Source organism: Erpetoichthys calabaricus, chromosome 9 (assembly GCF_900747795.2).
Source record: "Erpetoichthys calabaricus chromosome 9, fErpCal1.3, whole genome shotgun sequence".
Taxonomy (NCBI): domain Eukaryota; kingdom Metazoa; phylum Chordata; class Cladistia; order Polypteriformes; family Polypteridae; genus Erpetoichthys; species Erpetoichthys calabaricus.
This window is the reverse complement of record NC_041402.2, coordinates 151023827-151168005: the sequence shown is the minus strand read 5'-3', so window position 1 is coordinate 151168005 and position 144179 is coordinate 151023827.

The window sequence follows — 144179 nt, the reverse complement described above, 5'->3', positions numbered from 1 at the left end:
TAAATGGAAAACAGAGGGAAAGGTCAGTGAAAAATAAAAGTTTTATTCAACCATGCATTTATCAGTGCTATTTTGGTGTATAATATTTGGCCAGCTGCAAAACAGACTGAAAAGGAGTTTAATTCAGCAACTTCCAGTCCCAATAATTAACCCTATGTGGCATCTTTGAAAGGGAATGATTTGCAAGTACTGTATTTTGTTAAATCTACCTCTAATAAAAAGTGGAATGCTAAAATGTTTTTGTGGCAAATAACTGGTGAGCCGTGTGGAAGAAGTTGTAGTTAAAGGAAAACACATGTGTTTAGTTGTAACTAGTCATTTACATAGTTTAATTTGATGGAGTGAAATATGTTCACAGACAACATTCACATACACCTGGGCGTAAGCCATCATTTTAAAAAAATATGTAACATTCCCAGGACTGATTAAAATTGTACACATAATCTCATTTGGAATTAAAACATTACATTCATTATTTGGCTCAGGAGTTATCTTCCCAGTAAGTCCCCGTTCCACATCAGGGTCTGTTCCCTAGGTGCCCATAGATGGCCAAAGCCCTCAAATAGCTGCTCTTTCTCCAAAGGATCAGATACTTTTTTCCAGGTTTTCAAACCCCTAATCTTTTCAAATAGAGTAAGCCAAGAAATTCTACATGACAAGCAAAGTTTGGCCACTGCTCCCCTCATGCTTTAAAATTTGGTCACTATTCATGTGTTCCCATTCTCACTAGTAAAACTGAGCACTTTGTCCATGATCTTAGCTTCCACTAATTACAATTAATTCTATACTTTTGTGTTATCTTACAATGGTCACTGCCCTTACTTATGAATCAGAATGCAAGGTACTAAATCTCTTCACATTATGGGAACTGCCTCTATACTACCCAATTTCCTCAGAGAGCACCATCATCTCCGATTTATATGTGCTGATTGTCACACAAACTGTTTCACACTCAGTTCCAAGGGATGGCGAAGGGGTGGGGGATCAATGAAGGGGCATGAGTTCCTTTGAAAGGTGTATTCTTTGACAGAAACATTAGCGACCCCTTATTGCCGAAAAATGAACCAGCACACACTGGTACTTGAGCATGCTGACATTATTTTTTGCAGTTTCTCACCATACACGAAAATGTTTCTAACATAGTTATCAGAAAGCTTATGGTTAATACTTCGATATTTGAAATTAAGTTAGCAAAAAGTAGGTTCCACTTAGGTTCCAAATTCCCCACCATGTACCATGGTCCTGTTCAGTTTGACAAGATAAGAAAAAGATTATTATTTGAAAAGCTTAATGTATCTTCTGTAGAGATTCTGTAGAGGCATAGATGATGGAAAAAAACAGTTCAGTTTTTATGGTTATCTGCTGATAGAGAACCACCTTCCATCTCCCTGAATAAACAGAAACAATGACAATGATATGGTTAAGGGCAGCTAAATAAGTAAAAGCTAGGAGAGACAAGAAATGCCAATAAAATATTCGGAGAATGAGCTAGTCAATAGCTGGGCTGGATGCTCTGCATACAAAAAACTATTTTTAAATTTCTCATTTCACATGGTTATATGGCTCAGAAAACCAAGGAATCTACCATGCATGAAGCTCTATCTTTCTGTTTTACAAATAATAAAACAAATACAATAGTAAAAAGGAAAGCAAAAACTCCAGTAGGACGTAAAACCTTTGGAAGGGTTTGGGTCTGAACCTGCAGAAATCCCTTCTGTTTAAAAAGAATGACCTTCAGATCCAGGTAACCTGCTCACCTTAATACCTCTAAGGACACTCATGTGGAGATGGTCCAGATGTGAAAAATATGAAAATGAGAGTCATAGAAAAGAATGCAAATGCAATTAAAGACAATAGAAAATAAAATAATAAAGGAATACAGGGAACCAATAAAATAGGGTATTATTAGATTAGATTATTATATCTTACAGGAAAGCCTATGTGTGACAATTAAACATAAAATAAAATTTAGAACTTACTGTTATATTCTCACTCTACTTTAGAATCCATCCATCCATCCATCCATTATCCAACCCGCTATATCCTAACTACAGGGTCACGGGGGTCTGCTGGAGCCAATCGCAGCCAACACAGGGCACAAGGCAGGAAATAAACCCCGGGCAGGGCGCCAGCCCACTGTAGCTGCTTTAGAATATTAAATCATTAAAGTCTACACTTAGCTAATAAGTAAAACTATTTATTATTTATCTATTTATCCTTACATGCATACCTTTACTTTTACTCTGTGTATATTTGGAACTGTTAATAGTAACTGTGGTTATCATAGTTTAATGTGTACTTAGTTGATTGTCTGCTCTTATGTACTTTTATCTAAGGCATCTATAAGCTTGCTCCAAATGGTATTTAATTGTATTGTGCAGTGACAATAAAAGTATCTTGCATCTTGATAAAGGAGATGTTCAGAAAATAACAATGAGATAACAAACAGTACTGAATGAAGAACAATAAAATGCAATGATGTTTCAAATGCACATAAAACACTTCATTAAAATAGAATAAAAATGAAAAACAATTGGAATGTTTAGAATTTACTATCATTTTCTTCTCAAATGAACTCTTGCCATTTTACATATTGTAACATTTTATGTTTTTATAGTGGCTAATTTGTGCAGGTTATAATGAAATTAGGTACTGACTGACTATTAACTAAATAAATTTTAAAAGCTGATGCATTCCACCAATCTGAACTAAACAGGGATTTTAATTTTTGATGTTTATATTCAGTTTCTTCAGAAACTTCTTACTTCATTTTACAATTGTAGTTATGCACTGACAACATAAGAAGTTTTGACAAATAAGAGGAGACCAATCACTCTTTATTGTATAATAATTTATACTGACCTTATATGAAAAATATAATTATATAAACACTACAAATCGACATAAATCATCCAATGCCAAAAAATTAATCTTAACAGTATGATTAATTTTACAACCCAGGCCATTCATAAGAAGTAACTTACTCAGATTTGAGCTCTTGTGACCTGTTTGCATATTACTAAAGCTTTGTCAGGCCTAAAACTTTCTTATTGAGGAGTCTGTGGTATTTTGTGACAGTTTTTAGGTCAGTGCAGTTAGTACCATTGTCTCTCTGTTCCAAAGCCCCCAAGTCAACGTCAGGCCCAGTCTGTATGTTTGCACCCTCTATCAAAAGAAATGTACCTACTTCTCCTCAAAATTCCCAAAAATATTAAATTGCTTAGTGACTCTAACTTGGCCCTGTATAACTGAGTGAATGCGTATGTGTGTTGTGTATGACCCAAATCCCACCAATGGTTCGTGCTTAACATGTATCCAAACATGTCTAGTTTGATTCTGACATGACATGACCTTGTAATAGAACACGCTGATTCAGAAAATGGTGAATGGATGGATACAAATTTATTTAAAAGCATTTTTTTCATCATCAAACAGCAACACATACATTATGAACATACAGATGTGTTTCCTCAATAATGTTGATTGTGGTGAATTAGCCGAGTTCACTGGTGACATTATTTGCTGAACAGTTTCTTGAAAGTATTTTGTGTGGTCAGCTTTGACAAACTTTTTTTCCCCCTCATACTTTGCGAGGCTAGCATGACATCACAGAGCTGAATCAGCCAATGCTGGATGGGTATAGAACACATAATAGATGGTATGCTGGATCAACCGGTATAGCAGATGAATTTCTTCTTCTGTTATGGATTCAATAATTATTGTTTAACCATGATGTTAAAATTACAGGAGAACTTGTAAACACAGTCATCCCTCTGTTTTCTTGAGGGATTGGTTCCAGTACCATCCGCGGATGCTCAAGTCCCTTATAAAAAATGGCACATAATCTATGCAAATTCTATCTAACACTTTAAATCATTTCTAGATTACTTATAATATCTAATACAATGTAAATGCTATTTAAATAGTTGTTATACTGCATTGTTTTGGGCAGTGTTTTTTTTTTTTGCAACCCAATCCTGTCCTTTTAAGTGTTTTCAAGACCCAGTCCATGAAGATAGTCAATGGTTAATGACAATTGCTTAAACAAACCACTGCACCCCATCGCAAGCTAATTCTCAAACCATCCACGACCCATTCCCATTTAATACAATGGTCAGTCACGACCCTACACAACCCAAAAGGTGGCATAGTTAAGAAACTATGGTTTAGTGAATAACGGCAAGAAAGAAAAGTCTGTACATGTTCATTACAGATGCAGTCATCATAACCTAACTACACAGTACACGTCCATATCAATGTAACATTTTCTTCCTTTCAGTAAATGGTGGTCAGACTCATCCTGGGCAAGGAGGGTGAGCTGGCATACAGGAATGAGGTGGAGTGGCTGTCAGAGTAATGCAGAGTCAATAACCTGCTCCTCAACACCACAAAAACGAAGGAGCTTGTTATTGACTTTAGAAAAAACAAAACTGACATCCAGCCACTCATCATTGGCGGGGCCTCTGTGGAGAGGGTCCCAGTGTTCAGGTTTCTGAGAATTGAGCTGGAGGATGACCTGACCTGGAGCGCCAACACCAAGGAACTGCTGAAGAAGGCGCAGCAGAGACTGTATTTTCTGAGAATCCTCAGAAAGAACCATCTCCCCAAAAATCTTCTCCTTGCCTTTTATCACTGTTCCATCGAGAACGTGCTTACATACGGACTGTGTGTGTGCTACAGCAGCTGCACTTCCTCAGAAAGGAAAGTGCTCCACAGGGTCGTCAGAACAGCAGAGAAAACAATTGGTTGTACCCTCCCCACTCTGGAACAAATCTATATCTCCCGATGCTGCAAAAAAGCAATAGACATTTTACAGGATTCATCACATCCTGGTCATTTGTACATTTAACCAATGCAATTGGTATATATAACAAGTGCAATTTGTATATTTTGTAAAGTACTTTTATTACTATTCGGTTTCTTATTATTTTCTCTCTTCTCGTCTTTTTAACTCTTATGCCTCACACTGAGTCAACTGCACCTTGAATTTCAGTGTTCCTTTGTAAAAGTGACAATGACAATAAAGATCTATCTATCTATCTATCTATCTATCTATCTATCTATCTATCTATCTATCTATCTATCTATCTATCTATCTATCTATCTAAATACAGGTTTCTTTTGTGTAATGGCCTGAATGACAAATACATAGAATAAAACAGAATATTTAAAATACAAGTACATATAAAAATATAATTATAAATTCAGAAAATATAAATTAATTCTCTCACACTCTTTCACTCTCTCTCTCTCTTTCACACACACACACACATGCACACACACACACACACACACACACAGAAACACACTGCACACAACTCAAGTGGTGAACGAACGAGATGTAAAGTGAACAATACACAAACAAAAAAAGTCCTGGAGTGAAACTGTGGATCTGTGAAATGTCAGGAGACTACAGCAGGATACACCTAAACATCACTTCACTTGCTTGGATTCAGTGTAGTGTTTAGAGTGTGGCAAATTCAAGTTCTGCTTTTTGGAACTTTTTATGATTTATCTTTTTATACTATCAGTCTGTAGTTGGTTGAATTCTCAGATGCGGAACCTGTAGATACGTAGGACCAACTGTACATTTAAACACAAAATGCACACAACAAAAGGAAACTGGAAATGTGTTGGTGTATCCTTTTCTTAAAAATAATGTCTTTTACTATGGACTTGTACATGACCTGTGTGTAATATGTGAGCCAACCCTTTTAATAATATTACCCAAAGTGCTGTGCAGTTGTTGCAAATCGCTTAGTGAAGATTCCACATCCTTTACTGTTGTTCGTATTTGGTAGCACTGGCAGTAAGCAAGCAAAAGTGTTAGGGAGAAAACACTTTACATTTTTGTTCAAGACAGGCAAATACCTTCTATTGAATCAGTGTAGGGTAAGCCTTAGTGAATCTGTCTGCAAGAAATTTTACTGTTCTAATTTTTAATTCTATAAATTTTATGTCAAGGAGGCACAGTGATGCAGTGGTTAGTACTAGTGCCACACAACTCAAGTCACGTTTATGGCTACAATAATTAGCCTGGCATAGTTGGCACACACTTTCCTAGTCATCAGGGACACCTAAAAGATCAATACCCCATTATTATCCATGCAAAATGAGTTCAGTTTCTTTCCCAATTGCTTTCAATGTGTTTCACCGAGTTTGTCACAGTAAATTGTGTTAATTTATGGTGAAGCACACACAAACGAATATTGAGTAATAGTGTTGTGTAAACCGCATTGAATTCTCTTCAACTCATATTCTGCAAAATCATGGCAAACATTTCTGTGATTTTGCAGAATGTGAGTTGAAGAGAATTCAATGCGGTTTATTCAACACTATTACTCAATATTCGTTTGTGTGTGCTTCACCATAAACTAACACCATTTACTGCTTAATCTTATAGAATTTTTGTTATCTATATGGACTGAAAGGCATTCAATACTTCACCTATACTAGGTTTTGGAAATTCTCTTAATGTACACGCATCCATCCATCCATTGTCTCCCGCTTATCTGAGGTCGGGTCGCGGGGGAAGCAGCTTGAGCAGAGATGCCCAGACTTCCCTCTCCCCAGCCACTTCTTCTAGCTCTTCTGGGAGAATCCCAAGGCGTTCCCAGGCCAGTCGAGAGACATAGTCCCTCCAGTGTGTCCTGGGTCTTCCCCGGGGCCTCCTCCCGGTTAGTCATGCCCGGAACACCTCACCAGGGAGGCGTCCAGGAGGCATCCTGATCAGATGCCCGAGCCACCTCATCTGACTCCTCTCGATGCGGAGGAGCAGCGGCTCTACTCTGAGCCCCTCCCGGATGACTGAGCTTCTCACCCTATCTTTAAGGGAAAGCCCAGACACCCTGCGGAGGAAACTCATTTCAGCCGCTTCTATTCGCGATCTCGTTCTTTCGGTCACTACCCATAGCTCATGACCATAGGTGAGGGTAGGAACATAGATCGACTGGTAAATTGAGAGCTTCGCCTTGCGGCTCAGCTCCTTTTTCACCACGACAGACCGATGCAGTGCCCGCATTACTGCGGATGCAGCACCGATCCACCTGTCGATCTCACGCTCCATTCTTCCCTCACTCGTGAACAAGACCCCGAGATACTTGAACTCCTCCACTTGGGGCAGGATCTCGCTACCAACCCTGAGAGGGCACTCCACCCTTTTCCGGCCGAGGACCATGGTCTCGGATTTGGAGATGCTGATTCTCATCCCAGCCGCTTCACACTCGGCTACGAACCGATCCAGAGAGAGCTGAAGATCACGGCCTGATGAAGCAAACAGGACAACATCATCTGCAAAAAGCAGTGACCCAATCCTGAGCCCACCAAACCGGACCCCCTCAACGCCCTGGCTGCGCCTAGAAATTCTGTCCATAAAAGTTATGAACAGAATCGGTGACAAAGGGCAGCCCTGGTGGAGTCCAACTCTCACTGGAAACGGGTTCAACTTACTGCCGGCAATGCGGACCAAGCTCTGGCACCGATCGTACAGGGACCGAACAGCCCTTATCAGGGGGGCTGGTACCCCATACTCTCGGAGTACCCCCCACAGGATTCCCCGAGGGACACGGTCGAATGCCTTTTCCAAGTCCACAAAACACATGTAGACTGGTTGGGCAAACTCCCATGCACCCTCCAGGACCCTGCTAAGGGTATAGAGCTGGTCCACTGTTCCGCGACCAGGACGAAAACCACACTGTTCCCCCTGAATCCGTGGCTCGACTATCCGACGGACCCTCCTCTCCAGGACCCCTGAATAGACTTTTCCAGGGAGGCTGAGGAGTGTGATCCCTCTGTAGTTGGAACACACCCTCCGATCCCCCTTCTTAAAGAGGGGGACCACCACCCCGGTCTGCCAATCCAGAGGCACTGTCCCTGATGTCCATGCGATGTTGCAGAGGCGTGTCAACCAAGACAGTCCTACAACATCTAGAGCCTTGAGGAACTGCGGGCGTATCTCATCCACCCCCGGGGCCCTGCCACCAAGGAGTTTTTTGACCACCTCGGTGACCTCAGTCCCAGAGATGGGGGAGCCCACCTCTGAGTCCCCAGGCTCTGCTTCCTCATTGGAAGGCATGTTAATGGGATTGAGGAGGTCTTCGAAGTACTCCCCCCACCGACCCACAACGTCCCGAGTCGAGGTCAGCAGCGCACCATCCCCACCATATACAGTGTTGACACTGCACTGCTTCCCCTTCCTGAGACGCTGAATGGTGGACCAGAATCTCCTCGAAGCCGTCCGAAAATCGTTCTCCATGGTCTCCCCAAACTCCTCCCACGCCCGAGTTTTTGCCTCAGCAACCACCAAAGCCGCATTCCGCTTGGCCTGCCGGTACCTATCAGCTGTCTCCAGGGTCCCACAGGACAAAAGGGTCCTGTAGGACTCCTTCTTCAGCTTGACGGCATCCTTCACTGCCGGTGTCCACCAACGGGTTCGGGGATTGCCGCCACGACAGGCACCGACCACCTTACGGCCACAGCTCCGGTCAGCTGCCTCAACAATAGAGGCACGGAACATGGCCCATTCGGACTCAATGTCCCCCACCTTCCTCGGGATGTGGTCGAAGTTCTGCTGGAGGTGGGAGTTGAAGCTACTTCTGACAGGGGGCTCTGCCAGACGTTCCCAGCAGACCCTCACAACACGTTTGGGCCTACCACGCCTGACCGGCATCCTCCCCCACCATCGAAGCCAACTCACCACCAGGTGGTGATCAGTTGACAGCTCCGCCCCTCTCTTCACCCGAGTGTCCAAGACATGTGGCCGCAAGTCCGACGACACGACCACAAAGTCGATCATCGAACTGAGGCCTAGGGTGTCCTGGTGCCAAGTGCACATATGAACACCCCTATGCTTGAACATGGTGTTCGTTATGGACAATCCGTGACGAGCACAGAAGTCCAATAGCAAAACACTGCTCGGGTTCAGATCGGGGGGGCCATTCCTCCCAATCACGCCCTTCCAGGTCTCACTGTCATTGCCCACGTGAGCATTGAAGTCTCCCAGCAGAACGAGGGAGTCCGCAGAAGGTATGCCCTCTAGCACCCCCTCCAGGGACTCCAAGTCGGGGGGCAATAAGTATACCCACACCCCGCTCGGCGCCTCTCACCGGGGGCAACTCCAGAGTGGTACAGAGTCCAGCCCCTCTCAAGGAGATTGGTTCCAGAGTCCAAGCTGTGCGTCGAGGTGAGTCCGACTATATCTAGCCGGAACCTCTCAACTTCGCGCACTGGCTCAGGCTCCTTCCCCTTCAGAGAGGTGACATTCCACATCCCAAGAGCCAGCTTCTGTAGCCGAGGATCGGACCGCCAAGGTCCCCGCCTTCGGCCACCACCCAACTCACACTGCACCCGACCTCCTTGGCCCCTCCCATAGGTGGTGAGCCCATGGGAAGGGGGACCCACGTTGCCTCTTCGGGCTGTGCCCGGCCGAGTCCCATGGGTGCAAGCCCGGCCACCAGGCGCTCGCCATCGAGCCTGTGGAATGGAAATTTTCAGTTTACAGATAACCGTCCTTTTTATATTTAAGAAAATGTGTACTTGACAGTTTGCATAAACTGTATATGTGACCTTTAACATATATTACTAATGTTGACCTGTGTGAGCAGTTTAAAAGAATCTGACCTCACCAGAAAGCTGCCTTTATCAGAAATGTATTTTTATAACAGAAAGCTGCCTTTACCAGCACTGTATTTTTATAAACTGTTCTTCCTGTTTTACGAATAAGCTAAGCTATGAACTCATCTGTAACCGCCGTCTATTTTAAGCCCTAAAAGGCTCATGCATTAATCTGCCTTTATACGAACTTGTGAAGTTTGCACACAATCAGCTGATATAAAAGAGCTGAACTCTTTCCTGTCAGCATGCATGCTACTGAGACTCCAGTCTAGGTATGCAACAATAAAAGAAAGCTTATGAACATTTCTTCTGGTGTGAGACTCTGACTCCTTCCATTTTACGGGTCAACAATTCTTTCTTCCACAAGCCCCACCTCCAGGCCTGGCTCCAGAGTGGGGCCCCGGTGACCCGCGTCCGGGCAAGGGAAAACGCCGTCCAAAATTGTTTTTTATCATAGGAGGTTTGTTTAACCGCTCTTTGTCTCATCCCTCACCTAGGACCAGTTTGCCTTGGGTGGCCCTACCAGGGGCATAAAGCCCCGGACAACAGAGCTCCTAGGATCATTGGGACATGCAAGCCCCTCCACCACGATAAGGTGGCGGTTAAAGGAGGGGTAATGTACACGCAGCAGTCTTTAAATAAAATTTATAAAAAAATTGACACTTTTAACCTGTTTTAGACTATATTATAAAAACAAATAAACAACCTCACCACACAAGGGGAAAAAATACAGGGAGTTTTGGAAATTTTCTCCTTAATTATAAACTATTAATGACTGTGTGTTTTATATAGAAATGTTCACAAAGAACATCATCTCAATATGCATTCCAAAAAAACACACACACACAATAAGACTCAATCCATCTCTTTATCTGTTTCATCACACTTTTCCCAAAGGCAGCCATGGTAGTAATTACTAAACTACTTCCACAGCCTTGAAGCAATGCTCGGAAATCTGCAGCTGTAAGCAAATCAATGAAATTTAAAAGTGTTTCAAGATGCGGTTTCAAAGAAGATAGTCTAACCATATGTTCCATATGTTAAAAATGTTGATGATGATAACACTGCTTCTATTGTTATTAATGGAAGTAACAGCACTAAAAGAATTATTTATCTCTGGCAGTTTGGGTTACTCAACAGAAATGGGTACAGCAGTATGAACAGTAGTTGTGGAGAGGCTTCTCCATGTAATCAGAGTTGTAATTAATCATGTACCTATATATGTGCTATCCCATTTGAGAGTCATTCCTGTTTTATAACCATTTTCTCAAGCTACAGCTTTGTGTAAATCTCGATTGGATTACAAAGTCAGAAAATTTAAAATATACATCAAGCAGTCTACCAGTTTGCTAATAGATAGATGGATAAATAGATAATGAAGATAAATAGAAATATATTGGTGTCTTTCTGGTTGCACAGTCCACTTCAGTGTGCCCCACATAGCCGGACAGCGGTTTGAGAGGGCAAGTAGGATGGGATATAGTTCTCTGATTTACGTTTGGCTGACCTCCAGACAGTTTTCCAGGAAAGTCCCAAGTCCAGTCCAGTTATGTTTGTGTCTCACCTCGTATATATATATATATATATATATATATATATATATATATATATATATATATATATATATATATATATATATATATACAGTCATCCCTCACCTATCGCAGGGGTTACGTTCCAGAGCCCCACCGTGACAGGTGAAAATCTGCGAAGTAGCAACCTATATTTATTTTATTATTTATACATATTTTAAGGCTTTATAAACCCTTCCCACACTCTTATAAACCTTTCTCACTCTCTTGTTAACCTTTCCCACACTCATATAAACACTTCCTATGCTCTTAAACACTTTCTACATTCTTAAACACAGCAGACCAACACTGCACACTGCATGCAGCGATCAGATTTCGATGTGTCTGCACTCGCTTTGTGAAGTGGGGCAGCTGAACTCACGCTGAGCAGAAATGGACTTTGTGCTGCTTCTGCCAAAATGCCTGCTTATCGCTCTGCGCGTTCGGAAGGAGGAGGAGGAATGGGGGTGTGTGAGGGCTGAACGCACGTTCGCTCAAACCCTCCCCCAACCCCCCCCCCCCCCCGGGAGGCGCAGTACGCTGCCGCCACTTCGCATTATCAAGGGGGTGGGGAGCTGAATGAACGCTAAGGAGAAGTGGACTTTGTGCTGCTTGTCGCTCTGCGTGTCAATAATTTAAAAGCCTGTACAGCACCTATTTTCCTGTCTCACTGTCTTGTCTTGCGTGAAGTTAAAATGTTTTCTAATAGTGAGATGTTACTCATATCCTTAGCCCGACATCCACATATCATATGTGTAAACAAAGTGTGTTTTATAAGTTTACATGTGTTTAAAGCATGTGGGATGGGTATTTTAAGGCTTAAACTATAAAAATGTTTATTTATATGGTCTTTCTATATCGCAGATTTTCTCCTGTTGCTGATGGGTCTGGAACATAACTTCCGCGATAGGCGGGCAATCACTTGTATTTAAAAACCCGCGAAGTCGTGAATCCGCGAAAAGTGAACCGTGAAGTAGCGAGGGATTACTGTATATATATATATATATATATATATATATATATATATATATACTGTATATACATATATATGTGCTGATTGATTAACTACTCTTCAAGCAAGCATCAAGAGTTCGAACTTAATTCATGCTGCTACCAGGAGCCATTGTGAAAAATGGAGTAACATATGCCCGGCTTGGCTGGTTGAACATTAGATGTGCTGCTGCATTTTGAATCATCTGGAAAGACCAAAAAAAAAAAATAATGATAATAATAAAGGCAACAGAATAACAAAGACTATGCCCCTTCTGGGCTTGCTGAAAACCAGTTAGATTAACTAACAAACTACAGCACATAATGTGATCATTATTATTTTTCAGCCTTCTCATTTCTCAATATAATGGCTTCCTCTTCCTTTTCACCAGACAAACTCCTACCTCTGCTCTTCTCCCAACATTGAAACCCTTCCAACTTAAGAGACAAATGCCCTTATATAGCTAACCACTGAATCACTTCTGGTACCCTTTAAGCCTTCTGGTAAGGATTTTTGGATCAACCCCTTTCCTACACAGACTGCACTTCCCAAAAGCCTCTGCAGGAATGTTGAGAATATGTGGTAAGGTATATGTAGTATGTTAAGTCAAGTTGGGGAGCATGCACTGGTACAGTGCGTTGCCGCACCCACTACACAACGAAACAACTCGGGATCCCAGTTTGCAACCCCCCAGGCAGACACGCAGTCCAGTCCCACCCTCCGGAAATGACCCACTATCTGCCGCAGCCAGGTGTTACGTGGGCGACTCCTTGGTCTAGTCCAGCTACTTGGGTCCCCAACAACAAGGATCTTATGAGCCGGATCACCCTCGGGGAAACGCGCCATATGACCATAGTGCCGTAACTGACTCTCCCTCACAATGTAGGTAATGTCCCTCATTCGGGACTTCATGAGCTAACCGCTCATTCAACACAAAGTCAAACCAAGGATTTTCCGGAGAGACACAGTACCAAAGGAGTCCAGTCTTCGTCTCAGGTCACTGGATAGCGTCCACGTCTCACAACCATATAGCAAGACAGGAAGCACCAGGACTCCAAAGTCTTGGACCTTCATCCTTTTGCATAGATATCAGGAGCGCCACACACCCCTTTCCAGCGACCTCATGACCCCCTCATGCTCTCCCAATCCGTCTACTGACTTCATAGGAAGAGTTACCAGAGACATGAACGTCACTGCCCAGGTAAGTAAACCTCTCAACAAGGTCGACACTCTGTCCGCAAACAGACACACTGCTGATGGCTGTGCCCAAGAGGTCATTAAAGGCCTGGATCTTGAATTTTATCCAGGACACTCGCAAGCCCAAACATTCAGACTCCTCGCTCAGTCTCTCGAGCGCCCCAATCAGAGCCTCCATTGACTTTGCGAACATCACAGCATCATCAGCAAAGTCAAGATCCGTGAGCCTTTCTTCACCAACAGATGCCCCACAGCCTCTGGACCCCACGACCTTGCCCAACACCCAGTCCATACAAACATTGAACAGAGTAGGAGCAAGAACACACCCCTGATGAACCCCAGAATCAACTGGGAAATAAATGTAGTATGTAGTATGTCTTATAAGGAATATGTAGTAGTAATAGTAGTTGTGAATTTCATCTTGGGATTAATAAAGTATCTATCTATCTATCTATCTATCTATCTATCTATCTATCTATCTATCTATCTATCTATCTATCTATCTATCTATCTATCTATCTATCTATCTATCTATCTATCTATCTATCTATCTATCTATCTATCTATCTATCTATCTAATATTATTATAAAAGGAATATGCTGTTGTCTTCCTATTAACAGCTTAAGGATTCCCATTCTTTTATAATGAATCAGAAGCCAAGTACAAGCTGATGAGCCATCCAGGCAATAGTTTCCCATTTGGGATATATTGTTTCATGCAGATTAGACTTTTATGCCACTCACCACCTCAACAGACAGACAAACAGATATGTATGGCACTGTGTTTGATACAGCGATTGATATATAAGGGACTATAATAGATAGATAGATAGATAGATAGATAGATAGATAGATAGATAGATAGATAGATAGATAGATAGATAGATAGATAGATACAACAACAACAACAACATTTATTTATATAGCACATTTTCATACAAAAAGTAGCTCAAAGTGCTTTACATAATGAAGAAAAGAAAAATAAAAGACAAAATAAGAAATTAAAATCAGGCAAAATTAGTTAACATAGAAAAGGAGTAAGGTCCGATGGCCAGGGTGGACAGAAAAAACAAAAAAAAAAAACTCCAGAAAGCTGGAGAAATAAATAATCTGTAGGGGTTCCAGGCCACGAGACCGCCGAGTCCCCTCTGGGCATTCTACCTAACATAAATGAAATAGTCCTCTTTGTAGTTAGGGTTCTCACGGAGTCACTTGATGCTGATGGTCATACAGACTTCTGGCTTTTAATCCATCCATCATTTTTGGAACATCATGGTACTTAGAGTAGATGATGGTGGCGCAAGCCACCACCAAAAGGACACCAGAAAAGGAAACAGAAGAGAGAGTAGGGGTTAGTACAGATTTTGAATGAATAGTTATTATAATGAATTGGATATACAGAGTATCAGGATTAAATTACAGTGAAGTTATGAGAAGGCCATGTTAAAGTAATGTGTTTTCAGCAGTTTTTTAAGTGCTCCACTGTATTGGCCTGGCGAATTCCTACTGGCAGGCTATTCCAGATTTTAGGTGCATAACAGTAGAAGGCCGCCTCACCACTTCTTTTAAGTTTTGCTCTTGGAATTCTAAGTAGACACTCAGTTGAGGATCTGAGGTTGTGATTTGGAATATAAGATGTCAGACATTCTGATATATAAGATGGGGCGAGATTATTTAAGGCTTTATAAACCATAAGCAAAATTTTAAAGTCAATCCTGAATGACACAGGTAACCAGTGTAGTGACATCAAAACTGGAGAGATGTGCTCGGATTTTCTTTTCCTAGTTAGGATTCTAGCAGCTGCGTTCTGCACTAGTTGCAAATGATTTATGTCTTTTTTGGGTAGTCCTGAGAGGAGTGCGTTACAGTAATCTAGCCGACTGAAAACAAACGCATGAACTACTGTAATTTCTCCGCATCTTTCAATGATATAAGAGGTCTAACTTTTGCTATGTTTCTTAAGTGAAAAAACGCTGTCCTAGTGATCTGATTAATATGCGATTTAAAATTTAGATTACAGTCAACAGTTACCCCTAAGATTTTTACCTCCGTTTTGACTTTTAATCCTAATGCTTCCAGTTTATTTCTAATAGCCTCATTGTATCCATTATTGCCAATCACTAAGATTTCAGTTTTCTCTTTATTTAACTTGAGAAAGTTACTATTCATCCATTCTGAAATACAAGTCAGACATTGTGTTAGTGAATCAAGAGATTTGGTGTCATCAGTTGCAATTGATATATACAGTTGTGTGTCATCAGCATAGCTGTGGTAGCTCACGTTATGCCCTGAGATAATCTGACCTAATGGATAGATAGATACTATATCAGACAGAGTAGATTAACTAAAGACTCAGAAGGAGACATGAAAGTGAAAATAATATTTATATAGCTGTCTCATGCATTATTAATTATAATTCTATTCAGAAATAAAGAACACAATAACTCATGGAGACATCTCACATTTATCAAGTATTAAAAAGTGAAAAACAACAGGAACAAAATCAAGTGTTCTGCTCTGAATTGATGTGACATTTATTCATGAAGGTTTTTTTCACAATCTCTTTTATAGGCTACAAAAAATTATTTATTATGACTTAGTATAAATATATATTATATTGTACAGTCATTTAGATACACTAGTTGACCTAATCTGCATGTCTTTATTAGAATGTGGTGGATATCAGAGTCCAAGGGGAAAATGCAAGCTGACATGAGAAAGATGTGAATGCCCTGCACAAACATCAAAAAGGCTGAGAATCAAAACCACATATCAATGGAAGGATATCAGTTATGTTTTCTCGCTTTCCTTTATATATTGAATCCAATCAATCCTCATTAAAAATTAGTGTAGCATTATAATAATAACATTTCTACTTAACAGACAGGGCCAGTGCATGGGGTGAGGCGTAGAGGCAGTGGCCTCAGGTGGCATTTGGGTAAGGGTGGCATTTTTCTGTAACAGTGTATTTTTTAGCATTATGACATAACAATACAAAAAATTACAGTAAAGTATAACCCTTAATAATTACACAAATGTCCGGTGCCTTATTTGTATCACCATCTTTAAAAACTAAGAAATATTTTAATTTTAAAAGTTTCAAAGTTCCCATAGCACAATTCGCAATGCCTTACTGCACCATGAAAACAACAACAACAACAACATTTATTTATATAGCACATTTTCATACAAAGAATGTAGCTCAAAGTGCTTTACATAATGGAAGAAAAGAAAAATAAAAGACAAAGTAAGAAATTAAAATAAGACAACATTAATTAACATAGAATAAGAGTAAGGTCCGATGGCCAGGGAGGACAGAAAAAACAAAAAAAAAAAACTCCAGATGGCTGGAGAAAAAAATAAAATCTGCAGGGGTTCCAGGCCATGAGACCACCCAGTCCCCTTTGGGCATTCTACCTAACATAAATGAAATAGTCCTCTGTATTTAGGGTTCTCACGGAAGGACTTGATGATGATGGTCATGCAGACTTCTGGCTTTTAATCCATCAATGTTGGAACATCACGGTGCTTTGAGTAGGTGGTGGTGGCGTAGGCCGCCGCCACCACAAAGAAACCGGAAAAAGAAACACAAAAGAGAGTAGGAGTTAGTACGGATTTTAGAGCCACCATGAATAGTTATTATAATGAATTGAATATACAGAGTATCATGATTAAATTAAAGTTATGAGAAGGCCATGTTAAAATAATGTGTTTTCAGCAGTTTTTTAAAGTGCTCCACTGTATTAGCCTGGCGAATTCCTACTGGCAGGCTATTCCAGATTTTAGGTGCATAACAGCAGAAGGCCGCCTCACCACTTCTTTTAAGTTTTGCTCTTGGAATTCTAAGGAGACACTCAGTTGAGGATCTGAGGTTACGATTTGGAATATAAGGTGTCAGACATTCCGATATATAAGATGGGGCAAGATTATTTAAGGCTTTATAAACCATAAGCAGAATTTTAGAGTCAATTCTGAGTGACACAGGTAACCAGTGTAGTGACATCAAAACTGGAGAAATGTGCTCGGATTTTCTTTTCCTAGTTAGGAGTCTAGCAGCTGCATTCTGCACTAGTTGCAAACGATTGATGTCTTTTTTGGGTGGTCCTGAGAGGAGTGCGTTACAGTAATCTAGCCAACTGAAAACAAACGCGTGAACTAATTTCTCAGCATCTTTCAATGATATAAGAGGTCTAACTTTTGCTATGTTTCTTAAGAGAAAATTTAAGCTCTGGCACATTTTGAAAGTACATGTCAGTGCATGGCCTTAGCTTTCGTTTTCCAGTGTATTGTGTATACAGTATATTGCTTATATCATTTTACGCAATTTTAATCTCTGGAATGTTATTAAAGTGTCAGTCACATGTACAATGCCTGTTAAATGTCACTTAAATTTTCACTGCATGTGTTTAGGTAAAAAAGGTGTTCACCTTTTAGCTTAGACCAGCGGTTTTAAACTTTTTTTTACTTGTGGACCAGCAGACGACTGTGAATATCTTCTCAAACTGAAAAGATAAAAAATATAATAAACTTATTTACTCTGCATTTCTCCAACCAGTGCCTAAACTGGAAATAAATGAGTTCTCTCTTTTTAAGTCGGATTTCTTAATAAAGTGAAGATTCAACTGTTCATATTTACTAAGAAAATATGCAGAAAAATGTCTGACCAGTGCAGTAGTGGAAGGTGCTCAAATGAGTCTGTTTGACTTGCAACACCGGAATGGGTATGACATGTTCTGGGATCATAACATTGGACTTGCAGGGTACCCCCTTTAGCCAGTAAAAAACTTAGGGTGTATAAATTGTTTCTATTTAAGAAGTTTTTTCTCTTGTTCATTTTGATGAAAAATTACAGCTAAAGCACTCTTTTTCAAACCTTCATCCTCTTAGGTGACTTTTCTCTCTAACAATTTAAGTGCATTGCTACAAAATGGTTTTATTGGGTTGTAATATCTAGCTTTTGTGAGTTATCTTTTTCATTTCATAAAATAATATTATTTATTTTTATTTATTGCCTGTTCTGGGGATGTATTGCAAGATCTATGTGGATAAATACACTGTCTCTCACCTAGTAACAATATACAGAAATGGCTGTTGCCTCAGCCAGCCCTATTAAAAGTTATGCTCAGATACTTCTATCCCTACTCTTCAGTACGGAGCACAAATGAAATGGAACTAGCACAAGGTAACTCTTCACAAATAATGACAAAGCCAGAGAGTTATTCATGAAGCAAACACTTATAAAGGCTTTCCTGATTTCAAAATATTTTTGTATTACAACTAGATAGTAAAATATTCCATCTAAACATATTCCCTCTTATTTGAAAGTCAGAGCTTTACAAAAAGAAACCAGGTTACCTTTCCTAATATTTTCCCACTGTGTACAGTGGAATTGTAACTCACTAGTCCAAAATATATCACTGCTTGCAAACCACCAAGGTCCATAGACACTCTAAGGTAGTCTTGGGAACTTAACATTTAATTTAGATTTGCAGATAATGAGTAAGAGTGGAGTTTAAATAAAAACTCTCTTCCCCAGTATGCACCACATGGTCTATTTCAGCTAATAATGGAACATCAGCCTTTCTCTTGAGTTAGTTTGTCAGGACAAAATCCTCTTTAGAGAGATGCTGTCAGGCCTTTGCTTCCATGACCTTTACTTAAACCGCACAGAAATAAAATCTTCAGTAAGATCAAAACCTGTTTCTAATATAAGCTAATTAGAGAAACATTGCTGACTTCCCTAATATTTCCTCTTTATCTACTACCAAAATATCTAATATTTATTTAGTAAAAAAAAGTGTCTTTATGAACCGACAAAAAAATCAGGATTTCCTTTATCTCTGCTGTCAGTAAAGCTGTATGTACAGCAGTTGTAGCGCCAGAATAGGGCCCATATAGGTTTATATCCTGTTTTGTAGCTTAGGTTTTATTAATTATTTCTTTTTCTACAAATGAAAATCTACTTATGCTGCATACATGAATTTAATATATACAAGAGATGTTCAATAAATTATCTACCTAAGTATTAAAGAAAGTAGCAAGCATGTTGAAACAAATCTGGGCGTTCTGTGATGTGTCTCAAGGTTACTCATGCACAGTTGTGGCTCAGTGCGAGTCTAACATTCCAAGAGACAGGATGTCAGAAGAGTCCTTGTGAGAATCAAGTAAGCTTCTTCATAACAATGCGCCGGTTCACGTCACACCAATCACAGGCTGATATCCAAGAATGTGGCTTCCAGCAGTTGAACCATCCACCATACAGTCCTGACCTGACTCCCTCGGATTATTTCCTGTTCCGGTTTTGATGAAGACATCAATGCAGCTGTGACATCCTGGTTTGAAGGTCAAACAGAAGTTTTTTTTTTCAAAGGGGTTAAAGTCATTGCAGGAAAAGTGTTTGAATTGTATGGAGCTATCAGGGGACTATATTGAAAAATGAAAAAAAAAAATTTGAAAACGTATTTCTTTCCTACTGAGGCAGATAAATTATGTAACGTCCCTCGTATCTTTCTTAATCTATTCTATATACAGTATATAAAATCCTAAGCCTAAAAGTGCAACGATTTTGTGCAATGATTTTATGTCATATTTTTATGTCACATTTTTGTCACACTTTAAATTGGGCTTATTTTAAAACCTACATATATATGTTTGGTATCACTCTTTTCAGAATTTATCGAACTTTAATGTGATGTTGTTAGATTTTCAGATTCTTATTCTGTTTTTAGATTATAAATGAAAAAATATCAAGAACTCTTGTCCCACAAGATGAGCCTTTGTGCCAAGAGATTTAAGTCCGGGGCTGGAAATAAAAGACAAAGAGTAGGACAGTTACTGTACAGGCTTTTAAATGTTTGAAGTGCCACATGAGATGCAGATCATGCAGCATGGCAGCAGTAGCAAGCCAGCAGCTGATGGAGCAAAGAGGAGGTAAAAAAAAAACTGGATTTGTTTCCCATTGTATCACTGTTTAATTGGGGGTTTCGGAGGAGTGACCGCGTCTCCTTGGGGTGCGTTCAGCCCCACTCTTCACAACGCAAGCGGCAGAGACGCAAAGTGGTTTGCACATAGCGCAGGCCACGGGGGATGTCAAGCGAAGTGAGCAGTGGGCGAACCCCCTAGTTAAAATATCAATTAATTATAAACCTACACATCAAAATTGCCAGTATTACTTTAAAAAGTATTTGGAAAATATACTCTAGCTAACAAGTTTTGGAAAATAAGATTGGCTTTAAATTTTACATTTTTTTGCAACCACTTGAAACTTCAGATGTTAACAGGATGCAATCAATTAGTAACTTACTGATAATACTGAATTTAATAGATATGTAGGTAAGTTGGAGGGAAATGTGAACAAGGCAAGATAAGCATGAATTATGTCTCGACTAACATCTCTTTTAGGTTTTATTAGCTGTAAGAAAGGCACCCAACCCGACACAGATTTGACACGAGAGGCACATATAAAATAAAGAAACTTTTATTTTTCTTCAGCTGGAGGGCACGTCTTCACCATAATCCCCCTAGCCACAACACAGTCCCAAGCACCAAAACCACACTGCAACACTCCTATCTCTCTTCCTCCACCACTCCTCACCAAGCTTTGTCCTCCTCCTCCCAACTCTGGCTGTTGAGTGGTGGTTGCTGGCTCCTTTGATGGCCCACCTGGAAGTGCTCCAGGTGCTTGACCACCTGTTTCCGGTTGCACTCCCGGGTGGTGCCGAAGATTAGTCCAGCTGGCCTCAGGGACCCATGCCATGCCCCCTGGTGGCCACCCCAGATCCCAACAGGGCTGTGGAGAACTCCATATCCATGAAGCCCTGCGAGAGACTGAGGCACCGCTCCAACCTAGGGGGGCGGCCATCCAGCGTCCAGGGGGAGGTACTGCACTGTCCAGAGCTGCTGAATACTTGAATACCCCTCGAAGGGGTGTCCCGGCCAGGCATGGGACCCGGCCGTCCACCACATAGCGAAAACAAATTAATAACACTACGAAACATTTAAGTTTATGTTGGAACTGAAAATTCTGGTGAATCTCTGCTAACTTTTGCAATGGGTCTGCCACTGAGTGAGCTGTAAAACCTACAACCACTACACCGCCAGTTGTTGAAGGATCAGTAAGGTTTGTCTGATATTCATGAACCACCAAATCCAATAGTATTAAAGTTTCCAATTTCAGTTACAGCCAACAGGATATGCAGGTTTGATGCTCATAGGTGCAATAGATGCAGTATGTGTCTGGAATATGGGGTATCGAAAGATATGATTTAGTCGTTTTTGTGAGAACCTCATTGAGGGCAAATTCACTTGTATTTTCAGAGACTGGAAACACATGCATCAAAACTCATGGGGCAGTGCTTTGTAAATTCACAAATTACAAGGAATGCCAAAAATGATTAGAACATTAGAACACTCTAGACGAGAACAGGCCATTCAGCCCAACAAAGCTTGCCAGTCCTATCTACTTATTCCTTCCAAAAAAACATTAAGTCGAGTTTTTAAAGTCCCAAACGTCTTACTGTCTACTACACTACTTGGTAGCTTATTCCAAATGTCTATCGTTCTTCGTGTAAAGAAAAACTTCCTAATGTTTGTACGAAATTTACCCTTAACAAGTTTCCAACTGTGTCCCCATGTTCTTGATGAACTCATTTTAAAATAACAGTCTCGATCCACTGTACTAATTCCCTTAATAATAATTTTAAACACGTCAATCATGTCACCTCTTAATCTTCTTTTGCTTAAACTGTATAGGCTCAGCCCTTTTAATCTTTCCTCATAATTCAACCCCTATAGCCCTGGAATCAGCCCAGTCGCTCTTCTCTGGACATTTTCTAGTACTGCTATGTCCTTTTTATAGCCTGGAGACCAAAAATGCACACAGTACTCAAGATGAGGCCTCACCAGTGCATTATAAAGGTTGAGCATAACCTCCTTGGACTTGTACTCCACACACCGTGCTATATAACCTAACATTCTGTTAGCCTTCTTAATGGCTTCTGAACACTGTCAATAGCTAGGAAGTCAATAGCTTAGAGTCCACTATGACTCCTAAATCCTTCTCATAAGGTGTACTCTCAATTTTCCGACCACCTATTGTATATTCAAACCTCACATTTTTATTTCCTATGTGTAATACTTCACATTTACTGACAATAAATTTCATCTGCCACAAATGTGCCCAAGCCTGTATGCTATCCAAGTCCTTCTGTAATGATATAACGGATTCCAAATTATCTGCCAATCCTCCTATCTTGGTATCATCTGCAGACTTGACCAGATTGTTACTTATATTCCTGTCTAAATCATTTATATATATTAAAAATAGCAGCGGCCCTGACACTGACCCCTGTGGAACACCACTCTTAACATTGGCCAGTTTTGATGAGGTTCCTCGTACCATCACCCTCTGCTTCCTGTGTCTGAGCCAATTCTGCACCCATCTAAAAACATCACCCTGAACTCTCACTTCTTTTAGTTTGATGCCCAACCTCTCATGTGGCACCTGATCAAATGCTTTCTGAATGTCCAGATAAATAATATCATATGCTCCACTTTGATCGTATCCTTTTGTTGCCTCCTCATAGAATTCCAGCATGTCAGTAAAACACGACCTACCTCTTCTGAACCCATGCTGACTGTTTAGAATAACTCCTGTCCTTGCTAGGTGTTGCTCAATCTTATCCTTAATAATTCCTTCCATTAATTTTCCTGTGATGCATGTTAAGCTTACTGGCCTATAGTTGCTTGGATCTGCCCTGTCACCCTTTTGATATAATTGGATGATATTTGCCATTTTCCAGTCCTTCGGAATCTCTCCAGTGTGCAGTGACTTCCTAAAAATATGTGTTAAGGGTTTATATATGTACTCGCTAGCCTCCTTAACAACTTGAGGGTAAATATTATCTGGTCCTGGTGATTTGTTTGATTTCAGCTTATTTAATCTGAGCAGCACTTCTCCCTCTACAATTTCTAAATCCCTCAGTACCTCCTTAGTAGTCCCTGTTACCTCTGGGAGGTTATCCACTTGCTCACTTGTAAACACCTCAGAAAAGTATAAGTTAAAGGCATCCGCTATTTCACAGTCTGTATCTTTTAATTCCCCTTTACTATTTCTGATGCACTTGACCTCCTCCTTGACTGTTCTTTTACTACTAAAATACTGAAAGAATCTCTTAGGGTCGTCTTTCGCCTTATCTGCTATATTCCTCTCCAACTGTCTTTTAGACTCCCTGATATCCTTTTTAATGGTTGCCCTCATGTTCTCATACGCTCTCCGATTCACTTTGCAGTTATTAGTCTTATATGCCTTATAAAGCAGTTTTTTCCTTTGCAACTTCCTTTTTAAATCTTTATTAATCCACCATGGAGTTTTTTTTAGTTTCCTATAAATTCCAAATTTAGGTATGGATCTGTCCTTCATTACATGTAAAACATTTTTAAACCTGTTCCACTGCTCCTTAACTGTCTCCACACTTAAAAGCTTATCCCAGTGTATCCTACTTAGACTTTGTCGCATCTGCTCAAAATTAGCCCTACCAAAGTTCAACTTAACAATTTTAGTCTTTACATCTGTACTCTTATAAAATACTGAGAATTGTATTACAGTATGGTCACTTGACCCTAGTGGTTCAATCACCTCTACATCCTCAATTCTATCCTGGTTATTACAAAATACTAAATCCAGACAGACTTCACCCCTTGTTGGTGCTTTAACATGCTGTGTTACAAAACAGTCACTGATTACTTCTAAAAAACTTCTGCTCTTGTGTTCCTCCATCTGCAAGGTTATCCCAGTTAATATTTGGATAATTAAAGTCCCCATGACTATAATATCTCCCTGTAAACTTGCCTTTTTGAAATTACTAAAAGATTGTGTGTTGAAATTACTTTCTGAATTGGGTGGTCTATAACACACTCCTAAAATACGACCTCTTTCCCTAATATTCTTCCAGGCGAAGCCACATGTCCTCACTAAGATGGGGCTCATCATCCAACTGAAGAGGACTAACATTTAAATCCTGTTTGGCATAAACAGCAACCCCACCTCCTTTTCTGTTCTGTCTATCCTTCCTAAAAAATGTGTATCCCTCTATGTTACACTCATACCCATCTTTGTTATTTAGCCAGGTTTCCATTATTGCTATAATATTACAATTATGCTCTGCTACATACAACTCCAACTCACTTACCTTATTTTTGATACATCTAGCATTAAGTTAAGCTATTTTTAATGTGTTACTCCTTCTACATTTAAATGTTTGCTTAGAATTTACATTACTATGCATTATTATTTCTACACTATTGTTTGTTCTTCCATGTATAGATCTAAACCTGGCCTGTCCTTCACTCCCTGCCCCCCCATTCCCTAGTTTAAATGATCTTCAACTAGCCTACACATACGCCTCCCCAATACATTGGTGCCCCTCCAGTTCAGATGTAACCCGTCACGGCGGAACAGGTCCCATCTGTTCCAAAAGGAGTCCCAATGCCCCATAAACCTATACCCTTCTACCCTGCACCAAGATTTGAGCCACACGCTAAGCCTTCTAATCTCCTCAATCTTACCTGGACTGGCGCATGGCACAGGCAGAACTTTGGAGAAGACTACATTGTCAGTTCTGCTCCTCAGCTTGGCACCAAACTCCTTGAATTTGGATTGCAGAACTGACAGACTACCCTTATGTATGTCATTTGTTCCAACATGGACAATGACAACTAGATTCACCCCCGCTCTGGCCAAGAGCCTATCCACCCTTCCAGGGAGGTCTCCCACCTGTGCTCCCGGAAGGCAACACACAGTGTGAGACTCTCTCTCTCTGGAGCACACCTGCGCTTCAATCCCCCTAGTGATTGAGTCCCCAACTATCACTACCTCTCTCATTTTGGGAACTGGTTTTGAGGTGGCCAGTTGGGACCAACTCCTCCTCCAGTTCAGCAACCCTGAGCTCAAGGTGCTGGATCAGCTGGCATCTCTTGCAGATGTAGCCCTCATAGACAACTGGCTCTTCCAAACCATCATCTAAAAAGTTCAACATTCAACAGGACTTACATTGCACTGGCTTCATTATTAAAATTTGATTTGAGATTTGTAAACTGCCTTAATTTTTTTTTTTTTTCTTAAAATTAAATTTCTTCTTCTTTCGGCTTTCTTTGTCTTTACTGTTACAAGGTTATTGGTCATAATTATAAAGGATATTACTCAGGCATTTGTGTCTTGTGATGGGTTGGCATCTCATACATATCTTTAATATGCAGGCAATCAGTTTATTTTTCTACCTACTTATTTTCTTCTGCTGCTTCTTGAATTAGACGAAAGTGCGTTTTCAATAGCTCACTCTAGTTACTCACGCTATGCAATGGGATTTTTTGTTGTACTATTCGATGCATCTTTGATAGCACAATAGATGGATCAGCACTACGCCGGCGACAAGTCAGACTGGATAAAGTAGTTTTCACATTAACTGAGTATTTTTTAGTACCTGAATCATAATACAATCAAAGAAGAAAGTTTTTTTGATCAGCAATTGCAGATGAGTTATAAAATTTATATAACTAACATTTGTAATAAATATATCTCTTGCTGAAATGCCAGGTAATGACAGCCTTAAAATATTTGATTTTCTTATTGCAGCCCCTTGCTTGAAATACTTGAACACACCTACGAGAAATTGTAAGATTACATCTTCTGTGGGTGTATGCTTTTCTTAGCAACATTATCTCTGTAGTCGTCATCAACTGTTCAGCTCACTCCAGCAACAATGATTCGCCCCATCAAAGACACCTTTTCTTAAAATAAAACTTACTTTGTCATACAAGACACCTTTCAAAGGATTATTCTTTTCTTGTGACAGAAATGTACAAGGGTGAGTGTTTTGCTTCCTTCGCAGCCTCACAAGTCATATTTGACAGTCGCTGGTGTTTCATGTTTATTTCCAGGTGTTAAAAAATGATGACACAGTTCAAGCACTATAAAGCCTTTCTTCCTCTTTTTACACTGAAGAAGAAAGATGAAAGTTTGATCTGTATTTTTGTGATTACTGTTAAATGAGTTATACAGCTAAAGGATCAGATCTCCGCATGTCTCATGAGTCTAGCTCATGCAATGAAAAATGAGAGATTAGTTTAAGAATACAGAAACTGGAGAAATGGTCACTCTTATAAAATATGTATTTAGGCAACATATTAAGCAATGCATTCCAAATTCGAAAATAAATAAAATCATTTTTTATTCATCCATCCATTATGGAAAAGCTTTAATTTATCAACTTCAAGGCTGCTGGATCCAAATCTTGACTGACATTAACGAAAGCTGAATGGCATTACAGTCAACTACAGGACACACATGCCTTTTTGATGTGAGAGCTAAGCCCATGTAGATACGTGGAGAAATTATTTTTCCTTTAATGTTGTATTATTTGATTTCCTTTTATAGTATACTGAAAAGACTTGTGAACTAGACACCTAAAGTCTCATGGAGAATTGCCAAGTGTAATGACTGCACTGGGCAGCTGCAGTTTTAAGTAGGATGGAATTAAGAAACAAAAGTAATAGTAATAACAAGCCAAAGGTGAAATCAGGAGGACATCACACAAATAAACAATAGCCAGGACATGAGGCAAAATCATAAATCCAAAGACGTAGCAAGAAAATCACAAAGCAGAATATTTCTTGTACCCTAAGCCAAAACACAAGACGAAAATCAAAGTCAAAAACAGAAAGTAACTTGTAGCTGGAGAGATTGTTAACGATGACGTTAGAGATTTAAGTTTTGAATACGTCACAAACTCTTACAGTAAAGGACTGTATGATTCTAACATTTATACTGTTGTGGTAATAATGTCATGCAATGAACACTCTAGGAGTCCTGTCTAACAACTGCCTCACAATCTTCAACTGCAAACAGCAAACATTTGCGCCATCATTCGTTAATACAAAATGGCGCTTCAGGAAGCATATACCATCCATCCATTTTCCAACCCGCTGAATCCGAACACAGGGTCACGGGGGTCTGCTGGAGCCAATCCCAGGGCACAAGGCAGGAACCAATCCCGGGCAGGGTGCCAACCCACCACAGGACACACACAAACACACACTAGGGCCAATTTAGAATCGCCAATCCACCTAACCTGCATGTCTTTGAAAGGAAACCGGAGCACCCGGAGGAAAACCAACCGCAGACACGGGAGAACATGCAAACTCCACACAGGGAGGACCCGGGAAGCGAACCCAGGTCCCCAGGTCTCCCAACTGCGAGGCAGCAGCGCTACCCACTGCACCACTCAGGAAGAATATACAGGATTTCAAAATCAACAAGTATTCAAAAAGTCCTAAATCAAAAAAACAGACCAGACCAATAAATTCCTTGACTTTTAAAACCCCCTAAAGTGCTACCCTCGTTTATATGTAAATATCAAGGGTAAAGGATGTAATGAATAAGTCCAGATCATGACACCGAGTAGCCAAGGACAGAAAGAAGCCAGAGAATGACACTATCATTGCAAGGTATGGTGTCCCTATATCATTGTATCTTGGGGATATGAACATGAAAATAAAATGAGCCACAAAATTAGGCCAGGAACTTCACTGGCCAGCTCAGAAGAGGCTCACCTCAAAGCTACAAGTCCTCAAGCTGATTAGTTGGGAACTTGTTTGAAATACAAACTGTTATAAATATCTCAAATACCCAACAAGTGAGAGGCACAATAAAAACTCTGGATAGTAACTAAAAGTGCAATGATGAATTTTTACAAAATACATTTATTTAACAAAAAAAACAAAAACATGCTCAAAAGAGCAAAACTAAGATTTGTTTAAAAATGCAATGAACAGTTTTCGAAAATCAATACCAGAGCAAAAAAATACTCAAGAAATAAATCAAGAAACAGTGATATTTACACTATAAACTCAATGACCACTAATGGATTCTTTCCTCTGGCCAACTTATACTGCCAGAGGGAGGTTCCAATAGCAATGATGTCAGTGTGGGCCCGCCTCCTGGGGTTCAACCCACAAAGTAAACAGAAGGTCAACAAATTTAAAGAGACAGCACATATTTAATGAATAATAAGAAACAAAAAGAGATGAGTCAATAACTCAAATAATAATTTAAACTCAACAAAAACAGCAATTAAACAGTTAATAAATGCAAGGTAGGTAAAAAAAAACGTACTGTAACATAACAGATATGCCAATTAGTTTGGTTAGAAAACCAATGATGAAAACATTGCAGAAAAGCAGGAGTATGAAGATCTGCAGCAGGTTTCCAAAATAATGACCCTGAAAAATAATTAATGTTGTTCTGTACTTTATTTTACAGACATTTTAAAGCATCCTGTAAACTAAATAGTGAAATAAGGAGATAAAAAATAGTAAACCATTGGCTTGAGCAAGAAAACATAAAAATAAAGTAAACAGAATGTCCAATCACACATTGCAATAGCCCATTCAAACAGTTTTCCAGTTAACAAGGGCATAAAGAAAGTTATTTGTAAATGGTAAATAAGGAGTAAACATTTATGAATTTCAAAGATAAACTACAGCTATTTCAAAAGCCCATTAAGAAAATTCTGAACTTATGTCAAAGAACTCTGGATTTAGAGTTCCTTGGCTACAATTTCCATATTTGGAATTTCAACTTAAACGTCTTTTTGACATTACTGCAAATTCCCCAGTGAAGCTTCAGACTAAAAAATGTAACTTAGTTCAGACAACTGAAACTACAAGCTGTTAATTTTGGAAGTCAATGTAGCAAAGTAGAAAATAAATGTTCTCCTTGGTAGGAGAAGAGGTTTGAGAAGATGAGATGAGATGTTCAGTCTTTGAGTCTCTAACTTTCAGATCTGAACATTTTTCACGCGCAAGCCAAAATGGTGAAAGATAATTATCATTATGTTTTCTTATACAAGTGACAGAGACTGATGTTAAACATTATAAACAAATCCCTAGTCATCTCTAAGTACTGACTTTTATTACCAAAAGATCTCTCGTAGAAATACTCCAAAAGAGGACAAGAAGATCTAAAGTTAAAGTAAAACAATAAGTAATTATTCATTATGCTTTATCCAGTTTTGAAATCTAAAGATTGCATGTGTGTTCATTGTACATGATGTTGTCTTCATGATTTCTTTAATAAAGCATTGCTATTAAACAATTTATTTCTTCTTTTATAACATTTTCCTGACTTTTTAAGGAGTTTTTGAGTGACATCGAAATTCTAAATTTATCGATATCTTTATAAGTAGCTTTTATTTAGTATAATATTTTGTATTTTTTGTAATTCTAGTTATTTCTTGTAGAGCATCACCATTTTGTGGTGCTATTATTCATTGTTTAGGGCAAATCTTACGTTTTTTTTTTGTTTTTTTTTGTGTGGGGTAATGTCACACATGCGCAGTTTTGAAAGCAGGTATTGGCATCCAAGATTGTGGGATGTTCCTTAAAAATCTTTCCCTAAAGTTTCAGCTAACCCAATTGGAAGTTTCCAGTTATTCTGGGGATCTGTTCACGAGTGTTAGTAGATGGTATAGTGAGATTGACAAATCAGTTTTGTGTCTTAGTAGTCTTGCTAACATTTATTTAGATCGTTATGGCAAAGCAAGAGCTAGAATCTCAGAATAATCTTTCAGTTTAAGGGTCAGTTCAGGTCCACATCCTCACTTATGGTCAAAAGCTATGAGTTGTGATGTAAAGAAAGAGATTTCAACTACCCTATGCAGATGCTCCCTTGTTGCCTCAAACATGGGGCGTACCAGTATAGACCACTGCGAGGAGACACAGTAACTGTCTAGGGACATGATGGAGGAATTGTATCCATTAATGGCAGAATGGAGGAATCTGTAGGAATTGGAAAATATTTCTGAGTATAAGGTGACCAAACAAGGAAAAGCAGATAGAAGAAGAAGTGAGGGGTGTCTAACACTAAGATATATAGTTTCTACCTCCAGTAACAACTTAATAAAATGTCTAAAGAGTTACCTTCCATAAATAGAAGCAGTGTTCATGTATGCTATTGAATGGCTAAAGATAAAATATTTAAGGTCTTTTGGAAAACAAGTAACACCGATAAGACTTAAAAAAAGATTTTTACAATGGAGAAGTAAAGTTTAGTTTTTGAGGGATTCAGAAAGAATGGTCCTCCAAACAGGTTTTGAAAATAGGCATTAACTCTTTGGAGACTTCATTTTTTTGTTTTGTTAAACTCCTTATTATACACAGATTGTCACTTTCCCTCCAAACAGCCCAAAATCCTCATCTGACAGTACAGAATCGGAGTCATCGACAATACACAACACATCTCAGGAAGAGGATTTCTTTGACGAGAGCGGCTGCCAGCATTTGACGCCATGCTATAAATAAAATAACTGCCGATTCATCTTTATCTCATGGTCTTTGCTGCCATCAATTGGATAAAACTATATAATACATTCTTGGTGATTTTTCTTGGCGGTTAGCCTTCAATTCTTTATGTGTTGACTGTTGTCAACACCAACCTTGAAAGTGTTAATGGGGAACTAATTACCAAAACCAGAACGTTAACAAGTTTTCAAAGTCAAAATACAATACAGAGATTGTTGCCAAACTAAGCTCTATTTTTTTTATGTAATACTATTCCTTAGAAATCTCAGTCTTTCTTTTGTTTAAACCCAGAATTTGGACACCAGTCTGCATGCATTGCCGTTTTTTTACTAACGTTGGCATGATGATGACCTGCACATGTCTAGTTGTTGCAATCACTAAGATGGAGGTGCCCATGAGAAGCTGTACACATAATGGCTGCGATTTAAAAAAAAAAAGCTTTTAACAAAATGCTAAAATGATAACAGAAAATCTTTAATAAAAAAATTAACAACTAATGCCGGGTCAACGATATAATTCAAAAAGTACAGGCCACTGTATTTCTGATTTGTTATGCTTGGTTTGTATTTACATTTACATTTACATGTATTTGCTTGCAGATGCTTTTATCCAAAGGTAAACATATTTGAGTAACATTATATTAGCTTGGGGCACTGTTTGTTCAGCAAGTTTAGTAGGACAGCTAGTACAAGTTAATTCCACAAGTGAAAAGATGTCATAACTAATAAATTTACAATCACAGATTAACAAACAATAAAGCAATTAAACTAAATGTAACAACAAATAAACCAACAATATGAAAGATCACAGTGCAGAGGTTTTTTTTGGTTGGCTGGCTATTACAAAATTCAAAGTGATAGACTATTTAACTTGGACAAGGTTTAAAATTTAAGGAATCAAATTAATTTGTTGTAGTAAATATGGCCACTGAATTTACTGCCTTAGTCTGTTTGGACTTTTATGGAAGATGCAGATGGGCATGAACAGTCCTCGTCAGGAGGAGACAGCTTTGCTAAAAATATGTACACATTCATTTGTACAGAATAGGAATGGCCTGGATGTGATAATAGAGTGTCAGAATTGAATTTTTAAATTAATCTTACCAAAAAATTTGTTAAGCCAACGAAATTCCAGACCTGTTTCCCTGACATGGATTTTGCCTGTTAATTTGCTTTCTCAGCCTTTTTCACATGTACATGTCAACTTTTCTTATAATATTTTACTTTTTCTCTGCAAGATTAAAAATGGATGGACTGTTATGTTTTGTGATTTTACTACTTTGATATATTCTACTTCATCACATAAACCATTTTTGTAATTTAAAATAATTTGTTTTATTGTCATGTTTGATGAGTCATTGTGCTGCAGCTTTGTTTGGAGAGTTTTAGCAGGCTTCACTGTTTGGTTACCGTGCTTCACTGCCACAACCATATCGTTTACAATGACAGTGTTCCAATTATTATCATGCTTTGGATCTCTTACTGTTACATTTCAGCTAGATCCATACCCAAGCTGGGCGTTAAAAATCTATATATATATATACTGTGTGTATATTTATATATATACAGTATATCTTTTTCTATATGCCTTGTGTTTTGTGGGTGTTTTCCAAGAGCTGGAGCCCCCTTACCATCATCATCAAGGGAATGCCCTCAGTCTTAAAAGACCCACCAGTCCTTTGCGGTTCATTGAATATTGCTGGTTCTGAATTACTGGGGGTTTTGACCTGTGTGATATGTTTTTCAAGTATTCTTTGGATTCGTTTATTATGACCATGTTTTGCCTTGGATTGTCTTTATTGTTTGAGACAACCTCCTTTGGATAAGTGTGCAGCTTGGAGTATATTTTTGTTACTGACCCATTTCTATTCATAATTGATCTTTTATTTATAAAGATTCAGCATTTGCCTGTTTTTGTGACTGAGGTTTGACTCTCTCCAGTAGGTAGCTTTTTGAGATAATTTGAGACTTTTGTGATTAGGAACCCCTCATTCACAACACTTATCTTATCTTGCATTCTTTCTGTAGAATACTGGAAGATAAAATGTGCCCTACAGATGAGAATTTAGCATTACAAATTTTGCTTAGTATTTTGTCTTCAGTTTTTGTATTTTCTTTTTGAGTTTTGTTTAATTTCAATTTCTCTTTCTGTGTCATGCTGCTATAACTCTTGCCAGCCCTTCTGGACTATACTGCTTCTGTTTAGCTTGGGTTTTCTTATCTCTTGGTCATATTCTATATATTTGCAGGGCATTTTCTTTCAAATACTGCCATTAGCAATGTCAAACTTCTATATTTTACTAAATAAACAGTAAATAACAAATATTTAGTAATAATCAACAACCAGACCAAAATGATAAATAACTAAATGGTCAGATAATGTGCATGGAGCAAAATTACACAAACTCCCTTCTGATTATTCTCAGGGATTTTAACAGGGGAAACTCTCAGCCACAAACCACCTAAATTTATCCAGCACATTGATTGTCCTACCAGAGACAAAAAAACCACCATTATACAATATAAAAGAATGCCTATACAGCGGTCCTCCACTCACCCTTTGGGACTCTCTGATCACTGTGTTTGATTAAGGCCTCTATTAAATCAAAAGCTTTTTGAGAGATCCAGTGATCGACAGGCAGTATTTTGAATAGAAGTCTGGTAGTCTTTAAATGTAAACTGTGCAAGCAGACCTTGTGCCTCAAGAGACCTATCCCCATGGTTTTATTGGTATATTTCTTGCAAGAACTCATTTAATGACAGGCACATCTATTCAAAATATTATGCAGAGCCATATACTGACATGCCCAGTGAGGTGTTGTTAGTCTCTGAGGTCTTTCTTGCACCTTCATACACCTTCTGTACTCTAAGTCATTTCTGATGCCCGTAGGACCCTTATGTTAATACATACAGACTTTCTACCAAGGGAAAGAACTGTTGTGCCTCAGGGACAGTTCTGACTGTATCTCATGAAACTATATTCAGACAATGTGCACTGCAATGGATGTAGAATGCATGTTATGCTTTTTCTTTAATGTGAGCTTGGACTACTGTATACTTGCCACTCATGACAGAGGCACCGTCATATGTTTGGGTGACTAAGTTGTCTCTGTATTCAAGACAATAACGTTTCTAGTATGTATACGATTTTGACAGTAAGTCCTGCTGCATCTAGTTGCTCATCTGATTCAAAGTGGATGGGAACTCTCATGGACTGCACCATTAAATAGTTTCCTGAGTACCAGAGATATCTGTTCTTTATTGTAACGTCTTTTGTTTCATCAACATGATGCTAAAGACCTCATTCTCTTCCACTTTTTGTATTATTTGTGTTCTGACCCATGTCTACAAACAGCTCAGCACCTTATTCTCCATTACTTTGCTGATGAATTTTGCATTAAGAATAGAAGTGAACCTCTTTTTCACAGACTTGCCATGCTTAGCCATTGTTTCCAAAATGGCCATTAAGTTTCCATTATTATGTGATTCTGTTGACTCGTCGTGTCCTCATTTGTGCAATGTTTTGTGTGGCTTATAAGTAATAGTACTTTGCTTGTTCTTTTAATATAGTTCATATTTTTCAACCTGTTTGTAATGTTCTTTGTTTAAGGCATTTACAAATGGTACATTCAATTTCACAGCTACTGATCCTTTCATGCAGTCACATTCCCTGTTAATAATGTTCAGATTTTGCAATGCACTGTAGACGCCCTTCTATGAAAGTCACTTTTTTCCAGTTGTTAAATTCTTGATGTTGAGTCAAATACAGTCTCAGAGCTTTTGGGAGAACTAAAGTGCAGAGTCCAAATTTTTTGAGTATTCAAGCCAGGGGGGAATACCGTACCAGACTGCCTTGGAACTTCTTCTCCTGTCTCCTATCAGAGTCTTCTGGTATAGTTGGTGGATCATCTTTACATTTGCTGATATCTGCAGAACACTAAGAAACACAGTATGACAGAGTATCAGAGAACATCTCATCACACACCTGATTCAGGAGTGCTGGTGGATCCTCTGTCTGCATCTCATACTCCACTTCTATGTTACCATCAGCTTCACTCTCAAGACATTCACTGCTCTCTCTGTCTCTGCCACTACACTGCAAACCAATCGTCTCTCCAGCTGACCAGTCCTTCCTACTCTCTATCTCCTGGATCTTTGACTGTCTTTGCACTTGAATCATCTGGCATTGAGTGACCTTTTCTCATCCTCGTCATTCTTTTTTCCAAGAAGTACATTATGCTCTTTTTTCTATCATTTTGGAAAACTAACATTAGAAAGAAAAAACAACTGATAAGCCAAATGTCACAAGACGTTCTCAGTTAACATTACTGTAGCATTACAATTCAAAGCTGATGAAATACATTTTCAATGTATATCTGCTCTGCTTATAATTACACAAATTATTTACAGATAATTGGCTTTGTGTAACATTATGTGTTAATTAAATGGTCAAAGACATTTTACTCATCTGTAATGGTTCATTGTAACTTAGGTGATAGAAATCAACATCTCAGTTAAAGAAAGAAACGTATCCTCTAACAAGACAAGTCTGATAAAAAAACACAGAAAACGTTCAAGTCAGGCTAGGAGAAAAGTTGTTCATTGCACTATTTATTCTCTTGCAGCACCATGCTGAAGAGGGAGCATTCTTCACAACCATCTTTTACAGAATGATCACAAAATAAAAGCAAAAACTCATATTATTGAACGCTGAATTTACATAACAGTGTTGATTAATATTTACATAGCATACTCTGATTGGTTAAAAGACATGAGGAGTTTAGCACAGAGCACAACCAGCCAAAATAAAAGTCTTTCTTCATTGTATCCTTGTTCTTCAATATCTCTTAGTTTAGATATTACCCTTGAAATCTCCATGTAGTGCAAACTGTCCAGTCTTTATTGTTTACAGGATATCTGCTGAGCTGTTAATCATACATTTGGCTGTATTAGGTCAACCTGCTGCTGGTTTCATTCTTGTCTTTGTTGTTAACTTGACATTTATCTGGTTTCCTGATATGCTGAACAGGTTTCGGACACTTTATTAACCCTTTATATACTTCTAAGATGAATGCTATATTTTTAATATGGAAAGTTTTATCAAAACACTTTATCCTAAATGACTATGTGACCCCCTAAATCTAATTTTCTTCCACACCAATGCTTCTATCACAATGCTAGCCGCCAGCTCATGTAACAACCTGCTAAATAATGGGACTTGTTAGAATTATAAAAACACAATAGTTTTTAAATATTCAACTCACTCTTATTTGGTGAGTTGCTTGATGTTTTCATATTGCTTTTCACCAATTTGACTTGACTTATTTGCCCGCCTTTAAGATTCAAACAAGAAGAGGTGTTTTATTTGTGTTTTCTGACTAATCCCAGTGCATAAGAAATTTTGTGTTTTCTTCAGACCCTTGTAGCCTCCTCATTTTGGGGGTACAGGTGGGACCATGCATTGACTCCCCCGGGTCCGCCCCCCAAAAACCGCTACTGGACCTTAAAGCAATAACTTTAAAGTCATCTAGGCCCTGTGATTAACTCTGTGAGGAGGTGGACTACAGAGGCAAAGGTTGAAGCTGCAGGCCGATGCATTGATTGTACTGGATTGGGGTGGTTTCTGACTAAATGCAACTCTGACTTGGACAAGTTGACCAGGCACTGTCAAATCCTGTATCAGCTTATTGTAAGGAGATGTGCAGCTCCACCAATAATTGGTTACAATTTGAAAACAACAGAACACGGTTCTCAGCAAAACTGGAACAGCTATGTCAGTTTAAGGAGGTTGCCTATAGAAGCAGGGAGAGAAATGTTTATTAAGCCTAGGAACAGACTGACCAAAGAAATAAGACTAGCTAAGGGGAACTACTCTGAAAGGCATCCTGCATTGGTGTGGAAAGGTCTTATAGATATCACAAACTACAGAAACAACAAAACTCTGTGAAGAACAATCACCTGGCTGACAACCTAAACTTATTTTATTGCAAGTCTGATAAGCCCAAGATCACACTCCTCACCAGCTTCAGCCCTCCCATTACACAAACAGAATCGACCTTCTACTTCACATCTTTTGCCATTCCAGTTGCCCTAACTGCACTAATCATCAACAGTATGAAGAGAATGTATGCCTGCTCTTTAAGAGATAACACACACTAACAAAACAACAGGCCCAGACAGTGTTTCACCCTCCTCCTTGTAAATTAATTGGCTCCTGCTTTTACACGTGTTTTCAATTAATCATGGTGTGAAGTCCCATTATGCTTCAAACAAGCCACAATCATACCAATACCAAAAAAATCCAAATAATGGGACTGAATGACTACAGGCCTTTCTCTTTGATATCTGTGGAATGGCAGCCTTCCAAAGTCAGTGGATGATGCAGTCAGTATGGGTCTGCGCACATCATGCAACACCTTGACAACCCAAGGACCTACGCAAGGATTCTGTTTGTGGACTTCTATGAAGTATTTTATACAATCACCCAGGAGCTCCTCCACTTTAAACTCACCCAACTTTCCGTCACCCTGACTCCACGTGTCAGTGGAATACTAATTTCCTGAAAATCAGCAGGAGAAAATGAGGGAACTCAACTCTAGCTCATGCGCAATGAACACCGAGGCCCATCAGGGATATGTGCTCTACCCGCTGCTCTTCTTCCTCCTCACTAACGACTGCACCTCTGAAAACTGTCAAAATCCTCACATAGGCTGACAACACAACCATCATTGAGCTCATCAGGAATGGGGATGAGCATCACCAGAGTTTAAGGAGGTCTAGGGGAGCCTGCCCCCCAACGGATTAAGATTACTAAAAATAATCTCTTCCAATAATGGGTTATTTTTTTTTTCTCAAAAGTTTTTATGTTAAAATATTAAATTATCATTGAATACAATCATTTAATTTTTCCTACCTAAGCAACTCTTTCTTGCCACTTGACATACCCTTGAAATAGATAAACATTCTGTATTAAATAAATTGCGGATTAGCTTACTGTTTCAAATATTATGATGAGGGAGGTGACTTTCAACTGGTAGATTTTGTATACAGTATTTTCCTCTTTTACAAGTCACATAGCCACTCTTGGTGGCACAAACAGATCCTCAAGTAGCTATTTAAATGACCACAGAGTCATTCAAATGTTTCTGTGTGCCCACGTTTTATGCTTTAATGTAAATGTAGCAGTGTGGCAGTCTGAGCAAACCTCAACCATGCGTCACAACACACCACTGTGACAAACAAAAATGTCTTGTTGACTGAAGTAAATAAAATATAAAAATGCTCCACCTTTCCATTAATCATCTGTTTTCTAAACCCACTTAGGAAGGCTGGGAAGATGAAGCCTAACTCAAAAAGCATCAGGGCAAGGCAGGATCATCGCAGGGTGAACACACACGCACAACATACACACACACCAGGGGCCAATTTATCATTGGTAAACACATTGTAATAGACCACTGGGGCTTCTTACCTGGCCAGGACCTTGTAGTGATGGAAGGACAGGGGAGAGAGTTTGTTGCGGAGCATTATCTCCCCTGAAAATGGCAGATGGAAGCCCCGCTGGTTTGGTACAATGCATTGTTCTTTGAGCTTGGAAACTCAGCCTTTTCGAATCCGGCGCATGGAGAACTGCTGAACCTGTTTGTTGCAGCACTTCCGCCACACCTGAAGTGCTGACAGAAGGAAATTACAGGACACATGGAGCACTTTCAGGTGCTTTATAAAAGGAGCCACCTCAATCCATTCAGAAGCCAGAGTTGGGAGGGAGGGATAACGCTTGCTGGGAGGAGTGGAGGCAGAAGAGACAGAAAAGAGGAAGAGAAAGAAAGAAGATAAAGCTGTGTTCCCTGGCACTTCGTTGTAATGGAATTTGACCTGTAAATAATCGAGGACAAGTTCAAGACAGGTATATTATTAAATAAATCTAATACATACATACATACATAATAAATTGAAAGAGATAGTAGTAAACAAATAATTTCAACAACTAATTAATAAAAACAACCAAAGTAACAAATGTAAAAAATGTACAGCATATAAAAAGCTAATAGGAAGTGATTTCATAAAACTAATGCATATTTAAATTATTTAACAATCACTTTTTTCCATGATGTTATGGACTGTTGGTCTTGAGAAAATAAACAGTATAAAAATGTGTCTCATTCAAAGTTGCCTGTTCCCAATTTGCATCGACTTTTTCTGACTTAATTAAAATGGAGCAGGTCTAGCAGACAACACTGATCCTGAGAATATTAACTGATGCACCTTACAGTTTTGATTTTAATCTTTAGGATTAATGCACTACCAAACGTCATCTTATCCACCCACACAGGTCTACTTATAAAACAGAGATTTTATAACCAGAAAGATCAAGAAGTCTAGCATCAATAACTGAAGTAAAGAATATAAGCACTACTCATAAAGCCAAACTTTAAACACACACACTTATTCTTTGTTTTGAATCCACAAACTCAGATATTGCAGAAGGTCCAATGGGCTGAAACTTTTTTAGCCCCTTTACCTTTAACAAAATACCTGTAGCAATTCCTTATTCTTAAACATATACACAAAACAGTGACACACAAGAATTGGCATTGCAGAAATATATATCCAAATTTTAAAGTGAAAGAATTCAGAAGTAGTAATAAAAGAAATTTAATCTTGAAACCCAAAAACACCCAATAGAATTAAGATTAAATTTGAAATACTAACACAACAAAGAAAATAAATGCAAATCATAACAGCAGGCTCACAGGTTCACCATCTTGAATTTGAACCCTGTACCCAGTCACAGTCTTTGTGTAATGTACCATGTTCTCTCTTTATTTGTGTGTGTGTATTTTTTTTTGCTTCTGGCCAGTTCGGTTTTCTGCCCATTTCCCAAAGTCTCACTTGCTTTCATTTCATTGGCTATTTTAAATCCTTTGAGTGAATTTCTGTATGGCAGACCTCACATTGGGCTGGTATCCCCATCCATGGCTTTTTTGTTTTAACTTTACATTTAATGTTAGGAAAAAAGCATCTAACCCACCCAACTGAATCTGAATTAGGTGTGTTTGGAAATGCTTTGTTTTATTTAAATTTGTACATATATTAAATCACAGTGATGGAAAGCTACCCTGTCTTTCTTTGGACCCAGTACTGTGCCTGTTCGTCATCGCATTAGATGACAATATGAATTGGTTGATTAGATGGATGGATGGATAGGTGGGATACTAAAAATGCCTGACATTCTATTTTTCTAGGCACATATTTTTTTAAATACATGGCAAACCCCATATATATGGCACAATATCATTTAAGATAATTGTACAAGAACAGATATATAATGTATTTCTTATTTATCGCTCCCAATTTAAGAAGATTCAAGTGGTTTTATTTCTCTCAGGGCCATACAAAAACTCATTAACTGGAACTGAGTTGGCAACCTTTGTGCTTATACCCCATAACAACTCAGCCACATCACTTCTTACATGGGGCACAAAACGCTTCATGTCCTATAAGATCATTTCCTAAAATCAGGTCAGAATCAATGCTTATTAATGCAATTACTCTTCCAAAGATCTGCTCTATATTTAAGGGGGGGGGGGGGGGGGGGGGGTTGTAGGTACAGTAGGCATTTTTAGTGTAGGTTGTGAACACAAAAACAGAACTACAAACAGGAGGATGAAGACTAGGCAGTAATTGGCACCACCTCTAAGAAGCTATTGTTAGAACCAGCTCATCTCAAGAGGTGGCAAACCCTTTAATGAAAGTTTTCATTCTCTATCATAAACATGAAAGAAATCTGACTACACATGAGACAAAACAAGAAAGTTGTCAGTGTGCAAACAGTATTATTAAAGAAGATCAAAGACTCACACTCAGAACTGCAAGTCTATGACCATAGCGGCTGTCTGGCAATTTTCTAACTAGATAAGTATGCTTGTTTGTTAGATGGAGAGACTTTTTTTTTTCTTTCCTTTTGTTTTGTTCTTTTGCTCTTATCTGAATTCGCAGTCTGATATTGTGCTCATCCACAGAATCCGGCTCTCCATATATTTAGACCAAATATCCCATGAGAATTAAATTTCCGTATGTGTCTTTCTTGAAGGCTAGCTGCTTCATTCACTCAGTAACATTCAAGTAGCTATATCTTAGGTGTGTGTCCAAATTTTAAAAGAAAAACACAGGTATGTCTTACTGTGCATATAAATAAACATCATATCACCAAGCAAGTACAATACATGTCGTCTGTAATATTGTAGAAGAAAAGAAATATTATTAAAAATGGTTCTCAGGCATTTGAAGTACAGTAAAAAATAACTATTCTATATTCTATACAGCAAAATACACACTGAATAGTAGAGAGCTGTTAAGGAGATTGTCGGCAGTCCCTTTGCATTTGTGGGGCAGACTGGCATTACCCATTTCGCTGTGCTTTGCCTAAAAAGCAGCTGCCAAACACTGTTAATTTCAGGTCATGTGTCAGGTTTCTCTCTACTGGCCATTTTAGAAATAAAACTTCTGTGCTTTATCTGATCAGACTTCTCCCTCACAGGCAAAACAACAGCCAGAAACGAATCCTCAATACACCATCTAAACACTTATCAGTGAACAAAGAGACATAATTTAATGATGGTCGGTCATAAATCGGCACTTGACTGTATCTTATTTGTCACAAGGGTGAAATTTTTCTTTTTTCAGAAGCTAAAGAAATATTAAAACAAAAAATGATAACAACAACCACTGAAATACACACAAAAATTACCAAAAAGAATGTAATATCTGACCTGCCCAAAGATAAGAGATCAGTCATAGTGAGGTATTATAAAGGTGTGCTGCTGGACATATGAAGGAGCCCAAGCAGCATTTCTTGGCACATTTCTATTGAATAACCCATTGGTTAACACTACTTAATGCTAGTGTATTAAAGAAAGGATGTGCAGCATTGGCACTCAGTTTTGTCTTCATTCTCTCCTTCATTACTTCTATCTCCAACGGATCAAGAGTGTGTCCCATTACCAAGCCTCCCTCCATAATCAGCTGTGACGATGTGGGTTCTGCTCCATGCTCCCATTGGCTGTTAGGGAGCCCTTGAACCCAACACCGTCGGTAATGTTACCGATGAGCTAGACAGTGAGGGCAATAACAATTGAGCAAGGGGATGATGTATTATGAAGTGCTTTTATTAAAATAGAACAAAACAGTGTTCATAATAAAGTGCTGTGCAGTTCAAATGTCTTCATTAAATAAATAAATAATCCTCAAAAAGCAAGTGAAAAACCAAATGTACAAACGTGGAGGTTAAAATCCATTAGGAAAAACTCTTCTAAAAACAACGAGGTAAAATGTCACAAGAAGCAACAATGTTAAAACCAAAAAGCCTGGTGTCTTCTGTTTAGCCTGGCGGCTCCCCTGCTACACCCATCTGGCTGTTCTACCGGAGAGTCGCCCTACATGCAGCTGACCTTCTCTCTGCCTGCTTCAGCTGTTTGGATCGCCTCACCGACCCCTGGCTCCAGTAGGCTCTTCCAGACAGCGACTTGGGTTCCTCAGTGACTGGGGCGCCCACGCTGGGGAATACACACCCCAAGTCACCAACTCCCGCTGCCTTCCGCGGCCTTATGTGGAGAGTCATCCACCTGCCAGTCACTCCCGCCCTTCGGAATCAACTCTGCGGGAGCGACCACTACTGCTACCCTGGGTGTCAGCCCAACACCCAGGCTCACTGTTCAGCTGCACGCGAGCCTGCACTCACTCGATATCCCTCACCGGCTTTCTCTCTCTCTACTACTTCCTGCCTCCTTCTGCAACCTCTGTTTCTTTCTGTCTTTCCTTTTACTTCTCCCCTTTAACCTGCTCGCGCTTCTCTATATATGCGGAGAGGACATGGCAGCTGCAGCCCATTAGCCACAGGAACAACACGGATGCGAGCAGTCTCTCACCTGTGCACTTAGGGTGAGAAACGCCCACACCGCAGATCGCCCTGCAGCTCGCTACAGTCACCACGCCCCCTCGCTAAGCTGTGAGCGCAGTGATTATTTATTTACAAACAAACTGGCTTTTGCTGGAAGAGCTGTGGACCCATAACACCACATCAGCTTGTTGATATGGTGGGCCTCTCTTGAAGTGAGGTAGAACATGTAAGGAAATTCAGAAAAAAAGGTGCAATTCCTTAATTAGTCAGTTTACTCTAACAATAAATTGTTCTGGAATCTTGTTAATCCTGTAAAGTACCTTGTGATGGTGCATTCTGTTAAGTGTGCTATATGAAGCATATGAGTTGCCCTACTGTTGTTTACGGTTTTAGGGTAAAAGTCTTAATTATACAGTAACTGCAATTTCCTAGTGATCATTGTCACAAAATGCTTCATGTTGCAACCAAGAACAGCCTGAGTAGATGGGAAATGCATTAAAAGAGTTTTCTTTTCCAGTACCATAAAGACATTTTTAATTTGAAAATTTCAAACTGTACACTGCATTCCCAAGCTGTAGGTTTTCTTAAATTCTAATAGTACATGAAATGTTCAGTTTTATAGCCTGGCCTCTGGAATGATCTAATTCTCAGTAACAGGGTTTCACTATTTATATCAAAGCTGAAGACGCTCTTATCAGAGCTGCTGGTGAGGCAGATCATTTTTCATTTTTAATAGGTGTGTTAATTGTTGTGATTCACTGTCTCTGTCTTTCCCAGTCTGTGCTGTGCTGGTGCTTACTGCCATTGACACTTCAAACTTGTTATCTCCCATTGCCTTTTGAATGGACTCCAGAATAGATGAGGAACTTTAACATCTTGTATTTCAAACCCAATTCCACATCTTCATTGTATTCCTCCAACATCATATATACTACCTAGCTATGAATCCTTGGATCTTTAAGAGCTCACTTATAGAATGAAAATTTACAAATTGCTTAATTAGAAACCAATCCTTGTCAATAACAGATCTTATTTAATTTTATGGCTTGTTTGTGTTTTTATTCTACCATTTTTTTTTCCTCTCTAAGGATATCATCCAAATGATTTGTAGCCTGAAGGTAGATGAGTAATTGTTTGTAACTTGACTTTTTCCTTCCAAATTTTTTATTAAACCAGATAGTCCATGATGAATACACATCAGTGTAAATGGAAACACGTTTTTATGGAGAACTATTGTTCATTTTCCATTTGTAACTTATTGCTAACCAGTAACGGCGCACTGAACGATAACGTGCAGTGAATCCACTTGACTTGAGCATTCATAGTTTTCATTCTCTTTCTCTGTATGTTTAGCATTTGTTTGCACAGAGGTTGAATGGCTTTCTACTTCCTGAGAAGCTCTTCTTTTCTCCACCCTAGCAGCCCGCTTCTTCTCTTCTTTCGTCGGCATCTTTTTGCGTTAAAACTGATTAAGTCAGTGTTTGTGTTGCAATTACGTTTCCCTTAATTTTTCACTTAAGCTGGCAATTAAGTCTTCAATCTGCCTCAAGAATGATTTAAGATATGAAGAGGTAGGGAAAGTGATGGCGAAGGTGGTAGGAATGAGAACGGTGCCCGTACACATGCGCCACACGGCAGCCCTGCTAGCCAGTGCTGAGAGTTGATTCTATAATAAAATAAAATAAAAATAAAAAGAGGAATAACCTTGGAGGTCAATCATCACCCTGAAAGCAGACAGTAGACGTCACATAGTATATGGGTACCAAATTTCAGGTCAATAGTTCAAATGGTTTGCGAGCTACAGGTGATTTAAAATCTTGGACAGACAAACGGACAGCCATGGTAGCGTATTATATAAGAAGATAAGGAGCATTTAAAATCAGTGAATACAATTATTTAAGAGTAAAATAAGCAATTAAAGTTGGGAAACCTTAACAAGTGAGACAACTAAATAAAATATAAAAATGTTCCTGGAGCATTAAGTGCTTAAACAGCAATAATGGACTTTTCATTAACAAATTAACAAATGGAACAAATACCTGCCGCCACCACAGCCCTCCAGTATGGACTTTGCACTAGATGATGCCAGAGTAGACTCCATTCCTCTGTGATCCTTAATTGGAATTGTAAACTAGGAGGGATGCCTGGTGCTACCCAGGATAGAATAAACAGCAAATGCGGTCACTTACTGAATTCCCAAGAAGTAACATTTTAGCCACAAGCCAAATTTCCCTGATTAAACCTACCATGGGGGGCAACTTTACATACCTGTATGGAAAATGCCACTTACACTCTTAAAAATAAAGCTGCCAATGTGGTTCATCAGGACAAAGCCATGAGGAACATTTTTCATTCTGAAGGTTCCAGAAAGAACCTTTATTTAGATCCATAATAGATTCCACCATTAATATGTTAAAAAGGTTTGTGAAATGACAATGGGTTCCTAAGATTAAAAAGGACTCTTGCTTCATACAATAACACATACTAAATTCAGGTTTTCTTGATCTGTTATTGCCCTGCTAGGTCACCTACTATAAATTAAAGATGTTTGTTTTGTCTATTATTAGAAACCTTGACTACATCTTGCCTGAAGAAGGGGCTTGAGTTGCCTCGAAAGCTTGCATATTGTAATCTTTTTAGTTAGCCAATAAAAGGTGTCATTTTGCTTGACTTTTCTCTAGTCTAAATAGCCAATTTCATATACAAAGAACCTTTCAAAAATTAAAAAATTAAATGGTTCTTTGTTAAGCAATGGTTCTACAAGGAACAACACAACCAGTAAAGTGCCATTTTTCATTTCAATTCAATGTAGCTTTATTGTCCCAAGCAGAAAGTTTAGTTTGTCAGCATGTTAACAGGAGATTATGAGATAACATTAAAGATACATCACAAAGAACACAGTATTAAAAATAAATGTAGTAAAAATAAATATAATATGGCAGTGAGCATAATGCTTGTGGTTAAATATTAGATCAAACATACTAGACATAATAATTAAACCAACATTTAGACCTTACTAATGATTGCTGCAAAGGCTACCTGTTCATTCTATGATTTAAGTCTGTAGTCATTTATTAAAATTGAACTAATTTAGAAGATTAATAGCAGTTGGAATGAAATAGCATTTGAACCAATTGCTTTTTAACCTTGGAACCTCAAAACTCTGACTTGATGGAAACAACAGAAATTGAGAATATAGTGAATGAGTCCTATCTGACAGAATACACTTGGTTTGCTTATTTTACTGCTCCATTTTACAATTTGATTTATTCTGTTTTTGTTGGTGACCTTAATATTTCGAAAGAAGGCAAGCATAAAACAAGTGTAGACAGACTCGGTACAAGATTTGTAAAAGATTGACATAATGGTAGAACTCAGCTTCTTTAAACAGTAGAGGTACTTCTGCCTGTTTTTGCAAATGGATTCTGCATTTCACTTTTGAAAGTATGGTTGACTCCAGGTATTTATAATTGTCAACCATCTTCACTGCCTTGTCTTTGATGAGTGTTTCTTGTTGGTGAATAGTGTTTCTTCTGAAATCAATTGAAAGTTCCATGGTTTTTGTAATATTTAGGTGTAGAAAACTCTCAACACAGCAGTTAACAAAGCCGTCTACCACTGGACCATGACTGGTTTTATTCACATTTAGTAGGCCAACAATCACTGAGTCATCAACAAATTTTAACATGAACCTATTTTTAAATTTACTGTGACAACCATTAGTGTGGAGGATTTATAAAAGAGATGAAAGAACAAAGCCCTGATGGGAACCTGTGGATGAGGGCAGCATGTCAGACAGACTTTCACCCTTTGAGTCTCATCTGTTAAAACATCACTCAGCCTCCCCACCAAATTGAAGTTCAAATTAAAATCTTTTATAAGTCTCTGTGCAAGAAGTGATGGCTGGATGGTATTAGAAGCTGAAGTGAAGTCTACAAACATGAGCTTCACATGAGTCTTGGTGCTCTCCAAGTGGTTATACAGTAAATGAAGTAAAATGACAATGACGTCGTCTGTACCTCTGTTAGATTGGTGAGGCAAACTGAAATGGATATAATAAAACCTGAGTTTTCTCTGTCAGCTTCCACTTTATAAGTTTTTTTTATATTATTTCACAGTCAGTGATGTCATATCCACTGGTCTAAAGTCTGTTAAGTTTTTAGGGTTTTGTTTTTAGCTACTGGAGCTACTAAATTAAATTTTATTTGTCAAATACAAATTATACATACCGTATAATACACAGTGAATTCTTAGTTTCTCAACTCCAATGTATATGCCGTTAGAGGAATATAAATACAACAATAACAATAACAAATCATTAATAGAATTATAAATATGTAATACTGATTGTAATACTGATGTAATAATGATTACATCTTGCCTGAAAAAGGGGCCTGAGTTGCCTCGAAAGCTTGCATATTGGAATCTTTTTAGTTAGCCAATAAAAGGTGTCATTTTGCTTGGCTTTTCCCTACATTCATAATGGCTAACATGGTACAACACCCTAGTACTACAAATATGTAATACATAATAGTAACAAATAATAATAATAAATACTACTAATAACTAAACAGACACCTTAAAAACGGAATGTGAGAGTTAACAATAGGGGATTATGCATTTCTGGACAGTTTTCTTATTTAACTTGTGGATGGACTGAGGGAAAAAGCTCCTCCTTGTTCCCCCTGATTTGGCAGAGGTAGCATTTACCTGACCACAGCACAGAAAAGAGGCCACAGATAATTTTCCTTGCCCTGGTTTGACATTGCTTGATGTCCTGCAGATTAGTGAGTGAACACCTTGTGATGTGGTCAGCTGATCGCAACCCTCTCTTCAGAGACTTGAAGTACCACTGTATGCTGTTCTCAAACTAGTCGATGATGCTTTCTGTCAAAATGCTTTTGACTGTAAATGTATAGAAGTTCTTTAGTATCTAGGAGTGTAGCCCGAAATTTCTGAGATGTAACAGACATTGCCGTACCTTCTTTACCAAGGTGTCAATGTGCCTGGACCAGGTCAGGTTGCATCCCTCTCTTCAGAGACTTGTGGTCCCGCTATGTGCTGTTCTCAAAATAGTCTGTGATACTTCCTGTCAGAATACTTTTGATGGTAAATGTATAATGGTTCTTTAGTATCTAGGAGTACACCCAGAAATTCCAGACATTGCTATGCCTTCTTCACCAAGGTGTTGATGTGCCTGGACCAGGTCAGATCTTCCATGATATGGACACCGAGGTATCTGAAACTGTCCACCCGCTCTACCTCATGCTGTTAATACTATAATCTATTTATACTATAGCCTATTTCCGTAGCTTTGGGACCTTCTACTGTTCTAAAGACAACCTAAAAGTGAAGTAAAAATGGAGATGAGCTGCTCTACACAAGATTGCAAGAGCCTACCACTAAGATTGTCAGGACCAAGACTTTTATTTGTTTTTGATTTTCTTCAAATGTTCTCTACATTTTAGAACCAGTATTTTTAAGTGTGTGGTTACCTTTAACTAATAGTTCCCTGAGGGGAAATGTTCAGAAAGTAACATAGCCTATGGTCTCCCTATATGTAAATGGGGAATCTGTGCAAATGTTGGATGAGATATATTAGATTTTTTTTTAATATAAATATGTAGTTCTTCTTCCTCAGAATTCCAGAGTTTGCAGTTTCATTCCATGTCTCTGTGGGTGTTCCAGTGGTGCTCCAGTTTCCTCCCACATCCCAGAAATATAAAGACTAGGTGTAAATCATTGTAAGGTCCCCTGTGATAGACAAATATAAGCAAGATAAGCTCTCCCTCCTCCATGAGCATATTATGGATGGCATTTGTAATTCTGAGCTTGTATAGGGGAAGGGCACTATGAAAAAATAAATTACCTTGGACTGGATGCAATTATGTTCATGAACTTGCCTTACACTTTAACCCCCATAACCCTATATTAGAATAAACAAATTTGGAAAATTAATGGTAGCTATGGATGTAATTTATTATAACAAGCTCAGTAAGTTTCATTAGTAATTTTGTTAAAAAAAGTCATAAATAATAATTAAAAAAATAAATGGAAAGCATATATTTGGCTGCAGGGAGCTTTGACACAACTTTCTCTTTGTGCCTCCTTGGTGTCAGGTAACGAGAGAATTAGGAGCCCTGGGAGATGTTGTAGAAGGGATACAATAATTTCACATAAATGTGGAGATGCTTTTTATTTACAGCATGTTTAAATGGAAACATATTGCCTCAATTAAGCTGTACCCTTTCATTTAGAGGCAGCAATTTTGTCAGCCATTGAAATGAAAGGCCACATAATTTCTAGCTTTGGCAGGCTGTGTGCAAGATCATTTTTATTTATTTATTTTTGTCTTGCTTTTTTGTTCCTCTCCTCTTGTGCAGCCTCGTAAACAAAGCTGTGTCTTAAACTGGAAATTCCTCCTATGTTGATCTGTTTACTCAATTGGGACACAGGGCTGTGGTATTTTCAAGGCTGAGCGCATGCTTCTCAAGGACCAGCCCTGTTTTGTTGAGAGGCAACAGAGGAATGCTGGAATCACAGACTACTGACAAGACTCTTGCATTGTTCTGACCGCATTTATATCACTTGAACAAAGTGGATGCTTACAGTTGCGAGATTCGAGCGTGCTTGAGTGGATGTTTTTTCTATGCCGTGCTCTGTGGCATATACATGTCAGTGATTACTCAACCAGCTGCCTTCTGGATTTTCAGTCAGTGCTCAATGCCATTGTAGCTGTTGGCAGATCTCAGCACTGCCAGGGGTCAAGTATTAATATTTAGTGGGCAGAGTTTATCTGAATGTACTGTAAAGCACAGGACTACAGCTAAGGTACAGTCAATACAGATTGACTGTATTGTACTGTTCCTTTTTCATTTTTTGAGAGGTGAAGGCTGAAAAGTATTAGTGAATCAAATGTAAAAAAAAAGGTATCAAGTACATTTGTTTAGCAAGGTTTTTCTAATTCACAAAATACTATGTTAAGCAATGTACAACCACATTTCAAAACATAAGAATAAAGCAATTATTAATAAGTACTGCTGAGCATTTACTGTTAAGAGTGATTTCTTAAAGGCATATGTAGAAGTGGGGTCAGTTTTTAGCTCTTCTTTATCCCACTTGTAAGTGTACGTGTAATGGCAGTGGATACTCATAATTGACATGACCAAAGGGCTTTTTCATTTGTTTTACTAGAGCAGTGGTCCTTAAACTTTTTTTTCTTGTGACCCAAGTGTCTTCACGACCCATAATTACTGTAGAACAGTGGACAATCATAATGCCATTCCCCTGAATATCATCCCTCTTGGAGAATCACCAGCAAATGTCATCGGTGGGGTTCCCCCCTAAGAGAACCACCAATATCCAACGTCCAGTGAGGGTGGGGGTCCCCTTGAAGATTCACCGACAAATGGCATTTGGGGGGTTTGTTTCTGCCATGCTAGTGGCAATCCATCACAAGGCTTTCCACACATTGTTTGCGACCTTCTCTCATTCACTTCAGTTGTAATTCAAGACTAAGTGTGACCCAATTAGAGATGTCTTACTACCTAAAATGGACACAGGGTAAAACAAGAACAAGTTTATAAGCACTCTACATTGTTGTTATTTACTGAGGGTCTCATGAGTTTGTGTTGTGGCTTCCCTAGATTCTTTTCATTATATTTGTATGTTTGTTTGTATTGTGATACATATTTATTTTAATATTATGACAATGATGTGTTCTGACATGGGCTCACACACACCTACCATGAGCTTTCTCATGTGGTATATCGGGGGTACCGGCTCAGTATAAAAGGCCAGTTTTAAATAAATGATCGCCGCACTTGTGGCTTAAAGAGGGGGCGTGGTAGTGTAGCCAAAGCGGTTCTTGGACGCAATGTGGTGCGGGCGTTTCCTTGCTTAAGAGCACAGGTGAGGCTAATCGCCACACCTGTGCCACATCCCCATTATAAATAGGAGAAGCATGAGTGCGGAAAGGGAGAGAAAAAGATCGACAAAATGAATGGAGGTTAGTGGAAGAAGAAGAGAAAGCTGGAAGCTGAAAGCTGGTGTGTGAGAGAGAGAGAGCATGTGAGGGCAGGTTTGCTGATAAGAGCAGGCAGCTGCAAGGAGAGCCCCTCAGGAGTGCTAGGCTGACACTCAGGGGCAGCAAGTAGTGGTTGCTTCTGATGAGCTCTTTTGAGGAGCAGGAGTGGCCGGAAGGTGGTTGGCTTGCCACATAAGGCTGCGGAAGGCAGTGGGAGTTGGAGGCTTGGGAGGTGGAAGCCTCAGCGTGAACGCCCTGGTTGCTGGGGAGCCCAATTTTCAATTTTTGATGAGAGCTGAATGAAGCCAGGGATTGGGAAGCAACCAGACCAGCAGAGGAAAAAGGTCAGCTGCAGGTAGGGCGACTCCCCTGGTGCATAGCCCGGATGGGAGAAGCAGGGGAGCTGCCAGTTGAAGAAGGCACCGGGATTTGTTTTTAAAGGACTGCTTCAGGCTATTGTTTTAACCTAACTTTTAATGGAACTATTTATTTAATGATGTTTTGGAGCGCTGCTAATTTATTTGAACACTATATTTTGGTTTTGTTGTTTTCAAATAAAAGCACTTCTCCACTTTGCACCTTTCCCCTTGCTTCATTGGTGTCCTCATTGTACTGGTTCTGGTTACGTTACCGATGGTGTCAGGTTCAAGAGGCTCCCTAAAGGGAAGTGGGAGCCATGGATTAGAACCCACATCATCACATCTCAGTTTGCAGATTTTCACTGTGGTAACTGCCAGCAGCGAGCTGCGAACTCACAACATCTGGATTCCTTTGAATCAGCCTCCTTTTCAGCATTAGCTAAAGAAGTAATTCCATTATATCCAAACACAAGGACAGGTTTTAAACAGAGAGGGGCACTTCCTGGTAATGTCAGCTGGGCTCTCTCTTCCTCTCTCCCTCTCGCTCACTTAGCCACCACTCCACTGTGCAGCTCCGCGCTGGGGCAACAGACACAACCTCAAAACTATTTTGTGATAATTTTACATGGCTATGGACACAGTGTTTGCAGTCACAATGCTCTTTGCTAGTCATGTGACACAGAGGTCATGTCATCTCACCCCGCCTATAAAAGATCCCATCAAAAATTAATCTTAACCTGTCATTGTGTTTTGAAACATTTATTTGACTTTGACTTTTTTATACTGACTGCAAAGGGCAGTGGCGGTTTAAAGTAAGATGTATTATACTTTTTGATATTCTTGTTTTATGTATTTTTTGGCTCACATTTGGTTCAATGTTTTATGCCAATGTTACTTTCATGTATTATATGCCTTGTGTACTATGCCTTTATAACAGGTGTTTAAAATACTAAGTTTAGTTGTTTGGACCTTCACCAAATCCTGAAAACATTCAGTATGTTGTATGTTTTCCTGCTATATTTCCCAATTCTGTTTCTTGTTTTAATGTTACATCATCAGTGTGAGGCTCTCCCAGTGTTCATTGTGTTACTGTGAGAGGAGGCAGAATTGTATCAGTAGATTCCCTGGATCTCATCAGGCTCCCACTTATACACCTGTGAATGCAGCAACCTAATTACCATCTGCGGAGTGCCGATGCAGCACAGCTGATTTAATTTAAACTATTGGCTCGTCTCCGCACCAAACACCCTGTGGCCATACTCACAGATCCCAAGATGCACTGTTTTTTTTGGTTTTTTTTTGCACTGCCACAGACCTCTTTCACCACATTCCACTGAAAATATTTTTGATTAACAGGCTTCTGATTAATGCCCACTAATCTTTCGACACATCCCTATAAATTACTGTAGATCACTTTCGATTTGCCTGTCAATCCATCCATAAATTTGCTTTAGCGAATCTAACGGGTAGTTTGTTTTAAAATGACCTTGACATCCTCATCTTCCCAGCTTTAAGGTCAATTTATTCAGACAAAGGGTGACAATGTTAAACCTCTCCTTGGGTTCATTTTGGAGTTTTTCTCCGGAATCAATTCCGTGATCTGGCTCGACTCTCCAAAGTGAAGAAGATACCAGGACTTTAACACTGCTGTGTCTTGAAATTCCCTTGAAGGGCCAAGCAAACAGGACAGATCTAGGACTGCCTGCTCTTGTACATAGCCCATTGGCTTGACTTTCTTGATTTTGGATAATGGTTCTCAAAGTGTGATCCAATGTTGTGTGTCAAGTAGTCTGCAAAGTCATTGCATCTGAACAAAGTGATATTTAAATCCATCATATAAATTAGTCCATAATGTACAGACATGATTTTAAAAGTTAAACCTTTTGGTAACATAACAGCCTCACTTCCCAACTTGTGTTATAGTATGAGAGATTTTTCATGGATGGTGTTCATGTTGTACTTGATGTCACAGTAAAACATGGTAACAAGCACTGAGATGTGTCAGCACACTGAATTGAAATGTCAGCCTTTCCTTTATGTGCACATATTTCTTACTTTACCAAAATCATTCAGTTCCCCATACATCCATGCATCCATCCATTATCCAACCTGCTATATCCTAACTACAGGGTCACGGGGGTCTGCTGGAGCCAATCCCAGCCAACACAGGGCGCAAGGTAGGGAACAAACCCAGGCAGAGCGCCAGCCCACCGCAGGGCACACCCACACCCACACACCAAGCACACACACTAAGGACAATTTAGAACTGCCAATACACCTTACTTGCATGTCTTTGGACTGTGGGAGGAAACCCATGCAGACACGGGGAGAACATGCAAACTCAACGCAGGGAGGACCCGGGAAGCGAACCCTAACTGCGAGGCAGCAGCGCTACCACTGTGCCACCGTGCCCCCTTCCCCATACACCAAACTCCTGTTTCTACTTTTCCACTAATACAACAAAGGAGAGAAACAAATATGTGAGCTCCTTACTGTTTTGTAACTGATACTGACTGTTTCTTCTCCTGCTCTGCTCCTATTAACTCAAAGACACTGAGTTCATAATGTCTCTTAAGTCTGACAACAGATCTCAGTTTTTTTTGAGGCACCTCCTTTTCAAGCCCTTTCAAAACATTGCAGAGGCCAAATAAAGTCTTTCTGGAAAAGACGACAACAGAAGATCACTACAGCTGCAAACTCATGGTTAAGTCCAGTTTAAATTTTATGAATATACATAAGAATATACATGTTACTACATTTGTTTTTACCTTAATAGTTTGCATCAATCTGCTTCAGTCAAAACTAAACATAATTTTGCAGTTTCTACACTGCCTTAGTGACATCACGTCTAGCAATCTGTTGATCTGCTGTGATTTATTTCATTTTGAAAGTTGTACATTAAAATGCTATTACAATGTCCAAATTTTGGGGAGTGGTGGCATATTGTATGTGGTCAAATCTGCAAGTAAGAATATCATTGTATTCTACACACTGTGAAGATCTCGGACCTGGACACAGACAGGCAGACAGCAAATGTCTCAAATCACACACGTTTATTTTCAACCCCTTTTCCCGACACCATAAACAGTGCAGTAATCACCACTAAAAGTCCTTTAGACCTCCTTCTCTCTCTTCAGCCGCCTCCAAATCCTCACTCACAAGCTCCGTCCTCTTCCATCCGACCTGGAAGGGCCTCTTTTATACATCCCCCGGATGTGCTCCAGGTGCTTCCTGATCTTCTCCCAGCAGCACTTCCTGGTGTGGCGGAAGTACTGCTCTTGCACCCGGAAGCACTCTGGGCGTACCTGGATTCTTCTTCCGGCAGCACTTCCTGGTGTGGAGGAAGTGCTGCCTTCCAGGGCTCCATAATTATCTGGGTGCCCTGGAGGTGACCACGGGCTCCAACCGGGATGAGCTTCCAATCTCTGCTCCCTTGGCCCCCACGCAAACCAAGGCAGCTGCCCTCTCATGGCCTGAGGAAGGTATTGCTCCTCTCCCGGTTCCTCCAGGCGTCCCGGCTGGGCAGGACCCCCAGCCGTCCGCCACAACACATAAGAATTAGGATTGTTTTTGCAACTGTATATTATAATAAACACAAATAAAATACATTGTGAGGTCACCAAAAACTTTCTTTTTAACATTCTGACATTTGACATTTTTCATAACATTCAGTTGCTGCTCTCTTCAACACACCTACATGAATATCCCGTCAGTTACAGCCATGGAGAATGGCTTCACAACAACCAACATGGAGTGCTCCATCTGAATGTCTTGCAGATAATAACAATGGCTAAATTTATTCAGTAACTGCTCCACTACCTGTAGTGATCTCTCCCCTTCTATTTCGACACCTCTTCAAAATCACAGTCTCTCTTCACAGACAAAACAATCTCCATCACTGTGTAAGACATTGACATCGGCCTGGAAAGCCCACACATGGCAAAGAAAATCTCTTAATTCTATGGCACTACAGCTGCCAAAGTGCTTTCTGCCAGCTCCTATATCATCTTCAAGACAAATAAAATCAAGGACTTTAAAATGCAAATCTGACAACATTGTATTTCGTTTTTTTTTCATTTTTGACATAAATAAAAATTGTAAAATAAATGCTGGACTTGTAATATGGAATTTAAGCTAAGAATTTACTGTTGACCTTAGCTGCTCTACCATATGTTTGATTTTACCAAAGTGGTTCTTGCTCCCAAGCTATTAAACTGCAACTGCTCTAAGACACAGAATATAATGTATGGGATTACAACAATCTGGTGGGGTTCCATCTACTGTTATGATTAGTGATTTCCAAAAAAATTGTATTCACTCTCCAGCATGAAATCTGACATTTTATATGTCATGTCTACAGTTTTGGACTTCAGTGATTTTGAATATGAGGTCAGATTTTCTGTTTATAGCTGTTCAGAGGATATCATGATTTATTTACATTTTGCCGTGATGCCATTTTGTTTTTTTATTCGAGCATCATCCCCATGGCAATTTTCCCAGAATTCCATGAAGTGCTTGATGCATCAACGCAATGGTATTTAGGTTGACCCGAGCATTTCTTGGGTATCCAAGCTTGTAAATAAAAATCCATATTTATCAACTTCTACAAAACTTCTTGTTTGATTTCCCAATTCTTGAATCCAATCTCATATTCCTGAACTTTAATTTTTATGTACAGTTTGGATTCAAAGTGAGATTGTTTTGACTCTCAGTTTTGACTTTCGCCTGGTTTGACTACATGTATCACCCTGTCATATCATTCCTACTACTGTCACTTGCAAGTCAATGCAACACACTAACAATTGTTTATTTAGTAAAACACTGTGATTCAGGAACGTTAACAAATTTCTCATTTATATGGTGTGGCGGATGGCCGGGACCCTTGCCTGGCCGGGACACCTCCATGCTGGAAGGACCGGGGGAGCCGTCCTATTCAGAGTTTTACCTTCCCTGGACCTCTAGATGGCAGCCCCCCTGGGTTGCAGCAGTGCCTCAGAATCCCACAGGGCTTCATTGGAGCTGGAGTCGGGTGGAAGAGGACAGAGCTTGTGAGTGGAGGAGTAGAGGCGGCAGAAGACTTGTGAGAAGAGAGGAGAAGAAGGGACTGTGAGCGATATAGCTGATTTAAACATTGTGAGGTGCTGTATATTACAGTTAACATAATTAAATGGTTTTGGACAATTGGTGTATGTCTGTCTGTGTACGGGGGCTGAAACTCCACAATGGACATCATTTTTTCTATCGGTACTAGATAGAATAGATTAAACAATACGTTTTTTACTTTTCAACTTGAAATCATTTCTTCATAATCATTTTGTATTGTGCATTGCCACATGAGATCAGAAGGCAAGTTTTCTTAAATCGAAACTTTTGCTGCTGAAAATGGACAAATTCCGTATGTATTAAGACTTTTGTTTTCATGTTTGCACTTCAGCTCCATCACCTCCATTCTAAAATGCAAGAACAGGCGTAGAATGTTTTAAAATGTTGATCAAATTTTTATGTGGGGTATTAACATAAATCAATGATTGGGAATAAATAACTTTAACTAACAGGCTCTAAATGGAAAAATACCAAACTTATTGTTTAACACTCCCCTGTTATTCAGCACAATGCCATAAAGCACAGACTATAAATTGCAAATGCACTTCCCATTGAATGGGAGTTATGTCTGGTAAAATACTAGAAATTTAATTTCACTCAGTAAGAAGCGTGACAATACAGCATGCCCCATTCCCATTACTTCATAACTCTGGCAAATGAATGTACAGTAGATTTCAGTCTTTCCACAGCACATTCACAACTGGCCAGTCCTTAATTCAGCTTCCTGATCATGAATAGTGTGTAACTTTTGTTCTGTAATGCCAGCCTTTTCACTCCAGGGTTTTGGGGATCTGTCTTCCCTGACATGATGCTTGACACCACCAAGCTGACCTGTTATAGTTCTGTAAAACTCAGGCCACTTAATGCAGACCTCATTCTCCTGAGCAGCCCTCTCCGTCTTTTTACCTTAACTTTCCTGGTCCTCTGGAGCTGGTCTTGTTATACTAGATATTGTATGTCTGCCTCTTCTAGCCTGACACACATCAATACAAAGTGCACCACCATGCAGCACTCCAAGGTTCTGGCCAGTAAAAGGGGACCATTCTTTCAATGCCTTAACTCTGTCTGTGGTGTTTAACTTCTTGTCTGTAAACCCACCCCATGGAATTGCCATTCAACACATGCGTTTATTCATATTAAAATATTGATTGTGGAATTTAACTAAACAATCAGCCAGACCAAAATGCTGAGCAAGTAAGACTAACTGAACAGACAGAACTACTATTAATTATATCATGATTCTGCCATGATTTGAAAATTCCAAATTTAGCAGATTTTCAAGTAAAGATGATAGAAACAATAATTCCCAAAACAATAGAAACACTCTTGCCATTCTATGAATAAGCGATTGTTTTAACATGAAAGAGGATTTGTTTCATACATTTTGTTAAAAGATCCGATTGCTGAAGAGTAAAATGTAGGCTCCAGTTAAATTTGGCCCAAAGGCACTCTTAGCATAGCCTCTTTTTTCATTTTTTGAATGAATAATGCTTTTAGGATTTTTATAGCAGCATTCATTATGAACACTGTTGAAAAGATCTTTGCAAAGCATGTCATAGCAAAATTATATGATTTACTAAAACAGCAGTAAAACAGAGAGTGATTAACTGGGAGCCGTGCAGTTTAAGAAAACATCGACCAATCATTAAAGTATGTAAAATAAATCTAAAGTTTGAAAATATTAAAAGAAAACGATATATATTATGTTATCTATACATCATATAATTATCTTTAAAATAACTGTATTTAAAGAATTCTGTAAGCAATTTTCAAATAATTAGTTTTATTTAGGCGAGAAATTAGAAATAAAGAACAAGCTGAGAATTCATACAACAAGAATCATTAACATCTATAATATTCATATTCACTCTTATCTTGTTCCAGATGTTTTAGCTGTCAAGTAAAAACATGTTGAAGGATGAATGGAAAATGTTGGCTAAATAATTATTTTTCTTCACCACTTCAAAGTGACACTAACTATATTTCATGTTGTAATGTTCCTTTTTGATATACTAAACAGCCATAGCCATTTGAAAATAATATATAGGCAATCTGTGTGAGGTTTACTGCCGGCCTGACTGAATGGTGCTTTTGATTTTTGGCTTATTTGGCTATTAGTAATAAATTGAGCAAGAAGTGTATGCCAGTTTGATTGGCGACTCTAAATTGGCCCCTTCTGAGTGAGTGTTGCCATGTTTATGAGTGCCTTGTGAATGATTTCCAAGATTGTCTCCTGCTTGAATGACCCTGAATTAGAACAAGTGGCTGTAGAGAGTGAATAAATGGATGGATAATTAATGCCTTTATGATCTGCAAGTCTTTATATCCTTAAATCAGTTTTTGGCTTATTGATGTTGAAGTTATTTAGACATGTTTTGCTCTCAATATTTTGATTCACATGATTGGCTCTACACATTAATGTCACTATAGGTGGTGGTCTATGCACATATTAATATTGCAGACACCTTTTTTTTCACAATTTTATCATATTGCGTCCATAAGAATTGCTAACAAATGCTTTGACATAACTTCAGTTTTTTTTGTCCATCGACTTCACCTGCACAAGAAAATCCCCACATACAGTATGATATACAGTAGCATTCAAATTGTCTTGATGTCTAATTATGCAAGATGTCTAGCTTTTTGGGATTCCTATTGTTGGCCCGCTCAGCCCAAACAAACACTAATTTTTAGGCCATTTTAAGACTGTATTTTGTGCAGAAAGTTAATGAGAATAAGAAAAAGAATAACCAATAGGTGTCTTCAGCAAAAATGATCAAAAAGACTTGAAGTAGTGCATCCATCCTCATAAACCAACCGAGAGGGTTCAGTCCCTAATGGGACATGAGAGTTCAAAGTTACTCCTTTTCATAAATGGGAGTCAGTAATATAGCCATGTGTAGTGTCATTCTATGCTATTTAGAGGTTGCTGATCACGGATATGATAAGAGTTTTGATATCTTATTGTGTACTGCTGGCCAAGCCCTGTAAGATCCATTCCCAAAGGGTTAAAATTTCAAGAATAAGCATGTGGAATATCGTTTTAGACCATTTCAAAGCCAGTGATTACAATTATGATGTTATTATTGGCTTTAATCCTCTACTTGGGATCTAGCCCACTATGGACTTCTATCAAGGGATGATAAATGACAAATTTAAATTGCAATTGAAAATATTAAGACTTTAAACATTTGAATTGAACCACATATTTTAATATTTGAAATATTTGATACAACTATTCTTGTTTATTATACGTAGACTACCTCATAAAGTAAATTATTACATTTCTAATTTAATGAACACCTGCCTCGCAGTAAGGAGACCTGGGTTCGCTTCCTGGGTCCTCCCTGCGTGGAGTTTGCATGTTCTCCCCGTGTCTGCGTGGGTTTTCTCCGGGTACTCCGGTTTCCTCCCACAGTCCAAAGACATGCAGGTTAGGTGGATTGGCGATTCTAAATTGGCCCTAGTGTGTGCTTGGTGTGTGTGTGTGTATGTCCTGCGGTGGGTTGGCACCCTGCCCAGGATTGGTTCCTGCCTTGTGCCCTTTGTTGGCTGGGATTGGCTCCAGCAGACCCCCGTGACCCTGTGTTTGGATTCAGCGGGTTGGAAAATGGATGGATGGATGAACACCAAATTAGGGCAGCCTAGGCTAATTCAGACTTTTTTCAGTTCATTTTCAGTGGACATGACAACAGTTTTGGTGATTCAAATCTCTGAAGCTATCTATGTGGAGACTGCATGTACTTTCTGGATCCATGTGGGTGTCCTAAGTATGCATTGGTTTCCGCTTACATCATGAAGGTATGCAGGTTAAGATGGCAATTACATGATTTCCAAAATATCTTGTACTTGTCCCTTTTTATGACAGCCAATAACATACTGCCTGACAGGTCCAGTGCTGTATCATTGCTTCTCAGGTATGGAAGGTTCAGCAGTAATCTCAGCTCATTTTCTCCTTTTCTATTCTGCCATAGTACATTAAATGTGAGACATCAGACAGATGAACCTCTGTTCTGTTTGTGAGGTCCAAAACACTCGTATTCCTTATTCCTAGTAGCTTTTAGGATGAGTGACCACCCAAAATTCAAATATTCAAATAAGAATTTCACTATTCTCATCACACATGGCAATGCTGAAGTGGCTTTGGGGCACTAGAAGTTACAATGATTTTACAAGGAGTTATTTATTTTTTATTAAGGAGCTGGAACCTTACTTAGCCTGGCTTAGCTTGCACACATTCCCACAGTAGTTCAGAGACACACTACACTGAAAGTAAAAGTCCAAAATATTTATTCAAAAAAGTATTTACAAACATCAAAGCAAATCTGCAATTATTTACACAATCACCCTCTACATGCCACAACAACCAACAAACTGCTAACAAACATGAGCACAGTTCAGTTTACCAGATGAAGCTGATGATGAAGACTGGAAAAATGCCCAAGTGAACAGCCCTAAGAAAATGTTCATCTTGTTCTACCAAATTGTGGAATGTCTGGTGATGATTTGATGTAAGGAGTGTGGTCCATGTGATAATGACTACAAACAAACAACTGCACAGAACAATCCAGAAAATGAACAAAAACATAATTCCAGGAAAGAACTGGAGCCCTCAGTGTATTGATTTTATAATCCAAAAAAGGTTAACAGAAAATTTTTTTTTTTTGCAACTTTTTATGTTTTTATATAAGACATCTCTCCTTCAGAAAACTGGCATTCTTTTAAATATTGGGTGTTCCCTAGTTGGCCTGTGGTAGAAATCAAATTGGTTATACATTAAAGAAAGAAATTCTTTGACTCAGAGACCAGGCAGGAGGAGACTTGTCCATTGTGTCTTTTATTTCTCCACAGCAAATGCCGAAGAGGGGGCATTTATCACAGTTGTCTGTTACAGAATAATCAAAGAAACAACAGCAGAAGTCCATTTTATAAACAACTGAATTTACATAACAGCGCTGATTAATGCATACATTTATCCTGATTGGTTCGTTGGCTTACGCCCAAAGAACATGTTCAATAAAAGTCCATTCTACTACACTGTTGTACTTCACATTTCTCTTAGGCTCAGCTACACTTGAAATCTCTGTGCATGCGACAACTGTCCAGTCTTCTTGTTTACAGGACATATGTTGATCTCTTAATCTCCTAGTACATTTTGTGTATTGCCATTCTCCTAGTACATTCTTGTCTTTTATTTACGTAACCATTTCAGTAGTTCTCTTCATAACATTTCTAAAACAGATTCTAATATATTTCAATGGGCAATGCAAACCAAAATACTATTTTTACCTCCAAATTATTCTCTCACAGCCCATGTGCAACAGGTCAAAGTTGTCATTTGGCACAGTTAGTCCACAGTTCAGGTAGAGCAACTACAAATATAACTGCTACTACTACTTATAAGTGAATGTAGTTTTCTTGTGGTCAGTTTTGGTCAAGGTCTACAAGTATTCCACATGTCCTCCCCCATTGTCTGATGACTTTTTCATTCAGTACTCCAGTTTTCCTTTTACATTCCAAATATAAGCATGTTAGGTTAACTAATGATTTTAAACTGACTTGAGCATGGCCTGCAATGGAACTGCACTCAGTTCTGCCAGATGAGGCAATGGCTTTTTGAGTTCTTTTATAGTAAAAGCATCTTTGGAAAAATAAATTAATGAATAAACAATCTTCAATTTTCCATGTGGGCAAAACATTAGCTGCATGTCAAAGTGATATTTCAGTATGATTCTGCTCATTCTATACTAGTAATCCAGAGAGCAGACATCTTCACTGTTCCTCAAAACCTTGATCTTCAAAAGCTGGCAAACATTTTTCATAAAGAAATGTTCTCAAGCCAAATCATAACACATTAAAAGTAAAAGCAGTATAACTTTATCGTGTGAAAGCGCTAAACATAAAGGTAGCTGATATTCTCTGGCCATAAAGCAGAAAAATTAATCTAACTTTTTTCTAATCCACTTCTAACTCAAAAAAAACTGTTTTTACATACGCTAAAGTGCCTACACACATATACTGTGCAGTTTTTGCAGTTTAACTGAAGAAGTTCAAAATGAACAGTTATATTTCTATATATGAAGCAGTATCTTTACAACATGTAACGATTTTCTCTGTTTTTAAGGAATATCTGTTTTGGACCGTTGTAATACTTTATCATCGTTTACTTTGTGAAGTGTGTGCACCACCATTTTTGTGAATGCTTGCCATGTAGCAATGTCCAGTTACAAGGGACCAGAAGTCATGTCATGTAACATCATCAACGCAACCACATAAAGGCTGGCTTCATGGACAATAGATTGTTCAAGAATCTTGATTTTCTAAAAATACTATTTTGCAGTGTTGGAGGTAGTTTGCTGTAAAGATTTCTGAGAACTATTTGACTCTCTGTGTGTACATTTTGACTTTGGTTTTATTTTACATTTCTGGTGTTATGGTTTAATCAGGGTTTTGTCCCTAGCTCAAGTAAACTTTACTTAGTTTTAGATTTCTGTTGATTATAAGCATAAATTTCTTTTTTTTGTTACTGGGAATGTGTTTGGTCATCTTGAGTGTTGTGTTTTGAATTTTATTTAATTTTTTATTATGTATGTTGTAAGACAAGAGGAAAACACAAAAAAGGTTTGGGGCACGTCCATGAACCAGTATAGTTAAAATTAATGAAAAGGTAAAAACAATGTCTTGTCAGGCATGAGTCCAATACAGAACTGACACAAAGATAATCCAAGCAGGAAGTGACGGGTCCAGAAACACAGACAATGGAAGTGACCTCAGTGGTTGAACAGCCATCAGTCTTCCGTTATATAGAAGGAGGAAAATATAAGGCATTAGTACACATTGCCAACCCTGGTTCCATGGGTAACTACCATCACCCGAGCCCTTAAGCTGCTTCCCAAGCACATGACAGTGTATTGCATTTATGTTTGTGCTAATGTTATGTGCCCTGTATCCCTAAAATAGAATATCGGGGGGAGGGCCTCCATGATCATCAGCTGGAGGACTAACCTTTGCCTATTTAATCAAGACAGAAAGCCAGAGCAGCACTGAGTTAGCGGAATGAAGATGTTTAGAGTGAGCATTGTCCTTGATTTTTCTGGTTTTCTGATATTTTTGCTCTGTTTTTGTGACTTAACAATTTTCATCATGGGCTGGTTTTTGTTTTTTTTTGGGTTGCATTTTTGGCCACATCCTTTTGATCATTGATTGCATTTGATTTGTTTCATTTGATGTCTTTCTTTGTATGAAAATTTGAATAATTTTCAAAGTTCTTTGTTGAATCATTTTTGAACAATTTTTTTATGGTTTCCTCACCTACCTTTTGAATTTTGCTTAAGGATTATTAATGAATGTTTTGAGTCCTGGATTTCCTCTTTTTGTGTCTTATGGGTTAGGGAAATCCCTTTACATTATAGGTCTCATAGTATCTTGTGGCTGGATTTATGAGGAAAGAGCATTTTCTGATTTTGGAACCTGTAGATAGGAGAGTCTAAAGGCTTTATTTCAGGTCTCATTTTGTATTATTTGTACATTTTGGGACAGAATATTGTAACCTCTGGCTTGTCACCGTGTTACATGTTGACTTCCCAGTTTTTCTGACCCTTGTTTTGTCCTTTTGACCATGTTTTTTGTGTTTCCCATCTCCTGGTCAATTGTAACCTATTTCTTTCTGCCATCTTCCTGTCAGTGGCAGAACACAACAACATTTACTGGAGTACCATGACGTTGCAGATAGTATATTAGTAGATTATGCTTAAGGATAAACAGAAAACCTCCAACAGATACTTGAAGCAACAAAATGGCCAGTATGCTGTTTTAATCAGAAGGTGTAACTAGAGTTGAAAAATAACTGCAGTCCTGTGATTTGTGAGCATCGTTTTTGTTTAAAACATGTTTGTTTAGTATGCATACATTTATATTCTGTAGAAAGCAGAAAAAATCTATTGAGGCAGCTAAGGCTGTTAATGAAGGTTAGTGATTGAACAGGTTCATGCTTCCAATCTGACAGAAGAAGGCTGGATAAGCTAAAGGAGGCTAATCCCTGTATGGCTTTGGTCAGTAGAACCTGCAAATAGCTTATTGAATATGCTAAATTTCTACTAATCCATATAAAGTATTGGTCAGTGGAAAGTGTGGGTATAAAAACTGTCAGGAAGACTCAAAGTCAGAAGTCATGCTGGCACAGATGTGGTGTTGATTTTCTGCCAAGGCAAATGCCTCAACGATCCCCAGAAGATGGAAAATGTAATTGTCAAGATCCCACTGAAGAACTGTAAGACAATTGAATTGTTGCAATGCCTTCTCTTTGGCTATGTGTATGTATATGTTTTTTATACAACAATTGGAGTGAATGCTGCATTTTAAAGCAAGTTAAATATATCCCTTCTTTTGTACCATATTTCTTATGTCTTAATATCTTCACCATGGTCACTGGTAAGGGATACTATATGCAAATGACCAAAGTATCATCTGCACAACTAAAACAAATACATTTCCAGGGAGCCTGTGCCCAGATTAGATACAATGGGATACTTCACAACAGCGTGATTAAACTGAAAGGTTCAACTGTCATCCTGGCAGTGATCAAAAGAGTTTCTGAAATTAAATTTAAGTAAATTAAACTGATAGGAGAAAAAGAAAAAGAAATGAAATGACAGTAAAAGGTGTCAATAATAAAAAGACATCACATGTTACTATAACAGTTAGGGGTCCACTTTGTGCAGATTTCCCACAGTATTGGTAGTTAAGCAAACTAAAAACACAATAATAAACTATGTACAGCCAAAAATAAAGGTGAAGAAAATTACACTTTATGATGCTTAAGTGAGAGTGCCCTGCCATGAACTGACATTCAATATGGAGTTACAGTAGTTCCTCCCATGAACTTGATGCTTACAGTATTCCAAATGCCATGCACCTGCACTGTAATAAGTAATATCAGGAAACTACTTAATTAATAAGTATGATGTGGATGGTTGTTCAATTGGCAATGACTTGAAAGGGTCAGAGATGATGCTAAGTGGGCACTGAAGACAGAGCAAAACCAAATATGTCAGTGTGGATCACTGGGGGCCTCCTCAGGCACCTGAACGAGATAGAATGACTGGTGTTCTGGGAGGAAGTGTACAATATTGATCCAGGATTCTAGTGAGCAGGCATTTGGCTAAGATGCTTGACCAAACAGAATGGAAAACAAGGTTGTGGAGTATTGGCAGGAGAACAGAACTACTCCTCCATTCCACAGCCGGGTAATACGCAGACCCTGACTATTTTAAGAAACTCGGGCAAAGCAATAGCAGTCTTGGAGACTGAGAATTTTTTCAGGCTGGGCTGAGCTTGAAAGCTGATAAAGGGAGCTCAGACCTGTCATTACCACCGCCAAAGTAGGACACCTCTGCCACTGAAATTGGGCTTTGTCCAGGCTTATTAGCCACTTTAGACCCCAATAATAGCGTGTCTAAATTTAGGTTGAAATTAGAGACATAGACTCACTGGTGAAAGAAAAAGAGTCCTGACTGAGAAATCAGAAGGGATGTTGTTTTAGTATGCAAGTGAGCAATCCACCATACCTGCTAGGTGGGCCCAGTTCATTTCCTTTATTAGTTTGCGTTCTCCCTGTGTTTGTTTCATTGTATAAGTCCTCTGGTTTTAACAGGTTTTGCCTGTCTGCTTGGCTCCACATCTGCAGAGACACCAAAAAGTCACATTCCTTCAACAGCTCTATGTAAATATAATGTTAAGCCACACAACATTGCATACATTTTAGCCAAACAACTATAAGAACTTTAAGAACTATACAATTTTGTTGCTGGGTCTAGAGTAGTTTTCTGCTGCTAGCTCCCGCAGTCCTTACAGAGGAATCAGATTTAATAATGGATGAATAAACATATTTTCCTCAACTTGTTTACTATATAAACCCTGTAAGTACCTGTGGGCATCACACTGATAGACCCCCTCTCTGCACGTGACAGGAATTTTGTTTATTCTGCAGCTGCTCTAATGGAAAGCATTGTATTCCATGAAAGCACAGCCTGGGACAAAGCTGGGAAAACAAATAGTTTTGATGAAATGTGGTTAAAGGCTGTGTTATCGTTAAGAGAAGCCCCTTCTCATTTTCAGCCTATCCTCATGCTTTTCAGTGATCTCCCCTGATCTTCTTGTTGACATAACAACTTTTTGGCAGCGTCATCCTCCACCCCACCCGTCACTCCAGGTGCCATTGTAGACAAGGAGAGGCTTTAACCGACTTGTTGACCTCTTCTGCAGTTGGGCCACCCAAATCAAATGTTTGTAAGGTGTAAAGCCAAACAGAAATACGCCAGGGAAAGAGCTCTTTCAAAATCTCTATGCTGTTTCATCTGTCCACTAACGCTCATATCGAATGTCTTATTTTAGGATTCCTACTTTAACAAATGAAGCAAAAAATATGTTATTATTTTGCCTTTATTAAGCCTTTTTAATCCATTTTAGGATAGTAGGCATCAGAGCCTATTCATGTATTCATCAGGTGTAAGGTGGAAACTGTTCTGCCTCATAGTAGGAAGGTACAGCAAAAAAAATATATAATTCATTGTAATTGCCAGAACAAAAAGCTAGCAGTGCAGCTAGGTTGCAGGATTGGCAAAGCCCATCTTCTTTTTTTAAACCAAAACATCCCTGCGATAAAAAAAAAATAAAATGATCAAAAAGGGATCAGGAGACTGAAGCCTTAAATGTGATAAAGTCAAAACCAGGAGGTCAAGAAGATTAGCCACTAAAACCAAAAATGCTATGTAAACTCGTAGTCAAAATGCCTGCTATGATTCTTATACCATAAGTCCAACGCACTGAACATTACCCAACGCCAATCTCTGATGTTAGTAAGCAACTAGAGTCAGCTTTTTTTTTTTTTTAATTTTTATTAATTTTATTGTAATCATTCCATACAATATAGATTAATTCATAACAAAAAAGAATTAAAGACAAATCAAACCCCACCCTTGAGGAGAGCTTAACCAAAGGAGAATTGCTTAGGGCTTTTTAATAGGGCAAAAATAAAACAAAAGAAAGGAAGAAATATTTATAGGTAAATAAAAATGAAAAAAAAAAGAAAAAATAATGGAGAAGGGAAATAAAGCGGTAATAGTTATTTCTCTTATTCTAAAATATTATTGATTAGATCCTGCCAGGTTTTGAAATAATTCTATACAGATCCTCTAACTGAGAATTAGATTTTTTCTAATTTAAAATAATATAAAACATTGGTTTCCCATTGACTTATCAGAGGAGAGTTAGGATTCTTCTAATTTAACAAAATAAGTCTGCGTGCCACAAGTGTAGTGAATGCAATCACTGTTTGCTTGTCCTTCTTCACTTCAAGTATGTCTGGAAGAACACCGAACACAGCTGTTAATGGGTTAGGAGGGATTGTGACCCCAAGGCTGTCTGAAAGGCACTTAAAAATTTTGGTCCAAAATGATGTTAGTTTGGTGCAGGCCCAAAACATGTGACCCAATGAGGCAGGAGCTTGGTTGCAGCGTTCGCAGATTGGATCTTGCCCTGGAAACATTTTGGACAGTTTTAAGCGAGACAGATGAGCTCGATATATAATTTTTAGTTGAATAATTCTATGCTTTGCGCATATGGAGCTTGAGTGAATTCTCTGCATTGCTAACTTCCACTCCTTTTCTGATATATTGATTAAGAGATCTTTTTCCCAATGTCCTCTTGGGTCTTTGAAAGGTAGGGACTCTAATAAGATTTTATATAATGCGGAAATGGTGTTTAATTCCTCAAATTTGAGCAGTATTTTTTCCAGCATGGTGGAGGCTACGAGGTGGTGGAGTCAGTTTTTAAAGTGTCCTGCTTATCACTCACACGACTTTCTAGAAACAGCGACTCACATCATAGCAAAGACTACTTAAAGTGGGCAGCCCCCATAAATAAACAAAATGACACAGTGGTAAAACAAACATATAACGATAATAATTATTAGTATATGCCTATAGTCAATAACTTATAAAAATACGAGGAGATTCTCTGATGTCCATAATCTTCCAAATTGTAAAAATGATCCTGAAACAAAATTTATACTAAGATAAACATTTTATTTTTGTCATAACAGGAGACAATGCTGGGTAAGTCAAGAGTTCATTTCTCAACAGACTCCTGAATATTACTACACTCTCTAACTCAGTCACTTATTAAAATAACATCCATGACAAATTAAAAAAAAAATTAAAAACGCAGACACAGAGGGTACTCAACAGTTCTGAATCGAAGGAGCTGTGAAGCAGCACTGAACTTTATAATTCTTAACTGTTATAAATAACTGTTGTTTAGTTTTTACTTTATATTGTTGCACTGTTTAGTCATTATTGGTGTAAAGCACTTGGAGCTTCTTTCATGATCAATATGATCTTCTGTACTGGGATTCACATTGAATCACACAGTCACTGTAAAAAGTAGCATTAATGTGATCTTCTAATTGAACCCGATATTGTATTTTGACACTCTCCCGGGTGTTTATAAATATACTTCACACTGTTTTTAAACAGGGCCAACACTACTTGTGATGCTGTCATTACAGAGCAGCTTCAGAATGTCATTTACTTTGTAAAGTGCAGATGCTGTGGCTGCTTCCTTCAGAGAAAGTGTCTCCTGCTGTTTCACACAGCTGTACCATGGCCCACAGCGTGCCAAACAAAATCTCCTGCGTATTTTTCTTTTTTATTATTGCTTTGGAGCAGGCTTATAAGTGAGGTATGAACTTTATTAAACAGAGTCAGGGCCAATTGGCTGATAAGCAGACAATTAGTACATTTCCTTCAGCCTTGACCATAATACTCACAGCTTAATCTTTCAGCTTGAGATCTTGTTTGTAGTTTTTTTTTTTAAATTTGGATTCTGAGGAGGAATGTCAAAGCAAAAGTATTTTGATCCCGATAAGTTACATGCTGCAACACTGCATTGTGTGACTGTGGTGATTTATAGAGGTTTAATTGATTGTTTGGATTTTTCTATTTAAAAAAAATCTTGCCTATACAAATTATAACTTTAGATGACACTTATTTCCATTTCTCATTTTTAAATCCTGCTATTGCTCTTCTTCACACTCTGTCTGTGGATGATCCCTGATCACTGCAGCATTTGTTGGCACCGGTGTTCCCTCATTCGATGTAAGACTTTTCAGTCAGCGTGTACTGCAACCAGATTAGATCTTCTTTTCCCAAACTAGATGACAGCCCAAATATTTTCCACAGTGCCATCATTTTACACTAAGGCTTGTTATGTATTATATTTTTGCCGTTCTTTATGAAAATTTACATTTCTGAGTGACGTCTGAAAAATAAATCCTGGCCCTTTAATGGGTATTATAAGAAAATCAGAATACATAAATGTCTATATGGATTTTCCTCTGGTTACTGTGTTAAATTAATTAGTTATCAGTATGTGTAAAGGTACCCTGAGATTCCCATGTGCCCCGTCATAATTTGTCTCCCATGCTGCTGGGATCAGTTCCACTTTCTCACAACTATTTCAAAACAAAAACAGCAGGTAGCTTCAAGGTGATGGACCCCTTAACACCATGGATGCTGTATCAACTACACCTTCACTAAATAGGAAGGCTGTGGAAAGTCAATGTGTCACATTGCTCCTCACTAACATCTGCAGATGCACACTAGCAGGTATACTAATTACTGTACCAGCATTAGTCTGTTACGGCAAATGCACAGTGGCAGAAAGAAAGATTCTGGAACAGCTGGTCAAAATGGTCCAATTCATCACTTTAGTTACATTCCCATTATTAAAGGTGTAACACCCAGAGCTCATTTCCTTTAAACGTTTACTCTATACTTCAAAAGGACCGGGTCCTGGGTTCATAATTCTCTTGTTGGCATCTCCACCACAATAACTCAAATGCACTGGTTCCTATTCCTTCATCTAATAGTAAACACCATTAAATTAATCTTTTTCTGGCATTGCCTCCATTCGTAGAAATGTAGCAAGCAGAATGCAGCTTTTCCCTACTAAATATATACTGTATATAAATATTTATAAAAACCTCACCCTTTTTCCTACACATTCACCCAGCACTCAATTTCTTCTCATTCACTGATTAACATTTAAATGACAGAAACCATTCTGCATTAGCTGCTGAACCAACTTTTCACTTTACTCAATCAACTAAACATATAGTATATACATGAGCACCACAAATTGTTTACTTTTAATAAATCCATCCATCCATTATCCAACCCGTTATATCCTAACTACAGTGTCACGGAGGTCTGCTTTAGCCAATCCCATCCAACACAGGGCCCAAGGCAGGAAACAAACCCCACGCAGGGTGCCAGCCCACCGCAGACTTTTAATAAATGCCTAATTAATTATAAATTTCCTTATATAAACTTTATTAGGTACACCTGTTCAACTGCTTGTCAACGCAAATATCTAATCAGCCAATCACATGGCAGCAACTCAATGCATTTAGGCTTGTGGACATTGACAAGACAACCTGTTGAAGTTCAAACTGAGCATCACAATGGGTAAGAAAGGTGATTTAAGTGACTTTGAACGTGCCATGATGGTTGGTCACAATCAAGCTGGTCTGAGTGTTTCAGAAACTGCTGATCTACTGGGATTTTCACACACAACCATCTCTAGGGTTTACAGAGCATAGTCAGAAAAAGGGAAAATATCCAGTGAGTGGCAGTTCTCTGGACAAAATTTCCTTGATGATGCTAGAGGTTAGTGGAGAAAGGCCAGTTTGGTTTGAGCAGATGGAAAGGCAACAATAACTCAAAGAATCACTTGTTATTCTGTATCTCTGAACACACAACACATTGAAACCTGAAGCAGATGGGCTACTGCAGCACAAGACCACACCAGGTGCAATTGAGGCCACAGTTCTGATGGGCTCACCAAAACTTGACAAATGAAGATTGGAAAAACTTTGCCTGGTCTGATGAGCCTTGATTTCTGCTGCGACATATGGATGTTAGGGTCAGAATTTGGAGTCATGAACATGAAAACATGGATCCATCCTCCCTTGTATCAACGGTTCAGGCTGGTGGTGGTGGTGTAGTGGTGTGGAAAATAGATTCTTGACACACATTGGGCTGCTTAGTACCATTTGAACATTGTTTAAAAACCACAGCCTTCCCGAGTGTTGTTGCTGACCATGTCCATCACTTTATGACTGCAGTGTACCCATCTTCTGATGGCTACATCCACCAGGATAAAGCACCATTTTACAAAGCTCAAATCATCTCAAACTGGTTTCTTGAACAGGACAATAAGTTCACTATACTCAGATGGCCTCCACAGTCACCAGATCTCAATCTAATAAAGCAGCTTTGGGATGTGGTAGAATAGGAGGTTTGTATCATGGATGTGCAGCTGACAAATCTGTGGCAATTATGTGATGCTATTATGTCAATATAGACCAAAATCCCTGTGGAATGTTTCCAGCACCTTGTTGACGAAGAATTACAGCAATTCTGAAGGAAAAATGGGTTTCAACCTGGTACTAGCAAGGTATACCTGATAAAGTGGCTGGTGAGTGCATATAAATGATATAAAATATGGCAAAATCTGGATTTAGAAACATATATTGTTTTTTTATTTTTCTGCTGGTGTATGCATCCCATGGGGTTAAAAAAGTGTATCGAATCTAATCTAATATTTACACACATACATCCACCAAAAAACACACATGAACTCTCAGCGTCTATATTCTCTTTTTCACATGAAATATCTTTTAACCAACATTGCAGGCCAGTGTCGTGGCTTGAGCGTGTTGTGGCCCCACAAACAAAACAGCAAATGAATAATGCTGAATGTCTTTTGTCATAGCTCCCTAGGTTTACCAATTAAGCTCCTCAATGATAAGCTGATGCCTATTTCATCCATGTGCAACTCCATGCTGCAAGGAATGACTGCGCAGAATATCAGGTTTGTTCACTCACTGAGTAAACTATATGCTGTTGTCGATCAAGGGAGAACCTCTGTCCAAAATTGAATGCTAAGGTGACAACCGAGTTTCCCCTTTTAATATCTGTAGCCACAAGCCAAAATAAACAGGCGTATGATGGAGCTAACAAGAAGAAAAATGGACAATAAGCAGGCTGTAGAGCCTCAAGGACAGGTTATGGTTGATCTGCAGAGCAGTCAAGTTAGGTTAGAACTCTGTCTGGCGGTCTGGTTTTTCCCAATTGTGATGCCACCTTCCAGCGCATCTGGGTCTTACAGTCCTTGGACTGTAAGGGACAGATTCAGTTGCCCTCATTGGGTGTCTTCTTAGAACTGTGGATGAAAAAAGAAATAACATCAACAACAGTGCCCACTCATGTCACAGAGTGGTGATGCCTAAAATGAGCTCAGAAAGTGCACCTCTGTTGCACAAGCATCCATCCATCCATCCATTATCCAACCCGCTATATATAACTACAGGGTCATGGGGGTCTGCTGGAGCCAATCCCAACCAACACAGGGTGTAAGGCAGGAAACAAACCCCGGGCAGGACACCAGCCCACCACAGGGCGTGCACACACACACACACACCAAGCACACACTAGGGACAATTTAGAATCGCCAATGCACCTAACCTGCATGTCTTTGGACTGTGGGAGGAAACCGGAATACCTGGAGGAAACCCACACAGACACGGGGAGAACATGCAAACTCCACTCAGGGAGGACCTGGGAAGCGAACCTGGGTCTCCTAACTGTGAGGCAGCAGCGCTATCCACTGCACCACCGTGCCGCTTGCATAAGTATGAGAATGCTACATTATCCATGATCAACATCCTTTTGATTGTTTCTGCCATGGTGTGTATACCTGCCGACACACACCATATGGACACCTCTAACACACAATTAACCATCGTGTCACACCTTCATTTCTAGTGTGCCACATTGCAGTTTTTGTTGACCTGATTAATTCAGCTTCGGATGGTTATTCTTTCTTTGACTTCCACCCTTTCGATCCTAGTTCCTCTACCATATCCTTTCTCCTTCACCACAAGTCCCCCCATCCACTCAGTTCCTCATGGGTCCCCCTTCTACCAATTTCCTAGCCTCCTTCCACCCCTTCATGCCACTCGTTATGCAGCACCCTATTTGGACATGTTGCTCAGTTAACAGGGAGGGTAAATGCCAATCTTAGACACTGAGCAGCTATAAGCAAGATAGGGTCTTCTCTTTATGCACTGCACTAATGTATAGTGAAAACAAAACTGTATTTTTTTTTCAGCCAGGCAACACAGAATATTTATGACAAGAGAAATATGAGCAAAATGTTTTCCCAGCCTGACAGACCTCACACACCAAAGCAACAGACTGCAGTGCTGTACAGAGAATCCCAACTATACAGCACTATTTGAGAAAAAATTGAAACATATAGCAAAATTATGTCATTTTCACTCATCCATGCTTGTACCTCAGTAAAAATGTGATCAAACCTCGGTGGGCTCTGTGACACTGTAGACAGTAGATAGATGAATGAATGCTATGCAGTTCATTCACACCTAATGATCAGTAAGTGCGCTTAAGACTCGAAAGCTGTTAGGGGGCTGGAGGTGGCAAAGATATTCTTTTTAGTGTTATTTTTTATGTTGCTATTCTGTACTACATCATATTTGGTACACTTCCTCATTTTCATAGAGTAGCTTGACCAGTTATGGTCTACTGGACCTAATGTGTAGCTTATCTGTTTTCAGCATTAACACTTCCTTAAAATATACAGTATACTCAGGTTTCTCTGCAAAAATAAATAGTGTTCTTGTTCTGTTCAAAAAATGATAGAAGTATTCACTGCTTCTTCTTAAGTACTGGTACCATGAGTTAGTAACATAACACAATATAACATTGTGAAAGCTGCTTAATCTAATGCAAGGCAATGGCAAGATTGCAGTTCTGGACAGGCACCAATTCATTTCAGGGTCCACTCACACATATACTAACACTTATACTCATACAGTATCTGGTGTTATTTAGAATTTGCCAGTTAACCTAACTTACACATTTTTAGGGATGTGGGAAGAAAAGTCACACAGACACATAAAGAATGTGTCAGCTGCATGCGAGCAAAACTTAGATACAGAATTCTAATCCAGGATGCTGTATTTTAAAAGAGCAACACTATGCATTGTGCCATTATGTTGACCTCATGAGTAAGTAGTGAAACATAATTAGGCTTGTATGGTGGTACATTGTGTAAGCAGTAGGGGGCATAGTAGCACCCAAACCAAACCCAGACACAGCTACACATTACCGTCCTGGGATCAAACACAAGATCTTCTTTATTTTCACCTCCACTGTTCTCCAAATTCTCTTCTGGAAATACACAATAATGACACTGGATATTGTCTCTCCTTCCACACCTCCCTTGAAGCCCTGTCCACACTCCTCCTGACTCTGACTGCCCTTGCAGGAAACTCTACTTCTGTTGACTCACGAGTACTTCTTGAGCTTTAGCATTGCACAAGGGATGCACTTCCAGGTCAGGTTGTAAATCTATTAAAGAGGTTATAACATTCCCTTGTAGTTCCCCCTGGCAGCAACGAAGAACCCCAACAGGGCTTTGATATTTCTAAATGGAAGGCCTATACTTCTAAAGGCAACAATGCTCTGTCTCATTTCATTTGTTAGTTTCCGTTTTCTTGCCATTATCACTGGAATATTGTCCAAGTGGTACTTCAGTGGGTGTAGTAACCAGTGGCGGCTCGTAGCTGAAATTAGTGGGGGTGCTGCTCCAGAAAATTTTTAGCCTTTGTTTTAAAATTGTGTAAAAGGAAACAAACATGTATAAAAAGAAAATTTATTCAGAAACTTGATAAAATCCTAAAAGAACAAAATCAAACATTTCTTACTTACTATGTCCTAAATTGTTACAGTTCAAGCTTGATCTATTCATTTAAAAATGAAATCCATTCTTCTTGTTTTAATTTGCGCGAAAAGATCAATAATTTTCTCCTTGATCTCTGGATGACAACTGAGGAAATTTTTCTCCATTGAAAGCAGGGGTCGGCACTGCGGGAGCGACAGTGCTCTCTCTCCCTCGCAGCCTCGCATGCAGCTTCCTATGTGCGCATGCGCACAACAGCCAAACACCACGCCACTGGAACTGTGAAGCACACAGTTCCATACAAAGATTTTTGTATCTTTTTCATAAACTGGGGGATGGCTGCTGACATTAAGCTTAATGATTATATATTGTACAAGTATAAAGAAAGAATTAAAGAAAAAAGGACTCATTATATTAAATGTTATCGATAATATCAAGTGGAAATAGGGGGTGCTGCAGTTCCACAGTGCCTATACGCGAGCCGCCACTGGTAGTAACACAATCTATTCCAGCTCTGCTTTCAGACAGACAGAGGGTCTTTAAGTAATCAACAGAAGTTGTTTACTTTAAGGCTTCATTTACTTCAATTGCTACAGAACATCTGTAGTTTGTAACCTATTAGTTGTTTCCTGAAAAAGGACCATTTGTAATATTTTAATATTTCCCTTTTATCAGTTTCTGTGAACCTAAACTTGGTCAGCGGCTGTTGTATGTAAAGTGCTTTATAAATAAAGTTGACTTGACTTGACTTAAACTTTAAATTTAAACCTCTTGCAGTTTACTTCTTACCTTTTCAACCAATTAAATCTGAAGAAAAACTGGAAAACCAAGAGGTGTTCTAAACCTTTTGACCTGTAGTGTATACTCTAACAGTAAGGTCTGCCCTTCAAAATGATACAATGCCATTGGTCTTCAATAGTGGATGTATATGCTATGGACATTTATTTGAAAACAGTAAAAGCAGAGAAAAACATCTTGGTTTTTTGACCTGCTTCAAAACAGTAAAACTACACATATTACATTATAGATATTTCATTAAAAAATTCTTAGTGATCTTGACACATTCACTGATACTTTTATTGTGTTTGGAAGTTTATTACAACACTGATGGAAATACGATTAACATTCATAATGCATTGTTTGGTAAAAGCTTTACTGAATTTTGCAACTTATTCTGCTACATATGTGTATGACATAACTATATAACTGTTGTAAATATTCTGAAAGAGAAATGTCTGATCTTTATTTTGAGGGGTAGAACATGAATATTGAGTGAAGGATGATGAAGTTACAGCCAGCTGAATCCAAGTGGCAGAAAACAGACAAAAATAAGGATGAGTTTAAAGGGTTAAACAAAAATATGTATTCTTGCCTAAGACATTTCAAATGGAAGAAGTTAAAGACATTCATATGTGTTTATTTGATATTTGATCAGAAAAGTGTTTAAAGCGTCAAGATCTTTTTTCAGGATTTAATGCAGTTTTATTTCTTTGTGTATCATCCCCATAAGTATTTCAGCTCAACAGCTGAATGGATTTTGCCTTGAGAGGACGGTGTGCTAACATCTGAAGCGGAGTTAGGCATGTCTGCTTAATACAAAGTATTTTTATCCTGCATGCTACACTTTTGACTTTGGAGTCTCTTTTTAAGCTGTTGGTCATTGATCTCAAACAGTTTTTCAGCATCTGGCCTATTTGTTAAGTATGACTGCCTTTCAAGAACAGATAAACAAATGGACCATACTACAGTGCAAGTGAAGCAAGGAGTAAAATGAAAATGCACCATTTTTATCTGACAAGATTAAAGTGTGCAAAGAATCTAGAGTTAAAAATCATATCATTTTAAATTGAAAAACTTATCTAGGTTGTACATACTCTGCTTTTATTGATCATTTGCTAAAGTAGCCTTTGCTGCTTTCTTGAACACTGCCTGGCACTGTACTAAAAAAACAGCACAGTAGAATAAAGTATATTGTGTGAGACAGAGGAAGAAAGATCACAGTCAAGAAATGGGGGTCCAAACCATCATCATTTGATATTGAATTTTCGGTTATATTTTCATAACCTATCATTCCATTCTCAAACCCACTTAATCCATTTAAAAGCTATAGTCAGAGTCCTTTCCTGCAGCAACGGGTTATAGGCAGGAACCATCCTTGGACAATGCCCCAAACCATTACTGGGTACACTCATTTACAACCCACATTTATGATTAACCAAACACCTTAAATGAATGAGTAAATAAGAAAAAACTCCACAAGAGCAGTACATGCTAACTTCACACAGATAACCAGCAGGTTCAAGGTTTAAGATCTTGAATATGTGAGGTGGTAGTACTAAACATTGCACCACCATTGCTGCTCTTATTTCAGTTTTTGCATCTGATATAGTCAGGTTGGAATAGTGGCCTTTCAATTCATACTTCCTCACTTTGCAGTCCCACTTACAAACCTATCATTCTTCTACAAAACTAATAGTTTTTGTTGTGATGAAGTGCACACAAAATAACAAAGTCTTGGTTGGAGACCAAAAAGATCCACAAAACCAGGCCACGACCATCATGGCCCTGCCTAGATATATGACTCATCCCAGGCAGCCTGACTTCAAACTCCACATGCAGGCTTTGGCCTGCAAACGCACAAATGGGGAACAAGCTTTAAAGGTTAAAAATAGTTTAAATATCCCCAAATAACGAAAAAATACCCCTCAAGAGAGAAGACCCTTAAACCTCTCACTTGAAAGACAAGCTCAATCAAAGAATATCAATGATAGATTTTTGTTCGACAAAAAATGGTAAACAAAGGAAAATATCAAGGGTAAATCATCGGGATTTTACTAAAAAGGCAACTCAAAGCTAATAAGCCTAAATTGTAATCCAAAAATCCGTATCCAAAAAAATAGAAGCAAAACTTGATAAACCATCAGAAATTCTAACAGTGCTCAGAATAAAACTCTGTTTTCATTGAACCTCTGCTTGGACCTTCTCTTTCACCTGACAATAAATGTGAACAGCGGTACCAACAGCAGTGACATCATGGTGACCTCACCTCTTTGTGTACCACCCACAACACACAAGGAATATAAGAAAAGACATAATACATTACAATACAATACAATACAATTTATTTTTGTATAGCCCAAAATCACACAAGAAGTGCCGCAATGGGCTTTAACAGGCCCTGCCTCTTGACAGCCCCCTAGCCTTGACTCTCTAAGAAGACAAGGCAAAACTCCCAAAAAAACCCTTGTAGGGAAAAAATGGAAGAAACCTTGGGAAAGGCAGTTCAAAAAGAGACCCCTTCCAGGTAGGATGGGCATGCAGTGGTTGTCAAAAAGAAGGTGATCAATACAATACAATACACAGAACAAATCCTCAATACAGTATAAAAAATAAAAAATTTACAAGTATGGAGTAGAATTAAACAGTAGATGATATCCCATAATATGATTTGGATTTGTTTAGAGTCCTGAACACCTCAGCCATCAAGCTGCCTCCCCCATTTGGCCATTCCACAGCTGAGTCAGCGCTGGGCCAGCCAATCCAATGAAAGGACCCCTCTACCCTATGATTCCTGCAATCCTCCATCAGGGATGACTTTACCTTAGGCAGGCAAAACAACTTGGCAGGTGGGCACGTGGCACCAAGTGCCATATTTGAGTATCAAGAAGAGAAACCGAATAGGTGAGGGTTAGTAACAAATTATAACAATCATGTTACTTATGTTTTAGTGCTAATGACTAACAACAGATATGCAGTCTGTACAGTTAATCAGCAGCTCTAGTCAGGATATGCTAAACTGAAGATAATGAGTCTTCAGCCGGGATTTAAAAGTTGAGACTGAAGGGGCATCTCTTACAGTAGCAGGCAGACCATTCCACAGTTTAGGAGCCCTGTGACTAAAAGCTCAACCTCCCACTGTTATTTTAGTAATTCTTGGAATCATTAGCAGACCGTCATCTTGAGATCTTAATGTGCGCTCTGGTTTGTAAGTCATGATAAGTTCAGACAAGTAAGCCGGATCTTGGCCATTTAATGCTTTATATGATAAAAGGAGGATTTTGAAATCTGCCCTAAACTTAACCGGGAGCCAGTGTAAGGATTTAAGAACTGGAGTGATGTGTTTGGACTTTCTTGTTCTTGTAATAATTCTTGCAGCAGCATTTTGGATTAACTGGAAGCTGAATAAAGAACAGTTTGAACATCCAGTGAACACAGCATTGCGGTAGTCAATCCCACTAGAAATAAATGCATGAAGTAATTTCTCAGAATACTTCTTATTTAGAAAACGCCTTAATTTCCCAACATTTTTAAGATGGAAGAAACGTGATTTGGACAACTTTGTAATGTGCACTTTAAATGACATGCTAGAGTCAACGATAACTCCTAGATTGCGGGCTGAATCAATAAAATTAATGGTGATTCCAACTGAGTTAAATGATGACAAAATATTGTTGTTATCAGCGCCATTCCCTCCAACAATTAACATCTCTGTTTTATCGGTGTTTAAAGGTAGGTAGTTCTCATCCATCCACTCCTTTAATTCACTAACACAACTAATTAAAGACAACATCGGAGAAACTTCATTTGATCTAAATGAAAGGTATAACTGGGTGTCATCTGCATATGAGTGAAAATTAACATTATGTTTCCTAAAGACAGATCCAAGTGGAAGCATATAATGGTCCCAGTACTGAGCCCTGCGGGACACCATATCTCACTTCTGTGTATAATGATTTGATATATAAGAACTAAACCAAGCGAGCACAGTGACTGTAAGGCCAACATCATTTTCTAGCCTGTGCAGTAAAATAGAATGGTCAATGGTGTCAAATGCTGCGCTTAAGTCTAACAACATAATTACAGTGGAGTTTCCTTCATCAGAGGATATCAGAATGTCATTTACAACCCGTGTTAGTGCACACCTGTGTTAGTGCACACCCGTGTTAGTGCACAACCCGTGTTAGTAATTGTAATGTGTAAGGTGTGACTGAAGCTGATTGCCGACTATTTTTTCTAGTATTTTAGAGAGAAAGGGTAAATTTGAAATAGGTCTATAATTATTTAGTATGTGTGGGTTTAGGTCTGACTTTTTAAGTAGTGGTTTAATGGCTGACACTTTTAGTGCATCAGGTACTGTGCCATGCAATAATGAAGTTTTGATAATGTTTAGAATAGGCGCTGCAAGAACATGCATTGCACTTTTTACTAGTTTTGTTGGCACTGAATCTATGGAACAAGTAGTGGGTTTCATTTTAGAAATTAAAGTTAAGACTTCCTGCTCAGTTGCAGGATTAAAATTACTAAAGAGCTGAATACAATGTGAAGCAGGTCTGCTAAGCTAGTATGCGGTTTGTACTGTGATACTGAGATCTGGGATCTTATATTTTTAATTTTCTCATTGAAGAAGTTCATAAAGTCTGTACTGCTAATATCTGTTGGTATTTTGCACTGTAGATCTGAATTCCCATTTGTTAATTCAGCCACTGTTTTAAACAGTATCCAAGGATTTTTATTATTGCTATCTATTATTGTAGAATAGTATTCTGAGCGAGCTTTAAAGAGAGCTCTTTTATATTTTTTAACACTCTGTCCAAGCAATTTGAAAGACAGATAGCTTTGTTGTTCTCCATCTGCACTCCAGTTTTCGACACTCTAAGTTAAGAGCTCGAGTGTTTTCATTAAACCAGGGAGAGTTTCAATGTGCTTTGATCACTTTTGTATTAAGGGGAGCCACTGCGTCCAGAGCATCTCTCAAGGTCACATTTTAATGAGATGTTAGCTGATCTAAATTGTTTTCCACATTTACATTTGATGTTAACTGATGTGAATGGTTTTCCACAATTACCTTCAATTTGCTCAAAGTATCTATGAATTTTGAAGCAGTATTACAATCTAGATGTCGCACTGTCTTTGTTTAAATCTGTGAGTGCGTTGGCAAGGGCAGGACTAAATCAATTGTAATTAAGTAGTAAACAGAAATAACTTAATTTGATGGAGTAATATTTAAATTTTGAATTTCAACTTTGTAAGTTATAATTAAATCTAATGTGTGGTTATGATTATGAGTTGGACCTTTGACAATCTGACAAAATCCTACTGAATTTAATAAATAAGTAAAACATTTGCTATAAGTGTCAGTTTCCACATCAATGTGTACATTAAAATCCCCCATCAATACTACGTGATCATAATTTATAGTCAAATCAGATAAAAGGTTGCTAAATTCAGTCATGAACAATGAATATGGCCCTGGTGGTCTGTAGACTAGCACTATAATTATATTGGAATCTGTTTTAATATTTAAAGTGAATGCCTCAAAGGATGTAAAGTCGCCTAAATTTTTAGAAGTGATTTGCATTTTGTTACAATGAATTATTCCAAGGCCTCCTCCTCGACCAGAATCTCTAGACTTATGAAGGAACAAGTATTCATCTGGTGATGCCTCAGACAGTGTCAGATTTGCTAAGCCAGGTTTCAGTGAGAAGACACAGATCAGATTTAGTACTTAATATAATATCATTTACTAAAACAGCTTTACTGCCAAGAGAGTGAATGTTCAATAAGCAGCATCTAAAATTGCATGCTTCTTTCTGAACTGGTGATATAGTTTTGTTTTAATTTGAAGTAAATTTCTATTACAGATGCCCCTGGTGGAGGGTCTGGTTTTATCTCTTGGTCTAATTATACACTTTATTTTTTGGTTATCAAGTAATTTAAGGTTTGCATCAAGACTAAATTTACTGGATGCCCCACAACAGGGATTATGGGTAACAGCTTCAGGATAGTAACAGGTGGGATAAACAACAGCCTGTGATTTAAGATCACATGACTGTGGCCTGGGTGGTGCTCTAATCAGTCAGCCAGGCAGTTTTGCTGCCATATTTTGGGATAATACATAAGATCCCCTCCAGTTAGGATGAAGACCATCTCTTTTGAAAAATCCAGGCCTTTCTCAAAAATCATCCCAATTGTTCACAAACGCTATGCTTTTATTTGCATTCCAGGTTTCTAGCCAGCAGTGAAGGGAATGCAATCTGCTATAAATCACATCCCCTCTATATAATCTTGGTAAGGGGCCAGATACAACTAAATTCCGACATTTTCTTTTAGCTTTGGTGCATAGAGAGATGAAGTTTCTCTTTAATACCTCAGATTGCTGTAAATAAATATTATTAGTGCTGACATGCAGCAATAAGGTAGATACTTCATCGGCAACACAGTCCAATGAGGCCTCTATGTCAAAATTCTTGGCCCCTGTGAGGCATTTAACATTAACTGCTGGTTTAACATAGTTTGGAATTCTAACATTCCGCACTATGGAATCGCCAATTATGAGCACTTTCTTCTTCTCAGTTTCCACAGGCACGCTGCGGAGTGCTGAGAATCTGTTCTGGGTCTGAATTGGTGGCCTGGGTGCTGAGGGACTAAATTTTGACTTCTTAGACCTCCCTCTTACTGTTACCCACTCGTCCTGTGGCTGAATTGGTGCTGCTGACTTCAGCCGCGCACTGACTACAGTGGGACCTGGAGAGACTGAAGCCGAATCAGAAGTAGCCGAATTGTCTAAACAAACCGAATCAATCCAATTTTTGGTTTGCCTAATTGCTATCAGGTTCCTAACACGGTCCCTCCAATTCGCGTATTTTCCTGACCAACTCTAAATTAAGAAACACTTTTGGTCAGGTGAAGCTGTCTACACTGTCAGCTGGAAAACCTGAACTGTACATGCTGCAGGACACACAACGTATAAACATGCCCTCGACAGGCAGAGAACAGATAGAACTTACATTTAGCGCTGATATCATCTTCTTCATTTTTCAGGTTTGGTGATTTCAGTGCTTTCCGCGTTCAGCTGAATCACTAAGAGACCGTCATCTTTAAGTTTCCATCACCTGGTGAGCAATCGACTTGGATTTTAAACTCCTGGTAAATTCTCCTGGTCAGGTGTCGGCTTTACTTCAGTTGAACTTACTTGGGAGTTTGCGAAGGGCTATGTGCCTGAGGGAGACGCCGCTGCTTTGTGCTTCCTCTCGCTGCTGCTCCGAAGAGGTGGGGCATGAAAGAGAGAAAGAGAGAGAATAATACAGTACAAAATAGTAAATAATAAATACACATAATTGCAATGGGATTAAAAGAATGCTCAGAAATTAGAATGTGCAAAGGAAGAGTGAACTGAGTTAAGGACTGCCCAAAGTGTACTTTTTTCTGAAATACTGTTCTTTTTGCAATTATTTATTCATAATATCTATCATTGTTACAATTGTGTTTACAGTACATCCCCAAAATTCACGGGGGTTACGTTTCTAGAGCACCCACGAATTGTGAAAAACTGCGAATTTTGGATGTGGTTAAAAAAAATGCCTATTTTTATAGTTTAAACCCTAAATATGCCCCCAAAACACTTCAATTTAATTTCAAACTCAGCTTAATACATTACCTAAAAATAAAGCATGTAAAGTTAAACCTGTATTCTGTACTGCTATGTCTCCCGGGTGTTTTCATTGCCAGAAGCCTTAAATGGTGCAACTCGTTTTGGCGGCCTCTTGGAGCTTTAACCCTTAAACTGCAACATACTTGGGGGTTAATGCATCCCTGGATGCCAAATACTTTTTTGCTGCACTTTAAGTAAACGTCACAATTAACAAAGAAAAAGTTAGATTTTAATGGAAAACACTTTTTTTCATGCAAAGAGCATCATAATTACTGCAACACTGATAATTTTACACACTGCTAATGAACTGTAAAAAGTATTTAAAAAAACTACTGGAACAATATGTACAAAGTGCATCTGATGCCATGTATGTAAATCACTGAGCCAACTGCGCTTTAACTGACTGCACGCCAGCACACAGAGGTAAGCGCTGACGCTGGCAGGCTAGTCTTAGTGCTGCTGCAGGCTGTCACACTTGGGTCACAGAAACACAGGAGATTGTAGAGACAGGAACTTTATTTAAACACTTCAAACAAACATGTCCCTTTCAGAAGAGAAACAAGCTCTGTATGCATTTAGTTATCGATTAAACAATAGACAAACATCATAGGGGAGCACAATCCCCAACAGAAACAGAGAATGTCTGGGGAGTAGGAGAGAGAAACAAAGCAATCAGCCGGAAAGGACAGGTACTGTTCAGGCTTTTAAGTAAACAGAAAACAGAAGAACACTCAGGTGGAGATGTATCACAGTCAATCAGCAGAAAGGAGAAATGAATAACGCTGTAGCGGTCCGGTGCCGCTAAGATTCATACCGTCGACAAGACAGTGATTTAATTATTTTTATGGTGGAGATTCCACCCAGGGGTGGCACGGTGGCGCAGTGGGTAGTGCTGCTGCCTCGCAGTTAGGAGACCCGGGTTCACTTCACGGGTCCTCCCTGTGTGGAATTTGCATGTTCTCCCCGTGTCTGCGTGGGTTTCCTCCGGGTACTCCGGTTTCCTCTCAAAGTCCAAAGACTTGCAGGTTAGATGCATTGGTGATTCTAAATTGGCCCTAGTGTGTGCTTGGTGTGTGTGTGTGTGTGTGTGTGTGTGTGTGTGCCCTGCGGTGGGCCGGCACCCTGCCTGGGGTTTGTATCCTGCCTTACGCCCTGTGTTGGTTGGGATTGCCTCCAGCAGACCCCCGTGACCCTGTAGTTAGGATATAGCGGGTTGGATAATGGATGGTTGCCATTTAAGCCTTGACTCGACCAGCGTGCACTCACAGACAAAGACATAAAACAAAGCAAACCGGTAATCAAACAGCAAATAAAGAATGTAATGAAAACAAATGAAATAAGAAAACAACGATACCACCCCTGTTCCCCTTACGGCGATTACACATTAAATAAAACAAAGCACAATCAAAACTCACACAGTAAATCATGAAAAAGTTCATGAAAAACGGCAACGGATGAAATGTAATGATGAAAATAGATAGTCCAGAGATCCTCATGTTGAATGGGAATGTAAAAATAGTCCTACCGATAGTTCCTGAAATGGTGAAGACAGGTTCAGGAGCTCTCCTTTCTTTGCAGGATGACCATGAATCCACTTACAGTCCTCATGTACACAGGCAGACTGCAGACAATCCAGACGCACGAAACAATCCAGGACAAAATGAATAAGTACAGGTAACCCAACAGAAGGCAGACAGACAGGAACTTGAAACACAAATTACAAAAACTTTTTTTTTGCTTTTTGTCACCGGCCCCCTTTTTTAAAAGCTGCGCTGACACCCTTTGACCTCAACAGTCCCAGCAGCCTTAGCAGAAGACCAATCAGATCTACTGCAGGGACTGCTGGGAGTTGCAGCTTCAAATTCTATTGACTACTTTCACCATTCCAAGCTGCGGTTCTCTCTACAGTACAGTATTGCCACGAAAAAAGCCATAAAAATTGCGGAGGATATTTGCGGTTTCCGCTAACAATTATTAGTTAGGTTCTAAGGAAAAATCCGCGAATGACTGAGGCCGCGAACTCCCCCCTTTGTGGGGGTCTACTGTAATTTCTTTTAAGAATAAGAAAAGTTTGAAGTGGGTATTTATAAGAAAGAAAATGTATTCTGACAAGTAAACATATAGTTGAAGTGGAAAAGGGTGAAAAGAGGCATTGTTTTCAGATATTACTGATAAGAACAGCTATGTTTCTTTGGTGTTTACTTAACCTCCCCCCTCTCATAAGTTCTTAGGAGATTCTGTTAGGTGCTAATTCAGAATATAAAATTTGTGATTTATGGTGAAGGAGGTGCAAAGCTATGGTTTTAAAAAAACATCTCTGAATGAAGATATTATTTCTGACATGGGTTATATGCACTGTGCTTGAGTACAGAGTACGTTTCTATATTCTATCTGTGACGTCAGAAGTGTGTATGAGCTCTGAATATCAGATAAAAGGGAAACTTTATATTTTATAAGCCCTGTGAGGGGGGACAAGATGAGTTTGGAAGAATGAGTATTCCTTCCCCTTTTAGCAAGAAAGCTTTGGGGATCACAGACAAGTTTAATGAGCCTGAGTGATAAGAGGAAAATAAAAAGTATGGCAATGAGCTGGTGACAGACACAGAGAGAGAGCTAACTAGAAACCAGACAAGATGAAGATCTAGCTACAGGAAAATGATGACTGCACCAGAGACTTTCTGTAACTACTAAGACTATGGGCCGCTTGGAATTGACACACATATTGAAAGTGTTGTTGATCTTCACCTGCTTTCAGAACTACAGGGTGATCCAGGTTGAACTGCTATACATATAAAAAGCCACAGTTCTTTTTGCTTTTGTTTCCTGACACTTGCTATAATATTTATATATTAAAACTTAATAAATCTGCTTTCCAGCTTGTATATTTTGTTCTATTTGTTTTGCTAAAAGCTGAGAAAATGTGTTTTTTTTTTCATTAGCTAGATCAATCAAAGGTGTAAGAAATAAGCTACTGTGACTGAAATACCTGACTGTACATCCCTAAAGGTTCGTATGTGTGTGAGTAGAGAAACGGCAGTAGTGACAGAAATGTAGCATATAACAATAAAATTAAAAAAGTACATAAACACATGAAGAGTAATAATTCAAAAACAACAAAAATAATGAAAAGGAAAATATTCATAAACCAGTGGACAAACCCTGGCTATAACATCTATAAGGACTCGACCAGAGGCCAGTGTTGTGCATGAACTGGTTCAAAAAGAGCACATTTATTGAACAAACTCATTTTTCTAAGAGCAGTGAACTTAGCGTAATGTATTTGCAAGTGAAGAACTTGAAGGTGAGCTAATTTAGTTTTATGTGACATTTTGGATCTGGTTTAGGTCCAGATTAAATGTGTTGCCTTACCTTGTAATATAGGGTGTGGTATAGCGGATCCACAGCTCACGTAAAAATGGCCAGTTTTAAATAAATGATCGCCACCAAGCGGTTCTCGGGGAATTCGTAATGCGTGCGATTCTCACTTAAGTGCACAGGTGAGGAGTTGTTCGCATCCGTAATTGTTACCGGGAGCTTCTAATCACCACAGCTGAACCACGTCCCCGTCATAAATAGAACCGCAAGGTGGCTAGCAAGGGGGGAAAAAGGAAAAAAAAAAAAGGAAGAAACGGAGGTTGTGAGAGTAAGGAAGAAGGCAGGAAGGCGGAGGAGAAAGCCGGTGCGTGAGGAAAGAGAAAGAAAAAGTGAATGAGCTAGCGAATGCTCGTAGGCAGCTGGAAGGTGAGCCCCGAGAAGAGTGTTTGGCCAACACTTGGTGGGGCAGAAGGAAATGGTCGCTCCAGTTGAGCGATCAGGGAGCTGGATTGACCGATGATGATGTATGGCTTGCTGTGGAAGACAGCGGGAGTCGGGAGGCTTGGGTGGTGAATTCCCTGGTGTGAGCGTCCTGGTCATTGGGGAAGCCAAGTCTCGACCTGGAGAGTGCTAGACCAAAGCCAGGGATCGGAAAGCCTCCAGATTAGTTGTGTGGGAAGAAGGTCAGCTGCTGGCAGGGCGACTCTCCTGTTGCAGGGCCCAGATGGGAGAATCAGGGGAGCCGCCAGGTAAAAGAAGACACGGGCTTTGTGTTTTTAAAGGATTGCTTCCAGCCATTGTTTTAATCTCATTTTAAAGGATTGTTTTTTCTAGTATGTTTTTTTTACCCCCACAATTTCACTTCTGTTTTTATGGATTATTTATTTAAGGACTTATTTGAGACACTGCACTTTATTTAATTTGGACACTTTGTTTTTGTTGTTGTTTTTAATAAAAGCACTTTGTACTTTTTTACACCATCCCCTTGCTCCATTTGTTGTGCCTCACTGCCGAGCTCATCAGTGACATTACCGACAGTGCAGGGTTCAAAGACTCCCGAAAGCAAGATGGGAGCGTGGAGCAGAACCACATTGTCACATAAGGATGGAGCCGAATCCAAACACAGTATTCAGATAAGCACAAATAGTGGATTTATACAAATATTTATTTCATACGAATGTTTTGCCATTTATTTGTATTCAGAAAAATAACGTAAAATCAAATAGGTACTGTGTGTGTCTGCCTGCTTGTGCTTAAGCTGCACCCCCGCTGACACAAGCACACAGTGAAGCTCCGCTTTCGCTTTTAGGAAAATGTTGGACTTCGCAAGGCCACTTTATATTTTTCCCAATTGGACATGCAATATGTGACACAGATTTTGGCCAGCAGCGTAATAGGTTAGTTCACCTACATGCTGATTCCACTGTCACCATTTGTGTCACACGGTTGGAAATAGAGCGACAATTTATATGTATACTTGCATCTATTTAATTTCTTTTTTGACCGGGAGGATATTAGCATATAGCATATTGTATTTTATTCAAGAGCACCGTAATGGCCTAATATAAGGCATGCAAAATTGAAAAAAGTAAACTCATGGGTCATTTATTCTCACTCCTTAGAAAATACAAAATGAACTGAACATGAACTAGTTCAAAATTGAAATGGTGAACTATGAACGTGAATTTATTCATTTTAATCTGTGTGAACTGAACTTTGAGCTAGTTCTTGTGAGGTGTGAACTTGCACAACACTGCCAGTGGCTCCAGGTGTCCCCGCAATACTTCAGGCCCATTTAGTATAAAGCACCTATGCATCCCTGCAGGAACCTCAAAAACATAGTAATAGGAAGCACCCAATGTACATGAGCCATATGTTCCACCCTGCTGCCATCTATCCAGCTTAGGCAAACTAGAAGCTATTTAGCTTTGTCCTCATTGTCCCTCCACTAACCAGTCATATCCAGAATCATTATTATCGGGGATTTTTCAATAATTTACAACCCTGGCATCCTTGCCAGAACTAATTAGAATTGGCATCCCCTTCAGGATATTATAATTCTGCCCCTGGCTATGACACATTTTACACATCACTGTGCAGAAGCCTGCCTCACACATTTTGTTTCCAGCATGCTTAAAGGATCTGGTGTTACAAATGTCTTTTATCATTTCCAATAAATTTGGAAAACTAATAGTGGTAATTGATGTCGCCTCACAGATATAGCATCTTAGGTCTGAATCTGCACCTGGTTGCTGTCCATATGCAGTTTGCACATATTCCCTGTGTTTGTACAGGTCTTCCTCCTGTTTTACCCAAAGACATGGGCATAGCCAGAAATTAATAACAGCAGAGGATGGAACATAATTCTGTCTATGGTCAGTTGGAAATATCATAAAATTTATTTCTGGGGACGTTCAAGGGAAGAGATTAGGTTAATTGGTGGTATCACATGTGAATAGGGGAGTATGAATGGGTCCTGCTATTGACCGGCACCCTGTTCTGGGCTGTTTCCTGCCTTGTACCCAATGCTGCCATGATAGGCTGTGGCCCTCAATGACCTTGAATTGGATTTAGTGAGATTGATGAGGTTGAGGTATATAATGTATATACTCACTTTAATATATTTTTTTATCAAGTAACTGGAAGGGGTAGTGGAGAAAGCATTTTTAAAAACATTATTTAGCGTTTAATTTATTTTATAAATATATTTTATAAATATATATTTTATATATATATATATATATATATAAATAATAAATATATATATATTATATATAAATATAAATAGTATATATATTATTATATAAATATTTATATAATAAATATAAATATATATATTTTATATATAAAATATATATATATATATATTTATAAATATTTTATAAATATATTTTATATTTATTTATTTATTTTCTAATGCGGGCTCTGCATCAGTCTGTCATGGTGAAAAAGGAGCTGAGCCGTATGGGTAGTGACCGAAAGAACGAGATCGCGAATACAAGCGGCTGAAATGAGTTTCCTCCGCAGGGTGTCTGGGCTTTCCCTTAAAGATAGGGTGAGAAGCTCAGTCATCCGGGAGGGGCTCAGAGTAGAGCCGCTGCTCCTCCGCATTGAGAGGAGTCAGATGAGGTGGCTCGGGCATCTGATCAGGATGCCTCCTGGATGCCTCCCTGGTGAGGTGTTCCGGGCACGTCCAACCGGGAAGAGGCCCCGGGGAAGACCCAGGACACGCTGGAAGGACTATGTCTCCCGGATGGCCTGGGAACACCTTGGGATTCTCCCGGAAGAGCTAGAAGAAGTGGCTGGAGAGAGGGAAGTCTGGGCATCTCTGCTCAAGCTGCTGCCCCCGCAACCCGACCTCGGATAAGCGGAAAAGGATGGATGGATGGATGGATTACTTGGCGTTTGTCTGTAAATTTTGTCAGCTTCTAATGAAATATTTTGTCAAAGTATAAGTCTATTCTACATTTTCTTACATGAGGAATCTATTGCTGACATTTGTAAACACTAAGGAGGTAACAACAAAAAAATCAAAATGATCTGGAAAGACTTCAGAAATGAAAGAACACATGGAAAATGCAGTTTAAAGTAGAAAAGTTCAAGGTGCTACACATGGGCAGCAGGAACATTAATTATAACATATAGTATGGGAGACACTGTTCTAAGGGATGCAACCACTGAAAAGGATTAAAGGCTTTATGCTATTCCATCATTTAAACAATGTGCAGAAGCAATTAAAAAGACAAGTCAAATGTTAGGTGATATTGTAAAAATCGTCATATATCAATCAAGGGACATCATAGTCAGACTATATAATGCACTAGTGAGACTGCATCTGGAGTACTGTGCACAATTCTGGTCACCAAATTTCAGGCTGCCCAGAGAAGAGCAACCAGTAGACTCCAAGATTTAAGGACATGTTGAAATCTGACACACTCAGAAAATTAAACCTGTTTATTCTCAAACATAGAAGACTGCATGGGAACTTAATCCAGGTCTTCAAAATTCTTAAAGGCTTTGATAAAGCAGGTCAAGCAGAATTCTTTCAACTTAACAGTGAATCATATTCTTAAGGACCCCAATGGAATTTAAGGGTAAGTGAATTTAGGACTTAAGCCAGGAAGCAATTCTTTACGCAAAGAGTTGTGAGAGCATGGAACAAACTACTTAGTCATGTAGTTGAAGCAGACACCTTGACAACCTTTAAGAAGTATCTGGATAAGATATAGTTTAGCTATTATTTAAACAAACAAGCTCTATTGACTGAATTGTCTGCTCTCATTTTTCAAATTGCTTATGTTCTTAACCCACGATTCCATTTTATTTTATAATGGGTACTGCCATTTTCTATTGATAACATCATCTGTTGCAATGATAACTGCTCCAAGGATTCACCAGCAATGAGCAACATGAGATATCCCTGGAGCAACCATATAAATAAGTCAGGGTGTATGATTTCAGATCATCTGTGGTTAGGATTCATTGTGTGATTTCTTTTGAAATCGTATTGCCTTTTTATCTCTACTTTCAATTAAGAAATTTGATTTTTGTTTTGAATATTGGACTCTTCCGCTTGACTGTTTGATGTTTTGGTAACAAACTCTGACCATGTTCTTTCTCCTAGTCTTCTTTAATTAAAAAAATCTCCCTGTCTCTCTGAAAAGCAGTACATAAGCAAGTTTGCTTAATTAAAAATCTGGCTATAATGCTGAACAATAGTTAATGCAGGCTGTTGTTTTCTGGTTTCTTTTTAAAAAATGTTTCTACTATTTTGAATAACATTTTATCAAAACTTCTTTCTTGGATACATTTTTGTTGTTTATTTAATATTTAATTTTGTTTGTTAGCTTTTTTAAAATGTATTTTTCATTTTGAAACATTTTTTATCTTCATTTCTGAGTTATTTTCATTGTATTTATTTAATATACAACATTAAATTATATAATAGGCAATTTGTTTATTTGGGCCAGAGGTTTTGATGTTTACCCTTTCCCCTCTTGTGATTTTTTTAAGCCATAGACTTTTTTGAGAAGAGATTTCAGTCCTTTTCAGAATCTGTTAAGCTTCAGTTGCAATAATATCTCAGACAGAAAATTACACAGTCTGGGGACCTGAGAGCCGTTTCTCTGTTGATTTCAGGTGATGTTTCCTCTTTACCTTCTCAGATTGTTATCACTTGCATACATAAGAGTAGTTGACAGTTAAGGATGCTGCAGTCACGATGACGTTTAGCAGTTCCAAATCTGAGATCATGCAGAGCTCCTGGAAAAAATGGTATGCTTCTAGTGGATAAGTGGAAGCAATTGGCCAAAGTAAAAGATTTCAGTTACTCAGTGTGTAATCAGTCAAAAGCACTCTGAAAAGATAAACTGAAATAAAAATAAATTGAAAGTATCCTAGCATCTTGGTCATGGGCAAGTAAAGAGGTGACCATGAGAATGACAAGATAAATCTCTGAAGCAATAATTGCACTAGACTGTGATGGTAGCTAAGTACTTAGATAGAGGTTTTAATTTACTAGACTAAATTCCCATTCTCACAAGGTAGTTATCAAATGAATGAGATCTTCAGTAGAGGAGGCCAAAATAGGGTTCCTGTGCATGGTTGGTAGACTCAATCATCAGGATAAAGAGAAGAGGGCAACAATACAGCAGGTACTTAAAATAAAATCACTGCTTCTTTAGATCAAGAGGTGTCGATCATATTGGTTTGTAGTTGCAGTGAGGACACGATCCAGACATCTCCAACAGAAAATCAACCACACACTGTCCATTTAGAGAAGGCCCAGAGTTAGACACAGAACGTGATGAAGTGATTATATCTCTTGGCTGGCTTGAGATAAACAAAGAGTTTTCTAGAAGTACTTAAAGACTGAAATTGGGTTAGGATGGCCTAACCCACTTGCCCTGGTATGACACCATGACCCTTATCTGGCAGCACAATGGGGAGTGATAAAGAGACCCTAAAGTGACAAAATAAGCGGAAAGAGTAGGACAAGAAGGAACTCACAAAAAAGTACTAGCAGAAAGTGAGTTATTTACTACCTGAAATGTGTGTGATATTTTAAGGTAAGCATTCAAGGCATGCTAAATCTGCACAGGTACAATAATGTATACACTCTTCTCAACATGCCATTAAATTAAATGAGTCTTTCTTAATCACTAGGCATGTGCTGTACTTGAGTTTGTTCCTCTCTGGGATAAGCCACAATCCTAGCTCTATACGTAAATAGATAAATAGATGATTATACAACTCCCTAGGGGGATGTTTGGCTTTTTACAGAAGATCTGTAGCACATTCCTTAGCGTATGATGCTGTTTTAATGTCATTTTCATGTATATTATCTTTAGTCCCCAAAACTGACTGGATTTCCAGGACTGCTTAAGGTCATGTTACATTCAGCAATTTTAGGCTGTAAACATCATTTACATAATCTTAGTAACTCAGAGGCAGTCACTGCTTGCACACATAACACCCAGTCTAACATACCCAGTGATTCAGGTTAATCCATCTGCAACTTGTTCCAACAAAATCAAGCAGGTTTGATTTTGTCCTAAATCATAGGAGTGGACTTATGTGTAGGTGAGAGCTGAAAAGTAATGAATGTTCACCCAAAAGTACAATGTACAGTATATAATGTAGCCACAAGGAATAAGGAACACAGGTGTTTTGGAACTGCCAAACAGAACAGAGACTCGTCTGTCTGATGTTGCATGGTTTATCTACCACGACAGAATGGAATAAAGCACTTGCTGTACCACTAAAACAGCTACTGTAGATATGTTTTCTTGAAGATGGCACAGTTACTTGGAAGGAGAGCTGCCATTGAATTGTTTGGGCCCAAGTTTAAATATGAGTTGGGTTAATTTCTTTGTGAAGTTCCTAGTCCTCCTTGTGTTCAGATAATTGACTTTTCTGACTACAAATTTTCCCACTCTAATAATATTTGCAAGATTCACAGTGATACAAAATGTAGCACCTTGTAATAAGTATATTTCTGTTGTACACTGGAGTAAAATTCTATTTGGAATGCTTCCTTAGGCTTTCTGGGACAACAACAACAAAAACAATCTATTTTTATATAGCCCAAAATCACAGAATTAAAAGAATGCTTCCATGAGCTTTAACAGGCCCTTTTTAACTGACTGGCCCCTCCAGCCTTGACTGTTTAAGAAGATGGGCAAAAACTCCCAAAAAAACTTTGCAGGAAAAAATGGAAGTGATTCTGGAAATTACAATTCAAAGAGAGACTCCCTACCAGACCTTGCAATGGGTGTCAAAAAATGGGGTAAATACAAGACAGGAAGTAGAATTTGAGTGGACATCTTCTTCGAGCTTGACGGCTGTTACATTAATTGGTCTCATATTTCATGAGTACACCAAGAAACAGTTTATTACTTTGGTGTTGCATTATTTTAATTTTAGGTACGGTTTCCAGGCGGTTTAATAGAATACGTTTGCAGATTTTGGCAATTGCACTGGTCTCTGGCACTCACTCCCTGAAGGACAGGTTGGTATCCTCTGGAAAGATTTCAGGGTGTGATTCCGAAGGATAGCTTTAGAGAATAAAGACAGAGTACCATTTCAGTTGACCATTCATTCCATAATATTATATTTTTCAGAGCAATAGTCGGCTCTGGTATCCCTGGCTAGGACAGCCAAACGGGAGGACAGAAGAAAAATGTCAGCCTAGGTCAAAGGGCTTTCTGTGAGATTGCCAGCTCTCAACAGAAAAGCGACAGAACCAATCTCCCAGTCGGTAAGATTTTTCTATGGCTAAGTCATCAAATTTTCTCTCACCTTGATGTGTTATAAAGGGCTGACAAGCATGTCTTTGTGCAACTATCTCAGTGAAAGTGACATAGATTAATTAATACTATGTTAGTCTAAATAAATGTGTTTTTAAGCAAGACTTAAATATTGACACAGTGTCTGAGCCGCGAACAATCGCAAAAAGGCTATTCCAGAGCTGGGGCTCTATAAGAAGGTTATGCCCCCTGCTGAGTACTTAATTATTGTTAGTACTACTAGGAGACCAGAATCCTGAGAGCAAAGCTAAAATGCTAGACAGTATTTAAAGTAGCAGGTCATATAAATATTCTGGGGCAAGTCCGTTTACAGCTTTATAGTTTAGAAGCAGGATTTTGTAATCAATACGAAATTTGACATTTAACCAGTGAAGGCCACACAGCACTGGGCTAATGTGATCAAATTTTCTGGTTCTTGTGAGTATATTGGCTGCTGCAATTTGAACTAACTGAAGTGTATTAATAGACGTTACCACACATCCTATTAGTAGTGCATTGTAGCAGCCTATTCTAAACATTATACAGTAAATGAATGCACAAGTTTTTCTGAATTTTGCATAGTCAGCAACTGTGTCAATTATGCAATTTTGCTTAGATGGAAAATGCTGTCTTACAGACATTTATTATATGAGCATTGAAAGACAGGTCAGTATTGATGATAACACCTAAGTCTCTTACCCTAACACATGGTGTGCTTTATAAGCCATTTATGCAAACAGAAAAAGCCTAGTAGCAATATTTTTGTTCTCTTGGAATTTAACATCAGAAAATTATATAGCATAAGTACTCAATTATATTTAGTTGGTAGAGTAACTAAATCAGTTACTAATTGTTGCTATCTTGTTATTATGATCTCCAGGCTTATGAAAATTAAAAAGACTCAAAATTAGCCTAGGACAGGGCCTGAAGAATAACAGGTAGGCCTCACAAATACTAAATAAGCCTGGCTCTCAACAGTCATGAAGTAGGTTGTGCCCTGCAAACCCAAATCCCAAAGCACACACATCTCCAAAAAGTGGGAGGAACCATATAAAACTACTGGCCCAAAACTATGATGGGCCAAACAGGCCAAAAATCATATATGTTTGTACGAAAACTATTGGTTTACGCATGAACATTATTGGTTTATGGATAATTACTTTCAGTTTGCGTGCATACTTAATTGGTTTGCGTGTGAACAATATTGGTTTCATTCATATGAACTATATTGGTTCGTGTCTGTATATTATCGGTTTGTGCGTGAACTATATCCGTTTGTATATGCATAACACTGGTTATATACACTACATATACACTATATTGATTCGCGTGTGTATATCAGTGGTTCCAGTACGTTTGTTATTGGTTTGTGAGTGAACTGCATTGGTTTACGCTCGCATGTTATCGGTTTGCATATGAACTATATTGGTTTGCATTCTGTGCCGGTCTAACAATGGATTTGTGTATGCACTATATTGGTTTCATGCACGTCTTATACTGGTTTCATGTGGGTAACATATCGGTTTTGCGCTTGAACTCTATTGGTTGTATGTGTGTACCATGTCGGTTTCTTGTACGAAACATACTGGTTATGCGTGCACAGCCTAATGCAACTTTGTTTATGAACTATATCGGTTCTGCGTGCGAACTATATCGGTTGTTCACGTGATCTTCAGCGGAAATGGGAGGGGCAAAAAAACAGGAACTCAGGGGCCAGTAGAGTCATGGAGCGTGAAGAGAAGCTGACAGAAGACGGATCTGGGTTTACTTTAAACAGCGCAGTATTTTTTTTCCGTACAATAGGTTTGAGAAAGGACTTGGTGGTAATTATTACTATTTAATAGAATCTGCCATTGAGTGTGTAATGAACACAAAGCTGAAGTTAAGTACATATTTGGTCGTCTTTTTATTCGCTTCCAGCTACATGCTCGCTTACAACTGTACTTTTCCACACAGCTTTTGCAAACTAGTCACTTATTCTAAAGGCAAAATATTCTACATTTACGACTGACGCCTTTATCTAGTATAACATTTAGTTACTACTGGTTACATTTCTTATGCCCAGCGATCCCACACCGTGCCGCCTAGACAGGTGAAGTGACATGCTCATGGTCACACAGTGTCACTATCAGGATTTGAACCGACAAATGTAGGGTTTAGAGGACAAAGCCCTAACCACAATGCCCCATTGCTTGCACATCTGCAACGTGTATATTATTTGACATGATATGATCGTGTCCATTCTTTGAAAAGCTAAATGTTCCATATTTAGGACCAGTATATGTGAGTTGCATCATGTTGGGCCACCTTACCTTTCACAGTTTTGTGACAAGGCATATGTGTTTTTTAAGATGCAGCCGAGTTTTGCCCTGCCCGGTACGAGTACCTGCGTATTTACACTCCAATATCTGATAAATAGGATTTACTGTGATATTTAATGGGCACTGTAAAGTGTTAAATCATGTTGGGCCACCTTAATTTTCACAGTTTTGTGACAAGACAGATTCCTTTGTTAAATTAAAGTTGTGTTTAACATTTTTGACCTGTGCAGAACCAAAATATGGAATATTTATTTTTTCACATAATTGATTAGTTTGCAATGATTCTGATTAATGTGCATGCTGTAGAATATTTTGCCATGCTGTTAAAATAGAATAAGAAGCTGGTGTGCAAAAGCTGTATGAATAAGTAGCTGACTGCAAACATATACTGGATGTAGCTAGGATTGAATAAAAAGTCAGCAGAATGTGCACCTAACGTCAGCCCCGTGATTATTTCAGAATCAACTGTACATACTGTTAAAAATAATAACCACCAAGCCCTTTCACAAACATACAGTGACATGCAAAAGTATTCAATCACTTTAAAAGTCATCCTAATTTTCTGTATGACAAAAGATTTTTCCACGTTTATTCATTCATTCTTTTTAATGTGAACTCTTGTGCTGTAACAATACATTTCCAAAGTCTAAATAAACCATTTTCTGTAGATATTTCACTGAAGAAGAAAAACTCCAAAGTTGGTGTTTGCATTAAGTATTCAAGCCCAACACATTCATACTTTGTCAAGAACCCTTTTGCTGCCGTAACAGCCTTCGTTCTTTTATAAGTAGGCCCCAGTTCTGCACATTGCTCAGGAGTGATTCTGCCCCTTTCTTCTTGGCAGGATTTCTAGAGACCCTCTATGTTGGTGAGATGGCACCTCTGAACAGTAGTTTTCAAATAGTGCCACAGGTTCTCAACAGGGTTAAGCTTAGGGCTTTGACTTGACCACTCCAAAACATTCACCTTTCTTTTTTTGAGCTATCCCAGTGTCACATTGGCCTAATGGCTTAGGGTCATTATCATGTTGAAAGATGAATCTTCTCCCGAGCTTTCATAGCAGACTGGAACAAGTTCTCTTGCAAAATTGTGCAGTATTTGTGTCCATCCATTGTCCCTTTAACTCTGACAAGATTCTCAGTCCCAGCACATGAAAAACATCCCCATAGCATGAGACTGCCACCACCATATTCCACTGTAGGAATGTTGTTTCTTAAGGCCTGGGCAATGTTAGTGTTACGCTTCACATACTTCTTCAGTATGACCAAAAACTACTATTTTGGTCTCATATGACCATAAAACCTTCTCCCACATTTTAACTGGGTCTTTCTTATGCTTTGTAGCAAATGCCATACGATCTTTTATGTGGACCTTCTTAAGGAATGGCTTCTTTCATGCTACCCTCCCATAGAGGCCTGTTTTATGTAGAACTCTTGAAATTGTGGACCCCTGCACCTTTACCCCAGCTAAAGATCATTGCAGATGTCTGAGAGTGACAGTTGGATTTCTACATCCGGCGCCGCCGAGAGTGGCAGCCTTTTCAGCAGCTCCGTGTATGACTGTATGTGTATGTGTATTTTTCTACTTTTATTTTTCTATTTTTATTTATTGATCACTCCTACCACTTTATTTTATGTGGATTTGTTCCCTGGACACACTTACTTTTACAACGTGGGCATGGATTTTTACACGCCGAGACTCGCCTATTCAAGTACTCAACTTCGAGGGCTGAGAACAAATGCCAGTGCCGGTGTGGTTCCCCATTTACCCGACGAGGTAAGAAGGCGGTATCGTGGCAGCAGAGCGGGCACTAAGCTAAAAATGAAGCGGCTTGCGAGAAAGTGGCGTTTTAAGCCTTCGTGCCTTCTGTTATTCTGGGGAATGTGAACTCAATCTCAAATAAGATCGATGAACTGGCTGCGCTGGTGAAAAATGTCAGAACCTACAGAGAATGCAGTTTGTTGTGTTTTTGCGAAACGTGGCTAACTAACACCATCCCAGATGCTAATGTGGAGCTACCCGGGTTTAGCACAGTTAGAGCGGACAGAGATGCAAGTACCTGTGGGAAGCACAAAGGAGGAGGACTCGCTCTCTATGTTAATACACGGTGGTGTAACTCTGGACATGTTAAAGTCAAAATCTCCACTTGCTGCAGGGACATCGAACTGTTGGCCGTAAGTCTGCGTCCCTATTACTTGCCCAGAGAGTTTGGACACGTAATTTTTGTTATTGTATACATTCCTCCTCGGGCGGACGTGGAGATAGTGGGTGACATCATCCATTGTGCTGTTGCTAAGTTACAAACGCAGCACCCCGAGGCACTTGTGCTAATCGCTGGAGACTTTAACCATGTGATGCTGGACAAAACATTACCTGCCTTCTCTCAGTATGTGAACTGTAACACCTGGGGAAATAAGACTATTGATTTACTGCATGCAAACGTTAAAGACGCATACAGCGCCACCCCGCTGCCTGCTCTTGGGAAAGCAGATCATAACCTGGTTCTGCTTCAGCCTCACTACAAACCAAAAGTGAGGGTCCTACCTGCAACCACACGATCATTCAGGAAGTGGACCCCGGAGGCTGAGAATGCTCTGAGAGAATGTTTTGGAACTACAGACTGGGATATCCTGCAGGGATCACATAGTGAGAACATTGAGGAGGTTGTTGACTACACTACTGACTACATCAACTTCAGTATGGACACTGTAGTTCCAGTTTACTGTACGCTGCTATGCTAACAACAAGCCATGGATTACAAGTGACATCAAGGGCCTTTTGAACCAGAAGAAAAGGGCTTTTAAAGACAGTGATCAGCATGAGCTTAAGCACGTGCAGAAGAAACTCTGAGTCCAGCTCAGGGCGGCGAAGGAGCAGTACAGGAGAAAGCTGGAGCAGAAGTTACAGAACAACAGCATAAAGGAAGTGTGGGATGGGATGAAGATCATCACTGGCTGCAGCTCGAAGCGGGGTGCCACCATCGAGAGAGACGTGAAGAGAGCAAACCAAATGAACAACTTCTTTAACAGGTTTGACCACCCTAACCCACTCTCACTCTCACCTCGGAGTACTGCACTCTCTACACATCCTTCTGCTGATACCAGCATAGGAGAGACATCCCCACCCACAATTACAGCAGCGCAAGTGAGCAGAGAGCTGAGGAAACTTCGTGCCAGCAAAACAGCAGGTCCAGATGGAGTATCGCCACGACTGCTGAAGGTCTGTGCATCAGAGCTGGGGGGTCCTCTACAGTGCATCTTCAACCTGAGCCTGGAACAGGGGAGAGTCCCAAGGCTTTGGAAAACATCTTGCATCACCCCAGTCCCAAAGGTATCACGTCCTGGTGAGCTGAATGACTTCCGGCCTGTCGCTCTAACATCACATGTGATGAAGACCATGGAGCGGCTGCTGCTTCACCACCTGAGGCCACAGGTCCAACACGCCCTCGACCCTCTGCAGTTCGCATACCAGGAGAAGGTGGGAGCGGAGGATGCCATCATCTATATGCTACATCGATCCCTCTCCCACTGGGACAGAGGCAGTGGCGCTGTAAGAATTATGTTTCTAGGCTTCTCTAGCACCTTCAACACCATCCAACCTCTGCTCCTTAGGGACAAGCTGACAGAGATGGGAGTAGATTCATACCTGGTGGCATGGATCGTGGACTATCTTACAAACAGACCTCAGTATGTGCGTCTCGGGAATTGCAGATCTGACATTGTGGTCAGCAACACAGGAGCGCCGCAGGGGACTGTACTTTCTCCGGTCCTTTTCAGCCTATATACATCGGACTTCCAATATAACTCTGAGTCCTGCCACGTGCAAAAGTTTGCTGACGACACTGCTATCGTGGGCTGCATCAGGAGTGAGCAGGAGGAGGAGTATAGAAACCTCATCAAGGACTTTGTTAAATGGTGTGACTTAAACCACCTACAACTGAACACCAGCAAAACCAAGGAACTGGTGGTGGATTTTAGGAGACCCAGGTCCCTCATGGACCACGTGATCATCAGAGGTGACTGTGTGCAGAGGGTACAGACCTATAAATACCTGGGAGTGCAGCTGGACGATAAATTGGACTGGACTGCCAATACTGATTCTCTGTGCAAGAAAGGACAGAGCCGCCTGTACTTCCTTAGAAGACTGGCATCCTTCAACATCTGCAGTAAGATGCTGCAGATGTTCTATCAGATGGTTGTGGTGAGTGCCCTCTTCTACGCAGTGGTGTGCTGGGGAGGCAGCATTAAGAAGAAGGATGCCTCACACCTGAACAAACTGGTGAGGAAGGCAGGCTCTATTGTTGGCACAGAGATGGACAGTTTGACATCCGTAGCAGAGCAACGAGCGCTCAGCAGGCTCCTATCAATTATGGAGAATCCACTACATCCATTGAACAGTGTCATCTCCAGACAGAGGAGCAGCTTCAGCAACAGACTGCTGTCACTGTCCTGCTCCACTGACAGACTGAGAAGATCATTCCTCTCCCAAACTATGCGACTCTTCAATTCCACCAGGGGGGGTAAACGTTGAACATTATTCAAGTTATTGTCTGTTTTTTTATATGCATTTTTATTACTCTTTAATTTAATATTTTTTTGCTGCTGGAGTATGTGAATTTCCCCTTGGGATTAATAAAGTATCTATCTATCTATCTATCTATCTATCTATCTATCTATCTATCTATCTATCTATCTATCTATCTATCTATCTATCTATCTATCTATCTAGTCGCCTCTCTCACCAGTTGATGTCTCACTCCAATGTTGAGTTTTGAGGGAGAGCCTGTTCTAGCCAGAGTCTATGTACTTTGATGAACCTTCCACTTTCTGGTGATGAATGTAACAGTACGCAATGGGACATTCAAACTCTTCTGAAATTTTTATAGCCATTCCCAGTCTTATGCATTTTAATAACTTTGTTTCTCACATCAGTAGAATGCTCCTTTGTTTTCATTTTTGCAGTAACTGTCCACCAAAGATTACGGTGTTTACAAAAGGGGCTGTTTATATCCAGAGAGATAGAAAGGACTCACAAGTAGCACCTCATCATGTTTAATTATGACTGTTAAACGACTGTCACCTTTGTAATTAATTTGTCATTGGTGTAAAGATGAAGCTTCCAAAGCACAGAGGTTTAAATACCTATGCAAACATTAACTTTGGAGTTTTTCTTCTTCAGTTAAATGTCTACAGAAAATGGTTTATTTTGTCTTTGGAAATGTTTTATCACAGCATAAGAAAAATATTGAATGAATAAATGTGTATAAATCTTTTGTCTTGCAGAAAATGACTTTCAAGGGGATTGAATGCTTTTGTATGCCACTTAATGTTTCTGAAAGGGCTTGGTGGTGATTAACATTTAACATCTGAAATGATCACGGGACTTAAGTTAGGTACACATTCAGGTGGCTTTTTATTCACTCCTAGCTACACATATGCTTGTAGTCAGCTACGTATTCACAAACCAGCTTCTTCTTCAATGTTAAGAGCAAGGCAAAATATTATACAGCGTGTACATTAATCTGCAAACTGATACATTATTTGAAAGGATAAATATCCCAGATTTAGGACTTGAACGGGTTGAAAATGTTACACTCAACTTTAACAAAGGATTATGTCCCGGACAAGTTTATATTATGTCAAATAATATACACGTTGCAGATGTGCAAGCATTGGGGCATTGTGGTAAGGGCTTTGTCCTCTAAACCCTACATTTGTCGGTTCAAGTCCTTATAGTGACACTGTGTGACCATGAGCATGTCACTTCACCTGTCTAGGTGGCACGGTGCAGGATCACTGGGCATAAGAAATGTAACCAGTAGTAACTAAATGTTATACTGGATAACGGCGTCAGTCGTAAATGTAGAAAATTTTGCCTTTAGAATAAGTAACTAGTTTGCAAAAGCTGTGTGAAAAAGTACAGTCGTGGGTTGCAAGCGAGCATGTAGCTGGGAGCGAATAAAAAGACGACCAAATACATACTTAACTTCAGCTTTGTGTTCATTACACACTCAATAGCAGATTCTATTAACCCTTTAACCGCCAACTCCCTAAATATTCCCCAAGCCAGGCGAAATCTGAACAATTTTTGTTTTTTTACTTTTTTACATTTTTTTTACATTTTTTACATTTATTCAAGCAGTATTGACCACTAAATGTTGTGCAAGTTGCCAGTGTATACACGAAATCTATAAATGTAACCTGAATTCTCAGCTAAGCAAAACATCTTGATACCAAACCGTGCCCTTTTCAATGGTAGATACTGTCGAAACTGTAAGCGGCCCTTCCACGACAATAAACTTTCATCAACTGCAACTGACGGTCCTGGCATGTAGGGCAACTGAAATGCTTCAAATAAATGATCAATCAAAGGACGTAGCTTGAACAAGTGGTCGCGGTTTGGATCTTTCTTATCTGGCTCATTTCTGTTGTCATTCAAATGAAAGAATTTCAGCAGCAAAGAGAATCGGTTACGTGTCATGACAGCTGCAAAAATAGGTGTTGCATACATAGGATCTGTAGACCAGTACATCTCAATATCTGGTTTTCTGATTATTCCCATCAACATCAAAATCCCAATGAATTTTTTCATTTCGTTTTCATCAGTGTCAAACCAAGCACGAACACGGGAATGTGGAGGTAAATTGGGATTTTTCTCAATAAACTGTGCTGCATACAGATTTGTCTGATGAACAAAATGTCTAATCAAATCAGGTGACACAAACAGCTCATAAAACTGCTCAGCAGTGTAATTGTTTACATCAACAATAAAGCCACACGTTCCCTCAAACGAATGCAGAAAAGGTAGTTCACCACGGGCAGCAGCCCAGCTGAGATGCTGGGGATACACCCACTCAGCGCCGTCATCCGATGCGTCTTCATTCACACTATCATGCAGCGCACGTTGCTGCTCATCACTGTCACTAAAATCTTCTTCAGAACTGCTACAATCATGATCAGAACTGTCCAAAATCGCCTGCAAAGCCTCACTTGAAGTCAGTTTACGTTTCGCCATATTCACAGCTGTTGCATGCGAATCACGTCACATGACCGGCCAAAACAACCACAGACCTTGTCGAAATACAACGTAGTAATAATACCCACGCCAAACCGTCAGTTATACTACTTGCCAGGCATTCATATAACCACAGGCAAATGTGCCGGATAATTCCGGCAGTATGGCGTTAGCATTAAAACAATGGTGCCGGATATATCCGGCAGAGGGCGGTGAAGGGGTTAAATAGTAATAATTACCACCAAGTCCTTTCCCAAACCTATTGTGTGGAAAAAAATATGGGGCTGTTTAAAGTAAACCCAGATCCGTCTCCTGTCAGCTTCTCTACACGCTCCATGACTCTACCGGCCCCTGACTTCCTGTTTCTTGCCCCGCCCACTTCTGCTGAAGATCACGTGAACAACCGATATAGTTCGCACGCAGAACCGATATAGTTCATAAACAAAGTTGCGATAGGGTGCGCACGCATAACCAGTATGTTTCGTACGAGAAACCGACATGGAACACACATACAACGAATAGAGTTCAAGCGCAAAACCGATATGTTACCCACATGAAACCAGTATAAGACGTGCATGAAACCAATATAGTGCATACACAAATCCATCGTTAGACCGGCACAGAACGCAAACCAATATAGTTCATATGCAAAACGATAATATGCGAGCGTAAACCAATGTAGTTCACTCACAAACCAATAACAAACATACTGGAACCACTGATATACACACGCAAATCAATATAGTTCATATGCAAACCAGTGCTATGCATATACAAACGGATATAGTTCACGCACAAACCGATAATATACGGACACGAACCAATATAGTTCATACGAATGAAACCAATATTGTACGCACGCAAACCAATTAAGTATACATGCAAAATGATAGTAATTATCCATAAACCAATAATGTTCATGCGTAAACCAATAGTTTTTGTACAAAAATATATGATTTTTTGCCTGTTTGGCCCTTCATACAAAACCACAAAACAGACATTCTAAGAATATAAAAACATACTGGGCAAAGTGTTTTGATCTCCCAGTCTGGGAAAATCAGGACACAAGCAAATTTATGTTTAGATATCTCGAAGTGTATTTAAGATATCTGAAAATGCACTGGTAGTTATTTCAGGATATCTTAAAAAGTACTGTAGATACAGTATCCCAAAGTGACCAGGATTTCTTTTTAAAGTATCTTGAAATCCATCTGAATTTGCTGAAAATGCATGTAAGGCATTTTTGAAACAGAAATCTTATGATATACCAAGAATTCATTGTAATATATCTTACAAGTCTATTTTGAGATATATTAAAAAGCATTCTGAGATACTGGTAAATGTTAACTCAGGTTTTCCATAGTAGCAAAGACCTTTTTAAAGTGCTTCTAAGAAATAAACAAAGAGCCAGACTCATGGAATGTAGCAACATAGTTCTGTTTCATTACTAACATCATCCACCTCAGTGCATCGTAGATATTTAGAAATGACAGTGCCTTCTGAGTGTAATGGCATATGGCATAATCCATGGCATTTTTAATAATGCTTCTGAAGGGACAACAAAATAGTAAATTATGTTTTTTAGACAAGCTGGCCATCCAACAAGTATATACACTATCAATATGCATAAATTTGTATTGCAAGTGACGCCTGCACAGTAGGCTTTTCAACATTTTGACACATCTATTTATTTCACTAAACTCTTTTGACAGTTTGCTACTAGTTTTATACTCACCTGTCAGTCACCACAAAATGAGAATAAAATAAATACATCATCTGATAAATGAATTAATAAATTATGTTATGTTTTCTGCAGACCCAGTGTCTTCGTGAGTTTTTTTTTTCTCAGATATTCCAGTTTTAGCATCTCATACTAAAGACATGTTTGTTAGATTGACTGGTGCATCTCAATTGGCCCCATATATTAGTGTGAGCTTGTGAGTGGGCTGAGAATGGACAGGGTGTCCTGTTCAGGACTGGGTCTGGCCTCACACCTGATGCATTTATTTTTATTATTATATGCAGTATTTGGCTGATGATTTTATCTATGGAGACATACAAGATCAGGATATGTTACAGATATGAGAGTTGGAGTACAAACAGTACACGATAGATTATGTTCTGGGTAACAAGACACAGTAAAAATCCTTGGTTCAAAGCCACTCAGTGAAGCAGAGTTGTGAATTAAAGCGTCAGCCTGATGCTTTAAGGTCTAGTACCTTAATAATAATCAAATCATAATTAATTACATTTATATAGAGCGTTTTAACTTACTTAAAGTGCTTTACATAGACATAAACCACACTTTAGCCATCACCAATGTATAGCATCCCCCTGGACAATGCGACAGCAGCCAATATGCTCACCACACACTAGTTATTCAGTGGTGAAGAGTTAAGACAGATAGGTAGCTAGTTAGAGACAAGGGATGATTAGGGGGCCTGAATGATTAGACTATGGTGGGCAATTTAGCCAGGACATTTGAAAACCACATACTCGTTTTGACCACAGAAAGTTAGGACCTCAGTTTTACGTCTCATCTGAAGGAATGAGACAGTATTGCAGTAGCACAGCGTCCCCATCACTGCACTTATCTTTGGAATCCAAATAGAGATGAAAGGTCAAGCTACCACCAATGGCCTCGCCGACACTTCTTCCAGCAGCCTTTGCCCACTGCACTGCCTGTGACTCAAAATTGGATTAATTGGGTTTGTATTACATGATACACAGGAAATGAAAAAAAAACTAATTTTGAGATAACTTTTTAAAAAATCCTAAGACCAACATATATTGCTCTTAAATGGTTTCAGTATTAAGAAATATTGGTTTTGGGCTGATTTCTGAATAGGATTGGTAGGGTAAATTATTATAATACGAAGAGTAAAAACTTACCCAACTTTTCATTTAGAAAAATTTATTTTCCATTTCCTCAATCCTTTTTAGTAAATGGTCCATACATTCTAAGCATGCTGACTTTAATTCTGTCAGAGGCCCTGCTTTTAAAAAGAGCTTCAGGTAATGTCTCATACTTAGACTTTAAGGATTGTTTGCATCTCAGCCTTGAACATTTTCTTTTAACTTTCTCGTATATGAAGTATAGGGAAAGTATTGTAATCAACCAAATATTCAATGTCAAGATTTTGATGAATCTCAAAGTTTTATAACTCCCTTACTTTCTGGTATACAAAGTATTGGGAAAGTATTGGAATCCTCAAAAAATTCCATCTTAAGATTTTGTTGAATCTCTACGTTTTAGACCTCCCTGAGTCCAAAAATACCATTTTTAGAATTATGTCTGTGTGTCTATCTGTGTGTGTGTATATGTAAACACGATAATCAGAGAACACTTGCATTTTTGCATACAAATATTAGGTACAAAGAGTAGATTTATGTCTATTTTTGGGCTATTTCCACTAATCAGAATAGGTACTTTACCTTTTATTCATGCAGAGTCCAATTTATTCAACTTTACTTTTATAATATTTGTTCAATATATTATTCATTTAATTTAATTTGTTGTTGATGGTTCTTTAATGTACATAATATAAAATATAATCATTGACTTGCGGTTTACTCCTCAAATATCCATCCCCATATCTGAGTATACGAGAACGTCTAGGGGAGACCACTCCCGATTTTTGCTTAAGTAATTTATCTCTTCCCTTATCTGTCAGCTTGTGCTGCACGTTACTGCCAGAACGGATCCTACTCCATTGAGCCCTTGAGCAAGGCCCTTACATTGAAAATCACTCCAGGAGTGCTGTACAATGGCTGACCCTGCACTTTGACCCCCAAAGGTCATGCAAAAAGACAATTTCCCCTTGGAGATTAATACAGCATATCAAATAAAATCAAAAATAAGTAAATTATGCAACAATTTCCTGATCTCTGTTATATTTCCCAATTACTGTCCTTACAAGATACCCCAATCTAGTGAAAGCGAAATTGCCAAATGACCTGAAGCAGTGATGTTACAAAGTGCGTGAAAGAGTTTTGAGACCTTGTGATTGTGAATGTGACTTGGGGATAACTTGTCACTGCTAGATGACATCTTTTCATTGTATATTTAAATTCAACGAGGTCTAAGTCCTGTTACGCTATGATTTTAGGTTATTCTTTGTTCAGTTTGGCCGTGTCATTGTGAATATTCATGAGGTTTGCTCCTGAATCAGAAATTCCTATTGGGAGCATCTAGCAAAAAATATCGAGTCCATGGGGTTCTTTGTATTTTCTATAATTATTATTGTCAAGTGCCTTTTTGTTCAAAATGAAATGAACTCTTCTCAGTTTTACTGTTTCACCTGTTTTGCTGCCTCACAATTTTTTTGACTCTCTATAAAAATGAGTTTGAATTAAGAATAATATGCAAAACAGATGTTTAGGAGACCACACAAATGACTTTACACCAGGCTGTCAACACTTTTTTTATCTTTTCTCTCTTGTTTCTTCCCACTAACTTGAATTTATGAAAGCAATTCTTTTTAGGGCAACACAGTGGTTAGCTCCAGATTGCTCATTTCAAATCCTAGGGCCAAGCACAGTTTTATATGGAGTTTGCATATTCTTACTTTGTGTGGATTTTCCTCCTACATTCCATATACGTTCAATTTAATTTAATTGTCAAGTCTAAATTGGCCCAAATGTTTGTGTGTGATTGCAATGAAATTCCCAGCTCTTTCACAGTTGCCTCCATGTGTCTCCACACAGCAATAAATAGGTTAGAAAATCAATTGATAATCCCACAAGCAATGGAGAGTTTCTTCTTGATTTTTTGGACAACATTTTCTGTGTATACTAATGGTAGATTTGTCATTTTCTCTACACATTGCCCTTTTGTATACATTTTATAGATATATATTTTGCTGCTGATATGAAACTCAAAAGCATTCCCAGCTATTGCTCAAGAGAAAGATATTCGGGCCTTATGTTATTTATTAAATGTATAGTATTAAATAAGTAATTTTGTACTTGTATCATGGCATTTTTCAATCATAGCTTCATGACTTAGGAAAAATTCATTACTGGTAAGAGCGGCAATGTCTCTTTTCAGAAAATCTGTTTGTTAAGACTGTTGATGGGAATGCTTCAACCCAAAATAATGTTAGTGAGGCCAAAAAGTGAACAAAACAGGTGATTTTATTAAATAATGTACATGGAAGGGAATAATTAAGCAAGAAATTAAGTAGGTCCCTTGGGCCTAACTATAAAATGAGTGGTCTGTCTTTTCTACAGTGCAGACTAACCAACACACTTTCTCATAAATCTAAAATACTTCTTCCGGTTCCTTCTATCTGCACCTTTCCCACCTCAAAGTTATGGCCACATTACCTTCCACCCTTCAGGCACTTGCAAAATTTTGGCCGCATATTCAATGGCCTAATCGCTGGAATTGTAAAATAAATACCAGTCAGAAACCACTTCCAGGAGAAGCCCCAGGAATCACTTCTAAGTGTTCACAAATTGCATGGTGGACTAGTGACCCCATAGTTTTACTGATTTTACTTATTGGTCCCAGGTGTCCCTGCAATTCCAAACCCCAAAGCTCACTTAAAGGGCCTATTGAATAATATGTATTTTCTTCTTCAACCCAGGGGTCTCCCTTTTTGCCATGCACTGTACTGAAGAGTTCCTGGATAACTACTGATAGTCTTCAACTATCCTTCTATATCATCTATCTTCAAGTTCTGCTGGATTAGTTCTTTTCAGTTCTGAGTCACTTCTCCACATCAGAAGCTCTAAGTGAGCCTCCTTGTACAACCCATTCTAATATTATGGCAAAAATATAAGGCCAGCTTGTCGAGAACTACACCTTATCAATAACCCTGTTTTACCGTCAGTTGTGTTGTGTGTAGCACATGAATGTAATAAAACTTTTCTGCTTCATGTGGACAACAATTACCTTCTTTTAATTAATTAAGTATTTTGGATTCAGTACAGTACAGCAGATAGATAAGTGGTCAAAGCAAACAGATAAAGGTAGTATTGCCATCATACCTTCCAACAAGTCATTCACATTGATAGTCCAACTTCAGTGGCGTGGTATACTGGTATTGGAAAAGTACTGAAAAATTCAAATTTTAAAACAATATGGTACTAGCATTGCAATGAAAATGTCAGGTTTCTCTCAATTCCCTGGCCCCCCCACCACTTCCATCAACACTCACTATTGCAGTTGTGAAAAAATGCCCATTTCGTATAAAAAGGTACCCGCTTCAATGCAATCAGAACTTCACTGGGACAATTATTGCTTTGATACAATCAGGACATCACAACTATCATCAAGGGAAGCAGTGCATAGTTTAGCGCAGCGCACCAAAAAAAGGCAAACAATAGTGCAGTACACTAGGGTGGCTGGAGTAAGATGGAGTTTTGGAGTTATCCGTTATTTGCTTTGGACTTGTACTGAGGTCTGAAAGCTGGTCAAGATTTTAGTGTGGATCCAATACTAACTCCAACACAGAAAAACTGCTTAGCAGTAAAAAGTTCCCTTCTTTCATTTACTGAAATAATTTAATCCAATTTTGGTGTCACAGAGAGCTGTAGAAATGGGGAGAATGTGTAGCCTCCAAATAGAGAGTAACCAGGTAAGGTTCCCAACTTGGTTTGACATTGCAGCGCTAAGCACTTGTCAACAGAATATCTTTATCACTTAGGACAAGGGGTGTTATTTCTGGGTCATCCAAAAAAGTTTTGTGTCAATCAGTCATTTTTGCTTTCAAGTTAACATAGACACCACTGTTCTGTGACACTGCCCCATATGCAATAAGAGTGTATTAAATCATTTTAAGGATTTTGGTAATATCTCTGAATAGGGAGTAGCCTCAAGCAGCTTTCAGTCCCTGACACCTGACACTGGGATGATTGATTCTCTTTAGAGTTGTGTGCTGTCTCTGATTTAAACCCCACATGGACTTCAGTTCTCTGTATTGAACCCTCTTTGTTCATTTCTATGAGGAGCTAGTCTGATGTTGCTCCTTGAAAAGCTGCAAGAATACTCCACTCAATGAATACTAATTTCTACTATTATGGATCCACACCTGCACTGCTAATTCCCATCACACAGATGATCCCAGTATAATAATTATTGTATCTTCTAATCTCAGCAGTCAATCTCTTTCTAAAAACTACTTGAATTTTTAATATAAAGACAATGACAGCTGAACAGACCACTGTTCCCTATTGTTTGTGTTGTTCCCCATTCATTATTACAGAGATTGTTATCTCCTGTTACATCTAGCTTATTGCCTCTGTAATATATCTCTTTCCATAGCGCAAAGGACATTTGCCCTTGTATTGCTTTCAAGCTATTAGCTTTCACTAGCTGGCATTCCTCTTCCATGTTTCTCCCTTCAATTACTAAAATAGTATCTACTCCTTCCAGGTTGAATATGTGAATTTGTTTTCATCCTCAGAATTACAATGAGTATGTCTGTCTTGTAAGAGATGGAGATATCACTGGCTGAACAATTTCCTGTATCTAAAACCTTTGTCATCTTCCCGGCTGCCAACAGTTATGTTCACCCACTGTGAAGAGCAGACTGGCAGTTGAACAGCAAGCCTTTCCCTGAAAAACAGAATAACAGAAAAGAAAGAAAGTCCTCATGCACTGAAATACTGTAACTGCGCACAAAGTTTGTTTTGTCGAAAAGAGATTCCTTTCAATTTGTACTCCTTACAATTCAAACACCTAAAATCAAAGAAAATTACATACTATATTTTAATTCAGTTAGAAACTTTGTAAATTTTGCTTCTATATCAAGCAGTGTTATGTTTTTATTGTTTGCTAAAATAAAAACATTTGAATTTCATTTTTGCCATATAATGTAGAGTGATTACAGCATTCATTTACTGCAGGAAGATTCGCCAAGTGCTTTTACATGTAGTCTGTTAAGTTGTTGACACAGTAAGGCGTTCAAAATGAATATTTAAAAAGATGGAAGATGGTTGTAATGAGTTGGTTCTAAAGCTTGTAAATCTGACATAACCATCAAGAGGGGAAAATCAAGGGCCTTCTTATGGGAAACTGAAATTTATGACACCTTCAAAGAGCATACATGCTCTCACACACGATAGGGCTAAAGAATCTGAATGTAAATCATTTAATTTAGTTTAAATAAAGCCATTTAAGGTCAAATGATTGTAGACAGTATTTGAAATTATAACCTACTTTAAAAGAATTACATGGGAGCAACTGTTGAACTTATGAAATGTATTTGATGCTTATCATTTTCAAGCAGTTTTTGTTATAGTGGTTGATCTACATTAAAGGCATAATGCAACAATTGAAATGCAATTATTATTGCTTAATCTTAGTTTTAGGTCAGATCTTTTTTTAAATTTGGTCTTCTCTGGAAAAAATGTTACAGTGATGCAGTGGCTGACTCACAGAAAGTCGTGGATTTGAACCTAAGCTTTGTCACAAAGTTATATGCTGTTCCAGGAAATTTGTCAAGACAGCTCAGTTTTTGTTGATATATCCCAAACAAATCGTGCTGTACAAAGTTTTGAAATTCAAAATCTCCTAATAAAGTTTTGACACATTTGCAGCTCATCTATCTTAAAATGGAGAAACACTCTGTGCAACTTCAACTATGAATTACTGTACTTAACTATTTCAATTTTACCTTGAGATCAGTTACTTTAGCTTGTATACTTTGTACATTTTCCTTTTTAACTTGCCAGACAGCTGCTTGGATCCCCAAGTTAATCAAAACTCTGGTGGAGGTGAGCGTTTAAGCCACTTATATAGAAACACATACACACACACACACACACCATCTATCTGGAAATGGACAGAAGACAGAAGAAGGTCTTCAGTGGTGACATGCACTCCCAGTCGTTTTCTTCTTTTGTGTGCTTACACTTTTCCCCCAGCTCACTTTGAGCCATCCCAAGCCCAGTCTCCAAATAAATTGCTCGCTGGCAGCCAAACATTCAGGCCGAAGAACTCTAGCAGCCAGAAAACACATCCAAAGTACACCCTACGTGCTGTACTTGTATCTTCCCCTACCTGCTGCTCACAGGGCTTCTTTATGACTGGCTTCTCCACGGCCACCTGAGAAACGTGTCTCTCATAGGTCCAGACCCTTAGGTCACCACATTGTTACGGTAAAGAACAGATATTATCAACCTTCAGCTAAAGATAAAGTTAGAAAGGAAACTGCAGTATATATACGAACAGAAGATTACAGCCATGGAGCATATAACAAGGACATCATTGTGTTTAACAGTTTTTACGGTGCACAAAGGATGGAGCAGAACTCCAGCTTGTGCAATGGAGCTGGTTAGCAGTATAACTTTTGACAAAGAGTTGGGGTTACAACTGTCACAAACAGAAATTAACATCTTTAAGATTAATGTCACCTTTGATATTCCCATAATACAAAAACATCAGTTCTTTTCCGAGTTCATAGTTGTTTAGATAATTTTCATAAATGATAGTGTTTTAACTAATATTAATAGCTAGACAAGGAACTTATTTCAGGTGCTTTTCTTCTTTCAAGGAGTGATGCTGATTGTGATTTTATGCTAGTGTCATTTTTTTGTTTATATACTTATTTTTCTTTTAGCAATTTTACTTTATTGTTCATACAGTATGAGTTGGTCTTTAGTTTATTTAATTGAGTGGTGTGGTACTATTCCTATGGTTGAGAAAGAGGGGATTGTATTTACTGCACTAAACACTTGTTGAGTAGTTATTGGGATTTTATTGCTTTGGAATACAATTTGTTATTAAAAAAACAAAAAGAAAAAAAACTGCAATTAGTCACAGACCTTCCACAATGATTAACAGCACAAGAATCAATACCATTTTCACATCACTTCCATTGGAATCCGCTGTGTATGAAAGCTATTGAGCCACCATATGTCTAATTTTTGCTCGGTATTTAACTACATGACTTTGTATAGTACTGTAAAGAAGCAGGCATTTAATGTAGTCTACTAACATATGTGATAAAATTTTATTATTACAGTTATTTTTGAATATGACCCATTGTTACAAAAATATTTAATAAACAAAAATGACTCTTTGATGAAATAACCAAAAAAGGGGAAGTGCACCAACTTTCATATCAGTTAACTAAGTCACCAAACTGTTACACCATGTGTTTATTTTGAAACTTGTTTTCTCCCTGCATCCCAAAGGTGTGTAGTTTAAGTTGATTAGAAAAACTAAGATGAGTAAGTGTGCTCTAATAGGTCCCTTGCCTGATATGGCCAGGCTAAATACCTCCCTAGGCCATATCTTTATATATAATACACTATCGTGGCTGTTCGTTTGTCTGTCCAGGATTTTAAATCACCTGTACCTCACAAACCGTTTCACCCATTGACCTGAAATTTGGTACACATATACTATGTGACGTCTACTATCCGCTTTCAGGGTGATGATTGACCTCCAAGGTTATTCCTCTTTTTATTTTTAGTTTATTTTATTGTAGAATCAGCTCTCGGCAGTGGCCAGGAGGGCGGCTGTGCGGCGCATGAGTACGGGCGCCATTCTCATCCCTACCACATTCTCTGTCGCTTCCCCTACCTCTTCCTATCTTAAATCATTCTTGAGGCAGATTGAGGATTTAAGTTCCAGCTTAAGTGAAAATTTTAAGAAAATGCACTAAGTAATTGCAACACAAACACCGACTTAATCAGTTTTAATGCGAAAAGATGCCGACAAAAGAAGAGAAGAATCGGGCCACTAAGGTGGAGAAAAGAAGAGCTGCTCAGGAAGTAGCAAGCACATCAACCTCTGAGCAAACGAATGCTAAACATACAGAAAAAGAGTATAAAAACTATGAATGCTCAAGTCAAGTGTATTCACTGCACATTATTGTGCAGTGTGCCGTTACTGGTGTTACCCCCTGCCTACAGTTCTGGTTAAAGCCTGCCTCCCCTCTTTAGTCCCTCTCATTTCTGCCATCATTCACTCTTCTCTTACTACTGGTATTATTCCCTCATCTTTTAAAACTGCTGCTATAACCCCAATACTAAAAAAACCTGGTGCTGAACCTACTAATTTCAATAATTTTCGCCCTATTTCTAACTTGCCCTTTATCTCCAAAATTCTTGAAAAAATAGTAGCTATCCAACTTCACACCCACTTATCTCACAATAATCTATATGAAAAGTTCCACTCTGGTTTTCGCCCACTTCATAATACAGAAACGGCACTTGTTAAAATTACCAATGACCTCCTTATGGCTGCTGACTCTGGTCTAATCACTATTTTCATCCTCCTTGATCTGAGTGCGGCCTTTGATACTATTTGTCATACCACTCTCCTTAATAGATTATCTTTGATTGGCATTACTCACACTCCACTTGATTGGTTTAGATCCTACCTCTCAGGCCGCACTCAGTTCATACAGCTTAAAACCTTCACATCCCAACCGCTGTTACTTCTGGTGTGCCCCAGGGCTCTGTCATTTTTTATTATTTACCTTCTTCCCCTTGGCAATATTTTTCGTAAATATAACATTAATTTTCACTGTTATGCTGACGACACTCAGCTCTACCTTGCTAGTAAACACATCTCTTTTCCACCACCCTCGCTTATTGACTGCATTGCTGAAATTAAATCCTGGTTTTCTTCGAATTTTCTTAAATTAAACAGTGACAAAACTGAGGTTCTCCTCATTGGTTCAAAATCATCATTATCCAAAACCAATAATCTTTCTCTTATTATTGATAACTCTGTTGTTTCCCCATCATCTCAGGTCAAGAGTCTGGGTGTCATCCTTGATAGTACTCTATCTTTCCAATCTCACATTAATAACATCACCCAGTCTGCTTACTTCCACCTACGTAATGTTTATCGCATTCGCCCCTCCCTCACTCCTCATACCACTGCCATTCTTGTTCATAGTCTTGTCACTTCTCGGCTGGACTACTGCAATTCACTCCTCTTTGGTCTCCCTAATAAATCTCTTCATAAGCTTCAGTTAGTCCAGAATTCTGCAGCACATATCATCAATTAAACCCCATCTATTCACCATATTACTCCAGTCTTGCAGCAGCTTCCTTGGCTCCCGATCAAGTTTCGAACTGATTTTAAGATTCTGCTATTAACATTTAAGGCCATTCATAACCTCGCCCCTCCATATCTGTCTGACCTTCTTCATGTTGCCATTCCATCCCGTAATCTTAGATCCTTTTCCTCCACCCATCTGACCGTCCCTCCCGCCCGTCTAACCACCATGGGGAGCAGAGCTTTCAGCCGTTCTGATCCCAAGCTCTGGAATTCATTACCTGCGGAGCTCAGAAACATCAAATCATATTCATTCTTCAAATGCAAACTTAAAATGCATCTGTTTAAAATGGCTTTTTCTTTTTCCTTATGATTACAGTGGTTTTGTTTGGTTTTAATTTTTAGATGTTCTGATGTTTTAAGTTGTTTATAATTGTGTCTTTTATTTATTGTTTGTTCGGTGTCCTTGAGTTCTCTGAAAGGCGCCTTGTATAAATAAAATGTATTATTATTATCATTTAAATAAAATAAAGAAAAATAAATACAAATGAATGAATATTCCATAAGATACAGAGAATATATTCCTTTTTTATCTAAGTAATTGTTGTTTATTTTAGTCAACTCTTGCCTTGGTTTGGGTTATTATGTTTTACTTTTAAAGGCATGATGGAAATGTAGCAGTTAGAGAGCAGCCGATGCACAGGTCCATGGTCGTCAGTTCAGGTCTTGGTCTTTGTTATTGTCTATATCTGTATATACTCTTTATGTCTAAACAGGCTGTTCTCCAGATATTCTGGTTTTCCTTTCATACTCCTTTATATGATATGGAGTCAGAAACATGTCGATGATATGGAGGAATATTTCAGATGAAATTAAATAAATAAGTACGCAAATAAATGAAGGTACTGTGAAATGTGACAATAAATAAAGAAAAAGTGTAAATAAATAAATATGTCACAGAATATGTTTTTTGTTGCTTATTTATTTAATTTTGCGCATAATGTTCTTCTAAACGCAAGTTGAAGTATGGCTTAAATTTAAAGCTGTCAATTTCACTGGTCAAAGCGGAGAGGCTGGGCTCGGCAAGTGCTTTTTTTTCATTTGTGACTCATCTACAGAATGGATGCACATGCTTTGCTTGAACATGGGAATCCTGTGCATCATGCGCATGCTCAGAGTTGTATATATGTATATATATATTGTGGGGCGGCACGGTGGCGCAGTGGTTGCGCTGCTGCCTCGCAGTTAGGAGACCCGGGTTCGCTTCCCGGGTCCTCCCTGCGTGGAGTTTGAATGTTCTCCCCATGTCTGTGTGGGTTTCCTCTGGGCGCTCCGGTTTCCTCCCACAGTCCAAAGACATGCAGGTTAGGTGGATTGGTGATTCTAAATTGACCCTAGTGTGTGCTTGGTGTGTGGGTGTGTTTGTGTGTGTCCTGCGGTGGATTGGTTCCCTGCCTTGTGCCCTGTGTTGGCTGGGATTGGCTCCAGCAGACCCCCGTGACCCTGTGTTCGGATTCAGCGGGTTGAAAAATGGATGGATGGATGGATATATATTGTGTATATGTCGACTACTGATACAAGAAAAAGTTGCCCAGAGTTAATGTGAGAAGGCACTACCTTAATTCTATAAATTCTGAATTCATCACTTTGAAACTGCATCTGAAGTGTCCGCTGTAAATGTGGCATTTGATGACTGAAGGATTAAGCCAAATGTACTGATGATTCACCACTTAAATCACAGCAATCACTAAAGCCTGCTCTCTCAGCTTTGAGAAGTGAAAGAGACAGTTTTAAATTCAGGGCACATTTTAAGTTGCGTTTGAAGGAATATTATGAACAAAATTAAATAAATAAATAAGCAATAAAAAACTTCATTTACATTCACATTTCATGCTCTTTTTCTTTATTTATTGCACCATTTCATAGCACTGTTATGTATTCTTGCATTTATTTTTTTCATTTTGTCCGAGACATTCCTCAAAACGTTGAGGCCTAATAAAAGCTCCACAAGAGTAGGCCTACCACAGAGAGGCACACCTCGAAACTGCAAGCCCCCATTCCGCGATCTGCAGAGTGTGGCCTGCACAGGCCTATCAATGGAGAACTTACTTTTACAGTTAAAAAATATAAAGAAAGTCCCAAACTTTTCAAAAAATTTCTCACAAGAGTGAGAAACCATGAAACTCTGGCTTGTAGAAAGAACTCCTGAAAAGAGGTCTTTATAAAAATGGTTTATCAACAAAAAATAAAAAAATTGGGAAAAGGGCACAGAAAATTTGTCTAAAAGGCAATCCAAGGGAAACAAATCCCAAACGACAATCCAAAGAGCAGAATCTGAATGCCACAAACAAAAATAATTCAGTAACCAGATAATAGCACCTGAAAAACAATACTTACTTAAACACCTACCCAATGTCAGTGTACCGCTGCTGGGTCTCACTTCTGACTGAGAATATAAAGCCAGAAAAAGAACCCAGCAGCAGTGATTTAGGGTGGTCCCGTCTTCTGGGGCTCTACCCACATAGCAAGGTGCAAACAAGAACAACACCTGCATGACTTTGGACTGTGGGACGAAACCAGAGCACCCAGAAATATTATAAAAACACAAGAAATGATACTTTAGACATAAAAGAACAACAATAATACAGAAAATAAATATAAGCAATTGAAAAAACCCTTGTTGTAACACAAGAATCCTAAAGATGTGAAAGTTATGTTACTTTTGACTCTAAATCTGTCCTGCGTGTATAGTACATTCCTGGACAAGGTTCTCCCTGATGCTGCAGAGATAGGCTTCTTCTGCATGATCCTGAATTGGAATAATCAGAATCAGCACTGGATGCATGTTGTAACTTTTTTTGTTTGGGCTTGTCATAGTTTGCTTCACCTCCCCTTGGGCTATGGGTATAGGAAAAAGAAGAAAACCTCCAAATGCAGGCCTGGTGCCATGGGGGCAAAAGTAGTGTCTTAGCCCCATCCGAACTGTCTTGCCCCTTCAGTTTTAGACAAAATTATTTTTGAAAGCCTTTGTTTGCTTAACATGCACTGCACGTGTCCAGTGCAGTGTAAGTGCCCATTTGTCCAATTTTTAACTCAATATTTCAGCGCTGCAAGAAGGAATAAAAACTACAGCTCTTGTAGTTTTGGAAGCATCTTTTGGGGTAATTTCTCAAAAATCACAAATTAATACTTACTTGTAATTCTATTTTCATCTAGAATCTGTATTGTTTGTTTTGTATGTGAATGTTGTGGCTATTCCTTCCACACATAGCATTATTATCTTGCATAGACATTTAAAACACTGTAAAATCTCTGTGATTAAGCATACATGTTGAGTGAAGCCTCAGGTGTTGGAACAGCATAAAGGGAGCTCTGCTGAACAGTGCAGTAGGTTGGTCTGTAAAAGAGTGTAAAGATGGACAGCATGGTGAGAACAGCTCACAAAGACAGCAATTCTCCTGTGGACTTTTGAATAATTTACCAAGCAAGTCCTGAAAATAATGATGGGAGTTGGTCCAGGTCCCCATCATTTAAGAATTAATAAACAATCTGTTTAAGGGACATTTCCCATTGCTTGTGTATCTCTGTGTTTGTAGGGGTGTGTGTGCATGTGTGCGTGTGTGTGTGTGACTTCTTCATTAGCAACACCTTGGATTAATCAAATACATTAAATTTGTTAATGACGGTCAGTTGTATAGGAAGGCAAAAATACAACTATATTAAATTTTGATTGATCAGAGGTAATTAATAGCTATTCTGCCACTCTAATAAATAAGGCAGATTTTTAATGAGGAAGAATCAGAAGATGAAACAGTCTAAAGCTTAGCAAAGCTTAAAACTAAGAAGTCTAAACTAATCAGTCATCAAGCTTAATCAAAACACCAAAGGAGGAGGGAACTGGGAGGAGTAGAAAACGTGTTCCACCTATTATTGTCAACTGTAGCAATGATGTCACCTCTGGTCACCTGACTCAAGCCCAGCATAAAACAGAAGTTAGCCAGTTATCCTCAGATCACTCCCAACATCTGCAAGTGGAGCAACTCAGCCATACTAGTGAGAAGCCTTATGGCCAAAATGGACTCTTCTTTGAAGGATAGGGAAAAGCCAACATAAGAAACCTAAAGTATGTTGATTCAATGATTGTTCTTTCTTGATTGTCATGAGAAGTAGCTCATCTCTGGTAACTGACTTAAGCTGATTACGTAAATAACTAAGTACTCATTAAAAAGCTTTTAATTGTTTATAAGGATGCAATTCCTACTAAGAGAGTGTATGTCCTACTTGCTTGCAGAAGACAGCAATGAATTATAATGACTGAAACCAACTTACTTTTCATACACTCTAGATAATTATCAATAGCTCTGGTATTATAAATTGTGCTAATTCAAATGCATTCCATTATTTACACCAAAATTGTGCTGTAGTGGACTTGAAAATACTTGTTAAGCAACTACTATTAAAAAACAATCTTCTATTTATTTGAAGAATAAGAGGCTACTTATTCTTAGAGGGTTTTGGGAAACTGACTACAACAGACAAACAAGAGTTCTGCCAAAGGTCAAAAGGCAAAGCCAACCATTCATTTTTGCCTGATTTTCCATTTCATTATTGGCAACACCGTCTCAGACACTCTGAGAAGATGTCACGAAAAGTCAAATGATTATTTCTGCAGTAAACAATTGCTATATTCTGTGCTCTGGTGGAACAATGTACAGGTCACTTTACAATGTTCGAAGCAATCAGCAGAGTTTTCTTACAAGCAAGTTAATTCCCTCAGCGCAATTACACTCTTTGTGTTAAACTAGTGAGTTGCAAATTGGAACCATTCAGTTCACCATGTAGGCACACTTGTGTTTGCCCGGGATATTTCAAATTGATTATTTTAAATTTAAGAGAAGCTTATTAAGGGCTCAACTGCTTGTTGGAAATATATGTATCCAATTTCAACCCCATTTAATCCAATTCAGGTTTGCAGAAGCTATCCAGGTTTATACTGCATGTGAATTCAGAATTAAAGAAAGTTTTATAACAGTCTCCAATAGTTGCAAAGAAAACATAACATATAAATTAATATTTTCAAACCTGCTTATTCAAATTCATAATTGAACAATGCTACTGCCTAACCCAGAAACAGAGGCGATTAGGACACTGGGGGCCCAGGCAAAACACTCCATGGAGACCTCCAACTCACTCTTCTCCGAGTTCCCTATAATGGTTTTACCATTATTTCACCACAAAGTCTAAATTAATAAGATCAACAGGGGGAATTTAATTAACACAAATCCTGTATTTTATTTTTGTGAAAAACAGATTATGCAAATAAAATGACATAATAAATACAATATTTGTATAGAAAATAGGAAAACAATAATAACAGGAATTTTTTTAAATCTAAAGTAAAAACATAAATAAAATGTAAAAATAAATGTAAGGTTTACATATAACTAAAATAAATACAAAATATGCATTTAATATTTAAAAAGTGCACATAATAGAACTTAAAAAAGGAATTGCAAAAAAAATTAGTGTAACTTTCAGAATCGCTGTTTATGTGCTTTGGCTGCAACAAATGCAGCCACTATGTCCTCCAGTTCCAAAAACCTTCCAAATTAGATGAAAAACTTCCCTCATTAGAGGCAGCAGTTTTAGGAAGAGTCAAGAGGAGATGAAGAACAATACCTAAATTTCCATTGAGGTCCAAAAGTTGTTCACTGTATATGTAGTTCAGCATAACCCTTGGGCAGGTAAAGATTCATGATTAAAAAAAATTTGAAAACAGCAGCCCTGAATTCCAATTTACCCTCAATGTTGGATACCTTTACCCCAGGAAACTTTTTTCTTTAACCGCTGGGTTATCATAGTTTGGAATTTTAATATTCTGCAGTATTAAATCACTAATTATGAGCACTTTGCTGTTCTCAACCTCGACTGATGTGCTGCTGAGTTCTTGGTATCAGTTCCGGGTCCGAATTGATGACCTGGGAGAGGAGGAACTAAACTTTGACTTCTTTTGACATAATTGAACCAACATTACAGATTCTCTACTATGTACCACTGTTGTGTTTCTTCTTTTCATCCTGTTCTTACTTTTTGGTTCCAGACATGTAAAACCTCTTCAAGATTTATGAAAACAGAGCTGATTACATTTAACGTTACTAAAAAGTAACATTAATTACAAACACTATTGCAACAGTGTATGGAGCAGCAATTAGGGGAGGTTTCTGACTGGGTCTGTGGAGTGTTAATGCTGTGCTTTAACGGGGTATCCCACAGATCTGATGTTGCAATTAGTACTTGTGTTAATGGTTGCCCTGGGGGGAGGGGGGGGTCCATTTCCTAGTTCAGGGCCCCAGGTAGTTGCCTGCCTTGCCTGTCCTGTTGCTACACCTCTGTTCAGCAGCATTTTACATACAGTAAGACTGAAAACCAAATCTATATGAGACACAGATCCATGGCAAGCCCTACACTGTCACATGGAGAATATAGAATTCAACAGTTAGGTCTCGTCCGTTATAGGAGATGGACGTCTGAAGCAGAGCTCCGCTAGAAGCGGCTTTATTTTCCCACGTATTTCATATTATTTAGAGGTATCCTGTATTTAACCCGACCAAGGAACTTCCACTACAATATACAAGCATGAGTAACAAGAAGAAAAGTCAGAAAGAACCGGAAAAGAAACTTAAAGCTGCATCAAAGTCTGCACAGACATCCGGCCCAAGTGCAAGGTACGGCCTCTCGGAGACTGACCTGGAACAGGCAGACGAATGCGCAGATTTCCTAGGACCCCGCTCCATTGTATCGTCTCCAGTCGAGAGTGAAAATGGGAGCAAAGGTGCAAGTGATACAGATCGCGATGGATCGTCGATTTCTGAGGATCATTCGAGACTAGAAAAGGCCCTGCAGGATGTGCTCTCATCTACTCATCGCGAGCCCGCAGCACCTGCTGTATAGGGGCGGCATTTCCACTCGCGGAGCACGAAATCCAAAACGAACTGTCCGAACTGAAAGAGGTGATTGCTACACTGGCCACTGCCATGGTTACGGCCATAAATGAGCTAAAGAAGGATAACAAATGAGCTTAATAAGTCTAACATTGAGCTTAAGAAGGATAACAAAGACCGGGAAACGCGTCTATTTAAACGTTTTGACATGACCTTTAAAAGCATGTTGGAGAAATTAGAGGAACACATCGAAGAAAATAGATCCAAACTGAAAAAACTTGCCGACCAGATGAATGACGTCACAGATCAGCTGGATGACATTAAGCAGGCATTCACGGCGCGAGTTGAAACAGCGGAACAATTGGCGTCTAACGCCGATGAAAAAGCTACAGCTGTGAATTCCGAATGCAAAAAACTCGGAGACAGACTTGCGACCCTGGAAGATGGGTGCAGAAGAAATAATATAAGAATTGAGGGTATACCTGAGAAACGAGAAAGCTCAAACCGAGTGAAATTTGCAGTAGAATTACTCTCTAAAATAATTGGAGATGATTTTAAACTCGACACTGAGATAGCAGCAGCTTATCGCATATACAGATTAAGCACCTTTAAACCTAGGTCTTTTATTGTCCGCTTCGGGCAATTTCGATGTAAGCTTGATGTGATGGCACTTTTCAGACACAAGCTAGAGATTATATTTGAAAATAATCTTATTCGTATTTTCCCCGACTTCTCACCATTAACAGCTGCAAAACGTGCAGCCTACTTTAACATTAAAAAGTTGCTACAGAAAGCCGATATCAAATACAGCCTCTTGTATCCTGCCAAACTGAAAGTGGAAGTTCAAGACCAATATTATGTATATTCAAGCAAGGAGGAAGCTGAAAAGGAACTAAAGAAGCTGTTTCCAACACTCTTTTGAAAGTTAATAAGGAGCCGTATTCTGTCAAGTCATGGGAAGGACCTATCATCTGCTGTCAGATCCACTTTTAAAGAGACTGGTATTATAATTATACATCCTTTTCTTTACTTGGACACTATATGTTTATGTCTTAATTACAGTTATAGATGTGAGTGTGTGGAAGTGTGGAAGTAATTAAAGTAGGGTTTGTTTGTTTTTTTTTTTTTTTTATACAACCTTAAAGTAGACTGTTTAACATCATACTCTTGGTTTATTGCTATTTCTACTATTACATTAAGATTTACTATATTTATCCTAGACTACGTTTTAAAATCATTCCTAGGGTTCATTCTTTTATTATCTTAATATCTTAAAATTGCTGAAGATTATTTTAAGCTTAAAGACTGTTAATGATTATATTTTTGGCAGATAGTATTTAGAATTCAGCTGCAATAGATATCTCTTTGTTTTAATTCTCAAACGCTGCTGCGGGGTGGGGTTTATTTTGTTTTGGACGTGCTCTGATCTCTTTGTATGTCAGAGGACTGGGACATTGATAAGTGGGATCAAGCCTCATGTGGGGAGGCAAAATGGGAGGGTGGGGGGATAAAGGGGGGAGAGAAGGAGAGCAGGCTATATCTAATCTATTCTTCTAATCTTTGAACTATAAATATCAATGCAACAATAGGCTAAAATGCAATAACTCATGGGGAATTTTGAAATTAAGATTAAAACTGCCTCACTACCAGTTAAGACTATAAAATGACATTAAAAACTCAGAATCAATGTCTCCATGATGGGACAGTTAACTTTGTGAGCTGGAATGTTAAAGGCCTGAATCATGAATTAAAGAGAAAGAAAGTATGCTCTCACCTAACAGGCTTAAACGCTAAAATAATATTTTTACAGGAGACCCACTTACTAAGCAAGGATCAGTTCAGACTACAAAAAGACTGGACTGGCCAAATGTTCCATTCTAGCTTTACAAAGAAAACTAGAGGTGTGGGAATTCTCATACACAGAACAGTTCCATTTGTATCATCAGATGTAGTATTGGACCCTGAAGGGAGATATGTGATGGTCATGGGCAACTTATTTAACAGTAAAATGATTTTGATAAATGTTTATGCACCCAATGTTGATGATAAGGAATTCATGCAAAATCTATTTTCATCCATTCCCAATGTGAACACTCATAAAATTATAATGGCTGGGGACTTTAATTGTATTTTAAATCCACTCTTAGATAGGACTCCTGTGACAGGGTTGACGACATCTAACACTGCAAAGACAATTACACAGTTTTTAACTGACCACAACTTATCAGACCCCTGGAGGTTTCTTAACCCAAACTCAAGAACATATTCGTTCTACTCACCAGTGCATCATAGCTACTCAAGAATTTATTATTTTTTTATAGATAATAATTTCCTGCCTACGATTAAATCATGCAAATACAACAGAATTGTATTCTCCGACAATGCCTTGGAGCTAAAATAGTCTTGGACCTAAAATCATTAAGCCCCTCACACTCACCTCGTAGATGGCATATTAACCCTCTTCTATTAGCAGACGAGAACTGCACAGAATTTATATCCAAACAAATCAGCTTCTTCCTAGAGACAAACACCCACACAGGTTTCTGCAGGAACACTCTGGGAAACTCTAAAGAGCCTTCTTAAGAGGACAGATTATTTCATATCTTTCCCACAGAAATAAATTTGAAACCAAGAAAGTGTCAGAGCTAAGAAACGAAATTACTAGAATAGATGAAGAACAAGCCAGGCGTCCAAGTGAAGCTCTTCACAGGAAAAGGCAGGCCCTGCATACAGAACTCAACATCTTAACAACTAAAGAAACTGAACAACTTATTTATAAATCAAGACATCATTACTATGAACATGGAGAAAAAGCTAATAAGCTTTTAGCCCAACAAATTCACAAACAAGAACTTCACAATGCAATACCAGTAATCACTAACACGAATGGAGAAGAAATCATTGACCATAAAAATATAATGCATGCATTTAGAGATTATTATAAATCCTTATATTCTACAGAGTTCAAAGAAGACAACACACAATATAATGCATTTCTGGATACATTACAGACACCATAAATAGATGCTTTAAGTGCTGAGGAACTGGATAAACCTCTGACGCTATCAGAATTACTAGATGCTATAAAGTCACTTCAAAGCGGGAAATCAGCAGGCCCTGATGGTTACCCAGTAGAATTTTATAAGAAATTCTCCACTCAGCTAGCTCCCCTTTTATTGGCAACATTTACAGAAGCTAGAGACAACCAAATACTACCTCAGACGTTTCATCAAGCATTAATCACAGTCTTTCCTAAACAAAATAAGGACTTGTTACAATGTGCATCATACAGACCAATTTCACTCCTGAATAATGATGTTAAGATACTCTCAAAAATTCTAGCTAGAAGGATGGAGAAAGTGCTGCCCTCGGTAATATCACAGGATCAAACTGGATTTATTAAAGGCCGACACCTATCTTCCAATCTCCGACACCTGTTTAATGTAATATATTCACCAGCAAAATCAAACACCCCAGAGATATTACTATCTTTAGACGCAGAAAAAGCATTTGATATGATTGAATGGAACTACCTTTTCACTGCATTGGAGAAATTTGGGTTTGGCCCGAATATTTGCATGGATCAAACTACTGTATACCAATCCAGAAGCTTCAGTTTGTATTAACAACATTTGTTCAGACTACTTTAAGCTAGAACGTGGTACCAGACAAGGATGTCCCTTGTCACCACTGCTGTTTGCAATCGCCATTGAACCACTGGCGGTTCACTGTCAAAATTCTTATCAGATAAAGGGGATTATCAGAGAAGGACTGGAACAGAAAATTTCTCTATATGCAGATGATGCGGTTTTATATATATATATCAGACCCAGAAAACACTGTGCCTGCAGTTTTAACAGCACTCACAGAATTTCAAAAGATACTGTATCTGGTCTCAGAATTAATCTGAATAAAAGTATACTCTTTCCAGTGAATTCACAAGCATATAATATTAGATTGGACACCCTACCTTTTACCATAGTAGATCAGTTTAAATACCTAGGAATAAATATCACAAGTAAATATTAAAGCTCTTTATCAACAAAATTTTGCCGTCTGTATGGAAAAAATTAAGCAAGACTTGCATAGATGGTCAACCCTTCATTTCACTCTAGCTGGAAGAATTAACGTTGTTAAGATGAATATCCTTTCTAAACTTCTTTTTTTATTTCAAAACATTCCAATATATATCAATAAATCGTTTTTTAAGCAATTAGATTCAACAATAACCTCATTCATTTTGAACTCAAAACACCCACGTATCCAAAGAGCGACCCTACAAAGACCTCAGGCAGAAGGTGGCATGGCTTTACCTAATTTTCAGTTTATTACTGGGCAGCAAACATACAAGCCATAAAAACCTGGATACAAAAAAATGAACATACACAGGCTTGGTTTGCAATAGAAGTAAAATCCTGTAGTACTTCTTTATACTCTCTGATCTGCGCTCCAATAAATGCAAGTTATCGCAAATATACTAATAACCCAATTGTGCTTTACTCACTCAGAATATGGAACCAACTTAGAAAGCATTTTAAGACGTAAAATCTTTTATCCGTGGCACCTCTGCAAGAGAATCACCTCTTTCAACCTTCGCAAACATATCCAGTTTTTAATACCTGTAAAAGTTTTGGGATTAAAATGCTCAGAGATCTTTACATAGACAACATATTTGCATCTTTTGAACAATTACGTTCCAAAATCAACCTCCCAAATACACATTTCTTTCACTATCTTCAAATTAGAAATTTTGTTAAACAGAAACTGCCCGATTTTCCTCACCTCGTACCCTCCAACATGCTAGAAAAAATACTGCTCAATTTCAAGGAATTAAACACCATTTCCGCATTATATAAAATCGTATTAGAGTTCCTACCTTTCAAAGACCCAAGAGGACATTGGGAAGAAGATCTCTTAATCAATATATCAGAAAAGGAGTGGAAGGTAGCAAAGCAGAGAATTCACTCGAGTTCTATATGCGCAAAGCATAGAATTATTCAACTAAAAATTATATATCGCTTAAAACTGTCCAAAATGTTTCCAGGGCAAGATCCAACCTGCGAATGCTGCAACCAAGCTCCTGTCTCACATGTTTTGTTTTTTTTTGTTCTTTATTTCACCTTATACAATTTCTTGTATTAGGAATTTGGTAGTTTTTGCATACCCCTTGGGGTCAGAGCGCAGGGACAGCCATTGAACAGCGCCCCTGGAGCAATTACAGGTTAAGGGTCTTGCTCAAGGGCCCAGCAGAGTAGGATCTCTTTTGTCAGTGACGGGGATTCGAACCGGCAACCTTCGGGATACCAGCACAGATCCTTAGCCTCAGAGCCACCACTCCGCCCCGTTAGCCTGCACCAAACTAACATCATTTTGGACCAAAATTTTTAAGTGCCTTTCAGACAGCTTTGGGGTCACAATCCCTCCTAACCCATTAACAGCTGTGTTCGGTGTTCTTCCAGATGGACTTAAAGTGGAGAAGGACAAGCAAATGGTGATTGAATTCACTACACTTTTGGCACGCAGACTTATTTTGTTAAATTGGAAGAATCCTAACTCTCCTCTGATAAGTCAATGGAAAACCGATGTTTTATATTATTTGAAATTGGAAAAAATTCAAATTCTCAGTTAGAGGATCTGTACAGAATTTTTTAAAAACCTGGAAGGATCTAATCAATATTATTTTAAAATAAGAGAAATAACTATTACCGCATTTATTTCCCTTCTCCATTTTTTATTTACCTATATATATTTCTTCCTTTCTTTTGTTTATTGTTGCCTTATTAAAAAACCCTAAGCAATTCTCCTTCTCAGGGGTGGGGTTTGATTTGTCTTCAATTCTTTTTTGTTATAAATGAATCTATTTGTATGGAATGATTACAATAAAATTAATAAATAAAATTAAAAAAAAAAAAAGAATTCAACAGTTAATTTTAATACACAGATTCTTTTGTATATAGAAAGCAAACAGAAGTATCCATAGAAAATTCCATGCAGACAGTGACTGGAAATGGGATGTGAATACCAGAACCTTATTGTGTAAAGCAGGAGAGTGTATACCATTCTAAAGCCAAAAATGATAAAGAACATTAAAAGTTTAAAAACAAGTGTTTTTTATTTTAAAAGTAAAATGTGAATTTGCTAAAATATAGTGTAAACATGAAATACAAGGTTCAAAGAGGAAATTAAGTAACTTATACTACAAGGGCCTTCCTAAACAAGTTAATGTCCCTCATTAGAACTTGACGTATCTACCACACTTACCAATAATGCAATACTACTAAAAACTCATTGCACCTCCTTACCTCTTTCACCACATCTGAATTCCTTCTGGATCATAGACAGGTCTCCTTTCAGAGTAGGGACATTAGAGTTCCACCGAGGAACTACACTGTACTCTCAGATTTAGCATTGGACTTAATGGGCCAGGATAATGTGGCAGTAACTCTTTTTCAAGGGTTGGAGACTACAACACTATGCAACCACAAAAAGGGCATGTGAATATCAAATATGAAAATAAAATCTATCTTTAAAATGTTACTAGCCCAAAATTATTAGGAATACCGTATATTCTCATGTATACGTCAGGTCGAAAAATCTTTCATAAAATAAGACCCCGACTTATATGCCCGTTCAAAAATATGACACTTAATTTTTTTTACATCTTCTTGCCTCCTCCAATCTCACACCAGTTTCTTAGACACATTGAATTTTGTTGCAGCAGCGCAGTTACCAATTTCTTTCGCCACTTCAAAGACTTTTAATTTAAAACCAGCTTCATATTTTCTTCTGATTGAACACTCCATCGTAGATAAGGCATGCTCTTATGATAAAGGTGTAAGAAGGTGTGAGATACAAAAAATGCAAAACGGGGCAAACATCACTTCGGAATAGTTTGGGTATTACCGTGTGGTCACGTAGGCACAATACATAGAAAACAAAGGCAGTGTACTCTGTGGTTATTCTCTCAGGTTGGCATTAGCATATCATAATCTCTTGGACCAATAGCGTGAGTTTTCCGTATTCGACTTATACAACCGACATTATAAAATACCGGAAATTATACGATAAAATCAAACCCTGACTTATCTGCGGGAGAACTTAAACGCGAGTATATATGGTATTTGAAAGACAATAGCATAAGGATTCAGCTCATTTGTAATTTCCATTGTTTTACCGAACTGACTCTAACAGTAGACAGGGAAGGCAATACAATAAATTTCAGTTGTGGGGAAAGCTATAAAACGGCACCTACAACATCCATCTTAATGTGACGTAGCATGCAATACTTCTAAAGACTTCAAATGCAGTTTTTTTTGTTTTTGTTTTTTTTGTTCTTTATTTCATCTTATACAATTTCTTTTATTAGGAATTTGTTAGTTTTCACATACCCCTTGGGGTCAGAGCGCAGGGTCAGCCATTGTACAGCGCACCTGGAGCAATTGAAGGTTAAGGGCTTGCTCAAGGGCCCAGCAGAGTAGGATCTCTTTTGGCAGTGATGGGGATTTGAACCAGCAACCAGCATAAATCCTTAGCCTCAGAGCCACCACTCCACCCTAGGTTGGAACCACATTTCAGTACAATATTTTAAATACTCATATAAACTAAACTGGAATCAATATATAATAAAGAGGTTAGAAGTGTTAAGTGAACCTCATAAAAAGGTATTAAATAGATGTTATTATTAATAATGGAGGGCTTTATTTAAAACAGAAAGGAATCAAGATAATAGAAAAATCTTTTAATCCAGCAGATGATCACATTAGTTAACAAGGAGTGCCCCTTTGTAGTAACCAAATGAAAGTACAGTAAGTATAAAACTTAAAATAGATATACCAATATACTGTGGCCTCAAGAAGAATGTTTTGTGTGCCCCTTTATTCAAAATGACTAAATGTTTTTACTGTGCATATGTATAGTATATATATGCCAGGCATTACTGGGTAGGTGCCAGATATTACTGAAGATGGGTGAGCAGTCAGGTCTAAATGTTTGAAAAAGCAGACATCGGCAGGTAAAAAACATAGCTTTGAGAGTTAGGTTTATTTATGGGGTTAGACATCTGCACAAAGAATATGCGAGCAGTTGCTGTAAGAGATTTCATGTTAGAATGCGTCAGGTAGAGTGAGATTAATTCCAGAGTAGTGGAAGCATTTGAGTAATTGATTAATCTGGAGATGAATCACACTGGTGCAAGGACAGCCGGGTAGAGAAGAATGGAAAAAAAACAAAACAAACTGCAGTGCATTGAGGTGCTCTGCATTGTTATAATTGTAATCTTTAATTTTCTGGATTTTACTCAGTGATATAGAAAGAGAGTGCTATTGTAGGGTGACATGGAACAAGACAAGACTGTGACATACAAAATTAATAATGTCTAATATATGTCTTGTATATAAGCTTTATTCTACAGTATAGATGATAAAAATCTGAGGGATCTGAATTAGGGTTTTGTACACCAGGCTGCTGGAATATTAAACAGAACTTCTCCCACCCTCAATTGGAAAAGGTGCATTTGGGAATTGAATGAGTGAGTGAAGCTTGATAGTTCAATCAATTTTTTTTAAGTGAAGGCATGATTCTTGCATGTGCCTTCCATGTGGAGTTTATATTGTTTACATACAGTACCTTGTGCTTGAGGATAACTTCATTTTTTTCACTCAGTTAAGTTGAAAGTTATGATGGTTCTTTGCAATGAGTGGACTGTGTATGTGAGCTAACCCTATATTGAACTGATGTCCATTGCAAAGTATTCCTATAAAAACATTGGAGCCATTAATCTTTTATGAATATGACATGGTAAATAACAGCTAGCATGGGTTTATGAGAGGAAAATCCTTACAGACCAAGGACTAAGACAAAACAGAAAACAGATTTTCAAACAAAGCTTTGAAATGGCTATACACTGAATATTAATTCTGAGGGTAGAAACCATTGGCATCTGGGTAACTGACTGGAAACAAAGAAAACAAATAACAGTAGAGTATGTCAAATGAGGTGAAGTCTTCAGTGTGGCTCGTCTGACATTTGAGTTTATAGAGTTTCTCCTTCTGATTTCTATTACATTTCTATTACTATTATTTCTATTCTATTATTCAATTTGGTAAATATGTGAAATCTGTTAATGACACCAAAAAGGAATGATGGAAAAGAAATTTAAAATTATACAGACAATCTTCAGAACTGGGTGAATGTAATCGATTTCTAAAGTAATTACTGTATAAATACAAGACAAGTGATGCTGGCCTATAGGCTGCAAGCTCTGGAAATTGCTTCAAGCCTGCTTTAATGCTAAATCCTTACCATCCAGGTCTTTAAAATCCATACAAGTCATTTCAAAGCTGAACCAGCAGGATTGTTTCAATGAAATAATGAAGCATGTACATACATTTTGAAATTAAAGGAAACTGCATTTGAAATGGAATCCAAGAAGCTTGTCTTCCAACAAAAGATAGTAGAAATCCAAAGCAAATTAATGAATCATTAAGCTGAAGTAGAAACCTTGGAAACATTTAAAATTTACTAAGATAATTCCTATGAAAAAACAGACATTAGCTAACTATTGACTATATAGTCTCTTCTTGTTTGTTAAAAGTCTTATGTCATAATAATATTACCAATCACTGCAACTTTATTGTGTGTTGTTTTACTTTCTAATATTGGTATATATGGCTTCTGATCTTCCTAATAATTTCTAGATCAGTTAATCCTATCTGAGTTACGTACCATAAATAGACATAGACGTGTAATGGCTAATGGTGAAGTTACACAAACAGATAAGAATATCCTATATTGTTTTGTTTATTTTACTGTTTATTTTCTTTGTGTTTCAAAGTATTCAATGCAACAGGTAATTGTAGGAGAAAGAATGTGAGCATGGCCATTTTATTTGACATGTGGCATCACAGTGGCTATTTTTCATATAAACAAAGGAACCATTGTAAAATAATCGCCTCTTCTAAATTATTTTGAAAGCATATCTTAGTCCGTACTTACAGTTGTAGATTTTAAACTTTCATTTATTTTGAATGGGTCATTATAGTTTGATTGATTCATCTTGTGATCTGCTCATTCATTTGATTCCTGAACGAATCACTTCCCGTGAGGCTGTTTGTCCATGATTACACTACTTCCTGTGTTATCCTATGACACACGTTTCTTTCAAAATGGTTAACAATGAGATGAAAAGTGTTTCAGAAGAATTGGAATCCCTAGAGATGCAAATTCATCCACTCCTTGCCAGGCAAAAGCATTTCAGGAATCAGAAAACTCACTTCTTAGATGCTTTGTCAATGTCTGGGATCAATTTGGCCACTTCTGCTATGCTTTATGCCTCTCATATCCCAGACCAAGTCAGCTTTACTCCAACTCCTGCTCTAGACAACAACGACGATGACAAAAACAGATTCAGGCAACACTGACAAAACAAGCAGAGACCCTGGCCCAGGACACCTCCACTTTCTCAAACTATCATCACTACTCTCAATTGCGTTGAACCTCTCTGCTTCACCACCAGTGGTAGGGATGGTTGTTCTGGGAGACTCCACCAGAACTTTTGGTTATCTAACCTGTAAAACATTTGTGTCGTGTTTGCCTGGCACACATGTTAAGGATGTGAAAAAATGATGAGAGCCTCCTGCGAGAGGCAAAGCATTGGCTTTGTTGACAACTGGGATCTCTTCTGGGATGGACTGCTTTTCTACTGATGTGATGGCCTCCATCCAAATAGGATTGGCACTTGGGTCCTCTCTGACAATATCTCAAATATAATTTGTCTTTCCTGACTACATAGTTTTAGTCCTAATGTTAACTATAATCCCATGGTAGGATGTGATAATTCTGTAGTGTGTTCACCTATAGATGTGCACTGTGTTAACATCTCCAAATTACAATTTTGTTTATTCTGTATGGCAAGTTAAACAGAGGCGGCCTTTGGGGGTGGTGACTAGGGCACCGTCAGCTCATCATACAAATATGTGGGGCCTCTGCAAGACATTCAAATCTGTTATAGACTGAAATACAGTACGTGGTGGATTTCTTCTAATTCCTGTGACCGTTGCGAGCGTGGAAAGAAGCTTTTCAAAGTTGAAACTTATCAAAAATTATCTACGACCAACAATGTCGCAAAACAGACTGTGCAGTTTAGCTATTTTGTCAATCGAAAAGGAACATGCCTCAACATTGGACTACGAGGATCTTATCAACGATTTTGCTCAGCGAAAAGCCAGAAAAGTGGACTTCCGTCTGTGACTGTCAAAGCAGCTGTTTGGTAAGTGTTCGTTTTATTACAAGTGTTCTGGTTCTCTGTAATTAAATAAATTTGCCGACTCCAGCGGGTTCGGCAGAAACGGCTGTTATCTAGTTTGTTAATTTTGCATGCAAAATGTTTCTGAATCATTAAGTTGATTAAAGGCCACTAAACCAATATAAGGACAATTACAATACGTAATGTAATCAAACGGCCAATGGTACCTACATAAGGCACCAGGTTTAACAATAATAGGGCGCACAGCATTAGAGGCGGACAAGCCCGTGAGCGTGGTGGTACGGTATATAGCCTACACTTATGGCTCTCTGCCCCGCATATGCCACTTGTCCAAGGCCCAGCATACTCCTAAGGCCGCCTCTGAGTTAAAAAAAGGCAATGTAGTGGGTATTTTCTCAAGTTGTTTAACTCTAGAATCCCTGAAGCCTATGAATAAACTTGTAATCTCAGACCACCTTAAATTCCTTCACACATCTTCTCATCAGCGTCTTTTGTTTTACAAATGTGTCAATCAGCACAAGCAGCAAGCAGACTTATCCCATCTCCCTACCGACGGAGCTGGTAAATTTTCTTTTGCTTTTCTGCCATGTTTTTCTTTATTTTTAGGGGGTAAAAACTGAGTCTAGCTCCCCATCATAGCTGCACCCGTTTGCTTGTCTCAACGAAGAGTGAGATGGAGGTTTGTCTTGAGCATGATATTGAACTTTGATCACAGGCTACATCAAAGGAAGTGTTATTGGTTTCAAAAAGAACAGCAACACAATTAAATATAATTTTTAGACGGAGCTCCATGGTGTCTAGTGCTATTTTTAGAACATGCCCTGCGGGCAACTCACGTGGTCCCTTGAGGGCAACCAGGTGCCCATGGGCACCATGTTGGCTACCTCTGGTCTAAAGACTGCATTTGTTAAACTCCTGCTCCATTGAAATAACATCAACTACTCTGTCTTTGACAACTTTAGATCAATTTCTAACCTACCTTTCTTAAGTAAAGTATTACATTTTTCAGCAGTTAAGTGATTACTTGAGCTAACATTCTCTTCTTGATAAGTTTCATTCAGGGTTTAGAACACATTATAATACAGTAACTGCACTGGTTAAAGTAGCAAATGACTTGCGTGTTAGTGAGGATGCAGGCCACATATCTGTACTTGTTCAGTTTGATTTGTGTGCAGCATTTGACACCAGAGACCACAGTATTTTTATAAATCACCTTAGACAATGGGTGGTTTTCTTTGGTAATGTCTTAAACTGGTTTCAGTGTTATTTAAAGGGTAGAACATTCTTAGTTAGTTGCGGTGATTGTATTTTTGAGGTTTGTGATATTGTATACAGAGTACCACAAGGATCTAATGTGGGCCCACTGGTTTTTTCAATCTGCATGCTCCCACTAGGCCAGATTATATCAAAATATGAGGTGAACTACAGCAGTTATGGAGGTGACATGCAGATACCTGATGACTCTGATGCTCTGGGCTCTATGACCCAATGTCTTACTGTACTCAATGGATGAACAGTAAGTTTCTCAAACTGAATAGGAATAAAACAGAAAGTTTAGTGGTCAACAACAACAACATTTATTTATATAGCACATTTTAATACAAAAAGTAGCTCAAAGTGCTTTACATAATGAAGAAAAGAAAAATAACAGACAAAATACAAAATTAAAATAAGACAACATTAGTTAACATAGAAAAGGAGTAAGGTCCAATGGCCAGGGTGAACAGAAAAAAAAAAAAAAAAACTCCAGAAAGCTGGAGAAAAAAAATAAAATCTGTAGGGGTTCCAGGCCAGGAGAACGCCCAGTCCCCTCTGGGCATTCTACCTAACATAAATGAAATAGTCCTCTTTGTACTTAGGGTTCTCATGGAGTCACTTGATGCTGATGGTCATACAGACTTCTGGCTTTTAATCCATCCATCATTGTTGGAACATCATGGTGCTTTGGGTAGATGGTGGTGGCGCAAGCCACCACCAACAGGACACCGGAAAAGGAAACAGATGAGAGAGTAGGGGTTAGTACAGATTTTGAATGAATAGTTATTATAATGAATTGGATATACAGAGTATCAGGATTAAATTACAGTGAAGTTATAAGAAGGCCATGTTAAAATAATGTGTTTTCAGTAGTTTTTTAAAGTGCTCCACTGTATTAGTCTGGCGAATTCCTACTGGCAGGCTATTACAGATTTTAGGTGCATAACAGCAGAAGGCCGCCTCACCACTTCTTTTAAGTTTTGCTCTTGGAATTCTAAGGAGACACTCAGTTGAGGATCTGAGGTTACGATTTGGAATATAAGATGTCAGACATTCTGATATATAAGACGGGGCGAGATTATTTAAGGCTTTATAAACCATAAGCAGAATTTTAAAGTCAATTCTGAATGACACAGGTAACCAGTGTAGTGACATCAAAACTGGAGAAATGTGTTCGGAGTTTCTTTTCCTGGTAAGGATTCTAGCAGCTGCATTCTGTACTAGTTGCAAACGATTGATGTCTTTTTTGGGTAGTCCTGAGAGGAGTGCGTTGCAGTAATCTAGCAGACTGAAAACAAACGCATGAACTAATTTCACTGCATCTTTCGATGATATAAGAGGTCTAACTTTTGCTATGTTTCTTAGGTGAAAAAATGCTGTCCTAGTGATCTGATTAATATGCGATTTAAAATTCAGATTACAATGTCGGCAAAAATGGAAATAACTAATTAGAAATAAACTTGATCCCATGAAAATCAAGGCGGAGGTAAAGAATTTTGCTGTAACCATGGACTCTGACCTAAACTTTACATTGCAAATCAATTATATTCTAGGGCTGTGTTTTTTTTTTTTTTTCTCTCTTAAGGAACAATGCAAATATTAGATCACTTGAACAATGCAAGATGCTGAGGAATTAATTCAGTCAACTAGGTTACTGTAATGCACTCCTACCAGGACTACCTAAGAAAGACAACAATCAGTTGCAATTCATGCATGATGCAGCAGCAAAAATCTTAACCAGAAAAAGAAAATCTGAGCATATCTCACCATTTTTTTTGCATTGTTACATTGGTTAATCATGGTCTTTATAATTGATTTTAAAATACTAGTAACGGTATACAAAGCTTTAAATAATCTTGTTCCTTCCTATATTTTAGAATGCCTGTCCCTCTACATTCCTTGTAACCTTTGATCTTCTAATAGTGGTCTCCTTATTATTCTAAGAGCTAAGCATAAAAGAAGTGGTGAGGAGGCCTTTTGTGGTTACACACCAAAAATCTGGAATACTTTACCAATAGAGATACACCAGGCTAATGCTGTGGAACATTTTAAAAATCTCCAAAAACCCCAGTTTTTTAATTTGCCTTTTTCATTGTCACATTGTAGTTGTACTGGCAATAGATTATACATGCATACAATTCTCATTTTCTTCAGGGATTTGCAAACATTACCAATCTTAAATTTTCTCTGCTTTCTTTTCTGGTGTCTCTGTGGTGGTGTTTGCACCACTACCACCTGATCGAGGCACTGTGCAGCCGCCTGTGATGCTCGAATGAAGGCAGGTACCCCAGCTGTCCATGAGACTTACTGCATTGAATCCTCTGGGACAAAGCCTGGAAAAAATGAGGCATGACTTAAGAACATTTATGTTAGGTAGAATGCCCAGTGGGGGCTTGGCAGTCTTTTGGCAATTGGAATCCCTGCAGATTTTTGTTTTTCTTTCAGCTTAACTGGAGTTTTTTCTTTCTTTGTTTTTTCTGTCCTCCTGGTCGTATAACCTTATTATCGTACTTCTCTTTAGAGAGTTAAAATACAATGTTCTATATGAGGACTAAGATTTTTACTAATTATATAACTTTGTTATGTAAGCTCATATTCATTTATTTTATTACTTATTCATTACTATTTTTACCTAATTTAATTTGTTTTTCATTTCTTGTATCTATTTTTGACATATTGTAAAGCACTTTGAGTTACATTGAAAATGTGCTATAGAAATAAATGTTATTTTGACCATATTTCATTTCTCCTATTTTTGTTGTTGCACAGTGGGCATTAGGAATAAATTTATTAGGGTGGGTACTCATGTCTGGGCTCTGTAGAGAAGACTGAGCAACGCAAGCCCTTGAGGATTTGCCTATTAATGCCTTATTTTTTTTTTCTTCCTATTGTTTAGCTAAGTGATAGAACTGGCCATGGCTTTTAACACCATAAACGGTTTTCCTTTTGTCTCTTTTTTTGTTGTGTGACTCAATGACACTATACTTGACTGTACGTAAGCAGAAGCAGTAGAGAGAGAGAGAGAGAGAGAAATGGAATCAGGAGATGGTTGTCATAGAATAAACTAGCTAAGGTCAAAAATTGATTAAAAATTCCAAAATGTGAGAGTTAAAACGAAAAATGTACACATAAACCGATCCTATGTATGTTGAAAATTGTTGTCAAAAGGACAAAAAGTAGTCTGTAAGAAGAATTTAGACTATGATATAAAGAAAATAATGCTAGGTTTTTAGGTTGTATCCACAAACTTGGACAAACTAGGAAGTGTCAGGTGACGGCCTTTATATGTACAACCCTGTGATGTCACACATCGCACAATTCCTGTTGACCTTGCTTAGTAAAAGCCTAGCAACAGACACAACAAAGAGCACAAAATGGCAATAAACATAACAAAGAATGACTGCACGAGAGAAAGTGTTTTGTTAATGACATATTGAAAACAGTTCAAATTCAAAAATAAATGTAACAACTCAAATATTGCAACAGGTCAAAGAATAACTATAAAAAGTTAAACACAAAAACTAGATCAGGATAGGAACTTTTTTGCATTTAGAATATTTTTATTTTCTATGCCTGCTGAGTCAAGATACCTGTACTCCAGGTTGTAGCAAAACATAGCCAACTTGGTCTTCCTTGTAAAAATGATGAATCTGGGAAAAAGTTGGTGGAGATAGGATGAACATTGAGATCTTGTATACTGTACAAGCACAAAAACAAACATTCAGCTTTATATATTTGTTTTAATCAAACTTTAATGCACATGACCAACTGAATTTTCAGTTCATTGGTGGAAGTGTTTCTTTTGATCTTGATTTAAGTTTGATTTTTCAAACACATGAAAAGACATGTAATTGGTCAAAATAGATACTCACCCATTATGCATTATGTAATATCTCATAGGATATTTTCCTGCTCTAAGGTTAATATTTGATTGCTCATGAGACCTAAAAAAGATTCTCTTAAAAGAGATTAATTTAAGAATCAATTTTGTCACATATGTATCCCCTAGTATTTGTTACTTGATACAACTGAGGTTAAAATTAGGAATTTGATTTGACAAGCATGTTGTATTTTGTGAGATCCCTTTGTAATCTTGTTTAAATCTATTTCAAGACCATATTTTTTTTACTTATTATTTGACTAATGCCAATATCTAAGGTGACTTACACCATTTACAACAATTGCTTATATTTGTTTTGTTTTTCCACATAAGATACAGGCAGATGTAGAGACTTGCTTGAGGTCACACAGTGAGAATTTGAATCCATTACCACAGGGTTTGAAGTCCAAAGTCTTAACCAATATGAGAACACTGCCTGCCTTTTCTTCCAAATTAAACATGATCTAATTGGACCACAGCAATATAAATTAGAGCAACTAACAGTATTATTCAGAATCAAGGACTACAGTTTGGGAACCACAATAAATTGTTTTATTAGCACAAACAACTATCGATGCATTTCAATATATTACTGAGCAAATACTTTCAAGTGGCAAAAAAAAAAAAAGTCAAGACACTACTTAGAAATTCTGAGGCCATTGTGTTACTAATGAAACGCAGGAGGAGACACTTGTGAAGATACCGGGGTAGTTTTTCTCAGGAGAAAAATCTGAGAAGCATGAGACAAAACAAAATGTCTCCATTATTTTTCTTTCTGATCTCATTGATGTCTGTGAGAAACCAAGAAAGATATTAAGGTGATCTCCTTTTAGATTTTTCATTCCTATGGGATAGAGTGAGATTTGTTGAGATATATTTTGCAAGTGAAAAACTGTTATAAGCTACTCAATTATATATATATTTTTTTAATTTCAATTTGTTAATGGATAATAAATACCTCATCTCCGCAGAGGTAGCAGGGATAAGCTATTATGTCCTATGATTAGTTAAAGACAGTGTTGTAACCCAGCCCTTACTTCAGAGATGCCACCCAGTTTGACCGTCTGCTTAATAAAAATAAACTGTAAACCTGAGAGGGCCTGAAACTGAGGTTAACCAGAGAAAGGGAGAGTTATTTATCCCTGTTAGGTGTTCAATAACAGCACACACCTAAAACCAACTTTAATGCCTTTGGCTTATTTTTGATTTGTGTACTTTGAACTGCGGATTGACAGATTTTATGTACAATTAACGTGTAAAAGCATTGTAAGGGAAATGTTGTAAAAATGGCTATACCAAGTGAAATATGACTTGGTCTAGTGTGACTATAGAGACCTTGCTCTGTAGAAAAATATTTTCAAAGAAAAGAATGTCAATTGACATAAAGTAGAAATCAGCTTTGCTGTTATCTGTCCTTGAAGGATATGTTTTCCATCTCCTCTGATCATGTAGAGCTGGACTTTAACCAGCCATGACCTGCTAGATATCCATTTGTAGATAAACATACAAAAAAACAGAGCCGTCTTGAATTCATAAAGCACAGGCATATTGCCACAGCTCTAAAATATTTCAGTTTAAAATTTAGTTTTCAGTTTTTAGGTAAAATAACAATAGTTAGCCAGTTGCACTGTCTTAAACAAAATGTTTTTTTTTCAAATATGCATTAAATTATTGGATTATGTTTGGGTATATAGAAGTTATTTTAAAATGATACAGCAATCCCTGTTAAATAAAATGATCTAAATTCAATTAATTGTTAAAATTACTCAATCAGTTAATCACTATACAGAGCTTTCTGGTAGGAACAAAATACTATATGAAGCAATTAAGAAAAACTGTATTGTAAATATAGGCAATGATGTCACTAACAGAAAAGTGTGGACAAGGACAGTTGGACGAGAGTATAGCACAGTCAAAAACAAATAAATGTCAAGAATCTAGAGTGACAGTGTCAACTTTTGCTTGTGTAGTAATGCATCAGAATTTCATTTTCAGTTTATAACTTTTCTTTCACACATGTAGTGATTAGCACAACAAGGTTCAATAGCCCTTAAATTGTAGCCTTTTATTTGAAATATAAAGTCAATTTGAATAAGCTACTTAATGAGAGTTTCTCTCAAATCTTGCGCTGCATATTTGGGTCCTATGGTGTGTTTGATTTCTAATATTTTCACTTGTGAGTAGCAGAATCTTAAAAATAAATCTGAAAGGTCTTGGGACAGTGCAGCCAACTGATGACTAATATGCACCATTTTGTAATTTATTAATCATTTTCTAAGAAAACTATTGTGTTCTGTTCATTTATCCACCATCTGTACCCGCTAAACCCATGTTTAGGTTTAATTAAGTCCACGACCTGTCCCAACAGCATTAGACACAAGGAAGAAACAAACTCTGGGTGTCTATAGGTGTTAGGAGACGTGCAATATTCACTCATAGGGTAAATGATGGCATGGCAAAATGAACTTAACTAAAATTGAAATAAAATAAGACTAGTTAAGAATGCAGTATCAGAATATGATGGTAGATAGAGGACTTGCATAAGTGATAAAGTCCACAAAGGAAAAGATGTTTGAAGACAATAATTATTGTGACAGAGTTAGGAGGAAATGCTAATGAAGCTTGTGCACCAGATCATAAACCAACCTAAATTCACTACAATGCCCAGCAGAAAAGACATGAGACATGTGAACAACAGATAAACTTTACAAAAATGTCCTCTGTACTCTTAAAAGAGTACTGGCTCTGTAATGGCACTTTACTGGGTTGTGTGGTTCCTCATATAACCATTGTTTGGAAAAGAACCATTTAATTCTGGGAAGGGAAGCTAAATATTGACAAATGGGAAGGAACCATTTAATTCTGTCATTTTCTTTACATTAGAAATTTGTTCTTTGGGCTTTCAAAACGTTCCTAATAAATGGACAAAACAGAAATCTTTAGTGTATATTAGGGAGCCTAGCAGGATACAACATATCAAGAATATCTGAATTTAGCTTGTGTAACTTTATGCAGTGATAGTCCACTCTCCATTGGTATTTCATAAATCTGTTATCATCTATTCAAGGCTTTTTATAGAACCTGTTACACATCTAAATAAATAAAGGTTCTTTCTAAAACCTTCATGTGGATGGTTCTTTAGGGAACCGAAACTGGCATCACTCTGGAGAAGCACTCTATCACTTTATTTTTAAGTATGTATATGGAAATTGGGCACGGTGAAGCGGTAACTCCATTTTAGCGCCAATGTGTGATCTATCTTTATAATAAATATATAGATAGAACTTTATTTTTCCCTAGGTGGAAATCTAGCTTTTTTACAGAAGCTGTTTAAATAAATAAATACATTTAAACAAAAAGAAAACAAAAAGAAAAAAAGTGAGAAATACAGAGCTTCTGTATAAAGGCTGCGGCTTGCGATTTCAATATTAATAATTTGTCAATTGCTCTCTCATGGCTCCAGAGACTCTTTCCAGACACCCTCTGTCTGGAAGTTTCACATTCCTGATACCCTTGTGTGATTTCTCTGGGTGGTCTAGTTTTTCCCAACATCCAAAAGATGCATTAGTTATGTTAACTGCGTCTCTTATAAGGATGAGAGTCCGTGTGGGTGAGCATGTGAATGTGCATTGCTACAGATTACCTTCCCACCCCCCATATCATGGCTGGTTATTGCAATGCTCTTCAAGTTGATGGGATAGGTTGTGGTTACCATTGATCATGGATTGTAGCAAGCAGGTTTGGAGTATATTCGGTCTTTTTACTAAATACAGTTAAAATGTTCAAAGAAATGTCTTCTTGACCTGTGACATATTAGATGGATCAGGAACGCCTTAAAGTTTAAAATGAAAAATCTTTCCATACAGTATTTATAACCATTTTATACTAATCATGCAAAATATTACAAATTCATTGGAGTTAAATGTTACAGGCGTGTTATAACAGCATGCCTCAAATAAAAGTTGAAAAGAAAAAAATCTCCTTGTTAGTTTATATGCTTAATTTTGTATGTAAATAATGATTTTCTTTTGACTTGTTCACTTTGACTCAACTTTTATTATTGCTGTTACTTAATTTATATTCTTAAGTATATTTTAGACTGAATTTAATCAGATATTTAGTACTTTTAAAAAATATGCAATTCTTATCTGTTTTTGTGCAATGGGAGTAATTATCAAATCATTGGCAAGAAGACCTGACATGTTCACTCCATATGTCATCAGTCTCTTACACTTAATATATGTTCATTAACTTGTTAACTGCCACCAAATGAACAAATAATGTTGTTTTTGATACTTAATGAGTTTGCAGCATGGCACTGTTGTGAATTGGTGACACAAACATAGTGAAAAGGGTGAAAGGCCTGCAAAAAAACTCACAAGGCCAGGAACTTTAGTGGCCTGCCTAGAGATAGGCCTCACTTTAGGCAGCCTGCCCACAAACTCAACAGGCAGGCATTGGTCTGCATGAACTTAAAATGGAGGGATAAAACCCCATGTAGTGGAAACTGCTATACTTTGGGCTCTTATAGTACATGGATGGTGAGAGCAGAGAGACACAGCCACAAATTTATAAAAATTAAGAAAAATAAGTATTCTTTATTACAGGTGCTTCAAACAAAATATTCCCAAATCAAAATAATATTGTGTCATTAAATAAAATCCAGTCCTAATTACATACACAGAGAAAAAATAATAAAAATAACCCATCCATCCATCCATCCATTGTCTCCCGCTTATCCGAGGTCGGGTCGCGGGGGCAGCAGCTTGAGCAGAGATGCCCAGACTTCCCTCTCCCCGGCCACTTCTTCTAGCTCTTCCGGGAGAATCCCAAGGCGTTCCCAGGCCAGTCGAGAGACATAGTCCCTCCAGCGTGTCCTGGGTCTTCCCCGGGGCCTCCTCCCGGTTAGACGTGCCCGGAAAACCTCACCAGGGAGGCGTCCAGGAGGCATCCTGATCAGATGCCCGAGCCACCTCATCTGACTCCTCTCGATGCGGAGGAGCAGCGGCTCTACTCTGAGCCCATCCCGGATGACTGAGCTTTTCACCCTATCTTTAAGGGAAAGCCC